General features: G+C 49.2%; 3 protein-coding genes across 3 annotated transcripts; 2 read left to right on the forward strand and 1 right to left on the reverse strand.

Moving 5' to 3' along the window:
• Positions 1-4,246: 4,246 nt before the first annotated feature.
• On the forward strand, positions 4,247-38,666 carry ZC3H7A (zinc finger CCCH-type containing 7A; the record flags this gene model as incomplete). Its single annotated transcript, XM_080703362.1, has 22 exons — positions 4,247-4,314; positions 5,474-5,513; positions 7,051-7,248; positions 10,388-10,546; positions 10,747-10,827; positions 10,921-10,959; positions 12,671-12,704; positions 12,891-13,174; positions 16,657-16,861; positions 18,168-18,232; positions 18,724-18,910; positions 20,903-21,064; positions 21,632-21,828; positions 22,490-22,590; positions 24,947-25,128; positions 25,915-25,991; positions 26,781-26,914; positions 27,314-27,419; positions 30,400-30,508; positions 33,500-33,633; positions 35,825-35,988; positions 38,477-38,666. 22 exons carry the CDS (start codon positions 4,247-4,249, stop codon positions 38,664-38,666), a joined length of 2,916 nt encoding a protein of 971 aa, XP_080559488.1.
• Positions 38,667-42,333: 3,667 nt separating this feature from the next.
• TXNDC11 (thioredoxin domain containing 11) lies at positions 42,334-112,897 on the forward strand (the record flags this gene model as incomplete). Its single annotated transcript, XM_080703443.1, is given in 13 exon segments — positions 42,334-42,572; positions 50,921-51,137; positions 56,467-56,564; positions 61,664-61,793; positions 70,653-70,746; positions 88,643-88,755; positions 91,335-91,535; positions 97,355-98,147; positions 101,717-101,859; positions 102,199-102,308; positions 107,215-107,295; positions 112,298-112,788; positions 112,791-112,897. Coding segments are annotated over 13 exon segments (2,817 nt in total).
• Positions 112,898-115,459: 2,562 nt separating this feature from the next.
• On the reverse strand, positions 115,460-115,726 carry SNN (stannin; the record flags this gene model as incomplete). Its single annotated transcript, XM_080704217.1, has 1 exon — positions 115,460-115,726. One exon carries the CDS (start codon positions 115,724-115,726, stop codon positions 115,460-115,462), a length of 267 nt encoding a protein of 88 aa, XP_080560343.1.
• Positions 115,727-141,847: the final 26,121 nt, after the last annotated feature.

The raw sequence follows: 141,847 nt of genomic DNA on the forward strand, positions 1-141,847 counted from the left end.
TTTCAAAATAAAGAATAAAACATAGGGCTGGGGTGTTGCTTGGAGGTAGAATGCCCCTGGGTTCCATCCCTGGTATAAGCATTGAAAAGGCATAGGTTTGAAGCCAGCGTCAGCTACTTAGTGAGGCTCTCAGCAACTTAGTGAGACCCTGTTTCCAAATAAAATATAAAATAGGTCTGGGTGTATAGCCTGGAGGTAAAAGGTCCCTGAGTTCATATCCCCAGTATCACACACACGCGCACACACGCGCGCACACACACACACACACACAAGAATTGAAAAAGGCTGGGCGTTGTGGTGCATGCTCGTAATCCCAGCATTTGGGAGGCTGAAACAGGAGGATTGCAGTTTGCAGGCAGCCTCAGCTATTAGGGCCTCTGCAACTCAGTGAGACCCTGTTTCAAAATAAAAGAATAAAAAACAGGGCTGGGGGTGTAGCGCAGAGGTAGAATGCCCCTGGGTTCCATTCCTAATACCAAAAAAAAAAAGAGAGAGAGAGAGAGAGAGAGAGAGAGAGAGAGAGAGAGAGAGAGTGTTGGAAAGGGCTTCACTAAGTAACTGAAGCTGTTCTCGAACCTTGATCCCCGTCTGGGCCTCCCAAATGCACCACCACGCCCCTCTCAACATGGGTTTTTTTATTTGTTTAATTTTATGGTGCCAGGACCTTGTACTTGCTAGGCGAGCCCTCTTTCACTGAGCTATGTATCACTGAACTGGATTACCAGTACTTATATAGATTTGAAGATACTTTATAACTGTGTGTGTGTTGAGGGGGTACCTCTGAGCTACACCCCCAGCCCTATTTTATTTTTACTTTGAAACAGGGTCTCATTAAGTTACTGTGTACTACTGGCCTTGAACCTGTGATCTTTCTGTCTCATCCTCCCAAGGCCTGGGATTACAGGCGTGTGCCAGTATACCAGGATTAAACTTTTTTTATGTTGGAAAATTTCAAATATATGTAGAGAGAATAGTAGAATTCCTGTTACCAACATTTTGCTATTGCATTTCTGACACCCACCCCTTTCATAAATTGCTGGAGTATTTATTTTTTGTGGTACTAGGAATTGAACCCAGGAACATTGTCTGTTTCTCTGAGCTATATCCCCCAGCCCTATTTATGTTCTTAATTAATTCATTTTGCTGTACTGGGGATGGAACCCATGGTCATTCTACCTCTGAACTACATCCCCAGCCCTATTTTTTATTCTTTATTTTGAAACAGGGTCTCACTGAATTGCAAAGGGCCTCACTAAGTAGCTGAGGCTGTCTGCGAACCGCGATCCTCCAGTCTCAGCCTCCTGAATGCTGGGATTAGAAGTGTGTGCCACTATGCCTGGTTCATGTTTTATTTTGAAACAGGGTCTTACTAAGTTGCTGAGACTGCTTCGAACCTGCAATCCTCTGTCTCCCAAATACTGGGGTTACAGGCATGAATCGCCACATTTGGCTTGTTGGAGTATTTAAGGCAGATGACAGCCAGACGTGGAGGCGCACACTTGTAACCCCAGTAGTTGGGAGGCTGAGACACGAGGATCGTGGTTGGCACACACTTGTAACCCCAGTAGTTGGGAGGCTGAGACACGAGGATCGTGGTTCTCAGCCAGCCGCAGCTACTTAGGGAGACCCTGTTTCAAAATAAAGAATAAAAAAGTAGGGCTGGGGGTGGAGCTTGGAGACAGAATGCCCCTGGGTTCCATCCCCAGCACCACAGTAAATAAATAAATAAATAAATAAATAAATCAAATAAACAAATGAAATAAATAATGCAAATGCCAGGTACAATACCATTTCCCACCACAACATTTCCAGTAAGCACCAACTTTTAAGTATAAGATGCGGTTATGCTAGCCAGGTGTGATGGCGCACGCTTGTAATCCTAGTACTTGGGAGGCTGAGACGGATCTTAGTGAGACCCTGTTTCAGAATAAAGAATAAAAAAAATAGGGCTCGGTGTGTAGCTTGGAGGTAGAATGCCCCTGGGTGGGTGCAATTCCCAGTACCATAAAAAAAATTATATTACAGATTTTTAGAACCAACAGTATTTAAAAGATAAAAGGGATTATTGTCACTTATCAACTTTTGGGCATTTCAACTCCCTTTCAGAGTTCTAAGCAAATTTAAAAATAAAACTACAGTTGCAAGCAAAACTGAAACTAAAAAAATTTAGCAATGCCTTGTATGGATGGAATTTCCTTTTCTGTTGCCTGCGTCCAAGTACACGATTTATGTGATAAGCCGTCCTGTTAGTTTCAGGTCCTTGTTCCCAGTAGGGTGAGGTGTGGCGGGGTGGGTGTGTGGATTCTCCCCAACCCCAGGGACATTTGATGATATCTGGAGACATTTTGGGCGGTTATGGTCCGAGGGGTGTGGGGCAGGGTGCTACTGGCCCCTGTTAGCACCCTCAGGTGCACAAGGCCCCCACAGCTGAAGTCCCGGGCCAGTATGCTGAGGCCGGAAACCCCAGCGGGAAGCAGCAGGTGCTTTATCTGGGGTCTGTGCTGTGCGGCTCTCCTGGAGATGGCTCAGTGAGCGTTGGTCAGGGGTGAGATACCAGCAGCATGGGCCCGTGTCCTAGGGACTCGTCAGTGTGTGTCAAGGGCAGACCCTGACTGTCCAGAGCTGAAGTAACTGTGTTTAGATCATCACCCTATTCTTTTTTTTTGTGTGTGTGTAGTACTGAGGATTAAACCCAGGGGCATTCTACCTCCAAGCTATATCCCAGCCCTATTTTTTTTTATTCTTTATTTCTTTATTTCTTTTTATTTTTTTGTGGTACTGGGGGTGGAATCTAGGGGTCTTGTAGCTTTGGGCTATACTCCCAGACCTATTTTATATTTTGTTTGGAAACAAGATCTCACTAAGTTGCTGAGAGCCTCACTAAGTAGCTGAGGCTGGCTTTGAACCTGTGATCCTCCTAGCTCAGCCTCCCAAGTGCTGGGATTACAAGCGTGCACCACCATGCCTGGTTTATTATTTATTTTGAAATAGGGTCTCACTAAGTTGTGGTGGGCCTCACCAAGTAGCGGAGGCTGGCTGCGAACCTGCAATCTTGTTTTAGCCTCCCAAGTACCAGGATTATAAGGGAGTTTGCCACCACACCCGAATGTTACTCTCATTCTTTTTTTTTTTTTTTTTTTTTTTGGCACTGGGGATGGAACCCAGCGGCCTTCTACCTCCTAGCTACAATCCCAGACCTATTTTTTTTTTTTTTTTCGGGTCTGGGGATGGAAACCAGGGTCATTTTACCTCCGAGCTACAGCCCCTGCCCTATTTTTTATTCTTTATTTTGAAGCCGGGTCTCACTGAGTTGCGGAGGGCCTCACTAAGTAGCTGAGGCTGTCCGAGAACTGCAATCCTCCAGTCTCAGCCCCCCAAATGCTGGGATTACAAGCGTGCGCCACCACGCCTGGCTGAGACCTTTTTTTTTTTTTATATATATATATATTTTTTTTTGTTTGGAACTAGGGTCTCACTAGGTTGCTGAGAGCCTCACAGAGTAGCTGAGGCTGGCTTTGAACCTGCGTGATCCTCCTGTCCCAGCCTCCCAAGTCCTGGGATTACAAGCGTGCCCACCATGCCCGGCCACTCTGTCATTCCTGCCAAGGAGGATTACTTCAGAAGTTCGAGACACAAAATGTGTACCCTATTTGGATCTCGAGCCTTCGGGACATCGCTCATTTCTCTCGAGCTCCCAGAAGCAGAGCCACGCAAGGCGGCTCTGCCCCGGTGGCAGCTTACACACGCGGACAGGGAGAGGAGGACAGGGAGAGGAGGACAGGGAGAGGAGGACAGGGAGAGGAGGACAGGGAGAGGAGGACAGGGAGAGGAGGACAGGGAGAGGACAGGGAGAGGAGGACAGGGAGAGGAGGACAGGGAGAGGAGGACAGGGAGAGGAGGACAGGGAGAGGAGGACAGGGAGAGGAGCTAAGCCTGGCCGAGGGCGGGGCGGGGCGGCAGGGACGCGGCCTTCACGGGACCTTCGAGGAGGGAGCGCATCCATCCGCAGAGCTCCTCAGCCTCCAGGCGTTGAAAACCATCTGCTTGTGGGGCGCTGAGCCACAGGGGCCCACAAAGATCGCAACGAAGGGTCATGGTGCCCAGGGCCCCAGACCTGAGCTGGAGATGGGGGCGTCCACAACTAATTGCGGAACAGGCCCGAGGGGTGCTTTAGTGGGACCCAGATGTAATTTTGTGTTTTGTTTCTTTCCAGAGTGTTCTTCTAGCAAGTGGCGTGTGGGATAACATGTCCAGTGTGCCTGAGGAGAGGAGAAAAAGGCAGCAGAGCATTCAGGAAGGGCTGCAGTTCATCCAGTAAGGGCGGTGCTGCTTTCCTTGCGGGGCCGTGCGTGCTGTGGCGGGGGGAGCGGGTTAGCGTGTGGAGCGAACCCCGCTGGTTCGGGTTAGAAGACACATTTCTAGGCCAGCACTCTTTTTTTCCCTTGCCCCACTTGTCCATTCGCGTGTTCTTGTGTTCTGCCGTGGGTCTTACTGTTGCTGATTTTTAGGGGTAAGGTCCGTTAGTGTCCCCTAAAACGTTAGACTAGAGAACTTGGACGTGTTCTCACAAGAAGTTCTTTTTTTTGGGGGGGTGTCTGGAGATGGAACCCAGAGGCATTTGACCTCCGAGCTACACCCCCTGCCCAATTTTTTATTCTTTCTTTTGAAACAGGGTCTCACTGAGTTGTGAAGGGCCTCACTAAGTAGCTGAGGCTGTCCGCAAACTGCGATCCTCCTGTCTCAGCCTCCCAAATGCTGGGATTACAAGCGTGCACCACCACGCCCGGCTTCACAAGAAGTTCTGATGAGTGAACAGTGACGGGGTAGACGTCTCGGCACCTCTGGCCCTCGCCGTCACCGCCCCGTGAGGCAGCGTCGTGGGTGGCAGCCGGCCTGGGTGGTGTGGACGCGCCCCCGCAGAAGGGCCTCTGTGCTCCCGGAAGGAGGCTTTGTCCTCTCCCTGCAATAAATTGGATCAAATAGTGTTAGGGGCTCTGTGCTATTTTTAGCTTTTTTGGCATTTGAAGAATGAGGCCTTCTTTTAATAGAAGTAGATTTGAAAGGAAAAGTTGTGCTTAAAGAACATACCAGCCAGGCGTGGTGGCGCACGCTTGTAATCCCCGTGCTTGGGAAGCTGAGACAGGAGGATTGCACAAGTTCGAAGCCAGCCTCAGATACTTGGTGAGGCTCTCAGCAACTTAGCGAGACCCTGTTTCCAAATAAAAATATAAAATAGGTCTGAGAGTATAGTCCGGAGATAGACAAGCCCCTGGGTTCCGCCCCAGTACAACCAAAAAAACCCCCAAAAAACAAAAAACAACAACAAAAAAAACGACAGCCGTGAAGGGAAAGCGGCCCTGTGACACCGTGTCCTGAACCTGTGGCGGGCGGGAGGGATGCCGCTTCTAAGGTGCCTCTAGCTGAGTGAATGCTGACGGGCGCTGACAGTCACAGTTGCTCTGTTTCTTCTCAGGTCGCCGCTGTCATATCCAGGGACCCAGGAGCAGTATGCGGTAATGACTCCTGCTTGGAAGCCCGCCGGGCTCAGGCCCTCTTTCACAAATGATGTTTTATTTCACCAGAGCCACCCTCAGTTGTCCATGAATAATTTGTGGCTGCTCTTATGACGTATGGTAGTTGTGACAGGGCTCCCATGGCCGCAGAGCCTCAGCAGCCACTGCCTGGCCGTTTGCAGAATCTGCCGGCCTGCCCTTCTGTGGGGGGCGGCCCTGTGGGGGAGGGGCATACTGGGATACTTGTCTTGTATTTTCTTTCCTCCGTGAGTAAATTTAGAATTAGATTCGCTTTTGACCCCTTGAAAACTACCCTCATTTTGTGGAAGATAAGTGGGACAGATTTGGGAAGGAGAGTGTGTTCCGTCTTCTGTATTTATCTTGGAGAAGTCCTGACAGGCGTGCGTGGCTGCAGGGCCCAGCCCTGGGCTGGGACTCCAGGCCGCTGCTGTTGGCCCATGGCTTGGGGCTTTGGTGTGTCCCAGTGTCAATTTTCTTCTCCATCTCGCCTTCCCCTTCTGGTTAGTTCTCTCCTCTCCTTCCCTCTCTCTGCAGGAATGTAGAGTTGTAAAATATGTGAGCCCTCTTGGCCTGAGGTGGTGATGCACGCCTGTGATCCCAGGAGGCTCGCAGGCCTGACACCAGCCTGGGCAATGTAGTGAGACTCTCGGCAGCCTGTCAGAAACTCAAAATCAACATAGGGCTGGGGATATGGCTCCAAGGTAGAGCTTCTGGGCTCAGCCCCCGGCACACACACAGGAGAATGCTACTGCTCTCAGTATGCGAGCTGGGGCACAGAGCTCGTGAGGCCTGGCACACGTCACACCGCTGCTAGTGTTTGCTTTAATAGTCTAGTCAGCTTACACGTGAATTCATATAACAAGACAAAAACACTAGTGTTCATGTGATACTGTGATGGAGAAGGACTTCTAAAATATTAAAGCAATGCCAACTCATGAAGGATAGCTCAGAACTCTTGCCCATGCCACAGGAAGGCATGTACTTACCCAAAATGGTTAGCATCCCTTCTTCCAAACCAGTACACGGCCCAAGCGCATCAGAAGAAGGAATGCAACCAGTCCCTAGAAGTGTGCAAAAGTTCCTCTTCATGGGTAAAGACATGCAGATAAAAAATACGCCGTCTTTTATGTAGACCCGTAGTGATTCTGCTCGCGTGTTCACACGTGCACATCGCACAAGTGCCCCTGGCGCACGGCAGTGTTCATCCACACTGCCCTGTGTGAACACCGGTGCACACCTTCCCCTGTTCATGCCTGACACGGACTCGGACACGTGAGCACAGACTCACTAGGCCTCTGCTTTGTGTTTCTTCACAAGGGGGGACGTTTGCTCTTGCAAAAAGAGGAAGCAAAATAAAGTCCGCAGCAGCCAGAGCAGCGATGGGGCCGCGGGCGCTTCTCAAGGGCTGCTGCGCTGTCAGATGGCCTCGGCTGAAGTTTTAGGCACAAACGTGAAAATTTGCTCATGCCATATCCTGTTCCGTAAAGGGTTCAAGAGGCAACTTTGTGTTTTTAAGGTATATTTGCGTGCTCTCGTGAGAAATCTTTTTAATGAAGGAAATGATGTTTATCGGGAACATGATTGGAAGAACTCGATAAGCCAGTACACGGAAGCTTTGAATATAGCCGATTATGCAAAGTCTGAAGACATTTTAATCCCTAAGGAAATCATTGAAAAGCTACATATAAATCGTATTGCCTGCTATTCTAATATGGTGAGTTGTGATTTTTAAAACAGTGTTTCTCTCTAGGGAGAAAGTCTGCTTCAGTATATTAATTAAAAATCTTTTTCTAACATGCACAATGGCACATACCTATAATCTCAGCGACTTGGGAGGCTGAGGCAGGAGGATCACAGGTTTGAGGCCAGCCTCAGCAATTTAGCAAGACCCTGTTTCAAAATTTAAAAGGCCTGGGGTTATAGTTCAGAGGTAGAATGCCCCTGGATACAATCCCCAGAACCAAAAGTTTTTTTTTTTAAAATGAAAGGGCCAAGAAGCAGATTGTTCTTGGGCTTGATCCCTAATATTGAAGAAAAAAAAACCTTAATTTTAAGAGAGAGAGAGAGTGTGTGTGTGTGTGTGTGTTGCTGAAAAACCCAGGGCCTTATACCAATTTCAGGTGGGTTTTTTTGTTTTGTTTTGTTTTGTTTTTTTGCGGGTCTGGGGATGGAACCCAGGAGCTTTCTACCTCTGAGCTAATCCCCAGCCTTATTTTTCATTCTTATTTGGAAACAGGGTATCACTGAGTTGCAAAGGGCCTTATTAAGTAGTAGCTGAGACTGGCTGTGAACCCGGATCCTCTTGACTAATTTCAGTTTTTAAGAATGGCATATTAACTGCTTGTAGTATGGTCTGAAGCTTTTAAAAATCAGCTATCTTTAAGGATTAGATTTAAGAAAATAACTTTTTTTTTTTTTTTTTTTGGTGTTACTGGGGATGGAACCCAGGGTATTCTATCTCCGACCTACACCTCCAATCATATTATAGTCTTTTATTTTGAAGCAGGGTCTCACTAGGTTGCTGAGAGCGTCACTAAGTTGTGGAGGCTGGCTTTGAACCTGCGATCCTTCTGTCTCCGCCTCCCAAGTACTGGGATGTGCCACCACGCCCGGCTCAGTAGTTCTCTTCTTGTCAAGATTTGGTTAGCTCCTTTGGATTTTTTTTAGTACACTAAAGTGATTAGTGCAAGCTTTTTATGTTTCTAAACTTAGAAAACAATATTTTGCTAGGTGTGGTGGCACAAGTTTGTAATCCCATCATTTGGGAGGCTGAGACAGTAGGATCGCAGTTTGTGGACACCCTCAGCTACTTAGGCCCTTTGCAACTCAGTAAGACCTTGTTTCAAAAATAAAGAATGAAGCCGGGCGTGGCGGCGCACACTTGTAATCCCAGCATTCGGGAGGCTGAGACCTGGAGGATTGCGGTTCGCGGACAGCCTCAGCTACTTAGTGAGGCCCTCCGCAACTCAGTGAGACCCGGTTTCAAAATAAAGAATAAAAAATAGGGCAGGGGGTGTAGCTCAAAGGTCACCTGCCCCTGGGTTCCATCCCCAGACCTGCAAAAAAAAAAAAAAAAAAAAGAATGAAAAATAGGGCTGGGGAAGCCGGGCGTGGTGGTGCACGCTTGTAATCACAGCACTTGGGAGGCTAAGACCAGAGGATCACAGTTAGCAGACAGCCTTAGCTACTTAGTGAGGCCCTCCACAACTTAGTGAGACCCGGTTTCAAAATAAAGAATTAAAAAAAAAAGAAATAGGGCAGGGTGTGTAGCTCAGAGGTCGAATGCCCCCTGGGTTCCATCCCCAGACCCACACACACAAAAAAAATAAGGCTGGGATACAGCTTGGTGGTTCAATGCCCCTGGGTTCTGTCCCCAATACTGCCCCCCCCCAAAAAAAAACAACAACCCAAAAAACAATGTTCTGATGTGTTTAAGACTTTCCCTGGGGAAATTCAGTAAAGTGTGACCTTGAGTTTAAGAAGCGTATTCATGCCATCTAGTTCTTGATGTGTATCCACTGAAGCTTTTATTGTTTTCAGCATATGTTTCTTTTGAGTTAACTGGGAGTTATATTCCTTTTTACTTTCTTTTTTAATTGACACGTCAAAATTGTCCTTTTTTTTTTTGTGGTACTGGAGATGGAAGCCCCAGGGGCATTCTACCTCCGAGCTGCACCTCCAGCTGTATTTTTTATTCTTTATTTCTGGTCTCACTGAGTTGCAAAGGGCCTCACTAAGTAACTGAGGCTCTCCGCAAACTGCGATCCTCCTGTCTCAGCTGGGATTACCAGCTTGCGCCACCACGCCCGGTGAAATTGTCCATGTTTATGGGGTACCGTGTGGGTTTTTTTTGTGTGTGTGTGTGTGGTACTGGTCATGGAACCTAGGGGCCTTTTTCCTCCAGGCTATACAGCCCCAGACCTAGTTTATATTTTATTTGGAAACAGGGTCTTACTAAGTAGCTGAGGCTGGCTTTGAACCTGTGTGATCCTCCTGTCCCAGCCTCCCAAGTACTGGGATTACAAGTGTGCACCCCTGTACCAAGCTTCTGTGTGGTGTTTTGGTATATGGACACACACACTGTAATGTTCTGATCAAGGTATGCCCATCCATCTTCTTACTCATTTGTGATGAAACATTCAAAATTCTTTCTTTGTAGCCGGGCGTGGTGGCATATACTTGTAATCCCAGTACTTGGGGAGGAGGAGTACAAGTTCTCTGCCAGTTTCAGTTACTCCATCCCCAGTGCCGGGAAAAAAAATCCTTTCCTGTAGTGCTCTTGAGATATATAGCATATTGTCTATACTCACCCTCTTGACTTTTTTTTTTTTTTTTTGTAGTACTTGGGATAGAACCCAGGGGCGTTCTACCCCTGAGATACACCCCTGCCCTATTTTTTAGTCTTTATTTTGAAACAGGGTCCCAACAAGTTGCAGAGGGCCTCACTAAGTAGCTAAGGCTGTCTGCCAACCACGATCCTCCGACCTCAGCCTCCCAAATGCTGGGATTACAAGCGTGCGCCACCACGCCTGGCTTCCTTCCTCTTGACATTTTACAAAGGTTGACTACAGAGGAGAGGAGAACAGGATGGAGAATGGCAGTGGGGATTTAACCACGTCTAGACAACTTTGTTCTTTGAGGCTCTAAGGCCCTTGTGGCCCATTACAGTGTTCGCTCCATCTGGGTGTTGGGTTCTGATGTCCTTTCTACTCCTGTGGATAAAACATGCTGACTTTGGGTTTGAATGCAGGGTAATAGTGTGGGACCTTAAGTCATTCCCACTGCCAGGAAGGTGCTGGTGTGAGAGAAGAATTGTGTGGCTGCTAACATTCGTCTTTGGCCTTGTACCTCAGGGTTTTCACGATAAAGTTTTAGAAGACTGCAACGCCGTCCTCAGTGTCAATGCCAGTAACTACAAAGCTCTGTATCGGAAGTCGAAGGCTTTGAGCGACTTAGGAAGATACAAGGAGGCCTACGATGCTGTAGCGAAGTGCTCCTTAGCGGTGCCCCAGGTACGCAGTTCACATGGGCCGTGCTTGTTTATGTCATAACCATTTTACTGCTCCCATGGGGAGACCGAGCGCTTGAAGAGTTAAAGTCTCCACGCATTCCCCATGGGCTCCAGCTGGGTGGATGTGCTAATAGAGCACGCGTTTGGCAGGAAGTGTCGCGGTACAACCCTCCAGTAATCATGTCTGTTGGCTTTTTTCAGGATGAACATGTAATAAAACTAACTCAAGAGCTAGCTCAGAAGTTGGGGTTTAAAATAAGAAAAGCATATGTTAGAGCCGAGGTAAGCCAGGGTTCTCTCTGTAAAGGTGTTTTCCTTCTGTTTTATAACTCAGAGTCAGCTCTGTTTTTCAATGAGTATCTTATTTTATTTCAGCTGTCACTGAAATCGGTTCCTGGGGATGGGGCTACCAAGGTAAAGCTATTATTTCTGTAAGAATCATACAAGAAAAGGAAGGATGGGCGTCTGGGCAGCGCTGCTTCTCATAGTTGTAGTGTGTGTCTCTCTTAGTCCTCAAACACATAACTGGCCACAGCTTCCTGTCCTTTTAAAAAAGAAAACAAATGACTCAAGTAATATATTTTAGTCTTAACCAGTATTTCCTGAACTCCAATGAGTATTTTTCAGGATGTGAATAGATGCTAGGTTGTTTGAAAAATGTGGCTCAGGGCCAAATACTAGTTCAGGGAGGCACTGGAATAAAAAGTTAGCAAGTTTGGTTTTTTTAAACTTTATTTTAAGGTAAGCCTTCCTGGCCACTGTGGTTGTGCACGCATGTACGTGTGAGGGATTTGTCCTGACAGTATGCTGTGTATCCTTTGAGAAGTTTGGGCCCACAGGAAATGGGTCATAGGGCCGGGCGTGGCGGCGCACGCTTGTCATCCCAGCTTTCGGGAGGCGGAGACCAGAGGATCGCAGTTCACGGCAGCCTCAGCTTCTTAGCGAGGCCCTCTGCAACTCAGCGAGACCCTGTTTCAAAATAAAAAAAGACCAAAAAATAGGGCAGGAGGTGTAGCTCGGAGGTAGAATGCCCCTGGCTTTCATTCCCAGTACTATTAAAAAAAAAAAAAAATGAAAGAAAAGAAAAAGAAAAAGGAAATGAGTGGTAGTGCAGGGCATGGTGGTGCACACCCGTAATCCCAGTTACTGGGAGGCTGAGGCAGGAGGATCACTTGAGCTGGAGGCCAGGCTGGGCAATCCAAGAGACACTGCCTCCAACGAACAAACAACACACACGTCCAAACAGAGAGAAGGGAAGGAGAAGCAGCAAGTAACACGGGCTCTAAGGATTTGCATCTTTCCTTTTCTCTTGAGCCCAGGGACCTTCTACCGCTGAGCTGTGTTATATCTAGTCTCCTTTATTTTATTTTATTTTTTAAAAAATTGAAATAGGGTTTTAATAAATTGTCCAGGCTGGTCTCAAACCTGCGATCCTCCTGCCTCACCCTTCCCAGTGGCTGGGCTCACAGGCTGTGCCACCGTGCCCGGTATTCCTTTTATTTCTTGGCTCTTATTAGAGAGGAATCATATTTCTTTCCTCCTTCCCTTTCCTTCCCTTCCTTTCCTTTCTTGTTCCAGGGATTAAACCCTGGGGAATTCTACCTCTGAGCTATATTCCCAGTCTTATTTTATGTTTTATTTTGAAACAGTCTCCCTTAATTGCCAAGGCTGGCCTTGATCTGACCTTCCTGTCTCAGCCTACCAAATACCGGGAACTCAACTCTCCTCTCCTCTCCTCTCCTCTATCTCTCCTTCCCCCTTCCCCCTTCCCCCTTCCCCCTTCCCCCTCCCTCCCCTCCCCCTCCCTCCCTCCCTCTCCCCTCTCTCTCTCCCTCCCTCCCTCCCTCCCTCCCCCCCCTTCTCCCCCCACCTCGATATTAGAGATTGAACCCAGAGTCAGTCTACCTCTGAGCTACACCCCCAGCTCTGTTTTTATTTTGAAGCAGGGTCTTACTAGGTTGCAGAGTGCCTGGCTTTGAACTTGTGACCCTCCTGTCTCAGCCTCTCAAGGCCTGAGTTCACAGGCACGCGCCACCGCATCCAGATGCTACTTAGGACGAGTGTTGCAAATTGCTTTGCAGTTTAGAGTCCTGAAAACATGATTCGTTGTTGGTTTAATTTCTAGGCTGCGAACTGTACCGTGGAAGATATTGAGCCAGGTACGTTTCCACATGTCATCTTCCCGCTCTGAAGAGCGCCCCTTTGAGACTTTAATATCATATAGAATTGCCAACTAAGATATAAGTGCTTTCATATTCTCCCCTGGCTCTTGGTGTTCTCCGTGACTGGCCGTTGACACTAGTATTGAGTCTGGCAGAGTGAGCCCATGTCCGTCTGTGTTACAGATGTACTGACGCCGAGGCAAGAGGCGCTTCCTGCCGTTTCTTTGCCCGCAGCCAGTTTTCCCCCTGACATTGGGAGTGAGCTGGCCCCAGCTCCAGTGCTGTCCTTACCTGCTCTTCTGCCCCTGCACGTGGAGGAGCGCGCTCTGCCGCCCGTGGCGCTGGCAAATGGAGGGAAGAGCCCCTTCGCCATGCCGGAGGCGTTCCTAGACGACGCAGACATGGTCCTTGGAGACGAAATAGATGACCTCCTTGATTCTGCGCCAGAAGCCAATGACGCCGTAATGGTGAGGTGCTGGCTTTTCTTCTGGGGACAGGGTCCCTGTTTTGTTCAAGTGTCACTTTCATATTGCCTCGAGGGCGCGCTTTGGATTTCTGACCTCAAATACTGCTTTTGTCCTCCCCTGATAGGGACTAGAAGTGTGTGTGTGTGTGTGTGTGTGTGTGTGTGTGTGTGTGTGGCACTGGGGATTGACCCCAGGGGCATTTTACCTCTGAGCTACACCTCCAGCCCTATTTTATTTATATTTATTTATTTATTTTTAAAATTTTTTATTATTTTTTTGGTGGTACTGGGGATGGAACCCTTCTACCTCCGGGCTACACTCCCAGACCTACTTCTATATATTTTTTTTTATTTGGAAACAGGGTCTCTTAAACCAGCGAGGCTGGCTTCGAACCTGCGCGATCCTCCTGTCTCCGCCTCCCAAGAGCGGGGATGACAAGCGTGCGCCACCATGCCGGGCCCTATTTTATTTTTATTTGGAAACAGGGTCTCCCTAGATTGCTGAGTCTCACTACTTGCTGAGACTGTCCTTGAACCTGTGATCCTCCTGTCTCAGCCTCCCAAGGACTGAGATTACAGGCATATGCCACCATTCTCAGCTCCTGCAGCCCTTGATATTTTTGTTTTGAAACAGGGTCTAAGTTGCTGAGAGCCTCTCTTAAGTTGCTCAGGCTGGTCTTGAACCTGCAATCCTCCTGACTCAGCCTCCTAAGTACTGGGATTATAGGTGTACACCACCATGCTCAGCTTGGTCTTTTTATTTTCCTTTTTTTGTGGTACTGGGGATGGAATCCAGGGGTACTGTCACCTCTGAACTATATCCCCAGCCCTATTGTATTATTATTATTATTATTATTATTATTATTATTATTATTAATTTTGGTGGTACTGGGGGTGGAACCTAGGGGCTTTCTACCTATACTTCCAGACCTATTTTATATTTTATTTGGAAACAGGGTTTCACTAAGTTGCTAAGAGCCTAAGTAGCTGAGGCTGGCTTTGAACCTGTGCAATCCTCCTATCTCAGCCTCCCAAGCGCTGAGATTATTAGTATGCGCCACCATGTCCGGCTGTTTATTCTTTATTTTGAAACAGGGTTTCACTAAGTTGTGGAGGGCCTCACTAAGTAGCTGAGGTTGGCCATGAACCTGCGATCCTCTTGTTTCAGCCTCCCAAGTACACGGATTACAATCCTGTACCACCATGCTCTGTCAGTCATTTTTGGAGTAAGGAAGGAGAAGGACCATGCTATCTAGCTGGGCATAGGAGAAGACATCTGTAATCCCAGTAGTTGGAAGACTGAAACAGGAGGATCATAGATTTGAGGCCAGTCTCAGCAATTTAGCAAGCTCCTGTTTCAGAATACAAAATAAAAAGGGATAGGGGTGTAGCTCCTGGGGTTCAATCTCCAGGACCAAACCAAACCAAACCAAAACAAGCGGGCATGGTGGTATGCACCTGTAACCTGAGGCTGAGACAGGAGGGTCACAGGTTTGAGAACAGCCTTAGCAAGCAGTGAGACTCTCAGTAACCTAGTGAGACCCTGTCTCAAAACAAAGTAAAAAGGGGCGGGTGTATCTTCCTGGGTTCAATCCCCAGTACTGGGGCGGGGGGGCATGCTGTCTAATGATTAGTTCGTTGTTCTTAAATGGAAAAGTTAAGGCTGGGCGTGGTGGCACACGCTTGTAATCCCAGTACTTGGGAGGCTGAAACAGGAGGATCACAGGTTCAAAGCCAGCCTCGACAACTTAGCAAGGTCTTCAGTAACCTAGTGAGATCCTGTTTCCAAATAAGAAATAAAAAAATTGGGCTAGGAGTGTAGCTTGGAGTTAGAATGTCTCTGAGTTCAACCCCCTATATGCCCCCTTCAAAAAAATGGGAAGGTTAAATGTAAAATTCTAATAAAGAATAGGCATTTGACATTTAAGAAAAAATGAGTTTTATGGGTGAGGAACTTCTCATTGCCTAAGGATATCCTCTACTAGCCATTTATAATCAAGCAGGGGTCTGCAGACTGTAGCCCGCAGGTCAGGTTTGGCCCACTCCCTGTTTTCACATGGCCCACAAACTAAGGGTTGTTTTATTTATTTATTTATTTATTTATTTATTTATTTATTTATTTTGGTACTGGGGTTCCAGGAAACCCTTCTACCTCCGGGCTACACTCCCAGACACCTATTTTTTTATATTTTTTATTTGGAAACAGGGTCTCTTAAGTCAGCGAGTCTGGCTTCGAACCTGCGCGATCCTCCTGTCTCCGCCTCTCAAGTGCGGTGATTACAAGCGTGCCCACCACGCCCGGCATTATTTTTTATTTTTTAATGTGGTTAGAAGAGCAAAAAGGAGACTTTTTGATCTATGAAGATTACATGTGGCTAAAGAGCTCTCATGAGTCACAGCCCCGAGCTGGGAGGGCGGAGCTCTGGCCTGGGAGAGTGACAGCACGCACCTCCCTGGATGGCCCCGCCCCGAGCTGCTTCCAGTACCATTTTCTGGAGCACTCTTCTCCTGGCCCATTCCACGCATCCCCACCATTGCAGTGTGTTTTGTTTTGTTTTGTTTTGTTTAATTGTCCTGGGGATTGAAACTGGGGGCTTCTACCTTTGAGCTATGCCCCCAGTCCTATTTTCCTTTTTAGTTTGAATCAGTCCTTCCTAAGTTGCTGAGGCTGGCCTCAAACTTGTGGTGTTTAGGTCTCAGCCTTTCAAGTACTCAGATTACAGATGTGCACCACCATGCCCACCTTCTACCGTTTCTCTTTATTCTTATTTAAAAAGTTTTTTTAGCTGGGCATGTGGCGCACGTTTGTAATCCCCGGGCTTGGGAGGAGGAGACAGGAGGATCGTGCTGGTTCGAAGCCAGCCGCGTTGGCTTAAGAGACCCTGTCTCCAAATTAAATATATATATATAAAATAGGTCTGGGAGTGTAACCCAGAGGTAAAAGGGTTTCCAGGAACCCCAGTACCACCAAAAAAAAAAAAATTTTTGTCCTGGGGATTGAAACCATGGGTGTTCTACTCCTGAGCTACACTCCCAGTCCTATTTTATTTTATTTTATTTTTTATAATTTTGAAAGAGTTTCACTAAGTTGCTGGGGTTGTTCGTGAACCTGCGGTCTTCCTGTCTCCGCCTCCCAAGTACGGGGATTCCAAGTGTGTGCCACCACATCCAGCCCCGTTCTTCTCTAATAAAGCAAATGCTTAAGAGCCTTGTGGTTGGAGGTAGAATGTCCTTAAGTTTTGCGGATGAAACATGAATGTGATGTTTGGTTAATGCAGCATGAGACATTGTGTCTCCTCCATCCACCCATCCATCCATCAACTTCATAGCTAAAATTTCTCTAATGTGTCTTGACTTTTATTTTGGCATTGTGATTTAATCTGATCTTCCACTATAATAATTTGTTTCTATGTGCTGGTGTGGAACGCAGTTCAGCGGAGCTCAGGGCAGTTTGTGAATTTTGATCAGTCTCCTCTTCCCCAGACGTCCGCGCTGGTGAGAGGACCCCTCCCGACAGTCAGCGCGCCCCCCGGCCTGGCCTTGTCGGCATCTCTGCTCGGCACCTTGCCCATCGGGGCCGGGTACGCGCCTCCGCCGTCCTTCGCAGAGCTGTTCCCGCCTCTGAGCTCGTCCCTGGAAGACTTTTGTCCGGCTCTAAATTCGTTTTCAATAAGCGAATGCAGACGAGGTAAGAGTCTAGCCCACACTGCAAAACTTTAACCTCCTCAGCACAGAAGCCTGCGCCTGACGGTTCCTTACCTCCCTCTGGGCAGCAGGCCCTCGCCTTATTGTCATAGGCGCTCGCAGTGCGAGGGCTGAGCCTGTAGTTGTGAGTTCACCTTGCACTTAGCCGTGCTGCCCGAGAGCAAGGGGCCGGGCACGAGCGTAAGTGTGCAGGCGGCCCTGGGCCCACACGGGGCGTCTGTGAGGTTGAGTGTGTGCCGTCCTGGGGTGAAGTGAGTGTGAGCGTGCCCTTCAGCGAGGCCCACCCCACGCTAATGAGTCTGGAAGACAGGTTGCTTTTGTTTAGAATGGTCTAGCCGAGTGGAGGAGCCTCCACCTAGCATGTGCAGGGCCTAGGGTGGATCCCAGCACAGCCAGAAACCCAAACGAGTAACAGTTAAGCCTGTCTCTGGCTTCATCAGTTAAGCCCCGTGAATTGTGCCTGAGGCCTTCATTGTACAAGGGGTCACTCCGCTCGCCCTGTTTCTATGACCCTAGGTTTCGTGTATACTTTATACTTTAGACACTAATGATGAAAATCTTATTTTTGAGACTTTGTTACATGGCTAGAAGGGCAAAAATCTAAATAGTGATTTAAAGATTGACAGCTTGCTGGCTGTGGTGGCACACACCTGTGATCCCAGTACTTCAGAGGCTGAGATAGGAGGATTGCAGATCTGAGGCCAGTCTTAGCAACTGAGTGGAGACCCTGTTTCAAAATAAAAAATAAATAAAAAAAAGGGGGCTGGGGGTGTAACTCAGAGGTCAAATGCCCCTGGAGTTCAACCCCCAGTACCCAAAAAAAAAAAAAAGGTTTACAACTAAAGAGATTGAAATATGTGGGAGACAGGCAGAGAGGAGATAATTGAGTGGTAGAACAAGAAAGAAAAAAAAAAAAGCCCTTGAACCTGGCTGGTTTTAACATTATGCTGACTTTCCCCTTCAGATCATCGAAGGAGAAACTTTTCCCATTTTGAATGGGAATAATTTTCTTAGCTTTTTAACAGGCCCCCTTGTAGACCCTGCCTTAGGTGATTTCTCCCCAAATAGCCTTTTGTTTAAATTTGTTTGACTAAGAGTTATTTATGCCCTTGGATTTTAGAAGAAAGAAAAAACTCCAGAGCCCTCTTTGAGTGTCCGTAGTTAAGAACGTTTCTAGGTGCTGGGGCGGGCGAGGAGTGTGGGGCGGCCACGGGCGGTCAGCTGAGGGCCCTGCTGTTCTCGGTGCGCTTCGCGTGAAAAGGTCTGTTGAAGTCTTTTTATTATTTTAGATCTGCCCACCTCACCTTCTAGAGCGGGAGCGCCGCTTAACCACAGCAACCCCCCCCTCTCACTCGTAAGTGCCGTTTCCTCCTCTAATCACCTACATGGCTTCAGTTGGACGTAGGCCTGGTGCCTGGGTAGCGGGGTGACCGAGCGACACGGCGTCTCCCTTGCATTCTGTGTGCGCCGCGGGAAACTAGAGAAGACGCTGCCGGCACCTCCCGTAGGTGACCGCGCTGTCGCAGCCAGGCACTCAGGGTCACAGGGCGCGAGAGCTCAGCGCAGCCGGAGCGCCGCGGGCGTGAGACGCGGGCGAGAGACGCGGGCGAGCGGGAGCAGAGCGGTGGCGCGATGCTTCGTGACAGTCGTAGAGGGTCAAAAAAGGGGGCGTCGAGACAGAGAGAGGAAATGTAGAAAGAGACTGTCTGTACCCTAGAAGGACACGAAGGACAGAGGAGCCCGGCCTCGTCTTACTCTAGATGGATTTGGTTTCCTTCTGTAGTAATAGTACAATATTTGTTGCTTGTTTGTTTTTTGTTTTTTGTTTTCTTATTCTTTTTGCAGATGAACGGGCCAAGTAGTCTATTTCCTTCTGAGAACTTCTTGGGAATTTCAAGTCAGCCTAGAAATGACTTTGGGAACTTTTGTGGAAGCGCAATCATTAAACCATCTTTATCAGTAACTCCAAGACATCCCCTTGAAGGAACCCATGAGCTGAGACAAGCTTGCCAGATCTGTTTTGTAAAATCAGGTCAGGCCCAAACAAGTGCACAGACAGCATTAGAGTACTTCAGACCCCGAACGCTGATAGGAGCCTGGAACTGGGTGTGAACAACACAGCTGTGGTGGCTCTTCAACGCCTCCTTCAAATTCCTACCAAAGAAACAGCCGGTGCTGCGTTGAGGCATTTGGAGCCCAATGGATAAACTGCTCTTCTTTTTTGATATAATTTTATTTCTAGCCCAGTGTGGTGGCACACACCTATAATCCTAGAATTTGGGAGGCTAAGGCTGGAGGATCGCAGGTTCAAGGCAGCCTCTGAAACTTAATGAGACTCTCAGTAACTTAGTGAGACCCAATTTTTTCTTTTACTGCAGAATTTGGGATTGAACCCAGGGGCATTCTACATCTGAGCTACAACCCCAGCCCTCTTTTTTTTTTTTAATTTTAATTTTAATTTTTTATTTTTTTGGTGGAACCCAGAGGCTTTCTACCTCCGGGCTATACTCCCAGACCTTTTTTATATTTTATTTGGAAACAGGATCTCACTAAGTTGCTGAGAGCCTCCCTAAGTAGCTGAGGCTGGCTTCGAACCCGTGCGATCCTCCTGTCTCAGCCTCTCCCACCACGCCCGGCTTTTATTCTTTATTTTGAAACAGGGCCTCACTGAGTTGTAGAGGGGCTCACTAAGGCGGTCCTCTCATCCTAGCCTCCCAAATGCTGGGATTTCAAGTGTGCGCCACCACACCCAGCTGGTTTTTTTATTTTTTTATTTTTTATTTTTTGTGGTACTGAGGATTGAACCCAGAGGCATTCTACCTTTGAGCTACACCCCCAACCCTAGTTTTTATTCTTTATTTTTGAAAGAGGGTCTCATTGAGTTATAAAGGGCCTTACTAAGTAGTAGCTGAGGAGGCGCCCACAAACCGAGATCCTCCTGTCTCAGCCTCCCAAATGATTAAAAGCATGTGCTGCCGGGCGTGGTGGCGCATGCTTGTAATCCCCGCGCTTGGGAGGCAGAGACAGGAGGATCACGCAGGTTCGAAGCCAGCCGTGCTGGCTTAGGAGACCCTGTTTCCAAATAAAAATGTAAAAATAGGTCTGGGAGTGTAGCCCGGAGGTAGAAGGGCTTCCAGGAACCCCAGTACCACCAAAAAAAAAAAAAAAAAAAAAAAATATATATATATATATATATATATATATATATATATGTATATGTATATTATTTTTTATTTTTTTGGTGGTACTGGGGGTGGAACCCAGAGGCTTTCTACCTCCGGGCTATACTCCCAGACCTTTTTTTTTTTTAATATTTTATTTGGAAACAGGGTCTCACTAAGTTGCTGAGCGTAGCTGTGAACCTGCAGTCCTCCTGTCTCAGCCTCCCAGGTCCTGAGATCACAAGTGTGTGCCCCCATGCCTGGCTTAACTTTATGTTTAAGAAAATTTTGTTTCTTTTCAAGGTTTGCAGATTTTGGCTTTAATATGTTTATTTATTTTTTTTGGTACTGGGGATTGAACCTAGAGGCATTCTATCTCCAAGCTACATCCCAGCCTGATTTTATATCTTACTTGGAAACAGGGTCTCTCTAGGTTGCTTAGAGCCTGCTAAGTTGTGGAGGTTGGCTTTGAACCTGTGACCTTCTTTCTGTCTCAGCCTCCCAACACCACGCCTGGCAAGTTGGCTTCATTTGAGATTCTGATATTGGACAGCAGTCTGGAACAAGCTTGGTTTCAACAGCTGCCTGTTCTTTATGAAAAGAAGCCATCAGAACTCCTACTCAAATGATTTCTCTAATAGTTAAATAAGGTTCTGTTTTGGCAGGACCGATGCTGAAGAGAACTTTGTGTTGTCTGACAAACGGCTTTATAAAAGGCTAAAATCTGCTTTAGTAGCCCGTTTGTGTTCTGATGAGGCCTGGGGTGCTGCGGTCACTGTGCATCACACGCATCTGCTTGTAAACTGCTTGTGGGAGGTAACGTTTTTGTGTGTATTGAGCAGTCCTCTTTCCATCTTTTTCAGGCCCTAAGTTAATGGATTTTACGTACCATGCTAATATAGAACATAAATGTAAGAAAGATATTTTAATTGGTAGGATAAAGAATGTTGATGATAAATCATGGAAAAAAATACGTCCAAGACCAACAAAAACAAATTATGAAGGACCATATTATATATGTAAAGGTACGTACTCTCATTTCTTAATTGGGTACGTTAAGTAATAAGCTATTTGCTGAAAACTTTGTAAGTGCCTCAGTATTGAGCCCTGATGTTATTAGAAGTGTTTAGAATTTTTAGCAACTTCTTTGGATTGAGACGTTAGCATTTTTTCCATTAGCCTTACTTTTTAATATCTTATGTGATTTTATAGTTGTATGTGTAAAAAGGGCTTTGACTGGGTCTTTAATTAGAAAGCTTTTAGGCTTTAGGTTTCGTTGACAGCCCGGACCGAGGTGTTGGAGATGTTGTGTGTTTAGGAGACTTTGGCACTTTGGTTCTTGTCAGGGCACTTCACCCGGATGAGCTCTGACCGCCGCTGGTGGGTTTTTAACCTCAGATGCAGTAGAGGAGACTATTGAGGCCTTTTTCCTGGTCTGCAGTAAGAGCCATTTAAGTTCAAAGGCTTACCTCCATTCCTGCTTGAAGCTGTCTATGAACTATTATCACAAATTAAAATGACGTCCTGCATGGGATTAATATCCATTGGCTTTTTAAATAAGGTTGCATTGCTCTTCATGCCCTGTCTTTCAGACGTCGCTGCGGAGGAGGAGTGTAGGTACGCAGGCCACTGTACATTTGCGTATTGCCAAGAAGAGATAGACGTCTGGACACTGGAAAGGAAGGGGGCGTTCAGCCGCGAAGCTTTCTTTGGCGGCAATGGGAAGATCAGCCTCACTGTGTTCCAGCTTCTGCAAGAGCATCTAGGGGAATTTATATTCCTTTGTGAGGTGCTTTACCCAAGACTTACTTTTTGGTATAAAATTGGTGAAAATACTGGGGGTGTAGCTCAGTGGTTAAATATTGGCTTAGCACGAGGCCCTGGGTTCAATTTCCAGCACTATCAAAAGGAAAAGAAAAAAGCTGCTGATAGTTCTGATTTTTAAGCCAAGTAGTATAAAGTGCTGAGAGGCTAGGTTTGATGGCACACACTTGTAATCCGCTGTGAAAGGAAGATCACGGGTTCGGGACCAGCCTCAGCAACTTAGCGAGACTCTCAGCCATCTAGCGAGACCCTGTTTCCAAACCAAAAGTAAAGCCAGGTGTGGTGGTGCGCACTTGTCATCCCAGTACTTGGGAGGCCGAGACAGGAGGATCGTGGCCAGCCTCAGCTGCTTAGTGAGGCCCTCCACAACTTAGTGTACCCCGTTTCAAAATAAAGAATAAAAAATAGGGCTGGCGGTGTAGCTCGGAGGTAGAATGCCCCTGGCTTCCATCCCCATTACTGCAAAAAAAAAAAAAAAAAAAAAAAAAGAAAGAAAGAAAGAAAGAAAGATTAAGAAAGAAGGAAAGAAACACCAAAGTTTGTAAAAATCTTGAAGGCTATGTCCTGAGCACAAAATTCAGTCTGTATGTGTTTGTGTGATAATCCTTTTTCTCTTTCTATTCCAGAAATGTTTTGATCATAAACCAAGAATTATAAGTAAAAGAAATAAAGATAATTCTACTGCTTGTTCTCATCCAGTTACAAAGCACGAGTTTGAAGACAATAAGTACGTTGGTGGTTTCTAGTTTTGTAGTGACAGAATAGATTCTTTTCTTAGAACTGAATAAAACCAGTAGCAGTGTCTGCGCAGGCCTCCCCGCTGCCGCTCCTGTTCTGTTGCTGTGTTCAAGAATGATGACTGTTAGCAGGGTGTAGTGTGTGTGCTTGTCATCCAAGTACTGGAAAGGCTGACACAGAGGATTGCAGGTTCAAAGCCAGCCCCAGCAATTAATTAGTTAATCAATTAATTAATTTGCAGCACCGGGGTAGAACCCAGGGCATTGTATCTCTGAGCTAGAGCTCCAGCCCTATTTTTTATTCTTAATTTTAAAACCGGGTCTCACTGAGTTGCAAAGGGCCCCACTAAGTAGCTGAGGCTGTCCACAAACTGTGATCCTCTGGTCTCAGCCTCCCAAATGCTAGGATTACAAGTGTGCGTCACCATGCCTGGCTTCAGCCCCAGCAATTTAGCGAGGTCTCTCAGCAACTTAGTGAGACCCTGTTTCAAAATAAAAAATAAAATGGTCCCGGGATGTAGCTTGGAAGTAGAATGCCCCTGGGTTTAATCTCCACCATCACAAAAAAAAATAAAATGAAAATGTCTTATAGTAGATTTGGGTGGGATTAATTAATTAATTAAGTTAATTATTTAATACAGAAAATTATTATTGATTTATAGCCATTTGTGATATGTATTTTGATATTTTTTGGTTTAAAATATAGATATCCATCAGGCTTGATGGTGTACACTTGTAATTTTAGCATATGGGAGGCTGAGACAGGAGGATCGGTTGCAGACAGCCTCAGCTACTTAGTGAGGCCCTTTGTAGCTCAGTGAGACCTTGTTTCAAAATAAAGAATAAAAAATAGAGCTGAGGGTGGTGCTTGGCGGTGGAATGTCCTGGATCCCATCCCTAATATCTCACACACACAAGAAATGTAGATATCTGTCTCTCTTAGTCCAACAATTGCAGGTAGTGATTAATTTTTTTCTGATAAAGATTTAAAATGAATTCTTTTTTTTTTTTTTGTGGTACTGGGAATAGAACTCTACCTCCAGGCTATACTCCCAGACCTATTTTAAATTTTATTTGGAAACAGGGTCTCTTAAGCCAGCTGAGGCTGGCTTCGAACCTGCGCGATCCTCCTGTCTCAGCCTCCCAAGTGCGGGGATTACAAGCGCGCGCCACCACGCCCGGCTTGAAATGAAATCTTAATCTGGGTGTGGTGTCTCATACCTGTAATCTCAGTACTTGGAAGGCTGAGACAGGAGGATTGCAAGTTCAAGACTGGCTTTAGGAACTTAGCAAGGCTCTCCACAACTTAGTGAGACATTGTTTCAAAGTGAAGAAAAAAAATAGGGCTGGGGGTGGAGCTTGGAGGTAAAATGCCCCTGTGTTCAATCCCTAGTTCTGGGGGGGGGGGGGGGAAGACAAAAAGAAACAACAACAAGAAGAAATAGGGTTGGGGTATTTTAGCTCAGAGGAAGTGGAATGCCCTTAGGTTCAGCCCGCAGTACCACACCCCATGAGCCTGCAAACATGTACCATACCCGGGCATGGGCACGGTGGAGCATGCTTGGAAGTCAGAGACAGGAGGATGGCAGGTTTGAGCACAGCTTCAGCAAATAGTGAGACTTCCATCAACCTAGCAAGACCCTGTTTTAAAATGAAAATAAAATAGTACTGGGTGGGGATGTAGCCAGAAGGTAGAATGCCACAAATAATAGGTTCAATCCCCGGTGCCACACACACAAAAAACAAAAAACCTTCTAGTACCAAAATAAATACATAAAAATAAAAACAAGTTGGGTGTGGTGGAGCACGCTTGTAATCCCAGCATTTGGGAGGCTGAGACAGGAGGATCGAGGTTCACGGACAGCCTCAGCTACTTAGTGAGGCCCTCCGCAACTCAGTGAGACCCGGTTTCAAAATAAAGAATAAAAAAATAGGGCTGGGGGTGTGGCTCAGAGGTTGAATGCCCCTGGGTTCCATCCCCAGACCTGCAAAAAAAAAAAAAAAAAAAAAAAAAGGATTCTCAGTCTAGAACGCAACATTTTCTTTCTTTTCTTTATTTCTTTTGTGGCACTGGCACTGGGGATGGAACCCAGGGGCAGTCTACCTCCAAGCTATACCCCCAGTTCTATTTTATATTTATTTTGAAACAGGTTCTGATGAAAATCTCACTGTTCACTGAGGCTGGCCACGAACCTGCGATCCTCCTGTCTCAGCTTCCCAAGTACTGGGCTTACAGGCATTCACCGCCACGCCCAGCTGAACCTAACATTGTGTATGTATATGAATATACATTTGTTTAAAAAATTATGGCAGAACAATGTTAAAATGTCGCTGTTTTCCTTGTAGGTGCCTTGTCCACATTCTGCGAGAGACAACAGTAAAATACTCCAAGATACGCTCTTTTCACGGCCAGTGTCAGCTGGACCTCTGTCGACATGAGGTGCGCTGTGGCTGCCTGCGGGAGGACGAGTGCTTCTATGCCCACAGCCTCGTGGAGCTCAAAGTCTGGCTCATGCAGAATGAAACAGGTGGGTCTCGTGGGGCTGAGGGCCAGGGTGTGAGGGAAGGGAACTTGGAGACCATCCTCCTGCCCTCGCAGCCTCCTCCTGTGGCCACTCTGGTCTTTGTTAAGAGCTGTTAGCTTGCAGTCACTTTTTTATTTTTATTTTTGTTTTATTTTTATTTTTTTTGCGGTACTGGGGATGGAACCCAGGAGCATTCTACCTCTGAGCTACACCCCCAGCCCTATTTTTTAGTCTTTATTTTGAAACAGGGCCTCTCTGAGTTGCAAAGGGCCTCAGTAGCTGAGGCTGTTTGCAAACCAGGATCCTCCTGTCTCAGCCTCCCAAATGCTGGGATTACAAGCGTGCACCACGCCCGGCTCAAAGTCACTTTTAGTTTTTAGAGTTGCCTGTTTTGAGTGTGGTCTCGTGTAATTAATTGTAGTACAATTACATTGGTAACTAATACAGTTTGTAATACATGGACAAATTCATTTGTGTAGCATAGATCTGGGAGGGAGAGGGCTTCTTCAGAAGACGTGAAGAGCTGTTATTTGTCAATTCCGTTTTGAGGGCTGGTGATATGGCTCAGCGGTAGAGCACTTGCCTACATGCGTGAGGCCCTGAGTTCAATCCCCAGCACTGCTGCCAATTCCTGCCAGTTTTGGAAAGAGTAATGTTATATCTAGTTATCTCTGGAAATAGGCTGGGCCACTGAACACGGGGGAGTTGAGGGCTCTGCAGGTCTGACTGTGACCAGATTGGTGGGACATGGTTGTGTAAAGATTTAAAGGAAGCTTGTGCATTTCCCAGGTATTTCACATGATGCTATTGCACAGGAATCTAAGCGATATTGGCGAAATTTGGAAGCAAATGCACCTGGAGCGCAGGTATTTTTTCTTGGGTCCTTTCTGCTCTTGGTATCTCTCTGGAGTTGTGTGATGGGTGTTGGTTGATGGTGTCATACTGAGTTGTTACTTAATGTTTGTTCAGCTGAGTAACTCTTATATGAAAAAATAACTAGCATGATACCTACCAAGAGACTTCCTGTAACAGCTGCCAACAGTGTAGGATCCTATTTACTTAGCTTATTGGCAAAGCAGCTGAGGTTTGGGCTTTGGGGAGGCCGAGAGTAGGGGAGGTGGGTTCGACTTGGAGTTTCACTTCCCACTTGGCCTAACGTGTTTACCTGTTGTTTTCCCCTCCTACACCTTCCAAAAACCAAACTGTTCCGTTCTAGTCATCTGTTTCAAATTTGGCTTTTAGCCGGGTGTGATGGCCTACGCCTGTAATCCTAGTACTTGGGAGGCTGAGGATTGCAGTTTTGTTGCCAGCCTCAGCAACATAGCAAGAGCCTCAGCAACTCAGCAAGGCCCTGTTTCAAAAAAATTTTTAAGAGGGCTCAGGATATAGCTCAGAGTTAGAATGCCCCTGGGTTTAATCCTAGTATAAAAATATTACAACTGGCTTTTATAAATTGAGGCGTGACGTCTCCCATATGCAAATCACGTTCTACAGATGGGGCCAATGGGAGCTGTAGTGATCAGCGCCTACACATAGTTGTCAAGTCATCAATCTAGAGAAGATCAGAAAGTTGTATAGTATTGGGAAAAACGCACAGGGCGCTTTGTTCTTAGACAACTGATTTTCTGTTACAATTGATGTTTTAATTATTTTAGGTATTTGGCAATCAAATAACATCTGGATCTCTTAATATGGAGATAAAATTTGTATGTGCTCAGTGTCTGAGAAATGGGCAAGTCATTGAACCAGACAAAAACAGAAAATACTGTAGTGCAAAAGCAAGGCATTCGTAAGTACCGGCTGCGCGCAGACACGACCAATTTTGTAATTATTTGTTTCATAGGTATAAAATGATACATATAGGAAAAAAGCTTAAGGCTGTGAAGTGAGAAGAGAAAAGTAGATAATTCAGGTTTACTTTCAAAACAAAAGGGAAGACATTTTTAGGATTTGGTAGCTAAGAATTCAAAAGTAGTGTTTTTCCTATATCTTACCAATTCTTTGTTTAGAATTCATAGGGGATGTCTGTAAATATCAGGTAGTGAAGTGACAGGATCAGAAGGCATTTCTTGTAGAAGTGTTGAGGGGAAAAAAAATCTCTGGTCCTTCAGGTGCGAACTTCGTGCCTCCCCTTTGTATGATGCCCTTTGCCAGTGTGTCTGTGTTTTCTGAACTCCATTTTTCTTAGGTGGACCAAAGATCGCCGTGCGATGAGAGTGATGTCTTTTGAACGTAAGAAGTGGATGAACATCCGTCCTCTCCCCACAAAGAAACAAATGCCTTTACAGTTTGATGTACATACGTAATTTTTAAGCCACTTTTTTTCTTAGGCATTTCAAATCATTAGAAAGTAGTAAATTCAGGTTAAAATTCAAGCCCTTTAAATAATGCTCATCAGCAGTAATGAAATTTCAGCAGTTCCTCTTTGGTTTTCCTTTCCCTTCAGTATGTGTGTGGTTCTTTAACAGTATTCATATGATTGGATGAAATGAGCTATGTGTAGAAGATGAAAAGATACAGGAATCGAGAAAAAGTTATGGGCATAATATAACTTATTATTTTTAAAGGAATTACTTTTGGCAAGGAAGGGGATTTCAGTTAACTTTGACTCCTCAGGTTGGATTAAACCCGGGGCCTTCTGTATTATTATGAATGTTGTCAGTGAATGAGGTTTTTTTCCCTCATACCTTGTTTGTTTTACCAAAGCAAGGGATATAGGAGCTTAAAAAACTCAACATTATAGGACTGTGTAAAGTGCCCAGAAGAAAATGTTTAATGCTAGAGAAACATGTCCCTCAAAATCCTTTATGGAGCCAGGCATGGTGGCTCACGCATGTAATCCCGGTACTTGGGAGGCTGAGACAGGAAGATCGCGGGTTCTTGGCCAGCCTCAGCTACTTATTGAGGCTTTCCGCAACTTAGTTAGACCCTGTTTCAAAATAATAAAGAGCTAAAAATAGGGCTGGGGGTATAGCTCAGAGGTAGACTGTACCTGGGTTCAATTCCCGGTACTGGAAAAAAAAAAGGCGGGGGGAGGGGAAGGAAAGAAAAAATAAGAACTTTACAGTAGCCAGGCATGGTGGCACACACTTGTAATCCCAGTATTTGGGAGGCTGAGACAGGAGAATCACAAGTTTGAGGACAACTTCAGCAAGTAGTGACACTCTCATCAACCTAGTAAGACTCTGTTTCAAAATAAAACCCAGAAAAATTGGGCTGGGGGTGTAGCTTGGAAGTTGAATGCCCCTGGGTTCAGTCCTCAGTACCACATACACACATACAAAAAATCCTTTACGGTGACAATACCAGGTCAACTTAGAGTCTGGATAGTATTTCATTTGTGCCTGTCATCTTGGTACACTGTAGGGGTTCCCATGGTCTCGAGGTCTGGAGAGTCCAGAGGTGTTTCCCATGTGACCTACCAGATAGGGCCTGGTGGTAAATGTCTGTCTCCTTAGAGGGAATGCGGAGAGAGCCTTCTGTCCAGAGAAGCAGGGCAGAGGCAGCAGGGTCCTCCTGTAACTCAGCGGCCCTCTCTGAATCCAGAGGAGTTGAGGAAGAGGTCAATGAACTTTCATCACCTGAAGTCCCTCTGTAAAACTTACACGCGCAAAAGGCCAGTCCTCACAAGGCTCTGGGTGAGGCTCGGCTTTAATCAGTGCGTTCTACAGGAGGGGATGACGTTCATAGGAACCACGTCTTGGGCTTTGAAAGATAACAGATAATATGTGTATCATAGGGCTTGCTCAAAATGAGGATGTTTCCTCCTCAACTTAGTGAGACCCTACTTCAAAAAATAAAAATAGGGCTGGGATTATAGCTCAGACATGGAATGCCCCTGGGTTCAATCCCCAGCACTGGAAAAAATAAAAATACTAAAAGGACAGCTGAGAACCATTTTAGTTTATGGAGCAGCTGCCCAGGACTGTAATTATTCTCATCTCAAGCGTGGACGCTCCCGTGCTACATTACATCCAGTAGCTTTTTTCCTACCAAACGAGGTATTACTAGGGGCTCTTTTTCTAATAAAAGGGAAACACTTGGTACTTGTGTGCGTGCGTACGTGTATGCGCATGTGTGTAAAGCGTGCTGAAGTGGGAAGGGAATGGGCTTTGGAGTCATCCCGATGGCTCTGGTCAGATGGTCAGCCGCAGTCTGTTCATGTGTACATGGGGATAATCACATCACAGGGAGGATTGCGTCCTTACAGAATACCACCTCGCGCCTCCTCTCCCTGCTCCTCCTTGTGGGGCTTTGAAATATATGGTAAATATCTCCCTGGTAATACAACTAAGTGCTCAATGGGCCTTGACTGGGAAGAGAGGATGACCAAGTCAGTGGCAAGACTATTTTACTGTCTGCGGGCTTCACACGGGAGATTTTCAGGGCGGCTCGCTGACACTGGCCCAAGGGAAGAAACAGAGCGTTGAGGGCTGACCGGTTTGAGAGTTTGCAAAAATAGAAGCATTTAATGCCACTGGAGCTAAGTTGTGTATGGGCGTAGGTCCTGCTGAGACGATAAGTTGATGGCTGGTCGTACTGAGGTCTCTGCTGTGCGTAGACAACACGGGTTGATGATTCTTCAGAAGGAGCTCTCTTGGCGATGGAGGTTTTCCTGGCTCTGGATAGTCCTGATTCTTTGGGAACTCCGTGTTCTTCTGATCACTGTTACTGCTTTTCCTGTTTCCTTTGTTAAATGAAAATACAAATAGCCAGAGGAAGTATTTTTGAAAGCGCTCTAAACCCGTGACTAGTTGTCTTCAGATAACATATATGCAGGCAATTGTGGCCCAAGGTAGCTGGGTGTCGATAAGTCTCAGGTGTCCCCAGCACTTTTCGGGGGCCTGTGGAGTAGTAGTAGCAATTTCTTTGCTCTTCCCCAAGGGCTGACCCCGAGCCAGCGTGAACATTACACTGAGAATAGGAGACATCAGAGAGGGCCAGAGGTTTTCACTGCAGGGGTTACGTGTTCTAAACACGTGAGCTTGTCAACATTTTCCTGTAAGAAAATGCTCTATATTCTAATTCCACACTTTGCTTTCTTTCGGAGATTTCCCTTTGAAAAATACTGGTGTAGAAATATTTGCTGTTGATATCATCTTGCGTATTTTGGGCTTACAAGCAACTTGATTAGACAAAATTAATCGTATTTTAAGATGCCATTGCTAAGCATTTAGCACTGATAATAAGGCTGATTTTGCTGAAATGTAAACGTTAGCTTTATTAAGTGTGCCCTGTCGTAACTCATGCTTGCTTGTATATATTTTGACACAGCTGTGCAACCATATCGCTTCTGGGAAGAAATGCCAGTATATTGGGAACTGCTCCTTCGCGCACAGCCTGGAGGAGCGAGAGGTGTGGACCTACATGAAAGAGAACGGAAGTGAGTCGCCATCTTCACTGTGCCCTCCGCACCCAGGAAGCCTAGCCCACCTCTCACTTCCTCTTCTCTGTAAAAATGCCAGAGCCCTGCGAGCACAGAAAACAGCTGGCATCCCAGGCTGTGGCACCCAGTTCCCTGGGCGGCTCTGGTGGTGACCACAGCCTCAGAGAGTAGAACCTGACCCCGGTGTACTGGGTAGGCCAGACTTGGCATGGACGCCCAGGTGTGCGTCCTTCAGTGCAGCGGTCCTGCAGAATGGTCTGGGAAGTTCAGTCCAGCCAGGTCATCTGCTCCTCTTGCAGACAGTCGCCCTCTGAGCCCACCGGGAAGACGGAAAGCCTCTCGAGGGAGGCTTTACCTAGAACAAGCCAGGTTCAGAGGCTCACGGAGTGTTTTATCTTGATCAGTTTTAAGGCAGAATCTTTTGAGAGGAGCCTCAGACCACCTGTTACCTTTAACCATAAAATGTTTTACTACGAGGATCATTGTTTTTTAGTCTTAACTATACTAATAGCAACATACCAACTGCGGTCACTGGATCACAAAAACCAACTGGACCTCAGGCGTCACTGCCGTGTGACTTACACAGAAGGAAGTCCCGCCAGCTAGCTTGCTTGGAATAAGGACACTGGGGCTTTATTGCGGATCTCCTTGCTTACTGAGCTCTTGCCACGACTCCTCCTACCACTGATCTCTATTTGTTTATGTTCTTATCCATCCATCCATTTTTGCAGTACTAGGGATTGAACCCCGGGGCGTTCTACATCCAGGCTACACCCTCAGTACTATTTTTCATTCATTTATTTTGAAACAGGGTCTCACTGAGTTGCACAGGGCTTCACTAAGTAGCCAAGTCTGGCCACAAACCTGTGATATTCCTGTCTTAGCCTCACAAGTACTGGGCTTACAAGTACGTGCCACCACACCTGGCTTACTTTTTTATTTATTATTTATTTAGTGGTTCCAGGGGTTAAATCCAGTGGCACTACCTTTGAGCTAAACCACCAGCCCTTTTAAAAAATACTTATTTTTGCAGTACTGGGGATGGAACCCAGGCGCATTTTACCTCCAAGCTACACCCCCAGCCCTATTTCTATTCTTTACTTTGAAACAGGGTCTCACTGAGTTGCAAAGGGCCTCTTAAGTAGCTGAGGCTGTCCGTCAACCATAATCCTCCTGTCTCAGCCTCCCAAATGCTGGGATTACAAGTGTGTACCACCACGCTCGGCTTTCTTTTTTTTGTTTGTTTGTTTTTGGAAAGGGGGTCTTACTATGTTGCTGAGAGTCTCTGGAATTGTCAAGGCTGGCCTGAAACCTATAGTCCTATCTCAGTTTCTCTAGCACTGGGCTTACCACTGGTCTTTTTTTTTTTTTTTTTTTTTTTTTGCGGGTTTGGGGATGGAACCCAGGGGCATTTGACCTCCGAGCTACACTCCCTGCCCTACTTTTTATTCTTTATTTTGAAACCGGGTCTCACTGAGTTGCAGGGGGCCTCGCGTGCGCCACCACGCCCGGCTAAGGTTTTTTTTTGTTGTTCTTAGCTTATTTATTTATTTTTTAAAAGGGGTTCTTTTTTTTTTTTTTTTTTTTTTTGTCTTTTTTGGAACCGGGGATCGAACCCAGAGCGCCACACCTGCAAAGCAGGCACTTTGCCACTGAGCTACATCCCGGCCCCACCACTGGTCTTAAGAAGAATCTCTAGTTTATCTCTAATCCCAGCTTGAAGATCTAGTGTTAGAAACCCCCAGGCAGATAACAAGGCCAAATTTGACCACATGCTCATGGCTAGAATTTTTTTGTGTGTGGTATTGGGGGTGGAACCCAGGGACTTTCTACCTCTGGGCTATACTCCCAGACCTATATTATATTTTATTTGGAAACAGGGTCTCACTAAGTGGTAACACCCGGTTATGGCCAGGATTTTTTTTTTTTTTTTTGGTGGTACTGGGGGTGGAACCCAGGGACTTTCTACCTCCGGGCTATACTCCCAGACCTTTTTTTTTTTTTTTTGCAGGTCTGGGGATGGAACCCAGGGGCATTCGACATCCGAGCTGCACCCCCTGCCCTACTATTTTTTATTCTTTATTTTGAAACCGGGTCTCATTGAGTTGCGGAGGCCTCACTAAGTAGCTGAGGCTGTCCGTGAACCGCGATCCTCCGGTCTCAGCCTCCTGAATGCTGGGATTACAAGCGTGCGCCACCACGCCCGGCTTGGCCAGAATTTTTAACACAGTGGTTTTCAACTGGGGACAAACTCTATCACACAGCCTTCCTCTTCCTGGGGCCATTTGGAGACAGTTTCGTGATCATGACAGGGGAATGTGCTCCTGGCTCCTGGTGGGTCCAGGGATGTTGCTGAGCCTCCTGCAAAGCGCAGGACGTTTGCCAGCAGCAGAGTTATTCAGCCAGCAGCCAGCAGCGCTGCGGCTGAGAAGGCCTGGCAGATTGCAGAGTGCACCTGTTCTTACCGTAGGATGCAGCTGGCGGCCGCTGCCCAGGACCTGGCCACAGTGGTACGGTGCATTGACTCCAGCATGTCGGTCCTCGAGGACTGTGGCTCGCTTGGTGGGGTCCCGTCAGGGTCGGAATCCTGGGCCAGTGGTGTATGGTCCTCATCCTTCTGTTGAAGGGCAGGGGTGGTCAGCTCCAGGCCCCAAGCCGTTCCGGTAGCCTAGGCTGGCGGCACGGATAGCGTGCGTGCCGGGTGGCAGGAAGCAGGGCCCTCACGGTGATTTCTGAGTTTCCAACACCCTTGACGCGTCTTGCAAACGCAGGGAGGTAATTAATATTGGAAGCCAATGTTGCGGTCTAATGTTCTTTTGCCTGGCAGTTTATCTGCTGCTTAGACTGGCCTGTCTTCTCTGTGTCTCGCCTTGGCCCTCTCACCTTTGGTGTGAAAATGTATTCTGACTGATTAAAAATCTGCATGATTATGCATGTGTCTAAGTGGAATTTCATTGTTGGTGCTGAAAGTAATTAATTTTTCCCTAGTACAAGATATGGAGCAATTTTATGAACTCTGGCTGAAGAGCCAAAAGAATGAAAGAAGTGATGACGTAGCCAGTCATTCAAATAAGGAGAATGGGAAACAGATTCACATGCCGACAGACTATGCCGAGGTTACCGTAAGTACCCGGGCCGTCTCACGCCGGTGCCCAGCATGGGGCCTTTCTCTTGCCCTCTTCCCGAAGCCTGGCTCCACCGCTGCCTGCCCTTCTCTGGTGTCCTGGCTCTTTGGAATTTCCTGCCATTAGCTCGTCTCCTTATCCTAACGCATCCTTGCCTTGATCCTTCTGAACCGTGAGTGTGGGGCTGGGTCCCCGGTGAGTTTCGGCGTCTGTGAGCGGGCTTGCGGTGGTCAGCGAACTGCAACGAGCGGGCCGCTGGCCTGGCCGTCGGCCACAGCGGTGCCCAGGAAGGGGCTCCCGCCCCGCCGCCTGCGGACACTGAGCCACTGTGGTCTGTTTCTATTTTGGCTTTTTAAGTTTTTCAAATAAAGAGGCTAACATAAGGAATAACCGAGCCCACAGTGCCAAGTTAATCGGTGTTAACCTGTGTGCTTGCAGCTGTAGAGAAAGCGCTACAGATAAAGTTAGAGGTGCGTGCGTTCCCCTTCCCAGAGGAGTAGAGCCAGTGTGTATCTTTCCAGGCCACGTTTACATATCGACATATTTACATTTACAACCTAGATCCTGCCTAGTGTGTGTGGGTTGTCTTTATTTATTTATTTATTTAATTTTGGTACTAGGGATTAAACCCAGCAGCATTCTACCTCCGAGCTACACCCCAGCCCTATTATTATTATTATTATTATTTTTGGTGGTACTGGGGTTCCTGGAAGCCCTTCTATCTCCGGGCTACACTCCCAGACCTATTTTATTTTTGGAAACAGGGTCTCTTATACCAGCACGGCTGGCTTCGAACCTGCGCGATCCTCCTGTCTCCGCCTCCCAAGCGCGGGGATGACAAGCGAGTGCCACCACGCCAGGCCTCCCTATTTTTTATTTTTCATTTTGAAACAGGGTCTCACTGGGCTGCAAAGGGCCTCACTAAGTAGCTGAGGTCATCTGCGAACCCAGATCCTCCTGTCTCAGCCTCCCAAATGCTAGGATTACAAGTGTGTGGCGCCACTCTGGCGTGTGTTTAAAATGTTAGTCAAGGGTGTATTCATTTCGAGTAACCCCCCCCCCCATGCCATTTTGGCATGGGGCTGTATTTCTATTTTCTGTATTTCTATCTTTCTAATAAACTTCTTTACATCTTCAGCAACTGTCCAAGCTATGCATATTTATTCTTAGCTTAGGACAAGGACCCGAGGTAATTTTCTGTTTTTGGTCATTTTGGGTTTTGTTGTGGTTTGAGGGAAATTTGTCCGGGACCCTAACAGGGGTTCCTGGGGAACAGTTTCCCCACAAACCATATTCTCCCCAAACTGTTCAAGTCACCCCCCCCCCATGTCATTTTGGCATGGGGCTGTATTTCTATTTTCTGTATTTCTATCTTTCTAATAAATTTCTTTAAATCTTAAAAAAAAAAAAACAAAAAACATTAGTCAAGCCCGGCGTGGTGGCGCATGCTTGTAATCCCAGCATTTGGGAGGCTGAGAAAGAATATTGTGCAAGTTCGAAGCCAGCCTCAGATACTTAGTGAGGTCCTTTACAATTCAGTGAGGCCATGTTTCACAATAAAGAATTAAAAAAAAAAAATAGAGCTGGAGGTGTCTCTGGGAGGTAGAATCCTCCAGGTTCCATCCCCAGCCCCCCCCCCCCATAAAACCTTACGTGAGTGCCAAGTTTTTCTGTTCCTTGTTTCTTGTTACGTTCTGTGGCACACCTCCACATTGGTTCATTCGGGCCCTTGCCCCCTGCAGGGCTTGTGTGTGTCCTGGTCTTGCAGGTTTCTGCCCAGGACACTGGCACGGATTGTCCCGACACGCAGTCTGCATCTGCCATAGCAGGCACATGCCACCATGACAGTCCCGGCTGCGGAGGGCTGGCCCTGGCCCCTAGCCGGGCGTGGATGTGGAAGGGAGTGGAGCCTCGGCTGGTCCTGGACGTGGCAAGTCCTGGCCTCTCACATCCTCCCTGCTTTTCCTCGGGGGCCAATTCTTCCCAGAACCTTACCTAAGCCTGCCTCGTGTCCTCCTGACAGACATCCTTGTTTGCGCGCCGGCTCCTGTGGCTCCTCGGGGCCTCGGGGAGCCCGCGCCGTCTTCCCACTTCTGCCTTTGCGCTTTGCGCGCTCCGCCCCGCTGCCCGAGGACGGAGGGGCCTGGGTCGGGCGTGCGCGCTGACAGCCTGGTCTCCTCCGCCCCAGGTGGACTTCCACTGCTGGATGTGCGGGAAGAACTGCAACAGTGAGAAGCAGTGGCAGGGCCACATCGCCTCGGAGAAGCACAAGGAGAAGGTCTTCCACACGGAGGACGACCAGTACTGCTGGCAGCACCGCTTCCCCACCGGCTGCTTCAGCCTCTGCGAGAGGTGCGTGCGCCCCGCCCCGCGGGCTGGAGGCTCGTGTGTCGAGGCCCGGTGGCGTGGGCTTGGCTGCAGCGGTCCGTAGATACGCCGGTAGGGAAGGTGCTCCCTCACGGTGCCCCCGCTCCTTGAGGGTCCTTTGTCCGCAGTGCAGTGCTCCACCCTCGGGGCCAGCGCGCCTGCTGAGCGGCACCCAGCGGCACTCTGCTTCTCAGTTGCCACGCTCTCATCCTTTGCCACACCTGTGCTCAGATGGGTGGCCCTCAAATTGGAGACAGCTGTTCAGTTATATTTCAAGGGTCAAAGGAAACTGAGGTCAAAGGAAAATGGTAGCATACCAGTATTACTCCGTTATTTTCTTAGATTTTTTTTTTGTGTGTGTGTGTGTGTGTGTGTGTGTGTGTGTGTGTGTGTGTGTGGTACTGGGGGTGGAACCCAGGGGCTTTTCTACCTCCGGGCTATACTCCCAGACCTATTTTATACTTTATTTGGAAACAGGGTCTCACTAAGTTACTGAGAGCCTCACTCAGTAGCTGAGGCTGGCTTCGTACCTGTGCGATCCTCCTGTCTCAGCCTCCAAAGCGCGGGAATTACAAGTGTGCGCCACCACGCCTGGCTTTTAGAAATTTTAAATGAAAATGTAGGTAATTTGGAATTGTTCTTCATTTTGTTAAATCACTGTGTATATTTAGTTTCCAGCTTTGTGCTAGGATGAAGCTCAGTGGCAAAGTGCGTGCCTTGCAAGAGCAAGTGCTCTGGGTTTGATCCCCAATTTCAAAAGACAAAAAAGCCCAAAAACCAATTACTAATTTCCAAATTTAGAGCCATGAGACCCTTTAAAGCACCAGACACTTTTTTTTTATTTATTTATTTATTTATTTATTTATTTATTTTGGTGGTACTGGGGGTGGAACCCAGGGGTTTTCTACCTCCGGGCTATACTCCCAGACCTATTTTATACTTTATTTGGAAACAGGGTCTCACTAAGTTGCTGAGAGCCTCACTAAGTAGCTGAGGCTGGCTTCGAACCTGCGCGATCCTCCTGTCTCAGCCTCCCAAGCGCGGGGATTACAGCGTGCGCCACCACGCCCGGCTGACACTTTTTATTTTTTTTTATTTATTTATTTTTGGTGGTACTGGGGTTCCTGGAAGCCCTTCTACCTCCGGGCGACACTCCCAGACCTATTTTTACATTTTTATATTTGGAAACAGGGTCTCCTAAGCCAACGCGCGCGGCTGGCTTCGAACCTGCGCGATCCTCCTGTCTCTGCCTCCCAAGCGCGGGGATTACAAGCGTGCGCCACCACGCCCGGCTGACACTTTTTATTTTTAATGCCACTTCTGATGTCTCTCTGCTGCATCAAAAAGATTGCATTCTTTTTCCTTATCATCCCTATCAGTTAGTGCTTTTTTTTTTTGTAGTGCTGGTAATAAAGTCCAGGGTCCCCAAATGCTAGGCAAGGCCCCTGCTCCTGAGCTGCACCCCCAGCACTCTTTGTTTTCTTTTTTTTTTTGGTGGTACTGGGGGTGGAACCCAGAGGCTTTCTACCTCTGGGCTATACTCCAGACCTATTTTATATTTTATTTGGAAACAGGGTCTCACTAAGTTGCTGAGAGCCTAAGTAGCTGAGGCTGGCTTCGAACCTGTGTGATCCTCCTGTCTCAGCCTCCCAAGCGCAGGGATTACAAGCGTGCGCCACCACGCCCGGCCTTTGTTCTCAATTTTGACATGGGGACAGCAAGTTGCCCATCTTGGCCTTGGAATCTTCTTGCTCAGCATGCTGAGTTGCTAGGATTTCAGGTGTGTACTTCATGTCATGCCTATAAAAGATTCATTTTTCTAGACTTAAGAATCCCAACTGGAACACAGGCAAGGTGGCGCACGCTTGTAATCCCAGCATTCGGGAGGCTGAGACAGGAGGATCATGGTTCGCGGACAGCCTCAGCTACTACCTAGCGAGGCCCTCTGCAACTCAGTGAGACCCTGTTTCAAAATGAAGAATAAAAAATAGGGCTGGGGGTATCGCTCAGAGGTAGAATCCTAACTGGGTCTTAGGTGTAGCTGAGTGGTAGAATGTCTGCTTAGCAGCCAGGATAGGCCCTAGGTCTAATCCCCAGCCATAAGCAACATATAAAGAAAGATTCCTAAGTAAAAGTCATATGCAAATCACAAAGCTGGTGAAGCGTGTGTGTGTGTGTGTGTGTGTGTGTGTGTGTGTGTGTGTGTGTGTTTTGGTGGTACTGGGGTTCCTGGAAGCCCTCCAGGCTGTAGCCCTCTGGGCTACACTCCCAGACCTATTTTATACTTTATCTGGAAACAGGGTCTCACTAAGTTGCTGAGAGCCTCACTAAGCTGCTGAGGCTGGCTTCGAACCTGCAATCCTCCTGTCTCAGCCTCCCAGGTGCTGGGATTACAAGCGTGCGCCACCACGCCCGCTTCAAGAGTCTTGGCACCGTGTTTATAATGATGTACCACGCGGTCTCGTCCTAATAGGTATATGAACGGCACCTGCACAGAGGGCAACAGCTGTAAGTTTGCTCATGGAAATGCGGAACTTGATGAGTGGGAAGAGAGAAGAAGCGCCCTAAAGATGAAGCTCAGCAAGGCACGGAAGGATCACCTAATTGCCCCGAATGATAATGATTTTGGAAAATATAGTTTTTTGTTTAAAGATTTAAACTAATAATGCCGGCTTTTACAACCTAATCAGAGCATTGATCAGAAAAATTGCAAGTGTTCTGAGGCACACGGCAGGGAGCCGCAGGCTTCCCGCCTGCCTTGGTGCACACCAGTCCTCCCGAGCAGCAACCACAGTAGGTAGGAAAACGGGCTGTTGAACAGGCCTGGCCCCGCGGTCACGGAGCCGTCGGCGCCGCGCGGCAAGGCAGCCGCCGGCCGCTGGCATCTGTGGAACAGGCCTCTGGATGAAGGATGTTGGGGAGAGGACAAGGCTAAGTCTAGGACGACTCTTTGAGTTGGTCCTTCGGATAAGACACGAAAGAGAAAAATACACACATGCTGGGTCAGGATACATGATGGATGAAATTCTTTTGTTTTTGCTGGACGGATTTATTTAATATAATAAAGTTTGCTACTTATCTGTATGTAGGTTGCTAAAAAGGATTTTCTTAACTCAGATTTTAAGCCAAATAACCATTTAACGCTAGTATCTGTTAAATGGGGTATTTTTCTGTATTTGTATGTTTCACTATACTAAGGGACCTGAGGATAATGTGCATTTAGAATATTTTGAAAAACAATCAGTTGACTCAGATTTTCTTTACTGGTCTTTTCCTGTTTAAATGATGATTTTGAAAGATTAAACCAGTACTATCACCGTGTAGTGTATGGACCAATATTGCCTGTAATAAAAGACTTTATATAGAGCTGACTTTAAGTCTTCAGCATCGTTCTTTCCCCACAAACACTTGTTGAAGCCTGGGTTCAAAATCACAAGTTGACTTCAGAAAAGAATCTTTATTCACGCAGTGAGTAACAGAATGCAAATTACAGGGGCACAAAGCAGCTCCTCACTTACCCCGCCCTCTGAATTTAGCTAACGAGGCAAATGTAGGAGCTCGTCTTTGTCTCATTCCCAAGACGGACAGACAGAGACACGGTGCTGGCACAGCACCCGACAGGCCAGTGGTGCTGGCAGAGACGGTCCTGCCAGAAGGATTGATGCTGAGACGGTCTGGCGGGGCCCTCGGCTTACATGACAGAAAAAGTTTTCAGTGTGTGCCCGTCAGAGACAGAGGTTTATTTAGGAAAATAAGACACATTTAAGGGAGCATGTGGGCTATTTCAGATGACAGGCACTGCGTGTGCGTGTGTGTGATACTAGATATTGAGCCTGGGGTATTATACCTCTCAGCTATACCCAATTCATGTTTTTATTTTGAAACAGGTCTCACTAAGTTGTTAAAGCTGGCTGCGAACTTGATCCTTCTGTCTCAGTCTCCCAAGTACAGGGGTTACAGGTGTATACCACCACACCTGGCTCCCAATGGCCTATTCTGAAGTTAATTTATAATAATTTCAGGAGAACATTCTGGTGCCAGAGCAGCAGCCCAGGTGCTCAGAAATAGAGAGGGAAAGGGCACACCCTTTTATTAATCCACGGCAGTTTCCCAGCCCCTAAGATACTGCTCTGCATTTGCATGCGCATGCGTACACACACACACACACACACACACACACACAGTGAATCACGATATAAACCATGGGCAGCACAATACTTTGAACCTTATAAAGGCCTGTGTAAATACCAGGTATCTTATGGAAGTGTAGGCAAGATTGTGTTCCAGTAATCTACAGTGAATGCAGACTAGAAATGAGACCATAAAAGTTTTGTTAGTAATATAGTCATTCAAATCTATAGGAAAACAGTAAAGAGCTAGAAAGTCTGAAGGTTAATAAACCCCTCTCCTAAGGGTTTTTTTTTTTTTTTTTTTTTTTTTTTGGTACTAGGGATGGAACCCAGGGGCATTCTACCTCTGAGCTACACCCCAGCTCTATTTTTTTTTTTTATTCTTTATTTTGAAACAGGGTCTCACTGAGTTGCAAAGGACCTCAGTAGTATCTAGCTGAGGCTGTCTGCGAACCAGGATCCTTCTGTCTCAGCCTCCCAAATGCTGGGATTACAAGCATGTACCATCACGCCTGGCTCTTCTCCTAAGGTTTTATTTTTATTTTTTTGTGGTACTGGGGCAGAACCTAGTGGGATGAAAGGAGTTCCCCACCACATCCAGCAAGAATATAATTTAAAAGCTAAAACTTGCTCGGTATGGTAACACACTTAGAATCTCAGTACTTGGGAAGCTGAGACAGGAGGATCGCAAGTTCAAAGCCGGCCTCAGCAACATGAGGACACTACAACTGAGACCCTGTTTCATTATAAACAATAAAATAGGATTGGGATTGTAGTTCAGTGGTGGAACACCCTTGGATTCAATCCCCAGTACTCCCCCCCCCCCAGACACACAATAAAGGCTAAAACTCTATTAAGGGAATTAATGATATGCTAGATATATTTAATACAGTATTTTGAAACAGGGTCTGAGTTGCAGAGGGCCTCACTAAGGCTGTCTGCGGGATTATAAGCGTGTGCCACCATGCCCGGCTAATTCCCTCAAAGTTTTATTTGCCTAGTTAGTAGTTAACGATATTGTGCAGCTGTGTAATTAGGTACATTCACTAACCCTTGGTACACGTGTCTCTTCCTGATTGAAACAGATCCTTCTAGTCAAACCTCAAGTCACTTGTCGGCCCTTCGTGACATCACCTTTTTTAACTCATGTTTTATTTAGACAGGACCTAGCATTCAGAGAACACACATCATTGAAATTTGCCCTGGTTCTGAGATTAGCTAGTGGTATTAGCCCTTAATTGTCTAGAGAGAGGCTGCTCATAAGGGAACGCAGCAGTTAATCGACGCAGGTCACTGCCAGCGGGATCCAACACTCTCCAAGATTTACCAAGCACTTATTAGGATCCCGGCCCTTTCTATGAATCTCCTAATTAGATCCTGAGACCAGTAGTGCGGTTATCCCCACTTTACAGATGTGCAGGCCAAGGTGCTGATGCTGAGAACTCTCCCTCCTGTGTCCTGGGACCCTTCTCACCTCTGCACAATTAAACGCCACTAAGTCCTGTAGTGAGAATAGTGGACACACGATTTCAGTTTTCATCACGACTCTTAAAACCCAGTGGGAGCCGGGCGTGGTGGCGCACGCTTGTAATCCCTGCGCTTGGGAGGCTGAGACAGGAGGATCGTACAGGTTCGAAGCCAGCCTCGCTACTTAGTGAGGCTCTCGGCAATTTAGTGAGACCCTGTTTCCAAATAAAATATAAAAAAGGTCTGGGAGTATAACTCGGAGGTAGAAAGTTTCTGGGTTCCACCGTCAGTACCACCAAAACAAAACAAAACAAAACAAAACAAAACAAAACAAAACCCAGTGGGGCCAGCAGAACTCCGGGTCAGACCACAGTCCCTCGCGTAGTCTAAGGATGCTGCGCGACTGCGCCTGCGCAGACTCCGTGACAGAGGGCGGGGCCTGTCGGAAGCTGACGCGGCTGCCGGCGGCGTGGGCGTCTGCGCAGACTCAGTGCTCGCAGGGGGCGTGGTCTCCCGGGGGCGGGGTGGCGGGGCGGAGTCGGCGTCTGCGCAGGCTCCGCTGCCGGGGGGCGTAGCCGGGGGCGTGGCCTCGCCGCGGCGCCGCTGACGTGGAGGGCCCGGGTTAGCTGGCGCGGCGGGCGGAGGGCTCGGGGCGCGGCGGGCCGGGCCGGGCCCGGGCCCGAGGCAGCGGCGGCGGCGGCGGTGGTATAAAGCCGGCGACGGGGAGCATGTAATGTCGGAATGCGGAGGCCGCGGCGGCGGCGGCAGCAGCAGCAGCGACGACGCCGAGGACGAGGGCGGCGGCGGCCCCGCGGGCTCCGGCTCCCCCGGCCCGGCCCCAGCGTCCTCGGCGGGCCGGCTCCGGCGCGGGCTGCGCGGCGCCTCCCTCATGGCGCGCCGGCGGCCCGAGCTGCTGTGCGGGGCCGTGGCGCTCGGCTGCGCGCTGCTCCTGGCCCTCAAGTTCACCTGCAGGTGAGGCGTCGGTCCGGGGCGCGGCGGCCTCGGCGGAGCTGGGGGCTGACCTTGCCCCGAGGCCGGGCTTGACCCTCCCGCGACCCGCGGCCGCGGCCACACTCTCCCTCGCCCCCGGATTCCTGTGCCGCTGCCCCCACGTGACTGCTAGGGTCTCTGTCACTTCTGCTCGAGCTGTCGGTCCTCGTTCCCCCTATTTCCCTTCCCTCCTGCCTGCAGTCGTAGCATTCACGGCCATCTCGGAGTCCCAGGCCAGTCGAGGCACTCACTGACCTCACGATTACCAGCCAGCCCCCACTGTTCTCAGCACTGTTAAATCAACAGCGAAGACGGAAGCTCCTGCTCCCTTGAGTGGATGGGCTGGGGGGTGAGCAGACGGCAAACGAGCAAGCGTAATTGTAAGGAGCTACAGTACATGCCCTGCAGGGACGAGAAGGGAGCAGGCTGGAACAGAAAGGCCTGGTTGAGGAAGTGACATTTGCAGCTTACCCAAGAAGGAGAGGAAGCCGCCAGCGCTGGGCCGACTTGGGCGGGAAGCGTGGCCTAGGTAGAGGGAGCAGCAGGTGCAAAGGTCTTGAGGCTGGACCGGCTGGGTGTTTTCCTGGAATTAGAAAAAAGGCTGGAATAGCTGGAGCAGAGTGAGCGGGAATGAAAGCTAATGTGCCTCTTCTCAGATACAAAATTTGTATTTCGGTCGTGCCTCTGGCCTCTCTGGTCCACAGTGTGTTTTGGGGGGATGGGACTGGGGATTGAATTTTAGGGATGATCTACCTCCAGCCCTGTTTTGAAACTGGATCTCCCTAAATTGCGGAGGCTGTTCTCCAGCCAGTGATCCTCGTGTTTTGGCCTCCCAAGTACTGAGATTACTGGTGTGCACCACCATGCCCAGCTCCATCATGTTTTTTGAGGCTCCAGTTTATAAAATCTCTGTGGTCATTGATACAGCTCCTTCGCTGTCAGCCAAGAGGAAGATTTGAACTGGGCATATATATTTTTTTTAGTTCATTGAGAACAGTATGTGGCCCCTATTGTCAGAGGATTGTTGTTTTTTGGGTATTTGCCATTGAACCCAGGGATGTTCTACCTCTGAGCTAGGTTCCCAGCCCTTTTTATTCTGAAACAGGGTCTTGCTACATTGTTGGGGCTGGCCTTGAATCTGCCATCCTCCTGTCTCAGCCTTCCAAGTACTGGGATTATTATAGGTGTACACCACTGCTCTCGGCAGGATTGGGAATTTTAGTGGAAAAAGAATATATTTTAATAACTGTTACTGAGTATTTGCCACCTTCCAGGTACTGTACTACCAGCAGGGTTTCTCAGTCTCAGCATAGTTGCTCCTTTGGGCCAGAAAATTCTCTGTTGCAGAGAGCTGCCCTGTGCATTCTCAGAAGCTGAGCACTGTCCCTTACTTGTACCCAGTAGATGCTAGATGCACATATCCCCAGATGTGTCAACCAAAAGTGTCTCTAGACAATGCCAGGTGTTTCCTGGCCAACAAAAGTGCCAGCTGGGGAACTAGTGTTTACACGAATGCAGTTATTAATTTAACACACAAGTGAGAGCTTAGTATAGATCCCTTTTAACCTTACAATCACTACTAAAGCCTGAATATACTGTTATCCTGCCCAATTTATTTATTATTTATTTATTTTTGCTGTACTGGGGACTAAACCCAGGGAATTCTACCTCTGAGCTACACCCCTAGCCCGATTTTTTTATTCTTTATTTTGAAAGAGGGTCTCACTGAGTTGTGGAGGGCCTCACTAAGTAGCTGAGGCTGCTGTGAACCTGGATCCTCCTGTCTCACCTCCCAAGCATTGGGATTTCAAGCGTGCGCCACCGCGCCCGGCTTTCTCCTGCCCAGTTCATAGATGATGAAGTCCAGCCACGGTTATGTTACAGAATCTGCTTCAGATCACACGCACCAACCAGGTGAACTGGAATTCGAGTTCTTCATCATCAGGAACTAGACTTTTAATCTTGGTTTTTAACATTGTCCCCGCAACGCTAACACACCAAATATTTGACAAAGTAGAAGGTTGCACGTTGGTCTTTGGGCTCAGAATAGGAAGAGAGATTTCTTCCTCCAGGTGCGTGGAATTTATTTAAATCCGCTTGTCCGGCTGTAGAAGTAATGAGTAACGTGTGTCCTGAGACGATATGACTTGATAAGAAAGTCCTTTGAGATTTCAGGAAGAAGGAAGAGTGGAAACTCGGTTTGTAGAGCTGGCAGAACGAGCGCCTCCGCCGCTTCTGGCGAGGAGAGCAAGCCTGTGAGCGACTGCTTGTTTTATTCATCTTTCCGTGCTACCAGCAGATGTGACACTCAGTTAATAGGGTAACTTTTTGAGTCTTTTATGGATTGCCGTCATGTTAATATTTTATTGCTGTACAACTGACTGAACATTTCTGACTCCTTTCCTTATTTTAAGATCTTTAATAGTCAGGCGTGGTGGAGCAGGCCTGTAATCCCAGTACTTGGGAGGTTGAGAAAGAGAATTGGAGGTATGAGGCCAGCCTCAGCAATTTAGCAAGACCCTCTTTCAAAATGAACGACAGGCTGGGCGTGGTGGCGCAGGCTTACAAGCCTTGGGAGGCTAAGACAAGAGGATGGCACAGGCGCGAAGCCAGCCTCAGATATTTAGAGAGGCTCTCAGCGAACTTAGTGAGACCCTGTTTCCAAATAAAGTATAAAATGGGCTTGGGAGTATAGCCCGGAGGTAGAAAAGCCCCTGGGCTCCACCCCCAATACCACAGGGGGAAAAAAAAAAGACTGGGAGGATAGCCTGGAGGTAGAATGCCCCTGGGCTCTATCCCAGTACCAAAGTAGCAACACAAAAGATCTTTAAGGACTGAAGCTTAAGGAGAATAAGTAAGAGTCTTTTGGAGTAGAGCCCTCTTTTCCCTCTTTCTTTCACTCTCTTTCTTTCTTTCTTTCTTTCTTTCTCTCTTTCTCTCTTTCTCTCTTTCTCTCTTTCTTTCTTCTTCCGCAGTAACTCCAGGGCTAAAGTAAGTGGCTTGCTCTCTTCATTGTTGCTTATCTGAGTTCAAAGCAGATAGTATGAAAGGCTGATTCCCGGTTGAGCCACAGCTAATAATTGTATGTTTCTCCGCATTTGCTCTCTACCTGCCTGCATTTCTGTGCACTAAATCTCCATGACTTTATTCTGCTTGCTTACCTTTTACTTTGAGTGTAAGGGGGGAAAGTGTGTGTGTGTGTGTGTGTGTGTGTGTGTGTGTGTGTGTGTATTACATGTGTACATTTATTCATTCTACTTTGTTACATTTTATTATTTCAAAGTTGCTTCAGATCCTCTTTGGAAAGAGGCTAGGGTATATATTTCATATAAAATTTGGGTTTTGCTGGGCATGGTGGCCCACTCTTGTAATCCTCGTGCTTGGGAGGCTGAGACAGGAGGATCGCACAGGTTCAAAGCCAGCTTCAGCTACATAGTGAGGCTCTCAGCAACTTAGTGAGACCCTGTTTCCAAATAAAGTATAAAATAGGTCTGGGAGTATAGCCCGGAGGTAGAAAAATCCCTGGGTTCCACCTCCAGTACCACCAAAAAAGAAAAATATAAATAAATAAATAAATTAATTAAATTAAATTTGGATTTCAACAGACTTCCCTTTTTTTGGTACTGGAGATTGAACCTAGGGCATTCTACCTCTAAGCTACATCCCTAGCCCTTTTTATTATTATTATTATTTTTGTGTGTGTGGTACTGAAGATTGATCCCAGGGGCAGCCCTATTTTATTTTGAAACAGAGTCTCACTAAATTGAGGATGGCCTCACTAAGTAGCTGAGGCTGGCGGCCGACCTGCAGTCCTCCTGTCTCAGCCTTCCAAGTACTAGGATTACAAGTATGCACCACCATGCCTGGCTTATTATTTTTATTTTGAAACAGGGTCTTGCTGAGTTCCTGAGGCTGGCTTCCAGTGTCTCAGACTCCCAAGAACTGAGATCATAGGCATGCACCACCATGCCTGGCTTGCAGCAGACTTCTCTTGTTTACAACCAATCCGTGACTTTTTGCACCTGGCACTTTGACTTCAGAGCTGTAGGAAATCTTTTGATCTAGGTACTTTTTCAGAAGTGTAAAGCAAATTGAAGAGATAAATGAAAACTAGTGAGTGTTTCTGATGGAGCAGAAACAAGTGTTTTTCTTCTCTGGCTAATGTTTACTTATTTATTTGTTTGTTTGTTTTTTGCCTTTTTTTTAATGGTGCTGGGAATTGAACTCAGGGGCATTCTACCTCTGAGCTATACCCCAAGCCCTATTTTATTTCTTATTTGGAAACAGGGTCTTGCTAAGTTGCTGAGTCTGGCTTTGAACTTGTGATCCTCCTGTCTCAGTCTCAGTCTCTCAAGTACTAGGATTGCAGGCATGAGCCACCATACCTGGCTGGCTAATGGCGTTTTGTTGTTCTTTTCTTATGGCATTGGGGAATGACACTAGGGCCTTGCATATATACGATTGAGCTACGTCTCAGCCCTTTTATTTCCTTTTTAGAGAGGGTCCCCCAAATTGCTCAGGCTGGCCTTAAACTTGTCATCCTCTTGCCTCAGTCTCCCAAGCAGCTGGAATCGTATGTGTACTTCTCCACTTAGCTAACGTTTGTTTTTGAGCCAGGTATGTCGGTGGGGTCAATCCCCAGTACTGCAAAAATAATAAATAAATAATAAAATAATGTTTGCTTTTTGGTTAGTCTTGTGTTTTATCTGGCTCCTTTACTTTAGGAGCCCCTCTAAACCTGCAGAGCAGAAATACTAAGTTGATGATTGAACTTTCTTGAGCTGTCCGATCCCTGCATTTTCCCTCAGATTGTGTTGTTATTTGAAGCTTAACATGCAATTTGAATGGTAGGAAAATAATTCCTCCAAGAAGCAGAATTTTAAATCTCTTGGAAATTTGTCAGTTGTCCCCAGACGGCCTTTCCCATTTCTCCTGTGTGGCCGTGGTCTTGCCGTTCAGCTGATATGGCACTGCCTCCCTGCCCCGGGGAGCTGCTGCTCCCTCTGTCTCTTCACCGTCTTAAATTCTGTACACGGCAGTGACCGTTTTGTGTCTTTTTTTTTTTTTTTTTTCAGTACTAGGGATGGAACCCAGGGGCATTCTACCTCTGACTTATACCCCCAGCCCTATTTTTTAAATTTATTTTGAAACAGGGTCTCACTGAGTTGCAAAGGGCCTCACTAAGTAGCTGAGGCTGTCTGTGAACCGCGATCCTCCGGTCTCAGCCTCGGGAGTGCTGGGATGACAAGCGTGCGCCACCACACCCGGCTTCATTTTGTGTTTTCTGTTGTTAACTGTTTACAGTGTTTGGTTATTTGCCCTTTGTTCTCCTGTAGAAAGTAAGCACCTTGACAGCATAGTCCGCCCGCTGCCATAGCCAAAGCTCTAGCTCGAAGCGCTGTCTGCAACACAGTGACTACTGTCAATAAACACACAAGTGCGTGCGCGTGTCTGTTACTGAGGCTTGAACACGGGCACTGCTCTACCACTGAGCGTCTCCAGCCCTGCTTTGTTTTCTAAAGATTGAAACAGGGTCTCTCTAAGTTGCTGAGGCTGGCGTTGAACTTGGAATCCTTTTGTCAGCCTTGCAAATCCTGGGATTACCGGTAGGCACCGCCACACTGGCTTCAGTAAACTTTGTTTTAATAATCATTTATGTTTTAGTAATCATTTATGTGATCAAAACTTCCAGATTTTGAAGTACGTACATAGCGAAGGCTCTAGTAGACTGCAGGATCAAAGCGTTAGTTTCGCTAATGACTGGCTGAGTTGTTCATTTAACGCTTGCCGGGCCAGGCGTGCAGGTTTGAGGCCAGCCTCAGCTATTTAGTGAGACCATGCTTCCAAAGAGAAACAGAACAGGCTTGGAAGTGTAGCTCAGAGGTAGAATACCCCAGTTCAATCCCCAGTAACACGCACGCACGCACACGCACACGCGAACAAAAACGTTCTTACCTATTCTGAGATTTCACACAGATGCGGCCATAGTGTGTGTACTTGTTGGTGTCACTTTTCACCCACACAGTTGAGCGTCCTCAGGTCATGGTGTGTGTGAGCAGGTTGTTTGTTTGAATGTCGGGATGACGTGTCGCTGTAAGGTACCCGCAGTCTGTCTATCCTTCTACCCGGTGAGTGAGCCAGCTTTCTCAGTTATTGTCCGCATGGCTTATTTTTCTCACTCCTATGCTTCCATTCTATGCTTCTATGCTTACGATGTGTATCTCCTTTTTCTTTTTCCTTTTGTGGTGCCGGGGATTGAAGGGGCCTTGTGCGTGCCAGGCAAGCGCTCTACCACCAAGCCACACTACTAGCCTTTTTTTGTGTGTGTGTGGTACTGGGGATTGAACTGAGGGCAATTCTACCTCCAAGCTATACCACTGGCCCTATTTTTTATTTTGAAACAGAGTCTCACTGAGTTGCAGAGGGCCTCACTAGGTAGCTGAGGCTGGCATCGAACCTGTGATCCTCCTGTCTCAGCCTCCCAAGTACTAGGATTATAAGTGTGCATTGCTATGCCTGGCTAAAATGTTTCTCTTTTAGATAACACACAATTGGGTCTTACATTTTACTCTCTGATAGTTTCTTTGTCTTAAAACTGGGCTGTTTAGTTAGTCCTTTTATATTTAATTTTTCTTATTATTATTTGCAGTACTGGGGATGGAACCCAGGGGCATTCTACCTCCGAACTACACCCCCAGCCCTATTTTTTATTCTTTATTTTGAAACAGGGTCTCACTGAGTTTCAGGGCCTCATGAACCGCGATCCTCCTGTCTCAGCCTCCACCATGCCCGGCAATATAATTATTGATGTGATTGGGTTTACGTCTTCTTGCTACTTGTTTGCCATGTACCATATGGATTGTGTTGCTCTTTTGGTCCTTCTCTGCCTTCTTTTGGGTTAACCCAGTATTTGCTTTTAGAGTTCTGTTTTTTGTCTTATATTATTTTCTAGCTAATTTGCTATAAGGGTTTTTTACAGCGTTGGTCCAGATATGTGGACAGCGTAAGGTGTTTGTTAGGTCTTTTTAACTTGATGTGTGAACATAGCCCCAGCCAGACCTGTTTGTCTCCCTGGGAAAGTTGTGGCTACTATGATTTCTGGCCACTTGTTTTATGTTGTTGTTGTTGTTGGTTTTTTTTTTTTTTGGGGGGGGGTGGAACCCAGAGGCTTTCTATTTCCGGGCTATACTTCCAGACCTATGTTATATTTTATTTAGAAACAGGGTCTCACTAAGTTGCTGAGAAGTAACTGAGGCTGGCTTCGAACCTACGCGATCCTCCTGTCTCAGCCTCCCAAGCGCGGGGATTACAAGCGTGCGCCACCATGTCCGGCTTTTTGTGTTCTTTTTTAACTCCTCCTGACCTGCTGGGCACTTAAGGTGTTCAGAAAGTCTGCTTTCCAGTTAATGGGCTATTGCTTTGTTACTCATCTTTCTTACCCTTATCTTTTGGATTATGTTGTATATGGAGAAATGTACATTATCATTTATTTATTTATTTATTTATTTATTTATTTATTTATTTATTTATTGTGGGTCTGGGGATGGAACCCAGGGGCATTTGAGCTCTGAGCTACAGCCCCTGCCCTATTTTTTATTCTTTATTTTGAAACCAGGTCTCACTGACTTACAGAGGGCCTCACTAAGTAGCTGAGGCTGTCTGTGAACCATGATCCTCCGGTCTCAGCCTCCCGAGTGCTGGGATTCCGCACGTGCCCACCACGCCCGGGTGTATATTTTAATTTAATTGTTGCTTTGTCTGAATGATTTGGATAAGTACTGGCCAACCCTACCTAATAAATGTAACGTTTTCTCAAAGTTGAGTAAATTGTAAGCATCTCGCATAGAAATCTTACTAGCATGTATGTTCCTGCCCTATACCTCTGAGCGTGAGTCGGTAGCTCTAAAAGGCCTGGAGATCATTGGCCCTTGTGGCCGGGCTGCGAAGCGGTGAGGATGGAGATGCTACAGAGTGGAGACAAGGCTGCGCTCTCCGCTGACCCCTGCCCATGTCTGCAGGCGTGGCCACGTGCTAGCGCATGGGACCACTTTCTGCTTCAGGATAATGATTTGGGAATTTGTTTTAATACTGAGGATTGAACCCAGGGGCATTCTAGCCTCTGAGCTACACCCTTGGCCCTGTTTGTTTTATTTTGAAGCAGGATCTTGCTAAGTTGCTGAGGCTGGCCTCAAACCTGTAATCCTCCCATCTTAGGCTCTCAAGTACTAGGAGAGGCCTTTTTATTTTTTTTAAAGCTTCATTCTCCTTTCAAACAAAGCTGTTGTTAGAAGATAAACTAAGCAATCTTGTTTGTGTTTGCTCTTTTTTAGTCGAGCAAAAGATGTGATAATACCAGCAAAGCCACCTGTCAGCTTTTTCTCCTCGAGGTCTCTGGTCCTTGACCTCTTCCAGGGCCAGCTGGACTATGCGGAGCACGTTCGCCAGGATTCGGAGGTGGTCCTGCTGTTCTTTTATGCCCCGTGGTGTGGACAGTCCATCGCTGCCAGGGCAGAAATTGAGCACGCAGCGAGCCAGCTTTCAGACCAGGTAATGCTGACATTTAACCGAAAAGCTAATGACTATTAATCCTGTTTATAAAGGCAGATGTCTGCAGAGAGACGCCTCGTCCGACTGGCTGTTTCATCAAGGTGAACTCCAGGAGTGCTTTGTTGATCATAAAGCCTTCTCTGAAGAAACAAAGGATTTCTCACTGTGATGGTCATGGTTGGAGGCAAGGGTGGGAGCGGATTCTGTGTGGGAGCACCAGGCTGTGTGGGTTCAGCACCTAAGGAAGTACGGGGACTGAGAATCCTATTTCCCGCATATCTATTTGATATTTTGCTCATTAGGTTTTTTTTTTTTTTTTTTTTTTGGTACTGGGGGTGGAACCCAGGGGCTTTCTACCTCCGGGCTAGACTCCCAGACCTATTTCATATACATATACATATACATATATATATTTGGGTGGTACTAGGGATGGAACCCAGAGGACTTTTACCTCCAAGCTACACTCCCAGACCTATTTTATATTTTATTTGGAGACAGGGTCTATTAAACCAGCTGAGGCTGGTTTCGAACCTGCACGATTCTCCTATCTCAGCCTCCCAAGCGCAGGGATTACAAGCGTGCGCCACCACACCCGGCCTCTATTTCATATTTTGTTTGGAAACAGGGTCTCACTAAGTTGCTGAGAGCCTCACTTAGTATCTGAGGCTGGCTTCGAACCCGTGTGATCGACCTGTCTCAGCCTCCCACGCCCTGCTCATTAGGTATTTTATGTAGGAGAAATTTATGTGTGATGTGACTACATTGTAACAAGGCTGACCTTTTTAATACTTGGAGCAGGACTATATTCAGCAGATGTTTAATGAATATCACCTTTGGACTAAGAAAGAGAGAGAAATAGATAAATGAGTCATCTGTGTAACATGGTTTTCAGCCCAGTGGATCCCAGTTACCCTTAACAGAATAGTATTTTATGTTGTCCTTTTTTCTGTCCTGAAAAGGAATTAAGAGATGATAAAACTTCCGTACATGTGTAATTTCAAAATAATCTACTACACTAATTTTTTTTCTTTTTTTTCTTTTTCTTTTTTTGGGTGGTACTGGGGTTCCTGCTCCGGGCTACACTCCACTCCCAGACACCTTTTTTTTGGGGGGGGTGGTACTGGGGGTGGAACCCAGAGGCTTTCTACCTCCGAGCTATACTCCCAGACCTATTTTATATTTTATTTGGAAACAGGGTCTCACTAAGTTGCTGAGAGCCTCACTAAGTAGCTGAGGCTTCGAACCTGCACGATCCTCCTGTCTCAGCCTCCCAAGCGCAGGGATTACAAGCATGCGCCACCACGCCTAGCTTCCCAGACACCTATTAAAACATTTTTTTAAAATTTGGAAACAGGGGCTCTTAAACCAGCGAGGCTGGCTTTGAACCTGTGTGATCCTCCTGTCTCCGCCTCCCAAGCATGGGGATTACAAGTGTGTGCCACCACACCCAGTGTTCTACTACACTAATTTTTAGCAATAACAAAGTCATGGTGGGTCTGGTGGCGCATGCTTGTAATCCCAGCATTCACTTGTAATCCCAGCATTTGGGAGGCTGAGACCGGAGGATTGCGGTTCACGCCAGCCTCAGCTACTTAATGAGGCCCTCTGCAACTCAGTAAGACCTGGTTTCAAAATAAAGAATAAAACTAGGGCTTGGGTGTAGCTCAGAGGAATAATGCCCCTGGGTTCCATCCTTAGTACCACACACACAAAAAGTCATGGAGAATAAAGGAAGTTAATTTTAACTAACTTTTGTATATCAGTTTGTAAACGCTTGGGGAAAGCAAGTCCTCGTACCTCTATGTCTAGTTGCCGCAAATGGGAACCTTTGGAATGCGTGTACAGGTGCGGTGTGTCCCTCCATGCCACAGGGTGTTGTGATTGGCTTCCCGCATGGCGAGAGGCTCTGATGAAGGCCCAGACCGACAGAGTGCTTTCCCTCCTCAGTTCACACAGAAGCTGCAGTCTTGAGAGATGCTGAGAATACAGCCACCACGCTTTGGATTGGGTTTGGATAGTAACGAACAGGTTTCTCTCCAGCATCAGTGCTTGGCAGGCATGTAGAATTACTGTAGGATGATAGGGATGGACCTCTGCCCTACACGTGCTCAGAGACCCTACGGGTGTCTCGGAGGCGCCTGTCTCTAGCCATCGATCTGAGGCCGCTCAGGCAGGCAGCTGAGTTGCAGTTCATCTGGAGCACTCTCTTGGTTTTTCTTAGACACAGAAGTGTTAGAGGTGGTGACTAGGTGTCCTGCCCACCCATTGAAGCCTTTGGTGTGTGTATTAGTAATGTTAGTAGTAATGGAGCACTAGGAGGCAAGCAGTATGTAAATATAAAAAAAAGCGCCACTTTATCAGTCTTGACCAAAAGTCCCCAGTTTTTTTTTTCCCTCTTCTTTTCTTTGTACTGCTGATTTAACCCAGGAGCATTCTACCTCTGATCTACACTAAAGCTCTTTTATTTTATTTTATTTTATTTTATTTTATTCTATTTTATTTTATTTTGTGGTACTAGAGATTGAACTGAACTTTACTCCTAGACCTATTTTTTATTCTTTATTTTGAAACAGGGTCACACTAAGTTGCAGAGGGTCTCACTAAGTAGCTGAGGCTGGTCGTGAACCTTTGTAGATCCTCCTGTCTCAGCCTCCCAAGTACGAGGATTACAAGCGTGCAGCACTACGCCCGGCTATTTTTTATTTTGAAATGGGTCGTGCTAAGTTGCTGAGGCTGGTCTTAACCTATAATCTTCCTGTCTCAGCCTCCTAAGTACTGGGACTACAGGTGTACACTCCACTCATTCCCGAATTTTCTGAATCTAGAGGCCAGAAATCGCATCTCTTCTGTGAAGAGTAGGGGAAGACCCTTGTGCTTTTGGTGAAGCTTAAAGTAGCATTATTTTGTGCTTAGTTCCGCAGCATGTCCTTCTGATGGTGACCCTGGAATGCTAAGGACTGTATTCCAGCGTGCCAGGTTCTGTGTTCATCCCCGACGGCTCTGGGAGCTGGTGCTGCTTGTTAGGCCTGGTTTTCTGAAGCTGGACCTCAGAAGCCTTGTAGGGTTTAGAAGCCTGAGCAGTTTGTTAAAGTGCCCACAGCCAAGGCTGCAGGCAGTAGGGGATATAGAGCCACCCACAGTGACTGGCCCTGCTCTTTTATTTATTTTTATTTTTATTTTTGGTGGTGCTGGGGTTCCTGGAAGCCCTTCTACCTCTGGGCTACACTCCCAGACCTATTTTTTTTTAAATATTTTTATTTGGAAACAGGGTCTCTTAAGCCAGCGTGGCTGGCTTTGAGCCTAAGCGATCCTCCTGTCTCCCCCTCCCAAGCGCAGGGATTATAAGCCTGCGCCACCATGCCTGGCTATTTTTTAAATTTATTTATTTGTTTGTTTTTGTTTTTGGTGGCACTGGGATTCCTGGAAGCCCTTCTACCTCCGGGCTACACTCCCAGACACCTATTATATTTTTATTTGGAAACAGGGTCTCTTAAGCCAGTGTGGCTGGCTTCGAACCTGCTTGATCCTCCTGTCTCCGCCTCCCAGGTGCGGGGATTACAAGCGTGTGCCACCACGCCCGGCTAGCCCTGCTCTGTTAAAAAATTCCTTCAGCTCCTTCAGATTGAGAGCTTATTGGTCTATGTGCTCAGTGTGGAAGTGGAGTGGGCTTAGTTTGGAAATAGGCAAAAATGTTTTGAACCATACTGCTTAGTAAAATTAGCAAAAGTGGAGATTGTGCTCCTTTTTTTTTTTTTTTTTTGCGGTACTGGGGATGGAACCCAGGGGCATTCTACCTTTGAGGTACACCCCCAGCCCTATTTTTTATTCTTTATTTGGAAACTGGGTTTTACTGAGTTGTAAAGGGCCTCACTAAGTAGCTGAGGCTGTCTGTGAACTGTCCTCCTCTTGTTGCAGCCTCCTAAATGCTGGGATTATAAGCATGCGCCACCACGCCCGGTTTGTGCTCCATTTTTGAGTTAAAAAAAAAATAGATGTCAACTTAAAGGTGCCTTTGGTTCTTTTTTATTTTTAGAAATAGACTCTCAGAGGAATTTTTTGTTTTCTTTTTCTTTCTTTTTTGGTGGTGCTAGAGATTGAATTTAGGGGCATCTTCTGAACTATATCCCCAGTCCTATTTTATTTGTTTATTTATTTATTTTGTAGTACTGGGGGTGGAACCCAGGGGCATTCTCCAAGCAACACTCCCAGCACTATCTTTTATTCTTTATTTTGAAACAGGGTCTCACTGAGTTCCGGAGGGGCTCCCTAGGTAGCTGAGGCTGTTCTCAAACCACGATCCTCCTGTCTCAGCCTCCCAAATGCTGGGATTACAGCGTGCGCCATCATGCCCGGCTTTTCATACATTTTCAATAAATTTGACTGAAGCATACAGAAAAGATTAAAGAATTTTACATAAACTCACCACCTAAGTTCTGTTGATTTTTTTTTCTTCTTCTTTTTTTTATTGCAGTACTGGGGATGGAGCCCAGGGGCATTCTACCTCTGAGCTATACCACCACCCCTATTTTTTATTCTTTATTTTGAAACGGTCTCACTGAGTTGCAGAGGGCCTCACTAAGTAGCTGAGGCTGTCTGCGAACCACGATTCTCCAGGCTCAACCTCCCGAATGCTGTGATTACAAGCGTGCGCCACCACACCAGGCAAAAAATAGTCTTTTTCGTTTTTTGATTCTCAGTTTGACGGTCAAAAGACGTATCCTTTGTGTTTGTTTGCAGCACTAGGGATTGAGCCGGGCTCTGTACGTGCAGGGCTAGTGTCTGAGTCTGAGCTCCTCACACAGCCCTAAGTGTCCGTATATTCATGCTGAGACAGTGCTGCTTGGCACACACTCACTAGAATTCTAAGCAAGTAATTTTTCTTTTGGGCCAGGCTTCTAGTCCTGGCCAACACTAGAAAGAAGAGTCTGTCTGCCTTTTTTTTTTTTTTTTTTTTTTGGTGGTACTGGGGGTGGAACCCAGAGGCTTTCTACCTCCGAGCTATACTCGCAGACCTATTTTTATATTTTATTCGGAAACAGGGTCTCACTAAGTTGCTGAGAGCCTCACTAAGTAGCTGAGGCTGGCTTCGAACCTGTGTCATCCTCCTGTCTCAGCCTCCCAAGCCCTGGGATTACAAGCCTGCGCCACCACGCCCGGCTTTTTTTCTTTTACTGGTAACTGATGACCTTCTTTGGAAGCTTGACACTTTTTTATGTGTGTACTTTCTGTTTCAATGAGAAAAGACTAGTTCCATTTTTATAATTCTGTCTTTTACATTTTGGTAACTAGTTTCTCATAGTCATTTAAAAACCTTTTTTTGGCTCTGCAGGTGTTGTTTGTGGCAATTAACTGTTGGTGGAACCAGGGGAAATGCAGAAAGCAGAAACACTTCTTTTATTTTCCTGTAATACATCTGTATCATCGAAGGTAAGGGCTTTTCAATAGTGTTTCTAATTTCAGTTAAGTTCACCAACTGATAAATGAAATTTTTGTCTATATAAGGATGATATCGTATATTCATTGTAGAAAATTGATAGACTATAAATAAAAAAAGAGATCTGATCATTTTATTAGTTACCTAGAATCACTATGTTTTGATTCTTCTATGAATGTACATGTCTACCTCCTTTTTATAAATTAAAAATGGAATCAGGCAGTAATAATACTACTTCCTAAACTTTTTTTCCACTTTTGTGAACATCTTTTTATGTCATTATATATATTATAGCATTTGATTGATTGATTGGTTGGTGGTCCTGGAGATTGAACCTAGGGGTGTTTTACCTCTGAGCTATACCCCAGCTCTATTGTATTTAATTAATTAATTAATTTATTTTGTGTGTGCAGTACTGGGAATTGAACCCAGAGGCATTCTACCTCTGAGCTATACCCCCATTCCTCTTTTATTTTTTATTTTGAAACAGAGTCTTGATAGGTTGCTGGGAGTCTCACTGAGTTGCTGAGGCCGTCCTCAAACCTGTGAACCTCCTGTGTCAGCCTCCCAAGTACTGGGATTATAGGAGTGCACCACCATGCCTGGCTCCTGTTTTAGTTTTGAAACAGGATCTTGCTAAATTACTGCCTGCTGGCTTAGAACCGGTGATCCTCCTGTCTTAGCCTCACGTACTGGGATTCAAGTGTGTGCCGCCATACCTGGCTTCACTTTTCCTTTTTTGTATGCTAGTGACCAAGCCTGGGACCGTGCACGTGAAGGCGAGCCCTTTACCACTGAGCTTCATCCTCAGCCCTCTATAACATTATTATTATTTTTTTTTTTTCAGTACTGGGAATTGAACCCAGGGGCATTCTACTTCTGAGATACACCCCCATCCCTATATTTTATCCCTTGTTTTAAAACACGGTCTCATTAAGTTGCGGAGGGCTTCACAAAGTAGCTGAGGTTGGCTGTGAACCTTCGATTCTAAGTACTGGGATTATAAGTGTGTGCCACCACGCCCAGCTTACAGCATTAATTTTTTTTTTTTTTTTATGGTACTGGTGATGGAACCTAGGGGCATTCTACCTCCAAGGTACAACCCCAGCCCTATTTTTTATTTTTAAAAAGGGTCTCACTGAGTTGCAAAGGACCTCACCAAGTAGCCGAGGCTGTCCTCAAACCACAATCCTTCTGTCTCAGTCTCCCAAATGCTAGGATTATAAGCATGTGCCACCGTGCCCAGCTCTATAGCATTAATTTTTGTTTTGTTTTTGCAGTACTGGGAATGGAACCCAGGGGCATTCTACCTCTGTGCTACCCTCCCAGTTCTATTTTTTATTCTTTATTTTGAAACAGGGTCTCACTGAGTTGCAAAGAGCCTCACTAAGTAGTAGCTGAGGCTGTCCTCAAACCACAGTCCTCTTGCCTCCTCAGCCTCCCAAATGCTGGGATTGCAATAGCATTAATCATTATTATTATTATTATTATTAGATTTTTTAAATTTTAATTTAATTTTATTTTATTTTGCGGGTCTAGGGATGGAACCCAGGGGCATCGACCTCCGAGCTACACCCCCTGCCCTATTTTTTTTATTCTTTATTTTGAAACCGGGTCTCACTGAGTTGCAAAGGGCCTCACTAAGTAGCTGAGACTGTCTGCGAATTGCGATCCTCTGGTCTCGGCTTCCCAAATGCTGGGATTATGTCGGGCATGGTGGTGCAAGCTTGTAATCCTAGTGCTTGGGAGGCTGAGACAGGAGGATTGCACGGGTTCAAAGCCAGCCTCAGCTACTTAGTGAGGCTCTCAGCAACTTAGTGAGACTCAGTTTCCAAATAAAATGTAAAAAATAGGTCTGGGAGTTTAGCCCGGAGATAGAAAGCCTCTGGGTTCCATCCCCAGTACCACACACACACACACACATGCTGGGATTACAAGTGTGTGCCACCACGCCAGGCTTTATAGCATTAATTTTTAAGTATAAATTTCTCCATTGAATGGCTGAGCTACTCAGAGCTCTGCAAAGTTTTTAAAAGTATGAATTACTGCATTGAATGGCTATATATTTCAGATGCTCAAAAAGTACTTCACAGTGCAGAAATACAGAAATTCTTCATCTTGTTACCGGACAGCATCACATGGTTAAGAGTCTATCTTGGGAAGAAAATTGCTAGTGGTCCACAATTCCATATTCATAATTATGAACTCACACAGAGGACTGAAGATAAAGCTTTATGAATCTTAGCCCCTGATAAATTCATCTGGCCTGAAGTAACAAGAGACCACCTGTGGCTTTTATCACACTTAAGGTTCCTCATTTTGCTGTAGAAATACTGATGGTTGGTTTGGAGTATTGCCCGAACCCTGATGTGGATATTAAGTCGTGTCTGAGAATCTGACATGGAGGGTTCTGGAGACACAAGATAGACTTTAGGCTTTGTACAGTATGGCTGGCTTGGCGTTTGTGGAGGGCTAGCCAGCTAAAGGAGATTGGTTAGGAGGAGCCTTTAGGTTTCCCTTTTCCTTCCCTCTCAGCTCCCTGGGCTTCAGTCATAGGGGTTTATAGTAAGCATCAGCAGACCGTCACTTACGGGTTATGTATCCCACTCTAGCCCACGTCTGTATCTCTAAGCTGTGGTGTGGCACGTACTATTGTTTCTAGGAGCAATTGATAGTGTTTGGCCAGTTTTCTACCCAATCTCCACCCCCAGATCTTCTTTTGGTATTGTTTGTAGTTTCAATATTTGTAGTCAGAAGTCAGTTTTTGCTTAAGACCATATTTGGAACCCTCATCCTGCTTCTTGCTCAGTAATTTGGAGGTTCTGCCTCTATTTTGAAGATTAAAATGTAGGGTTTTTAGTATATAAGAATAGTTTCTCAATAACTGCCCCAGGGTTACTTGTTTCCTTTTACGGGTAAACATAAACTGTACTTGAAGGTTCGAAGACTCGACTCTATGGTGGGCGATGAACTTGCCCTCCTGAGGCGCCCGTTGTCCTCTTTGGCTTTAGAAATGGGCACAGATATCTAGCAGGGCTTCTGCTCTTTGCAAGCTGCCCAGAGGTGAACTTTTCCTGACATTAAAACCAGAAGAACTCCCTTTAATTGAATATAAATGTCATTTTGAGATACATGGCAATGCACTATTGTCTTAGACTGTTTTCTTGGCTTTTGTAGAAAGATTAAAAGAACATCAAAAGAACTTTATCTAGCCTTCATCTATCTATCTAGCCTGGTGCTCTTGTTTCCCAGATGAGGAATTTAGATTGGTGCTCTCTTGGAGATAAATGGCCACCCCTCGTCTTTGTTGAAGTTTTCATTGTTGAAGTCAGTTCAGACCCCTTTCTACTCATTTCAGCATTTACCATTCCAAAGTGTACCCAGAATGATTCCCAACCAATAGCTTCTTCATAAACTCCTAAGACAGAGAGACGTGCACACGCGCGTGCACACACACACACACACACACACACACACACGCACAAGCGCGCGCGTGAATGTTTCCCTCAGGCAGGCGCCGTGGGCTCGTTCGTGGCAGCCCGAGGTTCTCCTTGAGTCGCTCGCAGCCGAGCCTGTTGTTTCTCGGCACTGAGCAGCGCTCTTGTTTGTGGCTTTGGTTGCTGCTGTCGCTTTGCTATAATGACTCATAACAGAAACTTATTAGAAGAAACTCAAAGGCTCTTCTGCTTGTGAAAGTGGACCTTGCGTTGATAGCAGTCACACAAGAAGTTTTATCAAGGATCTGAAGCTGGGAGGGGGCTTCTCACAACCCGCTCTTACCGTGGCAATGGCTGTAGTTTGTTGGCAAAACATGTTCTGCCTCCTTCATTCTGGGATCTGGTAAGCTTTTGCAAGTCATGGGTACCTTTGTAATATTATACCAGGAGCACTCAGCATAGCCTGTTGGTTATATAGATGAGGTGTCTGTCTGTCTAGCAGACAGGTTGGCTCCTCTTTGCTAATCAGAATGAGTCATCAGATGCTTTTTTGATTTTGTTTTTAATTAAAAATTATTGGTGATCGATAGGGTCAGTGGTGATGGTGGTAATTTCTTAAATGAGGTATTTTGCGGTAAACCTTGAATTCTTAACTCTCCCAGTTGTGCATGTCCAGTGCTGTTTTATTTTTTTCATGCTAATATTCCTTTGCCATCATATTCTGCAGTGCACACCAAGAATTGTTTTTCTCATACTGTTCTATGTGTGTATGGTGTGAATGCTTGTAAGGATGTGTTACAGTATTGTGCGCATGGCTTAGAATTCTTTGCTCTGCCCATTGTTTCTATCAACAGTAAGTTTAGTGTCCATTTGTATTTAGAGAGAAGAATGGTTACAGAGCTGCTGAATATTAATGACCTCCCCCACCCCCTCACTTACCATCCAGTTATATTTGTCTGTGTGGGAGATTGAGAGACCCATGTAAGAGCAGTGACTAGAATAACTGTCTGGTGGTGGCATTGCTTAGCAGTGCTGGGTCGCACTCCTGTGCGTCATGAGCAAAGCTTGGACGGAAAGGGAGGTAGGTCACGTGCACGGTTCCCTCACGGCAGACTTTCACACCATGTTCTTTCCCCCTGTTGCAGGAGAGCCTTAGACTTGTTCATTTAGCAGTCCTTTGTGTGAATGCCTGTGGGAATACTTAATGACTGCCCTTTAGTAGGCCAAAGGCCAACTGCTCAACGTTTCCGTGATTTCAGAGTTAACATCTAAAAGAATTCTGCCTGCCAGTGCTGCATCGTGTTAAGGTCCTGGGATCCTTGAGGATGCGCTCAGCTTCTAGGGCTGCTCGTTTTTGTTTTTAAAGAAATGTGAGAAATTATTTCTTTCAGAGACTGCAGTGAATTTAGTTTGCACTTGAATTGAGCTCATAGCAGGTATTAGCTGTATTAGCTGCTTGCATCTCCCTAGTATAAATGCTGCTTCTTAATTATCCCCCCAGTTGCCTCCAAGCAAAGCCACCTGTTCACCTCTGAAAGAGATGGGTGTGAAAGCAAGGCGTGTTCATTCTGTGGTGATGATGATTTTAGTTACACGTTACAGGCTTAATGCATGGTGTATTATTTTTATTTTTATTTTTTATTTTTCGGTACTAGTTTTGGACCAATCGAATACAAAGGCCCCATGAGTGCTGTTTACATTGAGAAGTTTGTCCGCCGGGTGATGAAACCACTTCTCTACATCCCATCTCAATCAGAATTACTAGATTTTCTCTCAAACTACGAGGTACTTATCTTTCATATCTCCTCTGTCCCCAGGCCTTTTATTGAGTTGTGCTGGAGTGTTTGTATTTAAACAGGTCCCCCCTTTAAGACCTCCTGAATTGTAGTAATTAAAAGGTAATATTCTAGATAAGCCCCAGCTAATGTATATTGAAATAACTGATCACAATGACTTTTTGGCCAAGTGAGTGTGAAGAGAATAGAAAACCTGCAAAATCTAATCTTCTCTGTGTTTTGCTTGGAAAGGTCAGTAAACCTTCACATTGTCTTATAGTTAATTTAGAGTACATGAGAATTAATTTACAGTTTATGTGCACTTGCAAATTTCTGAGAATGTCATTGATGCTGTGCAACTGGCCAATTGTAGTTTAGCTTTTTTGTCTCTAACTCTAAATCTGGCCAGACATGGTGGAATGTGTCATCCCAGTGCTTGGAGATTGAGACAGGAGGATCATAGGCTTGAGGACAGCCTCAGCAGTGCAGTGAGGCCCTCCGCAATTCAGCAAGACCCTGTTTCAAAAATAAAAAGACTAAAAAATAGGACTAGGGATGTAGCTCGGAGGTAGAATGCCCCTGGGTTCCATCCCTGGCACCACAAAACAAAAAGAAAGATAGAAAGAAAGAAAGAAAGAAAGATAGATTGATTTGAAGTGTTGGCTTCTAATTTGGCCATATCTTTTTCTCCTTTATTTTTATGACAGTCTTGTCTTCGACCCACTGTCAAGGCAGCAGTTTGGCCGTTTCCTGTTCATAAGTCATGAGCATTTATTCTGCAGAACTGGAAATGGTCTGTGTGTGTGGTTTTTGTTTTTGTTTTTGTTTTTGTTTTTGTTTTTGTTTTTGTTTTGGTGGGTCTGGGGTTCCTGGAAGCCCTTCTACCTCCGGGCTCCACTCCCAGACCTATTTTATACTTTTTATTTGGAAACAGGGTCTCTTAAGCCAGTGAGGCTGGCTTCGAACCTGCGCGATCCTCCTGTCTCCGCCTCCCAGGCGCGGGGATTACAAGTGTGCGCCACCGTGCCCGGCTTGGTTTCTGTTTTAATCACAATACTGAGGCAGGTTTGAGTCTACAATTTTTCTCTCAGATAAACAGTAAAATGATGCCTACCTTAGAAATCGTAATGTGGCTACACAACTGAAATGAACTTGCAGAGTGAGCTTTGCTGCTGCAGAGGAGAGCCCCGCCATGTACAAGAGTCTGCTTCCTGCAGCCGCCCAGCTGTCTGCCTCTGTTCCTCGAGGCTGCTTCTGGCTGCTCACGACACAGACAGGAAGACACAGTTCGTTATCATGGACAACATGCTCAAACAGAACCCAGTGCCGTTTCTATTTTGGTCAATGCTAAGTTGATAAGAAAGAAATAGGAATAATAATTTGTGTGTGCGTGTGGTACTGAGGATGGAACCCAGGGGCCTTCTACCTCTAGGCTTACACCCCTAGACCTATTTAATTTTTGGTTTGGAAACAGGGTCTAAGTTGCTGAGAGCCTAAATTGTTGAGGCTGCCTTTGAACCTGTAATCCTCCTGTCTCAGCCTCCTAAGTCTAGGATTACAAGCATGCGCCACCATACCTGGCTGACTAAGTAGTGTTAATGTAGTTATTAAAGCCACTAGTTTTATGGCTTTTCTAATTTCGGTAGTTTTTTTTGTGTGTGTGGTACTGGGGTTCCTGGAAGCCCTTCTATGCTCCCAGACCTATTTTTGTACTTTTTTTATTTGGAAGCAGGGTCTCTTTAAGTCAGCACGGCTGGCTTCGAACCTGCGCGATCCTCCTGTCTCTGCCTCCCAAGCGCGGGGATTACAAGCGTGCACCACCACGCCTGGCTAATTTCAGTAGTTTTTAAAGTATTAGTCATCTTAGGTTTTGGTAGCTTCTACATCAGAAATGCTTTCTTTTTTTATTTTTTTAAAGCATGTAACAAAAACTATATGCTTTGTACCTTATAATCTACCCACCAAATGCCAATAGTATTAGTATTTCAAACTTTGTTTTTTTTTAAATAATAATAATAATAATAATTTTTTTTTTTTTTTTTTTTGTGTGTGTGTGTGTGTGTGGTACTGGGGGTGGAACCCAGAGGCTTTCTACCTCCGGGTTATACTCCCAGACCTATTTTCTATTTTATTTGGAAACAGGGTCTCACTAAGTTGCTGAGAGCCTCACTAAGTAGCTGAGGCTGACTTTGAACCTGTGCGATCCTCCTGTCTCAGCCTCCCAAGCGTGGGGATTACAAGCGTGTGCCACCACGCCTGGCCTTTATAATTCTTTTTGGAAACAGGGTCTTTTAAGCCAGTGAGGCTGGCTTCGAACCTGCGTGATCCTCCTGTCTCCGCCTCCCAAGTGTGGGGATGACAAGCGTGCCACCACGCCTGGCAAAAACTTTTTTTGTGTGGTGGGGATGGAACGCAGAGGCATTCTACCTTAGCATTACACCCCCAGCCTGATTTTTTTTTTACTTGGAAACAACATCTCACTAGGCTGATGAGTCTCGCTGCTTGCTTAGACTGCCCTCAAATCTGTGATCCTCCTGTCTCCGCCTCCCGTACTCAGATCATAGGCGTGTGACATCATTCCTATGATGCCTTACAAACGTCTCTCTGCAGACAAAATATATTTCAAATCCTTTTGTCAATTTCTATAATTTATCTATTTAAGAGCAGTTATTTAGCATGCCTTCTTTTTTTTTTTCAGTACTGGGAATGGAACTCAGGGTCATTCTACCTCCAAGCTACACCTCCAGCCCTTTTTTTTTTTTTTTTTTTGGCAGGTCTGGGGATGGAACCCAGGGCCATTCGACCTCCAAGCTGCACCCCCTGCCCTATATTTTATTCTTTAATTTGAAACAGGGTCTCACTAAGTTATGGAGGGCCTTACTAAGTAGTTGAGGCTGTCCACGCACCGTTATCCTCCAGTCTCAGCCCCCTGAATGCTGAGAGTACAAGTGTGTGCCACCATGCCCGGCTCCCCAGCCCTGTTTTTTATTCTTTATTTTGAAACAGGGTCTCATGAGTTGCAAAGGGCCTCACTAAGTAACTGAGGCCCTCTACGAATGGCAGTCCTCCTGTCTCGGATTCCCAAATGCTGGGATTACAAACGTGCACCACCACACTCGGCAGTCTTTTTAATTTTGAAACAGGGTCCTACTGAGTTGCCAAGGGTCTCACTAAGTAGCTGAGGCTGTCCATGAATTGTGATCCTCTGGTCTCAACCTCCTGAATGCTGGAATTACATGTATGCATCACCACACACCCAGCCCATTCATTCTTAATAGTTTGGTATGCCAAATTGTTTTAAATTTAAGTGGGACTAGGCATGGTGGCCCATGCCTGTAATCTTAGTACTTGGGAGGCTGAAACAGGAGGAGCACAGGTTTGACGCCAGCTTCAGCTACTTAGTGAGACCCTCTGCAACTTAGTGACACCCTGTTTCCAAGTAAGAAATAAAATAGGGCTGGGTATGTTGTAGCTCAGAGGTAGAACGCCTCTGACTTTCACCTCCAGTACCAAAAAAAAAAAAAAAAAAAAGCAAGAAAGAAGTAAAGAATTTAAGTGGTATGAGAAAAGGCTTGGGGATCTTTTCTGGGGGAAGTAGGGATATTTAGTAAATTTCGAGGTGACAGTAAGCATTTTGGGGAAAAAAACCTAGAATGCCTGGTTCCTAGTATTACCATATTTTTTGTAAATAAAATTTTATTTGGACGTAGAGCAAGTTGGTACCATTTCTATCAGTTTTTTAGTCAGACAACGCTGTGAATAAAATAGTTCTATGTTTTTCCAGGTATGAGTTAACATTAGTACAGAAATGTTTAAAAGCGCCATTGAGTAGACACCAAGGTAACCACTCTTGTGGCCACCAGAGGGCGTGCATGCCTCTGCCAAAATTTATACCACAGCTCTACTACAACTGGTGCCTGCTTACACAGGAAAGGGTTTATGCTGATGAGTTTTTTTTTTTTTTTTTTTTTTTGCGGGTCTGGGGATGGAACCCAGGGGCATTCGACCTCCGAGCTACACCCCCTGCCCTATTTTTTATTCTTTATTTTGAAACCGGGTCTCACTGAGTTGCAGAGGGCCTCACTAAGTAGCTGAGGCTGTCCATGAACTGTGGTCCTCCTGTCTCAGCCTCCCGAATGCTGGGATTACAAGTGTGCGCCACCATGCTGATGAGAATTTATTGGCCTTCTGTAAATAGCTGATTTTCAACCTCATTGTGATGGGTACTAAAATAACATACTTTATATCATAGCATGGAATTATAAAAGCACAAACTGGGTCAGATTTTACTCTGGCGCCTGTTGTCCTGTTTGTGCTAAGCTGTGACGTGATGGAAGAGCGCCATCCGGCTGTCTGGGTCCCCCACTCGCTTGTTAGCAGGTGATTTGCATTGGCTGCCCCGTGCCAGGCGCGTGTGAGCTGGAGTACAGTCATGAGCAAGAGAGCCCTGTGCATGAGATTATGGCCTGGAGCTAGACCACAAGCAGGGCAATGCTTGTTTTGGTGGAGGGTCACCCTGAGTCCCGCATTGTGGGCAAGGGCTCTACCACTGAGCTGCACCTCTAGCCAGAGAAGCAGGGAACAAAGAGTGGTCCTGCGGAGCGGTGCCCCCGACATTCACATCTGCGTGGAACGTCAGGATGTGGGCTTACTTGAAACAGCCTTCATCGGGGTCTCCGGATCAGCTCATTCTGCAGTTGGGGTGGGCCCTGAATCCAGAGGCTGGTGTCTTTGTCAGAGAACAAAGGCCGGGTGACGACCAAGGCAGGGGCTGGAGAGGTAGCCCTCAGACCCAGGGGTGCCCAGAGCTGCGCGGAAGGGTCCTCCCAAGAGCCTAGGAAGAGCAGGACTTTGCACTTCAGCACTGTGACAAGATACCTACTGTGGTTTTGAGCCACCAGTTTGTGGCGATTTGTCAGGGTCAACCTAGGAAATGAATACACAGGCGAATTCAGGCAGTACATGCTGTGAGGGAAAGCAGAGAGGTGCCTTGGGAGCAGGAGACATCGCTGTTTTAGAAGACAGGGCGCTCTCTAGGAGCTAAGCCTAGAAGTGAAGGTTGCAGCCCGTGTTCTGTGGCCCAACCCCGAGGAACCTGGAGAGACTCGGGCTGGGTGAGAGCGGGAGGAGACAGGTCACCGCCACGTGCTGTCACCATCCTGTGCCCCAGGGACACTACGTTGGGTGGGCACGCGGAGGAAGTTCCTGACTGTTCACCTGGAAGCCGTGTAAGCACTGCGGGGGGAACTGCCAGAGACACGCAGCTCAGAGGCCAGCACGAGGAGCCCAGCTGCGATCACCCTCAGCCCGTGCTCACCTGGGCCCGCGTCTCCAAGGGCACTTTGTGGTGGCTCGAGCTCTGCTCTGAGCCGGCTCCTGGCTGATTGTGCAGCCAACAGACCTAAACCAGGAGAGGCCTGTGTGTGTGGTGGCTCATTCCTCACTCGTCTCTTCAGATTTCACCTAGAAATGTGCAGAAACTGAAATCTGTGGAGCCAATTCATGATAATTCCTTAAACAAGGATATAGCCTCTGTTTGGGAGACTCTGGTATTTTAGGGAAATAGCTGTAAAATTTCTTTTATCTACAATATAACCAGAGCCAGTGGTATCTTTTTTTTTTTTTTTTTTTTGCGGGTCTGAGGCTGGAACCCAGGGACATTTAACCTCTGAGCTACACTCCCTGCCCCAATTTTTTCATTCTTTATTTTGAAACAGGGTCTCACTGAGTTGCAAAGGGCCTCACTAAGGAGCTGAGGATGTCTGCGAACCATGATCCTCCTGTCTCAGCCTCCAGAAAGCTGGGATTACAAGCGTGCGTCACCACGCCCAGCTCAGTGGTATCTTTTAAATAATAATTTGCAATAGAACTAAACAGATAACTACCACTTTAGTTTCTGTTTAGAATTTTGAAGTATTAATTTTAAGTCGTATTCTCAAACATGCCAGTTTCCAAAATTCGACACAGACTTCCACGGTATTTTATCTGTCAAGTAGCACTTAAAATATTCTTTGCATAGTTGGGTAAGATGGTGCACACTTGTAATCCCAGTATTTGGGAGGCTGAGACAGGAGGATCGCAGGTTTAGAGCCAGCTTCTGCAATTTAGCAATACTCTCAGCAACCTTGTGAGAACCTATTTCCAAATAAGAAATAAAATCAGGCTGGGGGTGTAGCTTGGAGGTAGAATGTATGCGAGTTCAGTCCCCAGTACCAAAACATGCACATACATGCACATACACATACCCTCTGCACCAGGCTTGGGGTACAGCTCAGAGGTGGAATGCCCTTGGGCTCAATCCTCAGTGCCACTAAACTAAAAAGAAAAATAAACTTTAAAAATAGATGTTTTTTTCCAGGTATGGTGGTACATGCTTACAGCCCCAGCATTTGGGAGGCTGAGACAGGAGGATTGCCGGTTCAAGGCCAGCCTCAGCTACTTAGTGAGGTCCTGTACAACTTAGAACTGTTGCAAAATAAAAGAAAAAAATAGGGCTGAGGGTGAGGGTGTAGCTTAGAGGTAGAATGCCCCTGGGTTCCATCTCGATTACTGGAAAAAAATACATATGTTTTTATGTTTATAATCACTTTATTTTCCTTGAGACAGGGTCTCACTGAGTTGCCCAGGTGAATTCAAACTTATGATCCTTCTGCCTCTGCCTCCCGAGTAGCTGCGATTACAGATGTGTGCCACTGCATGTGGCTTTTTGTGTTTTAAATAGCTAGATTTTTAAAAAATTTTGTTTTGTTTTGGTACTAGAAGTTGAACTCAGGTATTCTACCTCTGGGCTACAGTCCCAGTTCGCTAAGTAGCTGAGGTTGTCTGTGAACCACGATCCTCCACAGACCTATTTTATTTTTTATTTGGAAACATGATCTCATTAAGTTGCTGAGGCTTTGAACCTGTGATGCTCCTGTCTCGGCCTCTCAAGTATTGGGATTACAAGCATGCACCACCACACCTGGCTATATTATTTAATTTCTAGCTAGGAAACACCTATAAATACTTAGAATGAGCTTATTCCATTGGTTCTGATTTGAGCTATTGGTCAGAATTTAAAGAAACTTAAATGAGTCTCTTCGCTCAATTAGTTTTTAATTTTGTTATGTTCAGTGCTAACTAAGGGGCTAGAATTTCTAGAGATTTTATTTTCCTTTAGTCTTATAGGAAAGTCTATTATACCATCATAGAATGGTTTTAAACCTTAAGAACCCAAATACTACATAATTCTACTTTAAGTCAGTTATTGGTTGGCTTGTTAAGAATGTTTTGAAGGAATAAGGCAAAAGGAGATTTCATTTTCAGTAACTGCTTTCAGGCTGGGGAGGTCCCTTAGTGGTAGAGTGTGTTTAAGCCTATGTGAGGCCCTGGGTTCAGTCCCCAGCAACAAAATATTTCCCTCCTCAGTTAGAGAAATTGGTGTTGCTAGGTTTTTTTTTTTTTTTTATGTTTGGATTACATATTCCATCTCAGAAACTGTTTCTATCAGAATAAATAGTAATTGATTTGTTTAAAGCTAAATCTTAGTAATTAAGTAAGTGGTTTAGTTTGGAAAGATGATATGTTCTATTGCTAACTTAAACTTTTCTCTTGTCAGGCGTGGTGGCGCACGCTTGTAATTCCAGCACTAGAGAGGCGGAGACAATAGGGTCGCGGTCCGCGGACAGTCTCAGCTACTGCTTAGGCCCTTTGCAACTCAGTGAGACCCTGTTTCAAAATAAAGAGAAAAAACAGGGCTGAGGGTGTAGCTTGGAGGTAGAATGCCCCTGGGTTCTATCCCTAGTAGCACACACACAAAAAAAAAAAAAAAAGAAAGAAGGAAAGAAAGAAAGAAGTTTTCTCTTTTATACAACATGCTAATTTTAAAATCCACAAACACTGTATTTTCATCCTAACTTTGGGTGCAATGTTGTCCCGGTGACCTGGTCAGCCTCCTAGATGCTGACTTGGCTGGCGCTAAGGCCGTGGGGCGGGAGGCGCTTCACCTTGGCCTGGTGCTTTCCCTTCCCCAGGCTCACCCCTCCCGGACCCCTGTGAGGAACAGCCCTGTTTGCCAGAAAAGAACCAAGATTTCACGTGAGGGTTCACCTGGGTCATTCACCAGCCCTCAGAGCTCACGCTTGAGCCCAGGCCAGGACTCTCAGGCCCACAGTTGGCTTTAAGACAAATGCAGTCATTCCAGAGCAAGACTGGACAGCAGGCATGCACAGGCCTCCAAGGAGGAAGAGGTCCTGAGAGCAGGGCGGCAGGACGCGTCCAGAGGGGCAGTGCACTGGTTGGGCAGGTCGAAAGGCCATTCTGCACCGAGCTTGTAGTGGAATGAGCAGGTAGAAGTGAGGGTGGAGGAGCAAGAGGGCAGGTGTTGGGCCTTCTGCGGAGCCTACAGGGGCTTGACCACGAAGCCAATCAGGTACAGCCCAACTTCAGCAAAGTAGGAAGACACGTTTGGGGTTAGTGAGAGGAAGTACTTGAAGAAACTCGATAGTGGTTACCAACAGTAATATATACGTATGTACATACGGTTTATTGATATCTTACGCGCGCGCCGTAAAGTGAGTGATCCAGAGCTTGGTGGTTTTGAGCCAGGCCTGGGAGGACTGCTGTCAACAGAGGTGGAGGAGAGAGAAGGACGCTTGCGCTCCCTGAGGAGCCCCCAGGCCATCCTGGGGAGGGCGCTGCCGCCCACTTCTCACCCCAGCCTGCTGCCTAGATGCAGGGGAAGTCAACCCCAGCTTGCAGCCTTTCTCAGTGCTCAGGCTTTCCGAATGGAAGAGCCACCACGTGCGGTAGCTGTTGCGTTCCAAACTTGAGGCCCTTGCTCCTGTTGCCTGTGCAGCCTCGGTCACACGTGGTCCTCTTGTCTCTGCAGCCTGGAGTTCTCGGCTACTTTGAATTCAGTGGCTCACCGCAGCCTCCTGGCTATTTGACCTTCTTCACCGCAGCACTACATTCATTAAAGAAAGGTAAACGGACTCATGTTAAGACCTTAGTGTTTTAACAGAGATGTACTTAATTGTTATCTTTCGCATATGGTAACATGTCTTTGATTTGCTAGATTCCTTTTCTCAGTGTATTTTTAATGAATGTGTTGTTTAATGTTCTGTCACTAGCAGACAAAATATACCATTTCAAGTATATTCTCTTAAATTTTTAGCTCTTTAAAAACATAGCTCCCAAGCCGGGCGTGGTGGTGCACGCTTGTAATCCCAGCATCTGAGAGGCTGAGACAGGAGGGTTGTGGTTCATGGACAGCCTCAGCTACTTAGTGAGGCCCTTTGCATCTCAGTGAGACCCTGTTTCAAAAATAAAGAATAAAAAATAGGCTTGGGGATGTGGCTCCAATGTAGAATGCCCCTGGGTTCCATCCCCAGTTCTGCAAAACAAAAAGACAAAAAAACTCTTAGCCAGGTGTGGTGGCACATGCTTATAATCCCAATACTTGGGAGGCTGAAACAGGAGGATTGCAGGTTCAAAGCCAGCCTTGGCAACTTAGTAAGACTCTCAGCAACCCAGTGAGACCCTGTCTCAAGAATTAAAATTGGAGCCAGGCATGTTGGTGCACTCTTGTAATTCTAGTACTTGGGAGGCTGAAACAGGAGGATCACAGGTTCGCGGCCAGCCTCAGCTACTTAGTGAGGCCCTCTGCAACTAAGACCCTTTTTCAAAATAAAGAATAAAAAAATAAGGCTGGGGGTAGAGCTTGGAGGTAGAATGCCCCCAGTTTCAATCTCCAGTACTGCAAAAATATAAAAAAAAAAAAAGAATAAAATAGGTTTGGGGTATAGTTTGGAGGTAGAATGCCCCTAGGTTCCATCTTCAGTACCAAAAAAACCAAGAGAAAGAGAGAGAGAGAGAGACAGAGAGAGAGAAACGGGGGAGGGGGGATAAAATCAGGCTGAGGGTGTAGCTTAAAGATGGAATGCCTCTGGGTTCCAAAAAAAATCCTATGTTGTCTACAATTGTATATTTTTTATTGTAAAATTCATTATAACAGGCAGTTATTGTTTAGTGTGTAGTTACAAGTTTTGGTCAGCGTTGTTAATTGGCAATCGAATCTGTCATTTTGATATACTGTACTTTAGCTATACATTTCCTTCCTGGAGTACTTTTACAAATATAAAAGTCATGTCATATTACACCATGAGCTGATTGCTACTTTCACCCTTCTTATCAGATACCATTTGGAGTTTTATTTACATTAAATGTCATGACCTATTCATTTTCCCATGTTGTTCTGGGTTCTCTTAGGTCATGACACTAAGACCTGTCCGTTCTCTGTTGTATACATTGGTCTCCATCTCTTTCATTACCCCTCTGGTCCAGGCCCCTTCATCCACACCTGCATTCAGCCAGTGGACACTTAACTGGTACCCAGCATCACCCCCCTTCCTTCCACTGTGGTTTAGTATATACTAGTTCTGCCTGCAAGGTAGAGGTGTCCCCGCTCTCAGCCCAGCTCTCTACTGCCAAACCCCTAATTGTCCTTAGAATCCAGCTCAAGCTTGCAATCCCAGTTCTTGGGAGGCTGAGGCAGGAGAATCTTGGGTTTGAGGACAGCCTCAGCAAGCTAATGAGACTCTGCCAACCTACTGAGATACTGTTTCAAAATAAAATTAAAAAATAGGGCTAGGGATATAGCTCAGAGGTAGAATGCCCCTTGGGTTCAATCCCCAGTGCAAAAAAAAAAAAAAAAAAAAAAAAAGAGAGACTCTAGCTCAAACACCATGCTCACCGTTCAGTAACTTACCCCTGCCCCAGTTTAAATTTGGTACCCTGTTGTTTCCATCATAGCATGTAGCAGAGTTTGCACTTGTATATAAGATGGCTTGTTTAGTAACATCTGTCTTACTCCCAGACTCAGGGACCACGCGTCTTCAGTGTAGCGTTGTCCTCTAGCGTCGGGCACACGGCAGAGGTTCAATCAATATTTGCCAAGTGTATGATCAGATTAATGACCATATTATCTTACCCCAGGGTATTAACAAAAATATGTAGCTTTTTTTTTTTTTTTTTTTTTTTGCTGGTTATTAGGTTGCTTCAGGTTTTAAAAATTTTAAATGTATCATGTATACATGAAATAATTATACGACTGGCCATTTAAACATGTACATTTTTTAAGATTTTAAGTATGGAGGATTTACTATGTTCACATTTTTCCTGTTTGGGAGACCTGGGGGAGGGAAGCGAGCTGTCAGATGCGCAAGTCTTCTGTTCACTTGAGGGACAGCGCTGGGCAGCTTGAGTGACTAAGAAGACACAGTGAGTCCAAACCTGAACTTTGAAAACAAAAGGTTGGCGATGTAAATGAGTTTGAGAGATAGACATTCAAAGCTCTTCACTGAAAACTAAATAAAGCCCTCCAAAGAAACCTTAAGATCAAATATGCAAGGCAGCTCCAGTCATTAAGATGGTTGCGTTCGCGGCTGAGCTGAGGGAGACTTTCAAGACTCCTTCATCCAGAGGCTCCTCCTCCTCCTCCTTCCTCTTTTTTGTGATGCTGGGATTGAACCCAGGGCATTCTGCCTACACGCTGTACCCCAGCCCTCCTTTGCATTTGGAAACAGGGTCTCGCTAAGTTGATGGTCTCACTGATTTGCTGCGACTGGCTTTGAGCCTGTGACCCCGCCTGAGCCTCCCGGGCACTGGGATTGCAGGCATGAGCCCAGCTTACTTGCTTTCTTTTTCCTTCCTTCCTCCTTTCTTCCCAGATAGTACTGAGGCTTGAACCCAGAGGCATTCTGCCTTTCACTTACACCTCTAGCCCTATTTTTTGTTTTGAAATAGGATCTTGCTAGGTTGCTGAGAGCCTCTCTAAGTTGGTCTTGAACCTGAGATCCGCATGTATCAACTTTCCAAATACTGGGATTACAAGCATGTCCCGTTACACTCGACTAGAGGTTTCCTAAATAGAAAAATATTTCCAAATGTAAGTAGCTTTTCCCCTTCTTTCTTTAAACAAAGAGAGAATGTAATAGGGATGAAATAGGGTCAAGAGGGAGAGATAGATGGCTAGAAAGTACTCCAGTCAGGCGTGGTGTCATGGACTGGTAGTCCCAGCTGCTAAGGAGGCTGAGGATCCTCCAGCAGGAATTCAGAGCCAGCCTGGGCACCAGAGTGAGTCTCCATCTCGAAAATACAACAAAAACTAGGGAGAAGGGCTGGGATCTGGGTGTGGTGGTGCACGCTTGTAATCTCAGTACTTGGGAGGCTAAGATAGGAGGATCACAGGTTCCAGGCCAGCCTCAGCTACTTAGTGAGGCCCTTTGCAACTCCGGGCTAGGGGTGGAGCTCAGAGATAGAATGTTCCTAGCCTCCAGTTTTAATACCATGCATATGTACACACACACACACACACACACACACACACACACACACACACACACAGAAAGGGGCTGGGGATGTAGCTTAGTGGTAGGGCCTTACCTTACAAGGCCCTGGGTTCCACAAACAGAACAAAACAAAAAAATCCTCAAAAGTACAAATTTAACTTCCTTGGTCAAAACTCCCCCCCCCCCCCAGTACTAGGTATTGAACCCTGGGGCATTCTACCTCTGAGTTACACGCCCAGCCCTATATTTTTATTCTTTATTTTGGAACAAGGTCTCATCAAGTTGTAGAGGGCCTCTACTAAGTAACTGAGGCTGGCTGCAAACCTGTGATCTTCCTGTCTCAGCCTCTCAAGTACTGGGATTACAAGCGTGCCTTGGTCAAAGCATTAATGTTGAAAAATGCTTATGGTAAGTTTTTCTCAATACATGCGTCTGACTTCCTTTTCTACATGTCCTCCCTGTCCTGTGATTGTTGCATATGCAAGTTTGTAGTGGCTGAGATTCATTCTGACTAATCCTTATTCACCATCACCCCCTTTTTTTGTGGCTGTTTCCACTTAACGAATGATCTTTTGAAAAAACAAATTAGAAATGATGACTGTCCCTAATGTGTGCACCATGGAGGATTATGTAGAGTAAATCTTGCCTTGAGCATCTGGGGTTTTCTCCCGTTTTTCTTAGTCTGAAGTAAAGCAGTATTTTCCTTATTATTAACAGCAGATGTGTGGTTAAAACAAAACAAAACATGCACACATTTTTTTGGTGGAACAGTTTCAAATATAAATTTTAGGCCAATGTTCTGTTTAGATTGTGTGTACAAAATGAGGCCTGAGAAACATTCGACAAGCTTAACATTCGCCTGCAGAGATCTGCGCTGCAGGCGCGTTTAGGCTCTGGGGTGGGAAACAGGTACGGACGGAGTGCAGGGACTCGGGCCTCTCAGTGCGCTCATGGGTTTCTTGTTTCTGCTTCTGTGGTGCTGGGGATGGAACCCAGAACTTGAGCTCACTAGGCCAAGTGCTTTACCACTGAGCTACACCCTCAGCTCTTGAATGGTTTTGAAAAGTTGTCTTAGAAATGTCCAGGACTGAGCCGGGCGAGGTGGCGCACGCTTGTAATCCCAGCATTCGGGAGGTTGAGACCGGAGGATCGCGGTTCGCGGACAGCCTCAGCTCCTCAGTGAGGCCCTCTGCAACTCAGTGAGACTCGGTTTCAAAATAAAGAATAAAAAATAGGGCAGGGGCTGCAGCTCGGATGTCGAATGCCCCTGGGTTCCATCCCCAGACCCGCAAAAAAAAAAAAAAAAAAAAAAAAAAATTGATAGAAGTAAGCTGGGTATGGTGGTGCATGCCTATAATCCCACCATTTGGGAGGCTGAGACCGGAGGATCACAGTTGTGGACAGCCTCAGCTGCTTAGGCCCTCTGCAACTTAGTGAGACCTTGTTTCAAAATAAAGAATTAAAAAATAGGGCAGGGGGTGTGGCTTGGAGGTCAGATGCCCCTGGATTCCATCTCCAGACCCCCTCCAAAAAAAGATAGAAGTAGAGAGGCTAGAAAAATAATGAACAAATTATAACTGCCCACACCACCTAGCAGGTGAGCTCACATCAACCACCAGCCCAAACCTAAGGCTAAACAGCCACCAGTAACTGAAAGGGAAAGTAAACAGTTAACAGAGAGAAAGCAGTTCATGCTACAGTGTTGATAATATGTAAAAACATCAGCTGGGCCTGGCTTGAATCCCAACACTTGGGAGGCTGAGACAGGAGGATCCTGGCCAACCTCAGCTACTTGGTAAGGCTCTTAGCAACTTAGTGAGACCCTGTTTCAAAATTAAAAAAAAATAAAAATAGGGTTGGGGATAGAGCTCAGAGGTAGAACACCCCTGTGTTCCATTTCCAGTTCCAAAAAAAAAAAAAAAAGTAAAAATATCAAGCAACAGGCAGCCTTCAGAAAATGGCAGAACACCTTCCAACTGTACCCTCCCAGCCTACAGGCGGAGACGAGCCCTCTGCTTAGCAGACCCCACGGCATGTTTCACAACCAGCACACTCTTAAGTTCTTTGTAGACTGATGACCTGCTAGCGTCAAGAAATAAATGCAGAAAGCGTCCTGGATATTTGTTTACTTACTTATTTATTTATTTATTTATTTATTTATTTATTTATTTATTTTTGTGGTATTGGGAATAGAACCCAGGGACATTCGACCTCTGAGCTAGACATCCAGCCCTATTTTTAAATTTTTATTATTTATTTATTTATTTACTTATTTTTGGTGGGTCTGGGGATGGAACCCAGGGGCATTCAACCTCTGAGCTACACCCCCTACCCTATTTTTTATTCTTTATTTTGAAACCGGGTCTCACTGAGTTGCAGAGGGCCTCACTAAGTAGCTGAGGCTGTCCGCGAACCGCGATCCTCCTGTCTCAGCCTCCCGAATGCTGGGATTACAGGCGTGCGCCACCACGCCCGGCTTACTTCTATCATTTTTTATGTAGCAGTTTTGTATTTTCATGTAGTTAAGTTTGTGGTTCTTTTCTTAGTTTATTTGGAAATATGATGACTAATTAGTTTGCTTCCTCTTATTTTAAATTTAAAAGTTGTTTAGCATTTTACACTGGCTTGACTTTGGCTCAAAACATAGAGTACATTTGACTTTTACAAAATGGTACTTCCCGTCTCCGTCTCTTGATGCCTGCTTTACCACAGAACCCATTCTTGCCCGTGGTTAGGTCTGCTTCTGTTTTCTCTTGGTCTGGATATCCACGTTTATGTGAGAGAATGTAATTGAGTTTCTTGCTTTGTAAACTGTTATTATCTGTTAAAAACGCGGACTCCACTTCCTCAAGTTTTTGTGTATTGTGGAATGTTCTTTTACATTAACCCATGCCTTTAGCTAGGTTTCAGTTGAAATTGTATTAAATGTATGAACTGACATGATCGTAACATTTAGCTTCCCTTCTTAGGATCACAGCAGGATTATTCATTTATTTAAATCTTCTTTTAATTTTTCACAGTAGGTCTTACAGGTCTCTTGTTAATGTTTAATCATTTCGAAGCGCTGAGTGATTAATTGGGCTGGCAGTCTTTCTGTTCAGGATCCTGAAAGAAATCAACTTTCAGATTCTCTTTTCTTCCGGACTGCAAAGCCTGTACCACTTGGAACCATTTAATACTGGCAGGCAGCCTTCATTGTTCATTTGCTTAAAGAAAGTTTGGAAGAGGGATTGTCTGTTTAAGTTGCTTGCTTTTTTTTTCCTTTCATCTTGTGTTATTTTCTATAAATGTGTGTTCTGATAAAATGTTGTTACATTTCTGCTACGATTTGGCAGTGTTTTTGAAAGAGAAAACTTGCAGCAAATTGACCCTGCTTTTCATCTGATTTACAAAAAGGATTCAGGGCGTTCTTGGGGGTGGGGAGAGCACTGCCTGGCCCTACCCTTTGCTGCTGGGATGGAGCCTGTAACTTGGAACCGAATCTTTAGCTGTGTGATGTTTGAGTTAGTCTATCTGGAAGTGTGGGAAGGATGGAGATAAGGACATTTGCTTGTTTAAAAAGCCAAATCCTATGTGAAGGTCTTGTGTGTGAATAAAGCAGTAGTCTTAAAGTCTAGAATGCCATAGAAACTAAGCTCCCAGCCTGAACACACCTCAAATAAATATTGTGTCTGATTTAGCAAAAGCACTCACACAAGAATTAAGTCCTTGATTGACCTGCAGGCCGTCTTCCTCTCCCCCTGCCCATTGGCCCCCGACATGGTTTTCTCGGTATGGAATCGACTGGCCCTCTGTCCAGCTGGAGTGGGAGCCGACATAGAGCGTGCTGGGCACTTTGAAGCCAGCGCTTGTGGAGTTGCTGCCACAGCTCTTCCCCCACTTGACAGCTGAGGAGGGAACGGACGGCTACTGATGGGTGCTTGAGAAAGATGCCTTTTGTGTATGTCGTGCTGGGGATGGAACCCAGGGACCCTCTACCCCTGGGCTACACCCCTAGTCCTATTTTTATTTTTCATTTGTAAACAGGGCCTTGCTGAGGGTGACTTTGAACCTGCGACCCTCCTGTTTTAGACTTCCAAGCACTGGAATTACAGACATGCGCCACCATGTCCGGCATTGAGGAAGATTTTGTCTGTGAGAATTTTATTTATTTTGTGGTACTGGGGACTGAATCCAGGGGCATTCTACCTCCAAGCTATACCTCTAGCCCTATTATATTTATTTTTGAAACAGGATCTTGCTGAGTTACGGAGAGTTTCACTATTTGCTGAGTTTGTCCTAGAACCTGCGATCCTCTTAGCCTCTCCAGTACTGAGATGACAGGTGTACACCTCCAGCATCAGACACTGTAGAGGAATTTGTTAGAGGAGAATCTTAGTGGTTGCTCTGTAAGGTCCTCTGCTCCACGGGGTGGCATCTGCTGCTGTGAGGACATAAGAAGCATCTTCTTCCATATCTTACTCATAAGTAGAGCTTTTCTGGAGCGCTTTTTAATAGATTATGAAAATTTATACATCAAGAGGTTTGGAACCCCCAGCCCTATTTTTTATTCTTTATTTTGAAACAAGGTCTCACTCAGTTGCAGAGGGCCTCACCAAGTAGCTGAGGATCATCCAACAACCTGTGAGATCCAGTCTCAGCCTCCCAAATTCTGGGATTACAAGTGTGCGCCACCACATTCAGCTTTTATATGGCTTTTTTTTTTTTTTTTTTTGCGGTACTGGGGATGGAACCCAAGGGCATTCTACCTCCAAGCTATGTGCCCATCTCTATTTTTTTTTTGTCTTTTTATGTTTGAAACAGGGTCTTACTGAGTTGCAAAGGGCCTCACTAAGTAGCTGAGGCTGTCTGTGAACCGCGAATGCTGGATTACAAGTGCGTGCCACCACGCCTGGCTTTGTATGACTTTTTTTGTGTGTGTGTGGTACTGGGGTTCCTGGAAACCCTTCTACCTCCAGGCTACACTCCCAGCCAGACCTATTTTATATATTTTTATTTGGAAACAGGGTCTCTTACGCCAGCGCAGCTGGCTTTGAACCTGCGCGATCCTCCTGTCTCCGCCTCCCAAGCGCGGGGATTACAAGTGTGCGCCACCACGCCCGGCTCAGCCCTTATTATTTTTTGTTTTTGTTTTGGTGCTGAGGATTGAACTCGGGGGCATTCTACCTCAGTGAGTGTGTGCCCACAGTGAGTGTGGCTGCAGGTCTGTGGCAGGCTTCCCTGGAAGGTGCAGGCGGGGAGACTGCTCAGGGCAGCTGGTGCTGAGGATGGGGAGGGTTTCCCAGGAGAACCACACCTCCAGGTCAGTGAGTGAGGCTGCAGCGTGGAAGGCAGTGGGCTGAGAAAGCATCAGCCGTGTTTCCGCAGCAGGCGCCCAGAGCCCAGCTGAGTTTACAGCTATTTGTTTCATTGAACCCATGTATTGCACCCCTTTCACTTTCTCATTGCTTTGTGATGTGTTTGCCTTTATTAAGCTGTCCTGTTTGGGGCCGTGGCCATATTAGCATATGTGTTTGACCTGTTTCTTGGGAAACATTTTTTTCATTATATTTGGGAGTTGAGACTCCCAGACAAAGAATCAAAAGCATTAGAATCTTTGGGGGAAAGTCTTAGTGATCACATAATAGTCACAGGCTTATAGTCACCACTCCAGGCACTCAGTTCTGGTCCATTCTGGGTCACATTTGATATACTCTCATGAGCCGGCACTAGGCCTGCATGGTCTAGACGTCACTGCTACCCACTGAAGTGGAAACTGAGCCTCTGAAGAGGTTGTCAAGTTGCTCAGGGCAGAATAATGGCCCCCGAAAAGGTCCACTTCCTAACCCCAGAACCTGTGAGTGTGCTAATACATGGCAGGGGCAATTGTGTTGCCAAGCTCAATTACCAACCAGTAGACCTGGCACAAGGGAGACTACCTGGTTACCTGGGTGCACCTCTTTTAATCAAGAGTGTTCAAGGTGAAATTGCGAGGTAGAACAGTCAGTGTCAGAGTGCTGCAGGGTGAGAAGCATTTGTCCATCCACTGCCGCCTGGGAAGAGGGGTGGAGGGGCTGTGGGCAACTTCTGATTCTCGGAGCCTCCAAAGGACCACGTTCTGCTGATGGGGCAGGATTGGTTTCAGCCCCGTGAGATTCCTTTTAGACTTCTGACCTCCGGAACTGTAAGATGAATCTGTGTTGTTTTAAAGCCCTAAGTCTATGGTAATTTGTTACAGCAGCAGCAGAAAACTGATACATTCAGCCGGGCGTGGTGGCGCACGCTTGTAATCCCCGCGCTTGGGAGGCGGAGACAGGAGGATCGCGCAGGTTCGAAGCCAGCCGTGCTGGCGTAAGAGACCCTGTTTCAAAAATATAAAATAGGTCTGGGAGTGTAGCCCGGAGGTAGAAGGGCTTCCAGGAACCCCAGTACCACCAAAAAAAAAAAAAAAAAAAAAAAAAACCTGATACATTCACACAGCAGTAAATGCAGGAGCTGAGAATGAAGCCAGCCCGCTTACTGAGTTCACCTCCTGCAGCCCTGCCCCATTCCTGCCCCATTCTGCTCGGCTGATGCTCCCAGGATGAAGCAAGGGGTCTGAGGAGAGGACTTCCTCCTGGCCCTGCCTGGGATGCTGCCTTCTCTTTTCTTTCTTTCTTTCTTTTTTTTTTTTTTTTTTTTTGTCCTTTTGTGGCACTGGGGATTTAACCCAGGGGCGTTCTGCCTCAGTTTGGGGGGATTCTTTGGGAGCAAAAAGTAGGTGACAGAGCTCATCAACCCTGGTGTTTAGACCACAGAACAGCCTGAGACGGGTGGGGACAGAGGGTTTCTAAGCAGGTGGTTAGACTGAAAGCCCTTCTGTGAGGGTAAAGAGAAAGGGATGTAAAGAGGATGTTCACAGGATGTATTTACATTGATGCATTGATATTCTCTTAGTATTTATGAATGAGAATGGCAGGTGTGAGAGCACATATTTTTACCATCATGTTACGTACATGCTAATGCCTATTTGGCGCTGTAGTTCATTTTCTCCTAAAATAAGATATCTGGAGCTACATTATTCTTTCCCTCCTGCTTATCTCACAAGAAAGGGAAAAACCTCATAGCTAAGATGTATGTGTTTACTTAGTAGCATCTTTGGCAAGCGCTAGAATATATTTGTGGTACCCAGATGCCAAATATTTTTTCTAGATAATTTCTTTGTGCTTTATGTGAAGAATTTTGAAGGTGTTCAGACCTCAAAGTCACATTTCTAGGGGGAAATGCAAGCAATAGCAATAGTTTGTACACTGAAAATGAGCATTTCTGTAACCTGTTTCTTTGACGTTTTTTGTTTTGATGGACATGTTTATCATTGGAAATGCGTAAAGTCTTCATCCAGTGTCATTTGAAAAGCAAATCACTATGGAAATGTTGAGTAATGTTGGAAGGGTTGTTTTTCGTATCTTTTAATATAAATCTCTGTTTTCCTTTTTCTGGCTGTTCAAATTTTTGGAAAGAAGAGTAGGAAAGCAGAAGTTAATAAAAGTGACAAATTATAAGCCAGGCAGGTGGTACACTCCTGTAATTCCAGGACTTGGGAGGCTGAGACGGGAGGATCACAGGTTTGAGGCCAGCATGCCCAAACTTAGTGAGATACTGTCTCAGAATAGAAACTGGCTTCGATCTCCAGTACCAAAAGAAGAAAGAAAGGCTGAGTATAGAATAAAGTGAGAAGTGTTCCCAGGCAGGCCTGCGCGTTACATTGTCGCTGTTTCCCAGTGTAGAGAAATGAGGACATTTCCTGGGGAGTGACTTCTTCGTCACGCTGATGAAATGGCGTGGGAGTCGATGTAGTGGCGTTGAGTTTTGAGGTATATCATGGTTTATTTGGTAGCAGTTATCCCTTGAGTATTTCTTTTGCTCAATATTGCATTTTTGCGTCCTGGTCCCTGAGAGGCTGGCCTGCACTGACGTCCTCAGATGGCAGACGGTGAGCTCCACCTGAAGCCCCCTCAGCCCTGCCAGTATCCTCAGCACCTTACTGTACTTCTGAGCACTCCAGGTGCTGGAGGCCTCATCTGTGGTTGGAGGCACAGGGTCCAGAGCCCCACCTTTTCCTGTATGAAGCAGACGAGTAGGTGAGGGAAAGACACGTCCTAATAATAATTGTTCTCTGTCCATGGAGGGGTGTTCATGCAAACGTCTAGGACGCGTTGTCTAATGGATCCTTCCCAGGTAGCTAAATCTGCGGGTCAGTCTCAGCGTAATTTTCTTCCTGAGATAAATGAATCTTACATTGCAACTTTACTATCCTGGTGTAGCCCAGTGGAAAATAAAATACAAACCTCATAGTTAATTTAAAATGTCTACTGGTTGCATTAAAAATTAAAAAGAAACAGGTAAAATTAATAACATTTTATTTAACCCAGTATATCTAGATAATTATCATTTCAGTGAAATTAGTATGAAAAGGATTGAGATTTCTTTAAATCAAGTCTTTGAGAAGTCTTGTGCTTGCATGCTTTGCACTCAGTTCAGGCATTAAATCTTCACAACTGAATTTTCACATTAAAATGAAGTAGATCGAGCTCCTCTCTCTCAGGTTGCACGTGCTCAGTAGCCACGTGTGTCCCGTGGCCACCCTCTAGGGCAGCGCAGTGGTGGACCTGAGCCTGTGACAGTGCCGAGCCAGTGTCCTGCGGAAAGCAGTTGAAGGGTGCTGCCTCTCCTGCAGGCACATCCTGAGGATGACTCCTCGGAGGGTGCTCCTGGGAGGTTGTTTATGATGAGCGTGAGTCCTGATAGTTTGCTTTAGGCAGGACTTTTAATCATTTACTTACTTACTTACTTACTTACTTACTTACTTACTTACTTTATTTATTTATTTATTTTTGTGGTACTGAGGGTGGAACCCAGGGGCTTTTCTACCTCCAGGCTATACTCCCAGACCTATTTTATGCTTTATTTGGAAACAAGGTCTCACTAAGTTGCTGAGAGCCTCACTAAGTAGCTGAGGCTGGCTTCGAACCTGTGTAGTCCTCCTGTCTCAGCCTCCCAAGCGCTGGGATTACACGTGTGTGCCACCACACCCAGCTAATCATTTATTTTAAAGCACAAATTAAAAGCTTATGCCATCTGGGCATGATGGCACACACTCATAATACCAGTACTTGGAAGGCTGAGATGGGAGGATTGAAGGTTCAAGGCCAGCCTCAGTAACTTAGCAAGGCCCTCAATAACCTAGCAAGAACATGTTTGCAGATAAAAATAAAATAGAGCTGAGGGTGTTGCTCAAATAGAATGTTCCTGGGTTCAATCCCCAGCACCATACACACACGTAAAAAATTTATTCTAGCTGGGCGTGGTGGTGTATGCTTGTAATACCAGTACTTGGGAGGCTGAGAAAGGAGGATCACAAGTTCAGAACTCGCCTCAGTAACTTTGTGGGGCTCTCAGCAACCTCGTAAGGCCTGTTTCAAAGAAAAAAACACAAAGGGTTGTCAGTGTGGCTTGGAGGTAGAATCCCTTTGCCACACAAAAAAGATTCTGTTTCCTTACGAAAGATAAACTAACCTTATTCTTCCTGGAATGTCTGCAAATGTTAACGTCTTGCCTCACTGATGTGGTGTGTGGCTCAGAATATGTGTACTTTACCCCAGAATTAAACCAGAGTTTTTTAACATTTAAAATTGAATTTAAGGCAGATGATACTAAGCAAAATCGGCTATTAAAACATGATACAAAGTGCTGAAGACAAAACTTGGATACAGATACGGAGTCCAGATGAATCTGAGTGGAAACCATGGAGCCACAGGGCACTTCGGATCTTTGCATTCCCTGGACCTTGGTGGTGCAAAGAAGGCACAGGAGGGAGCCTGAAGCTGTATCCAGGGTTGTGGGAGGCAGGGTTGGTAGCAAAGATCGCCAGCCTGATAAAAGATGCCCAGCTGAAACTAGACAAGATTGAGGTGTCAGAGCAAGGCCACCGAGGCCACGGGGCGTGTGCTGCAGAGGGCCTGGATGGAGGCCCAGTGGGCAGTGGGCTGCCTTGCGAGGGACCCAGGGCCCAGGGCGCAGCACGCTTTGGAACAAGCAGCAGACGAGCCGGCCTCTCTCCCTGAGTGGCCAGCAGCCGGGGATTCTGGCACTGGCTGCCTTGACCTACTTAGTTGCTCGTGTGAACAGTTGTAGAGACTGCTTAGTGACTAATTCTTTTGACCCAGATGTGCTCTCAAGATGTCATTACGCCTTGCAGTGATCTCCAGCATCAGTCATCACCCTGTGCTTAGCAGAGATCTCAAACTGGCCACTGTCAGGCTAATAGACTGTCTTGAAAGTTATTATTAGTATCATTATTATTTTTTGTGTATCCTGGGGATGGAACCCAGGGGCATTCTACCTCTGAGATATACCCCCATCCCTATTTTATTTTTTACTTTGAAACAGGAACTCACTAAGTTGTGGAGGGCCTCACTAAATTGCCGAGGTGGGCCTCCAGCCTGTGATTCTTCTGTCTTAGCCTCCTAGGTACTGAGATTACAAGTATGTGCCACCATGCCAGCTAGTTATTAATTGAGTAGGATCTTGGTATTGTTGGGGTTTTTTGTTTTTTGTTTTTGTTTTTGGATGGGAGAGGGAGTATGATTCTCTATTTTTTCAATTATTCAACATAGTCAAAGTCCTTAATCAAAGTACCGAAGCCTCATTGCTTTACAGACAAAATAATTCATTTTGCAAATGACAAAAGCCCCTCATGTCGAAGGCTCTGGATTCCGGCCTTAGCAGAGGACACGTTGGGTGTGGAGAGGAGGGGTGCTATTGTCTTGTGCTGTTCTTACACTATCAACTTCCGCTAGCCAAGTGTGCTTTGTTCACACACCATTGCAGCATACAAGCTGCCCTCTTCCTGCTAAATTTCTACTACATGCAGGACCGTCAGTGCACATGTGAAAGCCACAGTTTTGAAAGTGCAGGGTGTTGGATTCTGTTTCGTGCAGGCCGGCTGCTCGTTCTTTTCGGTGCAGTTAAACTGGCTTCTGAATGGCCCCTTTCAGCTCCTGGGCCAGGCTGTCACTTCTCATTCCTCTGCCCCAGTGAGTCGTGCTGGCGACTTGGCAGGCATCGAGTGCGTGTCCTTACAGGCTGTCTTTTCTCCTTTCTGTTTAACTGTGCCTGTCCCCCAAGACTCTGCCTTTTCTCTACAGCCTTGGGACCTGAACTTCCATGTTGTTGTGCTATTTAAAAAGCGAGGGGACGGCCGGGCGTGGTGGCGCATGCTTGTAATCCCCGCACTTGGGAGGCGGAGACAGGAGAATCGCGCAGGTTCGAAGCCAGCAGCGCTGGCTTAAGAGACCCCGTTTCCAAATAAAAATATAAAATAGGTCTGGGAGTGTAGCCCGGAGGTAGAAGGGCTTCTAGGAACCCCAGTACCATTAAAAAATAATAATAATAAAGAATAAAAAATAGGGCTGGGCATGTAGCTCAGAGGTAGAATGCCCCTGGGTTCCTTCTCCAGTACTGTAAAAAAAAGAAAAAGAAAAAAGTCTATCAGTTTTGATTTGTCTGCCGTTTGCTTGTGGTTGGGATGAGGCTCTGCATTTTTGGCAAGAATATCACAGAAATGTGCCTTCTCGGTGCCACTTACCCATGGGTTCATGGTGTCAGTGTGTCCTCTGCTCTTGACATTAATTTCGATCACTTGGTAATGTTTGCTGTGTTCTCCAATGAAACGTTGCTATCTTTTCCTTTGTAATTAATCAGAACCTTAGAGGTCTGGGGGTGTAACTCATTGGTAGAGTGCCCGCCTAGCATGTTTAGAGCCCAGAGTTCCATCTCCAGCACTGCAAAAAATGTTAAGAATATAAATAGATACCTTGGGAAAGATGGTGTGGGAGGCTGCATCTGCTCACACTGCTGTGCACTAGTCTCGGCCTCTCTCAGTGGGTCTCACCTCCAGGAATACCATGGGGTTCAGATGCTGATTCACTTCCTTATTCTTCATTATTAACGAAATTTTTCTATAAAGAAGAGCTGGCTCGCAGGGCACAGTGGCACATGCCCATAATCCCAGCCACTCAGGAGGCTGAGGTAGAAGGGTCACAAGTTCCAGGATAAAAAAGAAAATAGCCGGGCGTGGTGGCGCACGCTTGTATTCCGGATGCTTGGGAGGCAGATACAGGAGGATTGCGCAGGTTCGAAGCCAGCCGTGCTGGCTTAAGAGACCCTGTTTCCAAATAAAAAAAAAAATATAAAAATAGCTCTGGGAGTGTAGCCCTGAGGTAGAAGGGTTTTCAGGAACCCCAGTACCACCAAAAAAAAAAAGAAAAGAAAAGAAAAATTTTCAAAATAAAAAAAAAGAAGACTGGGGGTGTAGCACAGTGGTAGAGCACCTGTGGGTTGAGTCCCCAAAAAATAGGTAATTGAATTAATAAATAAAAAGTAGAGAGCTGACTCTGCTCACACAGAGGCATGGCTACGGACTTTATCCTGTTACTATCTCGGGTTCAAATTGCAGCCACTAGGAACACCTCCAGTTGTCTCCTATGTCCTCTGAACACCCCCCCCCCCCACACACACACACCTTTTACAAACACTTCTTTGCTTTTGACACAAGATAGTTCAGGCTTATCTTGTACTTTTCTTGTCAACCTCTTCTCCTGGTGCCTGGCTCCTCTTATCAGAGAATGGCCTTGGAAATCAAGCACTGAGATCTGGGTGTGCTCTTTGGTGTCAGGGTGTCCTTACATCAAGGTCTTCTCAGCAGTACAACTAGGAAAACATGTCTTTGTGCCCATGCATATACATAAATCTGTGTTTCTAAGTCACACGTGAGTGTATATATTAAAAGCCCGAAGTCGGTGGGTGTGGTGGTGCACGCTTGTAATCCCAGCATTTGGGAGGCTGAGACAGGAGGATTGTAGTTCATGGACAGCCTCAGCTACTACTTTGAGGCCTTTTACAACTCGGTGAGACCTTGTTTCAAAATAAAGAGTAAAAATAGAGCTGGGGGTGTAGCTGAGAGGTAGAATGCACTTGGATTCCATCCCCAGTAACACACACACGCACGCACGCACACACGCACACGCACACACACACACGCCTTAAGTTTATATAATTCTTTGTTTTTGGTGCTGGGGATTAAACCCAGGGGCATTTTACCTCTGAGCTACAGCCACCCTCAGTTCTTTTTTCTTTTTTCTTTTTAGGTGGTCTCACTAAGTTGTAGGGAGCCTCACTTTAAGTTGCTGAGGCTGTAATCTCCTAACTGAAGTTAAACTTAAGTTGCTGAACCTGTAATCCTCCTGTCTCAACATTCCAGTACTGGGATTATACCTGGGGTGTGTGTGTGTGTGTGTGTGTGTGTGTGTGTTGTGTGTTACTGGGAATCAAACCCAGGCGTTCTCTGTCTGTGTCTGAGCTACATCCCAAGTCCTATTTTATTTTTCATTTTGAAACAGAGTATTGCTAAATTGTGATGTGCTGGCCTCAAATCTGAGATTCCTTCCTCAGCCCCCCCCCCAAAAAAAAAAGATAAAGAAGGCACGCGTTGTCTTTTCACGTGCTCCATCTGTCGCCCGCCGTGCGATCCCTTCCTGCCGTAGACGGCCGCCCTCCGAGCCTCACACCTGCCGTGTGCTGAGCAGGCGCTGGCCCGTGCTGCTCACAGGTGCAGCCTGCAAACTCTCTCCCGAGCTGCGCTGCCTTTACCTTTTCTGCCAGCGTGTGTCGGACCACCCCTTGCTGTGTTTGTCATCGTGCGTGATGTTTTCTGTGTCTTCAGTGTGGGGCAGTGTGAAGGTCTAAAGCAGTGTTTTGACTGCATCTGCTTCCTCTGAGCTACTGAGGTTGAGTGTATTTCCACGCAATTACTAGCCACGTACATTTTCTTTCTGTGGTTTGCACGTTTTAACTGTTTTCTTACCGATTTGAAAGAGTTCTTTGTACATGCTAGATATGTTCTCTCAACAAATATGTACTGGTCTCTCACTGGGCACTGCAGGCTCCACTGTAAGTGCTGGGGTGCCCGCAGCAAACGAGGGCTCTAATTCCACAAACCATATTCTGAAGAGGAAGTCGCGTTGCATCAAGGAAAATCTAATTACTAAGATGATGTAGATAGGCATTAGTAAGCGCTGTAGAAAACAGGCTGTGGTGAAGAGAGCACCCGAGGGGGTCACAGTGCCCTGGAGACCCCTCCCTGGTGCCTGCTGATCGCAGGTGGTCAAGGAGGCTTCTCGAGAAGGGGGCTGGGGCGAGTGATGCAAGGCCGCATGCCATGTCCAGAGGAGGTGACGGCAGGTGCTTTGGCCCGCGGCGGCCGTGAGTGAGTGAGGCAGCCAGGCCATCGTGGACGGGCGCGGCCACGTGGCTCTGAGGACACTGCTCTGGGCTTTGAGGCTGCGCTGGAAGGTTGAGGTAGTCTCCAGAGGCGGTGCCCGCAGCTCAGTGCCCTGCCCAGGCGGGGAAGTCAGGAGTCTTGCCCCAGGGGACGCGTGCATCAGGATTGCTGGGTTGTGGTTGTTTCAAGGCATAGGCCTTTTCTTTAATAAAGGAACATTTTCTGTTTCAGATTACCTAGGAACAGTACGCTTTGGGGTTATCACAAATAAACATCTTGCGAAACTGATATCCTTAGTACACTCTGGAAGTGTGTATTTACATAGACATTTCAACACATCGCTTGTAAGTATTTTGAAATTGCATTTGTATTAGTGCAGCAGTTCTTAACTTGTGCAGTCCAGACTCCTTTGAGGATTGGATGGAATCTATGCATATTCTCCCTAGGAGAGTCCACGTTATCTTACGTGCAGACCGAGAGCTCCTACAAGTCCTCCTGGAGCCCATATCCCCGGCGAAGATTCCATGCGTTCTAGGGCTCCCGAGCGTTCCATCTAGAAAGCCCTTGCTTATGTTCCTAGATCGCGCACAGCGTTCAGTTTTCCTTCTTAGGTGAAAGTGCAGAGTTCCCTCATTGGAGAATCGCCACTCGGGGCCCAGGTTCCCACAGGTCGAGCTTCCTTTGGGTGATGGGTGCTCTCTCTTCCTTTCGTGGAGAGCAACCCTGCGGCCCACCCTTCTCCTTAGCTGGTGTGGTGGGTTTCCCATGTGCTTGTGCTGTCACAAGGAAAGGAGGATGGCTGCTCCCCCGGACCCACGGCTTCCGTTGTCTTCTTTCCTCCCTGATTCCATTTGCTTTTTGGCGGGACGACTTCACTCGGCCATTCCCGAGCTTGGCCTGTGCCCTGCGCAGCTCTGCGCCTCTCCTCCAGCGGGTGTTCCTCCTCCTCACATCACCGAGAGTTTATTTTTCTTTAGTGTTTTCTGTTTCTCTGACATCATGGATGTCGCCAGTGGCTTTTAGGCCACGTGACCACCAATGTCCCTCGCACCCGGGCTCCCTGCTCCCAGGCAGGGCTGCGAGCCCTCTGCAGGCACCCTCACTCCCAGCCTCCCCCCTCTGCCTCTGCAGCCCAGATGCTGGGCTTTCCTTCTCACGCGCGTGCCCCAGAGCCCATGTGTCTGTTCTTAAACAGCCCTGCTTGCGGTAGTGCGCGAGTGTGTGCTCCATCTCTCACTGCCCACTCTGAGCGTCCCGCTGTGATGTCTCCGCTGCCGCCCTCGCTCCTGTGGCTCAGCTTCTCCTGTCTGATCTCGCTAGCTGTCACTCTCCTACGTCCTTCACTCCTAGCTTGCCTGTATCATGCGTGTATACAGTAAAGAGTGCTGAAAAAGAATTTCAAATGTATGGAGACTAAAAGGTACAGCCGTGAGGTGACACTGTAGAATAATATCAGTGGGTTGTTTAAACTGGGTAGTGTTTAAGGTCAATTGGCTTAGCAGTAGAATTCCTTTTACGAAGTAAAATATTGCTGGGATAGCCGGGTGTGGTGGTACACTTGTAATCCCTGCGCTTGGGAGGCAGAGACAGGAGGATCGCACAGGTTCAAAGCCAGCCTCGCTGGCTTAAGAAACCCTGTTTCCAAATAAAAATATAAAATAGGTCTGGGAGTGTAGCCCGGAGGTAAAAGGGTTTCTAGAAACCCCAGTGCCACCACCACCAAAAAAAAAAAATATATATATATACACACACACACACACACACATACATACATACATACATACATACATACATATATATATTGCTGAGATGGTATTTTAAAAAACTGAAGTATCCAGGCATGGTGGTTCATGCCCATAATCCAGTACTTGAGAGGCTGAGACAGGAGGTTTGCAAGTTTGAGGTCAGCCTCAACAACCTCATAAGACTCTGAGCAACCTAGTGAGACCTTGTTTCAAAACAAAAAATAAAAAGGGCTGGAGGTGTAGCTTGGAGGCAGAATGCCCAAGTTCAGTCCCCATAACACACACACACACACACACACACACACACACACACGTGGATATCTTCCTTGTGAGGTAATTTAAATCTCCATTTTGAGCTGGGCATGGTGGCACATGCTTGTAATCCCAGTATTTGGGAGGCTGAGCTACTTAGTGAGGCCCTCTGCAACTCAGACCCTATTTCAAAATAAAGAGTAAAAAATAGGGCTGGGGGTATAGCTCGGAGGTAGAATGCTTCTGGGTTCCATCTCCAGTACAGCAAATAGATAATAAATAAATCTCCATTTGGGGACATATCAAATATCTCATATTGTAAAACCCTGCAGAGCACCTTTTTGGAAATTCTGTTTGAAACCAGTGATTTACATCACTGTCTCTCATCCATTCACATGAAGTGTGATGTGGGCCTTGTGCATGTTCAGCTCATCGGAGTTCATTCACGTATCTGAGTCCCTGCTCGGTGCTGGTGCTGGGTCCTTCCCATCGCCACGGCTGCCTGTGGGTGAGGCAGACACCGCCTTTGCCTGGCAAAGGCCCCATCCCTGCTTCTGGGGAACCACGGTTGAAGCCCAGCAGACCCTTATCTCCAAGATTCCTCTCCTAGTAGGTCCGCCTGGCCCCTCTTAGCTCCCCAGGGCCGTTGCACAGCTCTGTGGCAGGGTGACAGGCGACACGGCCGCCAGCGGGCAGGAGAGCCGTTTGTGAATAGGTGAATCTGTAAGGGCGGGAGGCGAGTCCGGAGGTAGGAACGCCGCCTGCGCCCACGGCGCTTTCCGAGCACTTGAGGAACCGAGCCTGGAGACGCGGGCGGTGGAGGTGGCGCTCTGTCCCGCTCCTCTGCGCAGCGCAGCGTGGACGGGCCCTGGAGGACGGCGCCGCACTCAGCTCTCCTTTGTCCTCTGTGCGCCTGTCCTTCACAGGTTTTCCCCAGGGAGGTCACGAACTACACTGCCGAGAACATCTATAAGTGGGCCGCAGAAAACCGGGAGACGCTTTTTCGATGGCTGCGGCCCCACGGGGGCAAGAGTCTCCTGCTGAACAACGAGCTGAAGAAAGGACCGGCGCTTTTCCTGTTCTTCCCTTTCAACCCCTTGGCCGAGAATCACCCTTTAATAGACGAGGTGAGGGTCTGTGTGGACCAGGGCCCCCGAGGAGTGGGAGGACTCGCGGGCTCCGGCTGCTCCCTGCCACGTTTGCGGTGTCAGCCTGCAGCTGCTTGCTGCAAGCACGGCCTCCACTGCTCCCTGGCCTTCCTGCTCCTCTGCGTACTCAGGAGACCTGTGCCCAGGACAGGGACCCCGGCCTCGGCCATGTTTACGGGCAGTGGCTCGGGTCTGGGGTGAGGAGGGGAGGACATTGAAACCGCGCTCCTCCAGGGAAAGGCCAGACCTTCCTCTTCCTGAGGCGGCTGAGCGTGAGCTTCCCGTTTGGGACGAGCGAGCACAGGCCACTGTCACGGCGGGGAGGGGCAGCCGAGTGCCTTCCCGGCCACCCTCGGGACAGCAGGAGAGGGTGTGCGGCAGCAGCGACGCTGGGACGCTCGCCCTTCTCAGCCTCGCCCGTGCACAGATGCCAGGGAGGTTTTCAGAGCCGGCCCCAGGAGCCTGCCCGCCGCATTCCCTGCTTTCGGGCACTTGCTCTCTGGCGCGCTGATTTTATACTGGGTCACTTGGAGAGCAGCAACGACCAGCAGAGCCTGGGATTGCGCAGTTGCATTTACTGGACGTTTTGTTTTTTCTTTCCCGCAAGGATCCCCTAATTGGCCAAAACCAATTTCATATAGCCAGTGTGCCACAGGCCAGGCGGGCAGACACCGCTTCTCCCGCAGCGCTGCGGGAGGGCAGGGCCAGGGCCTCCTGCCGCCCACTCTGCACTCTGAGCACCTGAGCCTTTTGTAAAAGCTTCGTCCCCGCTGGGCCTGCGGAGTGAGCGCCCTGTCCTGGCCTAGGAAGAAGAGGGGACACCCGAGCAGTTCTGTTCCTTCCCCCATCGGAGAGAGCTGAATAGCAAAACTTCATTTCTTTAGAAACCTGTACTAGGAGGGCGCTTGAGCTGAGCCACTCCCTGTCTCGGCAGGAAGCCAGGGTTCTGGCCTGGGTGGTGGCTGTGGTTTTGCCTTCGCCCTCTCCCGTTCCCTCCGGAGTGCTCCTGCCTGAGTTGGGCCCGCCAGTATCCTGGGCCCTGGGTGTTGTGTGGCAGGAGCCCAGAAGCTCGTGAGCATGCTCCCCAGAGGGCCTGGGCCGCCGCGAGGACCCCTGCTCTAGCCCGGTGTTCTCGATGAGCACCGCCCTCATGTCCCCACCTCCTGCGCCTGCTCACAGGCCTTCTTTTGTCAGTTTTGTCTGTGGCTCTTTCCCTTGGGCTCCCACAGTTCCTGGGAGGTGTGTGGATTCCTTCAGCTTCAGCCTGTTTGACGTGGCTGAAAACCAGGCAGCTCCTCAAGCATGGTAAATTACATAGGCAGGCTCCACGGTGTCCACACTCCCCTTTGTTTGGGGGCCATTTGGCCAGTGATCATTGAACGCTGGGCTGGGAGCCCTGGAGAAAGTGCATACAGCAGTCGTGGTCCCCTGGTCCTAGGGAATGAGAGTCTGCTCAAAGCTCAAGGCGGGAGTCGGGCGTGGTGGCGCACGCTTGTGATCCCTGCACTTGAGAGGCTGAGACAGGAGGATCGCACAGGTTTGAAGCCAGCCTCAGCTACTTAATGAGGCTCTCAGCAACTTAGTGAGACCCTGTTTTCAAATAAAATATAAAATAGGTCTGGGAGTATAGCCTGGAGGTAGAAGGTCCCTGGGTTCCACCCCCAGTACCACCAAAAAAAAAAAAAAAAAAAATCAAGGGGACAGTAATCAGGCCCAGCGTCAGGAGGAATCGGAGCAGGGCAGCCACTGTCCCAGGAAGCTGGGGGTGTGTTGGAGATAGCCCTCAGGGCAGCCAGGGGACTGCTGGGCTGAGGACGGCCAAGGGAAGGAAAGGCAAGGGTGTGGGGGTAGCTGCAGTGGGTTAGGGTCCCGGGCGTCCATGATGACCAGGGAGGGCTCAGTTGGAAGGCCCTTGGTGGACAGGGCCTGGGTGCTTCTCTGAGGATTTTAGGGTGAACTGTAGCCATTCAAGTTCCACTGGTAGTGAAGAAAGGATCAGAACAGAAAGTTTTCCTGGCAGTAGACTTTCCAGAAAAGTAAATAGCAGTAAGCCCTGATGGGTGGTGGAGGTGGGGTGGCAGGTACACCCGTGCTGGACTGCTGAGACAGTGCCCAGTGGTGACATCCTCAGGCACCTGGGAGAACGGGGAACGGGTGTCATGCGTGCACAAGGCGAGTTGTAGAGGCTAGAAGGCTTTCAAGGCAGCCATATTTTCCCATCAGCACCGCAGGCCTCACTTGGGGCAGGAAGCTGAAGAATAACGGGGCATGTTAGAGTGAGGCCACCAGGACCGGGAGGCAGGCTAGGCCAGGACGTGAGCCAGCGAGGGACGGCGTGCCTCATGGGAGGGACATCGGGTAGAAGGGCCCACGTGGTGCCGCGCAAGCCCAGGAGCGGGTTGCTCGCCCACCCTGCGTGTACGCATGCACGCCGGAGCACAGGCCGCTGGCACCCAGTGCCCCGGGAGCCTCCGGAGCCCTCGTGGATAGCGCGGAGTGCGGCACACGGCTCGTTAATCAGAGGAAACGCTTCCTCAGCGCAGAGCCCGTGACTTGTTCCCACCACAGGCATTTCTTTGAGCCCTTGCACTGTGTGAATCTGGTAAACACAAGTGTGTTTGCATTCAAACTCGCAGATTTCTCTAATGAAGGAAAAGAGAAGGAAGCGTCTATGGCAAGAATGTTTTATTTTTGCCAAGTTTTCCGTAATCGTTCGAATGAATTAAATATCCAATGCTACACATAAAGGGCTGTAGCTTGAAGTGTGTTAGGTAACAGGGTTAGACGTGGAAAAGCCAGTTTGGTTCCTAGGAGAAAAGTAAGGAGGCCTCCCTCCTCGAGAGCATGGCTGTGTCTTAGGCGGAGCTAGCCTTTACATGGTTGCTTCCAGAGAGGACTTTTTGTTTGGTTTTTGTTTTTTGTAGTACTGGGGATTGAACCCAGGGGCATTCTACCTCCAAGCAATACCCCCAGTCCTTTTTATTTTTGTTTGGAGACAGGGTCTCCTGAGGTTGCTGGAAGCTTCACTAGGTTGCTTAAGCAGTCCTTGCATCTGCTGTCTTCCTGTCTCGGCCTCCCCAAGGACTGGGATTTCAAGCCTGTGCTACCTGTCCAGCCGTGAGAGAGATTAAGGAAAGAATCTAGGAACTTTGTTTTCCTTAATTAATGCTCTTCTCCTTGAACTTTCTGTAAAAGAGGACAGCAAGTCTTGAAGTTTCATGGTACTTGGGGTTGGTGGAGTAGCTGCCCCCGTGTGGCTGAGAACGAAGAGGCTGCTGGCCCCGGGGCGCAGCCGCTCTGGACCTCTTAGCACCGGTGCCAGCATGGCCTACTCCAGAAGCACTGAGACCTTTGTGTGGGGAAAACGGTAATTTAAACTCTGGTTTATCATCCAAAGTGACTATTTTTTGCCAAGAAATAATCAAACAACTTATTTTTTGGTACAAATACATATGTTTTGAGTTGACTCTCTAGATATTGTTTTAAAACTTTTTTTTAGGTAGAATTGGGCTCTTTAAATGATTTTCTGTGTATATGCACACAGTCATACACTCTTTGAGTGTGTTTGTGTGTATGTTACTGGGGATTGAATCCAGGGGCATTCTACCTCTGAGCTATACCTCTGAGGAGCCCTATTTCATTTTCAATTTTGAAATAGGGTCTCGTTAACCTACCAAGTACTGAAATTAAGCCTCCAAAGTACTGGGATTATGGGCATGTGGCACCATGCACAGGCTCATACGCTCTTTAATGAAACAAAATCCTGAGTGATTTACTACCTTTTAGCTAACTCCAGTGAGATTTGATTCAGATTAACACACTATTGTATTTTAGAGAGTAAATGCCTTTAGGTTATAACTCACTCCCCTTTCTCATAAACCCAGGGCTAAAGTTGGGGGTGGGGTAAAGGTACTCAGTTTGGGAATTGGGAAAAAGCATATATCCAAGTTGCCAGTCCTGACCCATGGGTAAATGGCCTGCCTCACCAAGGGAAGTGTGTGTCTCTCTGAGAGGCAGGGCATTCTTCAAGTGCTTGCTGAGGATAAATCAGATGTGGTTCCTTCCATGTGAAGATCCACTGGCCCATGGGGAAGAGGGCCATGGGCCTGGGAAGGTCCTGGGTCCTGCAGGCACAGCCACCAGTTCATCCCAGCAGTCCCACCCCTGTGGCAGTCTCAGGAATAGATAGGAGGAGGCAGTGTCCAGGCCTCTGCTCTGTTTTGGTGGTGCTGGGGATGGAACCCATGGGGATTCTACCCCCAAGCCACCCCCCACCCCTATTTTATTCTTCATCTGGTAACAGGGTCTCACTAAGTTGCAAAGGGCCTCACAGTTGCTGAGGCTGGTTGTGAACCTGCGGTCCTCCTGTCTCAACCTCCCAAGTACTGGGATTACAAGCATGCGCCACCATGCCCGGCTCTTTGGAGTTAACTCTATAAATACTGTTATAAAACTTTTTTTTTAGTTAGAATTGGGCTCTTTAAATGATTTTCTGTGTATATGCACACAGTCATACACTCTTTGAGTGTGTTTGTGTGTATGTTACTGGGGATTGAATCCAGGGGCATTCTACCTCTGAGCTATACCTCTGAGGAGCCCTATTTCATTTTTAATTTTGAAACAGGGTCTCATTAAGCTACCAAGTACTGAAATTAAGCCTCCCAAGCACTGGGATTATGGGCATGTGGCCATTATTTTTAAACACTGGAAGGGGCAGTGTGGAAGTTCAGTTCCAAAAGGGAGGCAGAATGGTTGTGGTCTGTGAGGATGAAGGACATGATTGCTGGCTCTGGGTGTGGGGAGGAGGGCTGCTGCACACTGCCCCAGTCAGCAGCTGCATTGGAGGCAGGCAGTGCTTACGCAGGAGGAATGAGGGCCCTGAGCACCTCACTTGGTTTAATTCCTCAGAGAAAGTGGGAGAGGAGGGCGGAGGCTGGGTTGTAGGGAGACGCCTCGGTCAGCTTCTCACTGGTCTGACCACACACAACTTAGAGGAAGGGGGATTTATTTGCTCACAGTTTGGGAGATTTCAGAGGTTCAGGCCATGTCAGGTGTATCTGCAGAGCTCAGGCCTGGTGACAGGAAGCAGAAAGAAGGAGAGGGCCAGGGCTCTGCTCTCATATCTGGAGACTGGAAGCAGGAGAGGGATCAGGGGAGCAGAGAACTTAAGCAGTTCTCAAGGCCACACCCCCAGGCCCTCCTTGGCAACCAAGCCCCGCCCCCAACATGGCTGCCTTGGCTGCCTGGGCTCCCGAGGTCTTGGGATCCAGACCATTACAGGAGGTGAGATGAGTGAGTGTGGTTTGGAACGGGCTACATTGGTTGTCACCTGTGAGACACGAGTCCATGTGGAAATGAGTATGTTAAAATACTTTGATCTACTCCTTCTTAGACTTCTTAATTAAGATATAGAACAAAGACAACATGGAGGAGTTTTCAGGGTATAAAGAAAAGTGCACTCAACTGGGAGTTGGGAGATTTAAGTTGTGTTCCCTTCTTTGACAGCTGGACATGAGTCCTGGGCTGAGCCACATTTCTCCCCTTCATTCTTTCACAATGGGCTCAGACATCTCTGAGACTGCTCTGTCTCAGAAAGTGGATCCTTGCGTGTTCATGGAGTGAAGGGTTGTAAAAGATACCTGGCCTGTGTTAGTAGATTTGGTGACTGCATGCACCCTGCGGCAGGCCTTCTGGCTGGGGCGCCCGCTGTCTCAGATGAGAGTCTTTCTAGGCAGGACGACTGTGGGATGTGTCCCCCAGAAGCCTCTGCCTCTCAGCAGCTCTGCTCTGTCTTCCAGATCACCGAAGTGGCCTTGGAGTACAATAACTGTCACGGGGACCAGGTGGTGGAGCGCCTCCTCCAGCACCTCCGGCGGGTTGACACTCCGGGCTTCCAGTCCCTGGCGCCTGAGCCCGCGTCCTTGCTGCCGGAAGCCCCGCTGACGGCAGTGCCCCCCTGCTGCAACACCGTGGTGCTGCCCCAGGGGCACACTTTCTCCAGGACCCACAATGTCTGTGAGCTGTGCGTCAACCAGACGGCAGGGGGCGTGAGGCCGGACTCCGTCAGCGTGCCGCAGTGCAGCTTCTTCGAGATGGCAGCAGCACTGGATTCCTTCTACCTCAAGGAGCAGACCTTTTATCAGGTGGCATCGGACAGCATAGAATGCAGCAATTTTTTAACTTCCTATAGCCCTTTCAGCTACTATACTGCATGTTGCAGGACCATACACAGGGGCGTGGTGAGCTTCATGGATTCTGAACAGGATGTCTTTGAAGCCCCGGCCACCGCGTTCTCCTCCCTGGAGAAGCAATGCGAGGTGGCGGCTCCGGGCTCCCTTCCTCACATTGAGGAGAACAGGTATCTCTTTCCTGAAGTGGGCGTGACTAGCACAGCCTTCACAGGCCTCAGCTGCAGGACCAACAAGACCCTGAACATCTACCTTTTGGATTCCAATTTATTTTGGTTATATGCAGAGAGACTGGGTGCTCCGAGCTCCTCTCCTTTGAAAGAATTTGCCACAATTGTTGACGTGAAAGAAGAGTCCCACTACATCTTGGATCCGGAGCAAGCGCTCATGAAACTCACCCTAGGTATTGAGGGTGGAGCACTTTCCCAAGCGTAATAAGTTCTGCTTAACTCAAGTAACTGGGATTGTTAAGTCTCAACATGCTTGATTGTGGGGTGATTTCAGCTCCGTAGCTCATTTTAAATATTTAGAGAGTTGATCATGAGTCATTATCTATAGGTCATCATTTTAAAAGAAGCTAATTTTGTCTCTTATATGGAATAGAAACTTCATACTTCCATATTTTGGAAAAGTTTATCAGTCCATGGTGTCAGAGCTCAGCTCTCTGGATAGCAATTCCTGTCACATTTTTAAAGCAGAGCGAGCTGTAGGCAGTGGGCCTGGCTCCTCTCGGCCAGGGGAGTGGCAGGGAGGAGCACTGCCCTGGGCCGCCCGGGCGATGGTTTTCTGCCTCCCTTCTGGCCTCCCTTGCTGCTCTCACCTTGGTGCCTAGATGGTAAAGAGCAGGGGCCAAGTGCAGGAAGCAGATGTCCACTGCAGACTGGTATGACCCACTGGGAGGTTAAGGCTCCATCATGGGAAAGCATCCCAGAACTTTCCTCAGGGCAGCAGCAGCAGAGGGCCCACACAGCCCTGTTGCCAGGTCTTACCGGAGCCCCTGCGTACACAAGAGGAAGCAGAAATTCAAAAGCCTGTCAGTTCAGTATTTGCCAAACAGAGAAAGGAGAAATTTGATAGGAAAGGAAACTTTATTTTCAAGGGAGTGTGTATGTGTATGTATGGTACTGAGACTTGAACCCAAGGGCATTCTATTTCCAAGCTATACCCCCAGCCCTATTTTGTTTTTATTTTGAGACTGGGTCTTGCTAAGGTGCTGAGGGCCTCACTGAATTGCTGAGGCTGTCCTGAACCTGTGTTCTTCTTGCTTCAGCCTCCCCGGGTGCTGAGATTACAGGCTTGTGCCGCCACACCTAGCTTTGTTTTCACGTTGACAGAGTGTGAGAGCCAGAGCAGCTTTACAGCCCCTGGATACTCTTTCTTTTAGCTGTCTCCAGTCCAGATGAAATGTGTCTTAGAGTAGGCCCGTATGTGAAAGCACTTTTTGTAAATGTTGGTTTCTCTACTTCAAATTATATCTTATAATTATGAGAGTTTCTCAGTGCTTAAAAGAGCCCTGTGACCAGTCACTATGGAGGACGGGATCTTCAAGAATACAGATTACTCCAAACTCGTGTTTGTAAGAGTATTTTGGTGTATTGGGTTTTCTTAAAAATAAACTTTTTTATTTTGTGGTACTGGGGATTGAACCCAGGGACATTCTACCTTTGAGCTATACTCCTAGCCCTATTTTATTCTTAATTTTGAAACAGGGTCTCACTAAGTTGCGGAGGGCCTCACTTAGGGGCGGAGGGCCTCACTAAGTGGCTGAGGCTGGCCATGAACCTGTAATCTTCCTGTCTCAGCTTCCCAAGTACTGGGATTACAATCGTGTGTCACCATGCCCAGCTAAGCATTTTTTTTTTTTTTTCCAGGTCTGGGGATGGAACCCAGGGGCATTCAACCTTTGAGCTACACCCCCTGCCCTATTTTTTCTTTATTTTGAAACAGGGTCTCACTAAGTTGCGGAGGGCCTCACTAAATAGCTGGGCCTGTCCTCGAATTGCAATCCTCCAGTGTCAGCCTCCCAAATGCTGGGATTACAAGCGTGCACCACCACACCCAGCTAAGCTTGTATTTTATTTTATTTATTTATTTTTGCGGGTCTGGGGATGGAACCCAGGGGCATTTTACCTCAAAGCTACACCCCCTGCCCTAATTTTTGAAACCAAGTCTCACTGAGTTGCGGAGGGCCTCACTAAGTAGCTGAGGCTGTCCGCGAACCGCGATCCTCCGGTCTCAGCCTCCCTAATGGTGGGATTACAAGCGTGTGCCACCACTCCCGGCTAAGCTTGTATCTTTTTTTTTTTTTTTTTTTTCTGGTAGTCTACCTCCGGGCTACACTCCCAGACCTATTTTTTATATTTTTTACTTGGAAACAGGGTCTCTTAAGCCAGCGGGGCTGGCTTCGAACCTGTGTGATCCTCCTGTCTCTGCCTCCCAAGTGCAGGGATTACAAGCGTGCACCACCACACCCGGCTAAGCTTGTGTTTTTTAAAGAGAGTATTGATGGAATTTTCCTGAATCTGATTAGTCATACTCAGGTGTTTGATGAGCTTATAATATGTTTACTTTGAATTTAAGGGTTATCTGAAAAAAGCCTTCAGATTTTAGTCCATCTTCTGGATCCACTCTGGATTCCTCAGCTCAGCTATTCTTTGTCCTGTCGCTGGTGACCGTTCTTAGGGTCCTTGTGAAGCAAATCATGTACTGAAGACTCTGTCGGCTTAGAGTTGGCTTCTCAGGCCAGCTGTCTCCAGGGCACTTTTAGAATTTAGGCTGCATTCAGGTTAGGAAATAATTCTTGGTTTTATGTTCCAGCAACATAGCCAACCAGTGTTACTCAGACATGAGAATGAAGCATCGTTAGTTCACAGGACATTCTTCCCTTCCCCCTCCTCCTGCAGAATGCGTCATCATCCATTAGGACCTCAAAGGAGGTGGCTAGAAGAAAGGGAAGTGAGACTGAGAGCCCGCCTCAGCTAGGTGGAGGACCCCAGGGGGTGGCCCTGTGGGTAGGGCGACTGCCAGCTCCAGCTGGGGCTCTGCTTATTTGTGGGGTTTACTTATGTATTTTTCACTACTTAGAAGTGAGTTTATTTTTACTTTTTGTGTATGTTTGGAACTCGGAGGCATTCTACTTCTGAGCTATACTTCCAACCCTATTTTTTATTCTTTATTTTTAAACAGGGCCTCACTACTTGTGGAGGACCTCACTAAACTGCTGAGGCTGGCTGTGAACCTGAGAGCCTCCTGGTCTCAGCCTTCCAAGTACTGGGATTACAAGCGTATGCCACCCTAACCTTTTAAGAAGGAAGCCTGAAGATTTTTTTCCCCCCCCTTGGTGGTACTGGGGATGGGCTACACTCCCAGACCTATTTTATATTTTATTTGGAAACAGGGTGTCTCAAGCTTCAACCTGCACGATCTCCTGTCTCCGCCTCCCAAGCGCGAGGATTACAAGCATGTGCCACCACGCCGGGCCAAACCTGGAGAATTTTAATGGAACAGAAGGCCTTGGCTCCCTGTCCCATGAATGCGTGCTCTGCACCTGCCGTATCACTGTGCTGTGCAGTGTGAATTTGTTGCTAGGCTTGAAGGTCTCAGCATCATGGGTGCAATCTCTCGAGAAGGGCGGCATGTTGATGGTGTACGCATTATCACCTGGTGCACATTTGCAGGCCAGTACTAGTAGAAAAGAGCGGGATAGGGTTCCCAGTCCAGAAGTATGAAAGCTTCCAGGACTACGGGTGTTCTGTCATCTGCAGGACTGCCTGCCTGCCACGTTAGTACCACTGGGCTAAGCCTGCTGCCACCCTGGGCGGCTTCGTGCAAGGGGTTGGTTACACTGAAGTGTTAAAAATGTAAGCAGGGGAAGTCACTGCACTTTTTAAGATGTAGAGTTGTTTAGAGTAGGCCAGCTACTCTCCTCGTACCTGGAGAAGAGTTGATCTCATTTTCTGTTTTTATTTCTAGAGTCTTTTATTCAAAACTTCAGCATTCTCTACAGCCCCTTGAAAAGGCACCTCATTGGCAGTGGTCCTGCCCAGTTCCCTTCTCAGCATTTCATCGCTGAAGTAACCACAGACACCTTCTGGGAGGTCGTCCTTCAGAGACAGGTGTGGAGCCACGAGGGGCAGAGCCGCGCTGTCATCGCTGCCGGGATGATTTTCAAAGCTGCGGTTATCGGGGTGAACAGTTGGTGTTCCACGTACAGAAACGTAGCCACATGACAGTCTGGCAGTCTAGTGGAGGAACATGAGTGAATCACAGGGCAATTTTCGAATTGCAGAAAGTCCTTAAGAAAGCACAGAACTTGAGGAGATCTCAAAATGAGAATTTCCCTTTACCTTCTGCATCGGGCGTGGCGTTGACTGGATTTGGGCTGGAAGCTAAGCACAGCTGCAGGGAAGTGAGGGTGCTCCTTCCAGTGCGAGTAACAGTCTTCCTCCCCACAGGACGTCTTGTTGCTCTATTACGCACCGTGGTGTGGCTTCTGTCCATCCCTCAATCACATCTTTATCCAGCTAGCGCGTCTCCTGCCAGTGGACACGTTTACCGTGGCGAGGTAAGAAAGCTGGGGCAGTGCCTGGGCAGTGTGCTGTCCTCCCTACTTCTCAGTGCACCTGCGGTGTGCGAGGCCCTGCCTGTTGATCCTGGCTAAGGTCTGGCGTTGAGTGTCGGGCTGAAGGTGTGAGCAAAGCCTCCTTCAAACCTTTTTCCTGGTGACTTCTGGGTGTTCCATAGTGGTGAATGCTGATTGGATTCATTGGTGGGCAGGTACGTGTGCGTGTGAGTGTGCGTTAGTTACTGGGTCTCAAACCCAGGACCTTATGCTTGCCCCGCAAACATTCTTATTACTGAGCCAGATCCCCAGAACTTTCTTTTTTAAAGAAGACTCAAGGCTGGGTATGATGTGCATGCCTGTCATCCCAGGATTTGAGAGGCTGAGGCAGGAGGATTGCCGATTCCCGGCCAGCCTCAACAACTTAGTGAGATTCTCAGCAACCTAGTGAGGCTCTGCTTCAAAATAAAAAATAAAATAGGGCTTGGAGTTTAGCTCAGAGGTAGAATGCCCCAAGTTCAATCTCTAGTACCACAAAATAGAGAAAATTTTGTTTGTTTGTTTATTTATTGTGGGTCTGGGGGATGGAACCCAGGGACATTTGACCTCCAAGCTACACCCTCTCCCCGGTTTTTTATTCTTTATTTTGAACCAGGGTCTCTCTGAGTTGCAGAGGGCCTCACTAAGTACCTGAGGCTGTCTGCGAACTGCAATTCTCTGGTCTCAGCCTCCCAAATGCTGGGATTACAAGCGTGCGCCACCACGCCCAACTTTGTTTATTTATTTATAAAGAAGGTTCAAATACAGAGTTTTTAGATGAAATAGCAGTTTTGGTCAGGGTTGTTTAGATTTAAGCTATGTCTTCTCCACTGTTTAAAAAGAAAAGAAAAGAAAAGAAAAGAAAAACCTTCCAGATAGACCTGAGTCTGAGACAGGAGAAGTGCAGGTTTGAGGTCAGCTTTAGCAACTTAGCGAGACCTTGTTTCACAATAAAAAATAAGGCTGAGATTGTAGCTCAGAGGTCAAATTAGGTAGAATGCTCCTGGGTTCAAAACCTAGTAATGTGCACGTGCAGTCGTGCACGTGCACGTGCACACACACACACACACACACACACACACACACGTGTGTGCGCCTACATATTGTTATTGTTATATATTAGTCCTTTTGAGAGATGGAAACTTCTCAGCATAGAAGCAGTTGGAAGCATGAAGATGCATAGATTCCATCAGAAGTTTGTAGAGGAAAGCAGGCTTGAGCAGAGGACCTTGAGTACCCGTTTCGTGGCGCACAGTCAGTAACAGAGCCAAGTCTGCAGAGCGGCTGGCTGCAGCTTGATCAACCCGTCACCTGATCCTCAGCACTCAGGGATGCCGCTGTCACCATCACTTTCTTCCCATTGATGAGGGACGCGAGGCGGGGGGCGCAGCGCGTCGGGGAGGGCGCAGAAGCAGGTGCTTTGTACTCGGTTAAGGTGGTGCGAGGACAGGCAGGAGGGGCTCCAGTGTGACTGGGACGGGGCAGGTATCTGTAAGAGGACAGAGTGAGTGGGGAAATTATAACCTAGTAAGTACAAACTAAAGCCTGACCAAGTGTCTCTACGCTTGCTAAATTAATAAATGTTTTAAGTGACAGGGTACTGTGTTGGTAAAATAAAGTGCAATCAGCGCAGTCAGATGTAGCTAATGGAGTGAGTAAATTGGCGTAATCCTTTGGAAATAATTTTGGCAACATTTGCAAGAAATCACAAAGAGAGTTCTCTATTTCTGGCCCAGTTAGCTTCTCTCTGAGGAACCAGGGAAGAGAAATCCCAGAAAAGCACGGCTGGCTTTATGGCATTGCCTGTGCCAGCAGTAGAGGGGCCAGTTGCGTTGTTGTGTTGGCCCCGGGTGGGATTCAGTAGAGGGCCAGTCGCATTGGCCCTGGGTGGGACTATTTTCTGTGTTTTATACAATTAGTTGGTAAGAATAGAGTGAGATTTATGACTGCTACTACATAAACTTACAGACCAAGCCTGAACAAGAACCCCAGAACCCCAGAAAGGAGCTCAGTGGAATTCCAAGTGGTTTTTTTTTTTTTTTTTTTTTTGGTGGTACTGGGGTTCCTGGAAGCCCTTCTACCTCCGGGCTACACTCCCAGACCTACTTTTACATTTTTATTTGGAAACAGGGTCTCCTAAGCCAGCGCGCGCCGCTGGCTTCGAACCTGCACGATCCTCCTGTCTCCTCCTCCTGTCTCCGCCTCCCAAGCGCGGAGATTACAAGCGTGCGCCACCACGCCCGGCTCCAAGTGGGTTATTACAGTATTTTTCTTTTAATTCCAGTTTGCTTTCATGGGTGGAGGTGGGAGGGTGGTGCCGAAGGCCAATTCAGTCCACTCGGGGCACGAGTCCACTCGCGGTCGAGAATCTCAGTAAAGATGGGGAAGGACGGAGTGAAATACTGCAGCCTCTTATCTGCAGCGATTCTTTCCCTTCTAGGGACTAAATTTCTTTAAGTCCCTAGTGACGGCGCTCTTGGAAAGAATCTGATATGGACAAGAGCCTTTTGAGCTAATGACACTTTATTACAAGAACCCCGAAAAATTTATACCCTTCACCAGTAAAGCTAATAATAAGAGAAAAGGAAGCGAATGCAATCACTGTGAAACAATAGTGAATGACATGTAAACAAAGGTAAAAAAACTAGTCCGGCTTTCAGCTGGCTTTTGGCTTTCAAGAGATTAACTCCGGATCTTCTCCGGATCTTGCAGACAAGCAGTTCCAAAGGGCAATCTTCCAGAAGAAATGGGCATACCCAAGGCTTGGAGGCTTTTCAGGGAATCCTCTTTAACTTTCTTGGAACTTTCCATCTTTTGGGCTCAGTCCATATGGCAGGCGTGGGGGGATGTGGCGATTCAGGTGGATGTGATAAAAAGTTCTTCCAGGTGTTGCCGCCTTGCCCTCTAAAATCTGAAATCTTAAGCAAACTCACAACACAGTTTGGCAGACAAACACCAAAATACCATGTAGTATTTAGATTTAGTTGTCAGATATACTTCCTTAGCTGTGAAACACTTTTCCCCAAACGATAGGCTTATTAGAAACCTATTCATCTTATAAATAATCCATATTTCTGTCCCAGGCCCTTTGCAATATCCTTTCCTGGGCCATGTGGCGCCCCTCCCATCTCGGGCAGGGCTCATACTGGGTGTAAAGGTCAAGAATCTTCCTAGCCTTCAGCTCCATTGTATTGGGCAGTATTAGTTGCTCATAAACTGGGTTGCTTTGATGTTACACTCAACGTTTGTCTTCCTGTATCTGGGCAGGATCACAAAGAGAGGTAAATGGAGGCATCGGGTCGCCTGCCCCTCTAGGTTAGTTAGTAATTAGGTTGAAGGTCAGAGATTGAGAGGAAATCTGCCTTTGTAATTGCTGATTGGAACGCTACCACTGCATCTAATCTCTAAGTTCTCACAGTCCTGATCTTATACCACCAGAGCAATTCATATAGAGAGTTAAAAGAATACTAGAAGAATAATAGTTATGAAAGAATATCTAAAAGTGGAGAATGCTTTTGGCCAGCGACCACGCCTTCTCTCGGGGCTATTTCTCACTTTGAGATTCTGCCTATGGACTGCATGAATAATAATAATGCAGATGCCGAGAGGGCGTGGCTTTTGCTGGTATCTGCAGGGTGGTACTGAGGACTTACCCCAGGAGTATTCTACCTCGGAGCTACACCCACTCCCAGCCCTTTTTATTTTGAAACAGGGTCTCACTAAGTTGCTGAGGCTGGCCTTAAACCTGTGATCTTCCTGTCTCAGCCTTCCAAGTATTTGAATTAAAGGCATGCACTCATCACACCTGGCTGTTGATGCCATTTTTTTTTAAAAAAAGAATGTCATCCTTTTAATACTGGAGATTAAACCCAGGGGCTGCTGTTGCTCTACCACTGAACTACAACCCCAGGCCTTTTATATTTTTATTTTGAGACAGGGCTGGCTTTCAACTTGCAGTTTCTTTAACCCAGCCTCTCCTGTATGGGGATGACAGGTGTGCACCACTGCACCCAGGCTGTTTCATCCTTTGAACAGACACAGGGCCCACCCCATACCAGCTATGCTTTCTGAAAACGTCTATCAGGGTCAGGGCTGCACACAGGCCGCCTCGTGTGCAGCCCTGCTGCTGGAATGCTGCGATCCTTCCGCAGAGGCTGCTGTTTTCAGTCCAGCTCAGGCGCAAGGGCTGGCCACCCAGAGCAGTTGCAGTGAGTTCCGTAGAAACTGAGCACGAGATGATTTAGTGCCAATGTCATTTTCTGTATTCAAAAATTAATTCAAAATCTTCTAAGGAAATACACTATTTTTGGCTTCCATCCAGCTTCACAACTTATAAAAAAGGATAATCTCCCATCGTCATAGGACCTTGGTGTATTTCACTTGGTGATTTCCTTTCTCTTTCCAGAACTAGTTCAGTGATTAAAACACTTGGCCAGCTAGGTTGGGGGAGCACACCTTTGATCCCAGTACTTGGGAGACTGAGACAGGAGCATTGCAGGTTCAAGGTCAGCCCCAGAAACTTAGTGAGACCCTATTGCAAAATTAAAAATAAAATAGGACTGAGGATGTAGCTCAGAGGTAAAATGCCCCTGGGTTCAACCCCCAGCACCACTCGTACATACAAGTAAACACCGCACCAGCTCCCGTCGGACGAATGTGCTACTCCTTGTCTTCTCGGGACAGCACACCAGGCCCCAGTGGGAAGCGTCCCCGGAGGGGCCAGGCCTTGTGCTGAAGGTCCCCGTGCCTGCCTTAACCTGGCAGCGTGCTCGCCGAGGCGGCTGGCTTGGCGCGGGGAGGCAGCACTCTGGGGAAACTTCTTTCGAGTTAGGCTGATCTCTTACCTGTACTTTTTCTTTGCCTCTGCCAGGATTGATGTCTCTCAGAATGATCTTCCTTGGGAATTTATGGTCGACCGCCTTCCTACCGTCTTGTTTTTCCCCTGTAATAGGTAAGGCTACATTTGTTCCAGTATTGAGCAGATGGGATTCTCTTGTTGAGGTCTGAGGATGAAATGGATTTCAGAGGCAAATCAGCCAGGCGCTGTGGCAAAGACCCAGGAGGATCACGTGTTTGATGCCAGCCTGGGCAACTTAGTGAGGTCCTGTCTCCAAAGTGAAGGGGCTGGGGCCAGGCGTGGTGGCACTTGCCTGTAATCTAGTACTTGGGAGGCTGAGAAAGGAGGATCACAGGTTCAAGGACAGCCTCAGAAATGATACCCTGTTTCAAAATAAAAAAATCAAAAAGGAGCTGGGCATGGTGGTGCACACTTATAATCCCAGCATTCGGGAGGCTGAGATAGAAAGATTGTGTTTCACGGCCAGCCTCAGCTACTTAGTGAGGCCCTTTGAGACTCAGTGAGACCCTGTTTCAAAAAATAGGGCTGGAGGTATAGCTTGAAGGTAGAATGCCCCTGGGTTCCATCCCCAGTACTGAGAAAGAAAAAAAAAAATCAGAAAAGGCTTGAGGAGGGTATAGGTTGGAGGCAGAATGCCCATTGGTTCAGTCCTCAGTGTAAAGAAAAGGCTGAGGATGTGGCTCAGTGGTAGAGCAGCCCTGGGTTCTATTCTAGTTTTGACTAAATTGTTTAAAAAATGATAAATGGTGCCATAGGGACGTGTGGCAGAAGGGCACGGTGTCAGAGTGTCTCGTGTGGGTGCTGGGTTTCTTTGAAGAAGGTTGCTCTTCCCGATGTGAACACGCATGTGGCTTCGACCTCTGCGCCCGCCTGCCTGGCGTTCCACGCACCCCTGCTCTTCTCACCCAGCGGCGCGCACAGGGTGGCGGGGCCTTCTGACCCACTGCACCGCCCTCGCCTGATCTGGGGCCCTGAGGGGGTTCCCGTGCATCGGTGCAGGCCACCGTGGTTGTCTGCGTGGGCTGTCAACCCTGGTCTTTCACCTGCTCAGGTGGTGTTCCAGGGACAGTCCTAGGTACGCTGCGAGCCCCCGCAGGCAGGGTCGGGACTTGGATGCTCAGGGGGAAAGGAAACGAGCCCTCTGACCTGCCCTCTGCCCCTCTTAGACCCAGATTTCCCTTGGTCTTCGCTGGTCCTCACCTCGCCGGGTCCACATGTTCCCTAGGGGAGCGTGTTCGCAGGCCCCTCAGCAAGGCCCTGGCTCTTCATGTCACGTTTGCTGTTTCAGCTCCCTGCCCCCATCTCACAGTCCGCTGGCCACTGCTGTCCGCTTCTGCCCCTCTAGGAGGCTTCCTCATGTCTGAATCGTCGCCGGGTTGTTGCCATTTATCTCCGTGTTTATTGGAGGACTTCCTGTGTGGTAGGGTCTTGTCAGACCACGCACTAAAAACAGAACATGACTCACCCCCTTCTGCCGCTGGCCGTGTCAGGACGAGCCTTTTTCTTTCTAAGAAGTATTTGAATGGTCACGGATGACACTAGCGATTTCACCCGTGTGGGACAGAAGTGAGCGTGTCGTTTACTGACATGTAACGTTTGCGTTGCAGACGTAGTGCATGAAGGTAGTAAAGTCATAGCACCCAGCATGTGCCTTTACATGGAGAATAAACAAACCTGCCCTGAGGAGACGGCCGGCACCCGCAGGACGGCGTGGGGTGGTCATGCTCTCGCCCGGGGTGGTCACGCTCTCGCCCGAGTGCCTGCGTGGGCTGAGCGCCGCGGCAGCCCCTGCCTGTGCCCTGATCTGGGAAGGGCAGGAGTGCGCATGCTGAGTGACGACTCCAGTTCTGCTACAGTGGACAAAGCTCAGCAAATCAAAACCTTGCTGCTTTGGGGTGGAATTTTTCTCATTTCCTGAAAACAGATGGTGGTCACAAGTGAAGTAAGCTCATCATTAGCTGGTCCAAAGAGAAGGTCAGGGTTATCTAGGAGGCGGGCAGAGGAAATGAAAGGCTGCCTGGTGACACGCAACGAGCTGGCTCACCTGCTCACGCTGTTCTTAGTGAATATAAAAGTCCCGTGCACTGGGGAACGCACTCGTGTGTGCGCGCGGTGCCGCACGGAAGGAGCACCCGTGTTGGCAGTGATTGCTTCAGACACCCCTGCACACCGTCCACAGCCAGCAGGTCTCAGTTCACAGAAGTGAGGAGCACAACCACAGAGGCGCCCGTCCCCGAGTTGCAAGGTTCCAAGTTCCTTATGTGTAATACCACCTCAAAGCGTTTGTCTTGGCACTAGGGGTTGAACCCAGGGGCATTCTAACTCTGAACTCCACCCCCAGCCCGATTTTTTGTTTCTTTACTTTTCTTTCTTTTTTAAACAGACTTTAGCTAGGTTGCTGAGAGTTTCACTACATTGCTGAGGCGGCCTCCAACCCACGGGCCTGTCACAGCCTCCCAAGTGCTGGGATTACAGGCCTCAGCCTCCATGCCCAGCCGCCTGAATGTTGTTTGTTAGTTTGTTTTTGGTACTGGGGATGGAATGAATCTCTGGGCATTTCTGTCTCTGAGCTATATACCCCCTGCCTGATTTTATTCTTTGAAACGGTCTCACTAGTTACAGAGGGCCTAAGTAATGAAGCTAGCTGCAAACCTGCAATCCTCCTGTCTCAGCCTTCCAAGTTTACTGAGATTACAAATGTGCATGCCCAGCCACCTGAAAATTTTAAAAACTTTTAGTTAGCTGGAAGCTTTACTAACATTGTAAAATATATTGGGCATATCTGATTTTGGTTTGTGATTTTTTTTTTTTCTTTTTTTGGTAGGAAACGGGCTCCCCATTAATAGAACACTTTTTTATGTGTATGATACTGGGGATTGAACCCAGGGGCAATCTACCTCTGAGCCATACTTCTAGCCCTATTTTTAATTCTTTATTTTAAAATAGGGTCTCCCTAAGTGTGGAGGACCTCACTAAGTAGGTGAGGCTGGATTACAAGTGTGTCTCACCACACCTGGCTCTTCTTTTGTGTGTGTATGTGTGTGTGGGGGGTGTTGGGGACTGAACTCACAGGCATTCTGCCTCTAAGCTACACCCCCAGCCCTATTTTATTTCTATTTTGAAACACTGTTTTACTATGTTGATAAGAGTCTCAGTACTTGGTAAGGCTGTCCTTGAACCTGAGACCTTCCTGAGATCCTCCTCAGCTTCTCATGTACTGGGATTATTTTAGGTATCTGGCCACTGGCTTTGTGTGTGGAGAAGGCGTATATGTTTTTAATTAGTGGTTTCTTAAGGTACAGTGCAGTTTTTTATTTATTATTATTATTATTATTATTATTATTATTATTATTATTATTTGCTTGTCTGTGGATGGAACCCAGGGCCATTTGACCTCTGAACTACACCCCCTGCCCCAAATTGCTTTTCTTTTCTTTTTCTTTTTTCTTTTTTCTTTTTTTCTTTTTTTCTTTCTTTCTTTTTTTTTTTTTTTTTTTTTTTTTTTTTTTTTGGTGGTACTGGGGTTCCTGGAAATCCTTCTACCTCTGGGCTACACTCCCAGACCTATTTTTATACTTTTTAAAATTTGGAAACAGGGTCTCCTAAGCCAGCGTGGCTGGCTTCAAACCTGCGCCATCCTCCTGTCTCCACCTCCCAAGCGCGGGGATGACAAGCGCGCGCCACCATGCCCGGCTCAAATTTTCATTCTTTAATTTGAAACAGGGTCTCACTAAGTTGCGGAGGGCTCCACTAAGTAGCAGAGGCTGTCTACAAACCAGTCCTCCAGTTTCAGCCTCCGGAATGCTGGGATTTCAAGTGTGCGCCGCCATGCCTGGCTTCAGTGTGATTTTTATCTATTTTTTATTTTTTATTTTTTGGTGGTACTGGGGGTGGAACCCAGAGGTTTTCTACCTCTGGGCTATTCTCCCAGACCCATTTTATATTTTATTTGGAACAGGGTCTCACCAAGTTGCTGAGAGCCTCACTAAGTAGCTGAGGCTGGCTTTGAACCTGCGCGATTCTCCTGTCTGGCCTCCTAAGCGCGGGGATTACAAGTGTGCCCACCACGCCCAGCTCAGTGCGATTTTTAAAGGGCTAACATCGAGCACTCATTTAGCTCCCTCAACCTTTCACGTCCTGTGAGGTAGGTGACACTCTTACATCCCCATCCACAGAGCAGAAGGCCCTAGGAGCCACAGACCCTTCAGTCACTCTCCCCTGGGTTAGCCACCCCGCTGAGAACCCCGGTAGAGTGTGGAGGACATGCCTGCTGAGCAGCCAGGCTGAGTGTTTAGGTTTAGCCAGTTTACCAGGCACCCTGGCTGGCCAAAGTGACAGGGCTGCTGGGCTTACGTAGCACAGGGCGGCCCGGTGCTGCCACTAGCCTCAGGCTTAGGCTGGGAGCCCTTGTCTTTCTAGAGGGCTGTGTACTGACGCTAAGCACTTTTTTTTTTTTTTTTTTTTTGGCAGTACTGGGGATGGAATCCAGGGGCATTCTACCTCTGAGAGACACATCCAAGCCCAATTTTTTTACTCTCTTTCTCTTTCTTTTCTTTCTTTCTTTTTCTTTCTCTTGTACTGGGGATGGAACCCAGGGGCTTTTCTACCTCTGGGCTATACTCTCAGACCTAGTTTATATTTTATTTGGAAACAGGGTCTCACTAAGTTGCTGAGAGCCTCACTAAGCTGCTGAGGCTGGCTTCAAACCCGTGTGATCCTCCTGTCTCAGTCTCCCAAGCATGGGGATTACAAGCGGGCGCCACCACGCCCGGCTAATCTTTTTATTTTTTTGAAACAGGGTCTCACTGAGTTGCAAAGGGCCTCACTAGCTGAGGCTGCCTGCTAACTGCGATCCTCCCGCGTCCTCCCGAATGCCCGGCCGGGAACAGGCACACTTTAAAGATAAGCCACCTCGCCGCAGCGCAGGTGTAATGGCAGCCTCTGCTCTGGTGTAGAGAATGGCTGGCTGGGACATTTTCCTTCCTGTGGATGTCCTTTCTTGATAAGAGTAGCGGGCCTGAGCTCCGGTGGCATCTCTCTGGACTGCACCCATTGGTGCGGCGCTCACATGTGGCTCCTCTCTTTTCCTCTCCAGAAAGGACTTAAGTGTGAAATACCCCGAAGACCTCCCCATCACCCTCCCCAATCTGCTGAAGTTCATTTTGCATCACTCAGACCCTGCCTTGGCCTCCCAGAGCCTGGCCAGCCCTACCAAAGAGTGTGTTCAGAGCGAGGCCACCCTGCAGCAGGGCCACATCTCCCACTTGGAGAGAGAGATCCAGAAACTGAGAGCTGAGATCAGCAGCCTGCACCGCGCGCAGGCGCAGGTGGAGGGCCAGCTGTCCAGCGCCCGCAGGGATGAGCGCCGGCTGCGGCGGCAGCAGCAGACCCTGGAGAAGCAGCACAGCCTGCTCCAGCAGCACAGCGAGCAGCTGCGGGCCCTGTACACGCAGAAGGCCCGGGAGCTTGAGGAGCTGGCCGCCGCCTCGGAGGCCCTGCTGAGCGAGAACGCGTGGCTCAGGGTCCTGGTGGCCACCGTGGAGCGGAAGCTGGACGTGCAGGGCAGGGCCGCGGACCGGGCCCCGCCGCGCGCCCCGAGCCTGTCGGCGCCCCCCGGCCACCCAGCACCTCGCCGCCTGCCAACGTCAGCTCTGCGCTGGCCCCCGACAGGAAGAGCGAGAACAGGACAGACTAACCCTTGAGATGACGTGGGGCAGAGGCGAAAACCGGACATTGGGAAGGAATATATTTATGCAAATTTTATTGAAATTTATTGTAAATAAAGATTTCCTCAGTGGTCTAGAAAATCCCCTTGAATGTCATTTAGCTGCTGTTGAACAGGGACGACATCCCTTCCACTTATTGCACAAACTTGGTAGCTTTGAGACAAAAACAGTAGCACAGTCCACTTTGAAGGTCTGTCTGGAAACCAGTCCATACTCTAGCGGCTCAGTGTCAAGAGTTCCCTCCCCGCCCCTACTGCTGCTGCCGCCGAGCGAGATGCGGAGGATGAAAGGCTAATTTCTTGACTTGACAGCTGGGCTACTGAGAAAGGATTCAGAGAGGTCAGAACTTACTAAGTTGTTGGAGTGTGTAGCTCTGGTGTCCGTGCTAAAAAAAGGCCATTGAGAAATAAGAACAGGGCGACCTACTGCGCGGTCGCCCGCTGGCTCTACAGGAGACCCCACCAGCACGCCGCCGCCCACCCGCGCCCGGGCGACTGCAGAGGGGCGTAAGAAAACCTCCGGAAGTGATGAGAAAGACCATTTAATCATCTCAGAATCAAAACTCCACAGGCAGTAAAAACCACAGGGAAGTCACCAGAGCACGGCGCTGCTGGGCCAGGAGCCGGCTATGCGGGGCAATCAGTGTAGTTAGGGACAGTCCGCCTGTGTGCGCTGGCCAGCGCAAGCAGAGGTAGAGAGCTTGGGGGTCTGCAATGGGGGTGGATCGGGAACCGCAGGACAGCCCCTGCAGCCGGCACCTTTGCACTGCCCCCTCCCAGGCCCGGCTACAGCTCCCAGCCCACCTGCCTGCCCGCCTCCAACATCCGCTTACCCAGTGTGCCATCCGTAGGGGCCCAGGGCGCCGCCCCTCCTACTTGCCCACCCGCACCATGCTGCCACTGCCTCTGCGCAGCTGGCCTTAGCTACCTCCTCACCTCACGCTGGTACTTAACGCCTGACCCCCAACTGAGGTGTATGCTAGAGTGCCCTACAGCTCCCCCCTTGGAGTTTTAGGAAGTGGATTAGGTTAGTTTGACGGGCTTTCTAAAGGAGGCGCATCCCACCTGGCCCAGCTGCTTGTCGCAGCTCGTGTGGACAAGCCAGTGCTCCAGTTACGCCAGGTCTAGCCTCTGCTTTGTCGTCCAGGACGGTGAGGTTAGAAATCTAACTGAAATGTACTCAAGGGATACCTCGCAGATGAGGCTGCGGAGGGGCTGGCTTGACAGAGCCACCGGTTCACCCGTGAGAACCAAGTTCTGAACTTGAAATTCACCCGCCTCCCCAGGACCTGCATGAATCACAGCCCGGTGGGGCTCCTGTGAGTGCCTGCACACAGGAAACGCTAGGTGCCTATGGGGCTGGGTCCGGGGAGTCTCCAGGACCCACCAATGAAAGCGAAACCCAGGGGCTGGGACGTAGCTCAGCGGCAAAGCACCTGGTTTCTTGCAGGTGCAGCGCTCTGGGTTCAGTCCCCAGTTCCAAAAAGAAAAGACCCCCCCTGAAAAAATAAGCTAAGAAAGTGAAATCCAGTACTCAACAGGTCATCGGAGAAAAAAGAAAGCTAACTGGGAAAAGGGAGAAAAAGCCCAACAGTCTCCGCCTCATCCCCTCCAGTGCAGAAAATACTAAATACAGAAACAGAAAACTTGCTCTCTCCTGGGCCACTTGGGTTTCAGCCAATTAGCCGCCACAAGCTCTGCTGTTTCCGAGGACCAGAGCCATCTCAGCGAAGCCTGCGTAAAGCGCAAGTACTCAGCATGCTCAAGGCAAAAGGGGCGGGAAACTGCTCTGCTACTGAGACACCTGGCAGCCCTCAGGACGCGAGCCCGCCTCGTCCTTCACCGGCTCCTAAGCAGGCACGGTAGCTTCCTTGCCGTAACTCCGCCGTCCACTAGCGCGGCTCCTGACCGCTGCATCCGCCTGGGTAAAGGAGGGAGGAGTGCGGCTCCTCCGCCCATCGCAGGCCCAGCAGACACTACCAACCAAAGCACCCCAGCTGGCTGGCCAGGAGACTGGAGACCGACACCTCACTCCCGTCGCCTACACACCGACAGCCATCGGACACCCCTGCCACACGCGGCCCAGGCCTGCGGGCCCAACACCCTCCACGGTCTTGCCTCAGCTTGCCGTGAGCACGACTGTACAAACCCATCCCGTGTGCTCTAGGTGGTATTTTAAAAATCAGCAAAAAGCCTTAAGCACGTGCTTCTGGGGCCTATTTACAGTTCACAGGTGTGTTAGTTCACGCGTTACAGTAGTAGCTGCATCAAAACCAGGCTCAGCTAGACATTCAAGTAACAAAAGCGCTACGGGCCCAGCCCCAGCCAGGGCAGGCCCGCCCACTGCCCGCAACGGGCAGCCCCGCCGGGAGGCCGCTGGGCCCGGGAGTCAGTGCATGCGAGGGCGAAGCCAGCTGAGGCCATGCCAGCGAGTGGCCACCCTCCTCTTGGACAGCAGCACGTCCGTGTGGTTCTGCCCCTGCTGGCGCCTCTCGGCGGCCGCACACAGGGCCGGAAGCCTCGCTGCCCGGATCAGCCGTGCACTTCCGGGCCGCTGGGGGTCATCAGCTTGGCCTTCCTCTCCACGCACGGTCCCTTGGCCGAGTACTGCACCAGCAGGAAGGGCTCCTTGGTTTCGCCATCGCCCACAATGCTCTCCTCGTCCTCCGACTGGCTGATGCGCTGGAGCCGCAGGTAACACCAGCAGCCCAGGATCAAGGCCCCCAGGGCAGCGATGGCGATGAGGATGACGATGACTGTGACCACACCCGTGGTGGGGCTATGATCCATGATCGACATGGTCGGTGCGCGGCGGCTGCCTGGGCCGGAAGCTCCTGGTGGTGGCGGCTCAGTGGGGCAGGAACTCAGGCTGGACACGAGTCCTGAAAGACAAAGCGAGATGGGGCTGGAGCAGGAGCACTGCTGTGTGGAGCAGCGCTGTGCACCATGGGAGCTTCTGGGGCCCTGCATGCTCAGGCAGGGTTCAGCTCTCAGGCTCGAGGACCCGCCTGCTCGGCCCCCCAGCTGGGACCAGAGCTGTGTACCTCCAGCTCATGGGATTTGTGTTTTATTTTGCAGCACTGGGCATTGAACCCAAAAATGTCTTGTTTATTTTGTAGTACTGGGGATGGAACCAAGGAGCATTCTACCTCCAAGCGATACCTGCAGCCCTATTTTTTTTTTCTTTATTTTGAAACAGGGTCTCACTGAGTTGCAAAGGGCCTCACTAAGTAGCTAAGGCTGGCTGCAAACCGCGATCCTCCTGTCTCAGCCTCCCAAATGCTGGGATTATAAGCGTGCGGCACCACGCCCGGCTTATTTTTATTTTTGATATAGGGTCTCACTAAGTTGCCCAAGCTGGCCTTGACCCTGGCAACCCTCCCGTCTCCCAAGTACTGGAATTATAGGTGTGCACCACTGTGTCCGGCCATGGGTCTGTTTTTAAGAGGTCTTTAGCCAGCCTTCATCCTGGCGAAAAACGCCACATTGGCTTTTGCTGTCTCTGTTCACTGATGCTTACTCAGCTGCTTCCTGATACCCAAGTGCTTCTAGCTAGGCCATCACCCTCACTTGGCCAGGAGCCCGAGTCACAGAGGTGGGGAAGAGTGCCCTCAAGAGGGCCAGACGCAAGCCAGGCACGGTGGCACATGCCCATAAGGATCACAGGTTCAAGGCCAGCCTCAGCAACTTAGTGAGACCTTGTTTCCGAATTAAAAAAAAAAGAAAAAGGGCTGGGGGTGTAACTCAGAGGTAGAATGCCCTGAGTTCAATCCCCAGTACCCCCCCAAAAAATCAATAAAAATAAAGGGGGGGGGGTTCAGACACCATGTGGAAGCTGTACATTCTGGAACCAGCACCACCCAGTGTTTACTAACCAGCGGGGACCGCGAGGAGCCAGTGGTTTCCTGAGGCTACAGAGGAAGGATCTGAAAGCAGGGAGACAGCATCTGTCCCTGTGGGACCGGGTGACGCGTCTGGAGAAACCAAGTCCTTCTGGGACCCTGTGAGAGGGCGCAGCAAACAGCAGCTGGTGGCGGAGCGAGCAAGCAGGGGGAAGGGGCCCTGGAAGATGTGCGACAGACAGCAGGGCAGGCTGCTGTGCACACGGCTGTCCTGTGCGGACGCCCCAGGCTGCAAACCGGCCCGTGCGCCCAGGAGCACCGCACCTCACAGGGTGGGCGCGCTCTGAAGGCAGGAGGGGCACGGCAGCTGTGAAGAGTTGAGGCACCACCCTGCTGGGGGGTGACGGGCATGTGACCTCAAGACAGCGCCCTCCACCGCGGGGTGCACAAGAGTGGACGTTCAGAAAACCCCCACTCTGGTTTCTCTTCCAAACCTCTGGGGCTCACACAAGGTGACACCCCAAACCCCAGGAGGTCAGGACCTTGTCTCCCTTGGCCCCCTGGGTGCTGGAGCCAGGCTGCCGTGGCATCCCGCCATGCCGTCCGCAGAGGGACCACAGTATCATGCCCGGGTGGCTGCGCAGGCCAGGCCGGGCACAGGCCCCACTCGGTAGGAACCCAGTGTCTGGATTCCTGATGTCTTCTCTTTTAGAAGCGAGTGATATCAACACAGGTAAACAGCTCTGGAAAAAGTTTTCCCTCCAAACAGGATGGAGCCTGCCACATCCTTGAGCAGTAACTGCGTTAATTAGAAATGACTCTCACCAGCAGAGGCTCCCCAGCCCGGCCTGCGTGAAGGTTAAAGGCAGCCGAGTCACCTCCGCGTCCAGGGAGCAGGAGGGCTGTGCCGAGGCCCAAGCAGGAGATGGGAGTCCCCACTCTGTCTACAAACTCCAGGTCTGAGCCGCCACCGACCCTAACGGGCCTGACACAGAAGTCCTTACAGCGACCTACAGGCCCCGTGCACGCGTCCCTGCTCGGCCCAGCACTCCCGGGCCATCCTGCTTCCAGGACCCTCCCAGCGCCCGCCTCTGCCAGGCAGGTCCCTCTGCCCAGGAGGCCCTGCTTCCCAGCCCCCTGTTCAGTGGCCTCTTCTGGGGGGCACTTATCCCCCCACCCTGGGGTCATGCCTAGAACCCTTCTGGGTTGTCCCAACGTGGGCAGGTGGGGCTCCTGGCCTCCAGTGGGAGGCCAGGGACTCTAGGCCACAGCCAGAGCCCAGAGTGACCGGGCCCCAAATGTCAACAAGTGTAGAAGTGGACAAAGTACCTTTGACCCAGCTACCGCCAGCTCCAGAGAGGAAGCCCTCCTGATCAGGAAGCTGGGGGCTCCTCCCCGGGCGCAGCGCGAGCCTGGCTTCCTGGGCTGTGCTCCGCCCGCTGCTAGCCTGTCCTCTCGGCAGGCCTCTGGGTGAGCAGGGTATCCCGTGGCCCCGGACAGAAGGACCTTCTGCACCCGCCCGGGCCTCTGGACTCTGAGCCCACTGGGGCTGCCCTCCCACCAGCCTCCGGTCAGGAGGCAAGCAGTATCGACCGGAAGTGTGTATGCTGAGGGTCCAGGGTGGTTGGGGGTAGGAGGTGGGAAGGGGGTTGTCAGGACTAAAAAGGAAACGGAGGCACTGGCAGCCCAGGCTCAGAGGGACCCTGTGAAGGGGTGGTGACCAAACCCGTTTGCTGCCTGAGCAGAGACGGGCATGGGCCTCCACCCCAGCTCCATACAGGGGCCGGAGAGCCAGCCCGTCATGCCTGCCTGTGGCCCCGCCGGCCCTCAACGTGTGTGCGCACATGTGTTCCTTCTTTTGCTCGGCAAGTATTTCCTGAGAACCAATCTGGCAGCCCTGACCCCGTCATCCGGCTCAGGCCCTCCCAGGCCTCAGAAGAGAATCCAGACAGATTCCTGCCTCCCTGCCAGTCGCCCTGCCCTGCTCCGCGACCCAGCGTCCACCCCAGGCTTCCCTACAGGCTGCGGGTTCTTCCCTACTGACCCATGCCTGCTCTTTCCCCAGTGGCGGCTTGCAGGGAAGGGGCTGCCCACCCGCTCCAGGCGCCTCTCTCCCACACCTGCCTGTCTTGCCTGCTTTGGTCATCTCTGGGCTCTGTGCCACCTCAGGCCCTCTAGAGGCTGTTTCCCCTGTGGCCTCCGAATGGGAGGCGAGCGCTGCTCACCGCTACTGCCTGCACCTGCCCCAATGCACACGTGCTCAGCAAAGGCTGGCTGAATGTTCTGAGCACCAGGGGCACAGCGATGAGTCAGAGGAGACCCCACTCCCACGGGGTCACAGTCAGGGGACCCGGCTCCCTAACCCCAGGCCACTCCTGGGACCCTACGCACAGGTCCCCAAGCCGTCCCCACAGCCCGCGAGGGAGGACGGCTGCAGCCGAGAGTGGGGACTTGGAGAGCGGGCTGTGCACAGGCGCCTGCCTGCTCCCGCTCTGGGGGCAGCGAGGGGAGGCCACGGAAGCCCAGAGGAGACTGGAGTGCGGGCAGGCAGGCTCTGTGAGCCTCCCTCTCGGGCCTCCTTCAGACCCCTCTGAGCGCAGGGGTCCCACGGCACAGGTGGGACAGAAAGGGGCACAGCCTGAGCTGGGAAGGTGCCCGGGACAGCATTCGAAGACTGTCACGACATCCCTCCGCATGCAGCCCCCGAGGCGGCTGAAGGCTCCCCGTTATCATCTCTGCCGCACAGAGGGAACTGAGGAGTGGCGCTCACGTGGACGGCCCGAGAGAGTGAAGAGCTAGGGCGACAGCAACCCAGACGTGGGGCCGGGAAGAGCAAGGGAGGGTCCTCCAAGCGCGGGGCCGAGGCCTCTGACCCCCAAGAGCATCCCCTCCCTGTTCCTGGTCAGAACCAACCTGGCGCCCAAGCCCAGGGCCAGCTGCCCCCAAACATGCAGTGTCACGACACACCCTCCGTCCTCCTGTTCCATGCACCCTGACCCTCGGATCCTACCCGCTGTCTCCCCACACGCCCCTGAAGGAGGTCAGCTGGAGCCCAGGATAACAGTTAACAACAAATTCCAGGTAAGCACTGGCCAGCACCAGCCCTCAGGCACCAACACTGCTGGGCTCAGTTTTTCAAGGCCCAGAGAGGTCAGCCTTGTCCCGGGGCATGCAGGGATGGCCACCAAGGGCCACAAGGGCCCAGCCAGTCCCTGCCCCAAATAGTCGCCCATGGCCAGGGCCTCCCAAGGTCCACTCTCTCCCTCCGTGGCCCACGGCTCCTCTAGGGCTGCCCCGATGTAAGGGGGGACCTGGTTTACTCCTGCCTCTTCATGGGACCCCAAAACTAAGTGTTTGCCCCTCTGGGCACACTTGGGGCCCAGGGGCAGACCAGCAACTGAGCAAGCCTGCGTCTCTCCCACCTCCCGCCCACCCAGCCAAGGACGCTGCTCCTGTGGGCCTCAGTTTCTCAATGTGCAAGGTGGGGACGATTTCCTCACCTCATCCCTGGGACCAGTAGGTCACAGAGGCAGCCCAGCCTCAATGCCACAAACAGCCCCTTCCCCAGGGACACAGAGTACCATCTCCCACAGCAGAGTGCTGCAGAACCCAGCTGAGCACCAGCTGGCCTGCCAGCCCGCCCGCAGCCTCCGCCTCCCAAGGCTCCTCCGGGGAAACCAGGAGGGTAGCCCTGCTCACGGGGCCAGCTGGCACCCAGGGGCTTCCAGCGCTGCCCAGGACCCAGCCATACTCCCAGCCCCACCAAAGCCACCTGCCAAGTGTGCCCACCAACCCGGCGGCCTCTTCAGGGGATCCAGGTCACCAGGCAACAGCACTTCCTGCCCCGGGTTCTAAGGAGGTAAGCGCCTGCAGGGAGGGCTGGACGCCGGGATGCAGGTGGAGCGGCTCCTCTGCATCAGGCTGGGCGGACACCGGGACACAAGGAGACATCACGCAAGGTCCCGGTCCCCAAGAGCGCGACAGCAGCAGGATATCCGCGGGAAGCTAGGAGTCATGGCTGTGCCCAGTGTCACCCCACCCACCCACGCTCCAGAAGAGAAACTCCAGAAGCCCCTGGGGTTCTCGGTGGCAGAGGAGCTGGGGGTCTCGGAGGCTGAAGGCTAGCCGGGTCTCCTGGGGCCCAGGTCTCAGGCTCCTCTTCCCAGCCACTGGTCATCCTCACAGGCTGCCCCAGTTCAACACATCTGGCCAAACAACTCTGGAAATAAAGTTGGAGGATACTGCGAGCGGGGCACCTCTTGGAGATGTCTCTTGAAACTTCTGCCTGAAAACAATCCTAGGCCTTATTAGTCTTCCCATTGGGCAGATAAAGAATCCGCGGCTCAGAGAAGTTAAGTCAACTGCCCAAGGTCACACAGCTCAAAAGTGGACGCAGGGATTCAAACCAGGTAGCCTGGATCCCGAATTCGAGGTCTCTCAATTCCCCAAATCTCTGACCCTAAAATGTCACATTCCTCTCCCCCCTCGCTCCCCCGGTGCGAGGCACCCCGCACAATGGGAGGGGCCGCTGTGACCCCCATGGGTGCAGGCTGCGGGAGCTCGGGATGACAGGCGCCGGGGCTCCCGTGCCGAGCGCGGGCGGCGAGCAGGCCGGGGCCAGGCGCGGCACGCACCGCCAGGCAACGCCGCGCCCCCAGCTCCGGGAGGACGAGGCGGGGCTCCGCGAGGCAGGGGCTCGGCGCGGGGGGGGGGGCTCCGGCCGGCCTCGCGGGAAGGGGGAGACGCGGGCCGGGGCCAGCCCACGCCGCGCGGGCACCGCCGACGAACCCAGCCTCCCCACGCGGCGGCTCGGCCTCAGTTTCCCCACTCACGACGCGGGCCCCGCCCGCCAGATCCCCGCCGACCTCCGGGCTCCCCGGGGAGGTGGCGCGGCCCCGCGCGCCCGCGGGGAAAGGGGGGCTCCCACGCAGCGGCCCCCGCCCCCCGCCGCCTCCTTTGTCCCCTCTCGCCGCAGCGCCGCGGACAAAGAGCCCCCGCCCGCGGGCGCGGCCCCCGGAACGGCCCCCCGAAGCCGCGCCCCTCCCCGCCGCGGGGACCCCGGCCCGCGCCCCCGGCCGCCGCGCGGCTCACCATGGCGCGGCCCGCAGCGCCGATCGCCCGCAGCAGCGCCGCCGCCGGCTCCGCCCGCCGCCCGCCGGCCTCGCCGCGCACCGCGGGGACGCCGCAGCCAGCTCTGCGGCGGGGCGGCTCCGCCCCGGGGGCGTGGCCTCCGGCGGCCAATGGGCGCGCGCGCCGGGACGGCGGGGCGGGGCGAGCGGAGTCACGTGGGCGGTGAGCCGGCCGGCGGGGCGGGGCGGGGCGGGGCGCGGGCGGCGGGGTCAGGCGCGGGCTGGGCCCCCAGGACTCCGCAGAGGGTAAACTGAGGCGCGGGGCTGGTGAGAGCCGCACGCCGCCTGGAAGCTGGAGCGCCGGCCTTCAGGGAGGGGCGGCCGGGGTGCGAGCGCGGCGCGGGATAACCCTGCCTGGGGAGGGGTCTTCTGCGAGTTCCTTCCTTCACCGGCCGTCGCTTCCCACCCGACCGGGCGTCTGCGCGAACAGCGGCGAGCCGAGCTGAGCGCTGTACCCTGCGCACCGGGGCTGCGGGGGACCTGCGGGCCTGTGATCACTTAGGATTTATGTTTTAAACGCAATAACCCCGTGATTAGCTCCCCACCAAGTGCCACGCCCTGTACTAGACACTGCGCACATTTTACCAAAACAACTGCAAAAGAAGGAATTCACCCATTTTACAGATGTGAAGCCCAAAGCGCCAAAGAGCTTAAATGCCACCATAGTGAGGCGGGGTGTGAGGTCCAGCCCTTCTGCCTGGGAAGACAGAGGCCCAGTGGGCACAGCAACCTTCCCTGGTCCAACCAGAGCGGGCCAGCTGGGGCCCACAGAGGGGTGAGGGTGGGTCCTTCAGGGCCAGGGGGGGGGGGCTGGTCTCATCCAGTGCACGCCGCCTTTCTCGCTGCCTTTCTCACCTTCTGACCTTTGCTGGTGCCTTTCCTCTATCTGGAATGTCCTTCGCTGGACCTTCCACCCCCACCCAAGAGAATGACCCCTTTGTTATTCTCCCCTGTCCGTTGTGAAACTACATTTTTAAAACTATATATTAGGCCGGGCATGGTGGTGCACACTTGTAATTCCCGCACTTGGGAGGCGGAGACAGGAGGATCGCACAGGTTTGAAGCCAGCTGTGCTGGCTTAGGAGACCCTGTTTCAAAAAAAAAAAAAAAAGGTCCGGGAGTGTAGCCCGGAGGTAGACAGGCTTCCAGGAACTCCAGTACCACCCCCCCCCAAAAAAAAAAAAATATATATATATATATATATATATATATATATATATATATATATATTAGGGATTGAACCCAGGGACATTCTACCGTGGAGCAACACCCCCCAGACCGATTTATTTATTTATTTATTTATTTGCAGTACTGGGGATGGAACCCAGGAGCATTCTGCCTCCAAGCTACACCCCCCAGCCCTATTTTTTTTTTATTCTTTATTTTGAAGCAGGGTCTCACTGAGTTGCAAAGGGCCTCATTAAGTAGCTGAGGCTGTTCTTGAACCAAGATCCTCCTGTCTCCGCCTCCCAAATGCTGGGATTACAAGCGGGCGCCACCACACCCAGCTCTTCTTTATTTTTGAAGCAAGAGTCTCACCAAATCGCAGAGGACCTCACTAAGTAGCCGAGGCTGGCCGCGAACCTGTGACCCTCCTGTCTCAGCCTCCCAAGTACTGGCATTACAAGCAGGCGCCACCACGCCCGGCGTGATACTACATTTTCAAGGATGTGATTCACTTTTGGTCTGTCTCCCTCTTTTGGTCTCTCCTTCACTGCCGTCTACAGAACAAAGCCAGGCACGCAGTAGGTGCTAAATAAATATGTCCTGAATGAATGCTCAGACAGCAGGTCTGCAGGGCCCAGCCTAACCGCCCTGAGCCGGGAAGGAGACCGGGCCCAGGAGGTGAGCTGGGGCTTGAGGGGGAACGGGCCGAGAGGCAGAGGAGCGTCGGGCCGCAGGCCCCAGAGCCCAGAGCCAGGCGTGCGGAACGGAAGGAAGCAGGTTCTCCTCGCAGAGCCGGTGCCCACGGCCTCTGTGGTCCCAGCCCCACCTCATCAGCAGCCAGGGAGAGGCTCAGAATACAGAGCCAGGGCTGACAGCGTCTGCAGAGGAAAAGATCGGGGTGGGGTGGGTTGAAAGGCTTCGGCCTGGCACAGAAGCGGGAGTCAGCCTGCCCGGCCTCGAGTCCAGCCTCTCCTGCTCCGCAGCTCTGGAGCGCAGCCTGACGCCCTGCCCCGCTGCCCCCTGCACCGCGAGGGTTCTGCATGGAGGAAGCGACCCCACCCACTCACTAGTGGTGGCCGTAATAGGGTCCCGCAGGCTTGGCGTGAACCCCGGCTCCCCACATCTGGATCTTGGGCAAGCTCTGCACCTCTGAGCCCTGGCTGTCTTGTCTTCACCGTGGGCTTCGGGAAACCCACCTCCGGGGATGCTGGCCTCAGCCCACCTGGGCTCGGCCATCACCTTACCCAGAATGCTTCAGTTGTGATGACAGTAAAGTAATTATGAACAGCACATGCACGGTGCCTCAGCAGCTGTGCTAAGCCCCACCCGTGCGGACTCTCGTTTCAACCCCCAGCCTCGGATGAGGATGCTGAGGACCCAGAGGTGCACCTGCAGCCCAGGGAGCCCACCAGAGTGCGGATTTTGCATGCCTGTCACCCTAGCAGCTTGGGAGGCTGAGGCAGGGGGAGCGCAGATTTGAGGCCAGTCTCACCATAAAAGATAAAAAGGGTTGGAGCGGAGCTCCGTGGTAGAGTGCCCCTGAGTTCAATCCCCAGTACTGAAAAAAAAAAAGGAAAAGAAAAATATTCAGACATGGTAGGTCCAGCCCTGAGGTGGTTTCTCACGCGCTCTGGGTGGTGCTCATGTTTGGGGGCTGCACTTTGAGTTGTGAGAGCCTAGTCACTTGCTCAAGGCCATAAAGTTAGTGGGAACCCTGCCTGAACTTCACCCCAGCTTTCTGCCCCCAGAAAGAGGCAGGAAATACAATTCCCCTCCCCCACACCCATTTCCTCTCTCTGGGCCCCTGCCCCCCCACGGTGACATCTGGCCCTGCATCCCTGGGGACCCCTCCCTGTCCAATAGACCAGAGGCTCTCAGATGTTCATTAGCCAGCGGGATAATTAGGAGGGAGGGGCAGCTTGCCCAGCTCCAGCTCCCTGGGGCCCGCCCGGTGCCAGCCTGGCCCTGTACCCACTTCCCCAGGGCCCTGGAGGGGCCTCCTCCAAGGGAGACTCCTGCAGTCCGGGCGGCCCTCCCAGGGTATCCCCTAAATGTTCCAGACCTAAGGTCAAAATGAAAACGGCTTGCCCTCGGCCTCGGCCACAGCGGAGTTTCCCGAAGGGCAGAATCAGTGGAGAGGTCTGCAGCGAGGCCAGCCGGGCACCGGGAGGCCTTTCTTCCCAGGAGGAGGAAGCCTGGCTGGGCTTTAACACTCTCCAAGGCTGGCCCGCCCCTTAGAACCCGGATCTCGGGCAGTCGACACTCGGGAGCTATGTGTTGTTTGCTGTGTAATTATGTTTTAGTTCGCTTCTATTTATGGCCCAGATATCACTTTTCCACTCTGGAGAGTGGCATACCCGTTCCTTTTAAAACCAGTTTGTTTAGGAACCAAGATGAATAAATTAAAATACGAAGGAAGTAGAAGGAGGTAGAAGAAGCCTGCTGGGCCCGGGGCCACCCAGACGGGCGGTAGGGGTCGGCAGGTCAGCCTGGGCTTCGTTTCTGTGGCCCATGGGGTCCGTGCGGGGAGCAGCACCCCACGCCGGGTGCTCCCTGCCCCAGCCTGCCCTGCCCCCATCTGCAGGACCCAAGCACATAGTAGGTGCTGCCAGTCACCCACCCGCTAGGCCATTCACTCGCTCACTCATTCATTTATTCGGCCAGTCTTTCTAGAGCGCCTACTATGTACCGGGCACCGTGTTAGGAGCTGGGGAGGCCACCCCAGCCAGGCGTAAAGTGAGAATCAGTAGCCGATGCCCCGGGTTGGCAAGAGGAGATCCTGAGATAAGCATGCAGAATGCTGCCCACAGGGCCTGGCACACAGACTGAGGATGCCAGTGTTTACTATCTATTTACTGGTCCGTGTATCGAGATGCGAGGGCTGAACCCAGGGTCTACCTCGGAGCTCCACCCAGCCCACCCTTCTTTTTTACTTTATGGAATTTTTTTTTTTCTTTTGCGGTACTGGGGATGGAACCCAGGGACATTCTACCTCTTGGCTACACCCCATCCCTATTTTCTTATTCTTCATTTTGAAACAGGGTCTGACTGGGTGGCAAAGGGCCTCACTAAGTAGCTGAGGCTGGCCTTGAACCTCAGTCCTCCTGACTCAGCCTCCCAAATGCTGGGGTTACAAGCGTGTGCCACCAATTTTTTTTTTTTTGAGACAGGGCCTCCTTAAGCCTCCCAGGCTGGCCTTGACCTCCCGCCTAAGCCTCCGTGTAACCCAGAGAGCAGGCAGAGCCACCCAGCCGGCTTGCTTTGTTGCTGCGTTTGTTTTAAGGTGATATTTGGGGAAGGTGAAGGCCACATGATCCTGGATGACAGGCTGTCGTCCTTGGGAGGCAGGGGCCAAGCCAGCCCCGGGGAGAGGGGGTGTCACGTCTGGGCGCTGCAGCGCTGTCCCTGGGCCTGACCCGGCTCCGCTCATCCTGGAGGAGCTGCAGGAGGCATCTTTGAAGTCCACGGCTGCAGTGGTCATTATGTCTTAATATATCGAGTCATGACGATGGGTGTGTTGTGCTGTATTTTATTTTAAATTTTTCTTTTTCAAAGAAAAAGAAAACTTACTCCTGGTAAAACCTATGGGAATACAGTGTAAAAAGCTAGTCTAAAAATGAAAGGATAAGCCGGGCGTGGTGGCGCACGCTTGTAATCCCTGCTCCTGGGAGGCTGAGACAGGAGGATCGCACAGGTTCGAGGCCAGCCTCAGCTACTTAGTGAGACCCTGTTTCCAAATAAAATATAAAATAATAAAATAATAAATATAAAATAATCTGGGAGTATAGCCCGGAGGTAGAAAAGCCCCTGGGTTCCACCCTCAGTGCCACCAAAAAAAAAAAAAAAAAAAAAAAAAGAAAGAAAGGAAGGAAGGAAGGAAGGAAGGAAAAAACCGGTCTCCCTCTCTCCGTGCTCCACTTCCCAGAGACAGCCTGTTGATTAATTGATTGACTCATTTGTTTTTTTTTTTAATTTTCCTTTTTTGCCACTGGGGATTGAATCCAAGGCCATTCTACCACTGAGCTGCACCCTCAGCTCTATTTTATTTCTTATTTTTATTTTTTTTTTCTTTTGGTGGTACTGGGGTTCCTGGAAACCCTTCTACCTCCAAGCTACACTCCCAGAACTATTTTATATTTTTATTTGGAAACAGGGTCTCTTAAGCCAGTTCGGCTGGCTTCGAACCTGCGCGATCCTCCTGTCTCCGCCTCCCAAGCTCAGGATTACAAGCGTGCGCCACCACGCCCGGCTATTTTTAAATTTTTATTGTGTGTGTGCGCATGTGTGTTACTGAGGATTGAACCCAGGAACATTCTACCTCCAAGTTATACTCCCAGCCCTATTTAATTTAACTTTTTATTTTTAATTTTTTAAATTTTTTTCTTCTTCTTCTTTTTTTTTTTTTTTTTTTGGTGGTACTAGGAGTGGAACCCAGAGGCTTTCTACTTCCGGACTATACTCCCAGACCTATTTTATATTTTATTTGGAAACAGGGTCTCACTAAGTTGCTGAAAGCCTCACTAGCTGAGGCTGGCTTCGAACCTGTGTGATCCTCCTGTCTCAGCCTCTCAAGTGCGGGGATTACAAGCGTGCACCACCACACCCGGCTTAATTTAATTTTTTTAAATTTAAAAACAGGGTCTTGCACCAGGCATGGTGGCACATGCTTGCAATCCCGATACTCGGGGGGCTGAAACAGGAGGATCTGGTTTCGCGGCCAGCCTCAGCTACTTAGAGAGGCTCTCCAAAACTTAGTGAGACTCAGCCTGTTTCAAAATAAAAAGAATAATAAATAGACTGAAGGTGTAACTCGGAGGAAGAATGTCCCTGGGTTCTATCCCCAGTACTGCAAAAAAAAAAAAAAAAAAAAAAAAAAGGATCTCATTAGGTTGAGATCACTACTTGCTGAGGCTGCCCTCAAACCTGCACTCCTCCCGTCTCAGCCTCCCAAGTACTAGGATTACAAGCGTGCACCACCATGCCCCACTCAAACCTTGTCTTCTTACTGCCAGATGGTTGAATCTGAGAGATCTCCTTGTCAAGGTTCACACCACAACAGAAAACTAATACTCAAGCCAGGCAGGATGGCACATGCCTGTAATCCCAGCACTTGGGAGGCTGAGACAGGAGGATTGCAAATTCCAGGCCAGCCTCAATAACTCAGCAAGACCCTCAAGCAATGTAATGACACCCTGTTTCAAAATAAAATTCAAGCCGGGCGTGGTGGCACCTGCTGTAATCCCAGCATTCGGGAGGCTGAGACAGGAGGATCCTGGTCCAAGGGCAGCCTCAGCTACTGAGTGAGGCCCTCTGCAACTCAGTGAGACCCTGTTTCAAAATAAAGAATAAAAAATAGGGCTGGGGGTGTAGCTCGAGGTAGAATGTCCCTGGGTTCCATCACCAGTACCACAAACAAATAGATGGTAGATAGATAGATAGATAGATAGATAGATAGATAGATAGATAGATAGATGATAGGTAGATAAATAGATGATAGATAGATAGATAGATAGCAAAAATCCTAGATTATAGCTCAGAGATAGAATTTCCGTGACTCAATCCCCAGTCACACACACACACACACAGAGAAAAATACCCCCAAAACTCTAATATTCAGTCTTACTGTAATATATTAATATGCAGTAGTATAATATATAGTATTAATATACAAGAACAAACTATGATAACATATTAATATATAGCAAATATAAATATATGATCAAAAGATATTTACTATATTATAAATATAGAGCAATATACTGCAAAATGTGTAAGATCCTAAAACACAGGGAAATAACAAATTTAGAAGAATAAATGGGAAGAGAATAAATGTGGGGGGCTGAGAGGTCTCCTGGAGCCGCCCCAGGGCAATGCGTGGAGGAGGCTGGGGCGGGTTCCGGGCTCTGGGGTCCGCGCAGGTGTCGGTGCCTCAGATCTCGCTCTGAGCTGAAAGAAGCTTCTGGAAGGGAAGTGGGCACCAGGAGCTGAGCTGGGACCTGGCCGCCTCCTTGCTTGTGAGGTCCTGGGCCATTCCCGCGGCCCTGCCCCCGCCCAGCCCCTCTGCGCCCTGGGCACCTGCTGCCTCCTGTGCCAGCAACACCCTTTTCTGCTGGGGCTCTCGGCAGGGCCAGCGGCTCTGGGGCGGGCCCACGGGGTGACAGGTCACAGGAGGCCACAGGTGCACCTGTGGGGACCGAGCAGGGGACTCACCCGGTGGGGGGCTGTGGCCGGCGCCATCCTCCCGGCTTGGCTCACACAGTGGCTCCTGCCCCACCGGCCTGCGAGGAGCTGCCTGCCAGGCGCTGCCCCACCCCCCGCTCTATGACCCGCCTCTCTGAGCCTCAGTTTCCCCATCTTTAGCATGGGCTTGGGAGCGCTTGCCTAGAACTCTGGCTGGGCTGAGCATGTGGGGAAATGGGAACCGATTCTGAGCGGAGCGGGTGCCCGGGGGCGCGCTGGCTCTTGGCAGGAGGAGCCGGCCCCTGCCCTGGGCCCTGGCCCGGCCCTGTGCCTGGGACCCGCGGGAGGGATGGAGCTGTGAGCTGTCCCCAGCAGGGCCAGACCTGCCCTGCCCGGGCGGCTGCTGACTCAGGCCTGCTTGGCCTTGGGGCCACTGAGGCCCTCGCCTCCGTCCTGCCCTGGCCTGCCTCCTCCTCCCATGTTAAGTTCCGGACTGCGGCCTGCTCCCGGCCCTGCCTTTGGACTCTCCCCGACCCCCAGACTCCTGTGCACCATGTAAACTCTGCCGTGGGCCAGCCCCCTTCCACACCCTGGGGGCCCCCAGCCAGGTCTCCCTAAGTGGCTCCGGCCCCCCAGGCTGTGGGATCACCCCTCCCAAGGGCTGGGACCAGAGTGTGGCAGCCCTGTACCCCCTGTACCCAGGGTGGGCACTCTCCCGAAATGCTTAGTCAAAGCAAACGTATGATCGCAGGCAGGCAGCCGCAACAAAGAAAGGCATGCCCCCCCTTTTTTTTGTACGAGGGGATCAAACCCAAAGGCTTTCTACTCTGAGCTACTCCCCAGTCCTTTTTACTCATTTATTTTTAAATTTTATTTTTATTTTTTTTTGTAGTATTGGAGATTGAACTCCTCAGAGGCATTCTACCTTTGAGCTACAGCCCCAGTCCGATTTTATTTCTTATTCAACAGGGTTTCGCTAGGTTGTGGAGAGCCTACTAAATCACTGAGTCTATCCTCTGGCCTGCGATCCTCCCGTCTCAGCCTCCCAAGTACAGGCGTGCGCTGCCACAGCCAGCCTGAGCCCTGCCTTCGACCGTCTGAGTGCGAGGCCTGCCTCTGCTGCAGTGCTCTGCCTGTGAATGCGGTGTCAGCAGTGTGGCCAGTCCACCCCCATTGGGGAGCCAGTCCTTCCCCGTGATGTGTCTGGACCGGCCTGGGCCTCTCTGGACCACTTCCTGTGGAGACTCCTCAGGAGAGCGCTGGGTGCTGGGCTTGGCTGGGCAGCCCGGCCCTTAAGGATGCTTGGGCTGAGGAGGGCATATGGTCCCCAGGAGCTGCAGGCCCTGGGTTTCGGGCTCAGCCTACCTCTGCTGCATGTCCCCTATTTCATGGACCCTGCACCCCAGTCAAGGAACCCCTCCTTCCCTATGTCTGCACCTGGTGAGGTCCCGAGGCAGGAACCAGGCCACTGGGTGCATCCAAGTCCCTGGGCACTCCCAGGCTGCGAGCCATCCAAGCCGTGGGCAGAGCTCCGGCCCTAGGGACACCAGGCCATGCTGACACGGAAACACACCCCTTCCCCATACTGGGCAGTCTCCATTTAGCTGTGTCAGAAGCACAAGCCAAGTCCTGGGAATGGGGCCGTGACCAAGACCTGATTCCAGCCACCGTAGACCTGGCGTTCCAGAGGGGAGATGCTGAGCCGGGGACATAAGTAAACCAAGTATACAATGTTCAGTGTCATTTCAGAGAGGCTGCATTGGAGAAGAGGTCAGGGAGGGCCTGGGGGCCTTAGAGCAGAGTCCTTGAGAACGCCAAGTAGCCAGTCTTGCTGGACATGGTGACACGTGCCTGTGATCCCAGTACCCAGGAGGCTAAGACCAGAGGACTGCAGGTTGGAGGCCAGCCTCAGCGACTTAGCAAGATTCTGTTTCAACATTAAAAACAGGGCTGGCGATATGGCTCAGAGGTAGACTACCCCTGGACTCCATCCTTAGTACCTCCAAAAACAACAACAAAAAAGTCTTTTTAAAATTTTTTATTTCAAGACACGGTCTGAGTTGCCCAAGCTGACCTTGAGCTTGCCGATCTCCTGCCTCGGCCTCCCTGGTCTCAGTGTGCACCTGTGGCTGAGCGGCCAGTCTTAGGAAGAGCCTTCCAGTGGGAGGCAGCTGGCCTTACAAAGCTTGGGGTGGCAAAGGGGGGGTCTCCGCAGGCTGGGCCTCAGAGCTGAGGGGCCCGGAGGGGCCCTGGAGAGGCGCAGGGCTCTGAGCTGGGCCAGTCTTGTACCAGTACTGGGAATGGCCTAGGAAGATTTGAGAAAGCTCTGATTATTAATAGATATATTTCAGAAATCATTGCGTCAAAATGGCAGACCTGGAGAGAGAAAGGCTTGGCTTGGGTCAGGAAGCAAACAGCTACTGAAACTTAGATTGACTTAGCTAAAAGTAATTAGCAAGTCATAGGAGAGGGGAGCGAGGGCTTCCTCTGTCTAAAGACAGATCTACATGATTAGAGAAGCGAGCTAGGATGGGAGGAGGGGTCGACCTTCGAAAGGAGACACCTTGCCACACCTTGCTGGGGGAGGCACCTTACAGGGACGTTCACTACGTCAGAGTCACGTAAACAAGATGGAGGTCACGGGTATAAAAAGTCGGTCCGCGTGCTGTATCTTTGGGCGGTGAATTGGCTCGGACCCCTCCCCCGTGCCATTCTGGCATGGGGCTGTAACTGTCTTCTGTATTTTTATCTTTTTAATAAACTTCTTTAAATCTTCAGCAAGTGTCCGAGCTATGTATACTTATCCTTAGCTCAGGACAAGAACCCGCGGTTTTTCTCTTTTTCTGTTTTTCTGTTTTGGGTTATTTTGGGTTTTGTTGTGGTTTGAGGGAAATTGAGTCCGGGACCCTAACAGGGGTCCCCGGGAACAGTTTCCCCAAAACCATAACATTCCCACCACAATATATTCCGCCGTCACAGGTCTGAGCGGTCCCCCTCCCCAGCAGAATCTCCCTCTCCCTACAGCCTGGAAAGCCCCTCACTGGGACTTCCCAGTCTCAGGACTTTCTTTCCAAGGTCTCAGCCTCTCTCGGGTCCGTGTGGGGCGCTCTCTGAGCGGGAATGTCCCCTGAGCCGGCAGGAGCTGCGGGCACCAAGGGAATGAAGTCATCGCCCTGAGGTGCTGCCAGGCCCCTCCTGCGCCACAGGAGTGCTGCGGCGGCGTCCTGAGCCCTGGGCCTCGGCCGCGCCCGCGCTACAGGCCGGGAGACCAGACCCGGCGCAACACTCTCATTTGGGGGTGGGACCTGGAATTGAACCCACAGGCATTCTACCCCTGAGCTACACCCAACCCGTGCGCGCGCGCGCGTGTGTGTGTGTGTGTGTGAGTGTGTTACTGAGCATTGAATCCACGGGCATTTTACCTTTGAGCCATACCCCAGCCCTACCTATTTTTTATTTTATTTATTTATTTATTTATTTATTTATTTATTTTTGCGGTACTGGGGATGGAACCCAGGGGCATTCTACCTCCAAGCTACACCCTCAGCCCTATTTTTTATTTTTATTTTGAAATAGGATCTCACTGAGTTGCAAAGGGCCTCACTAGGCACCTGAGGCTGTCCACGAACCTGGATCCTCCTGTCTCAGCCTCCCAGATGCTGGGATTACAAGCGTGCGCCACCACGCCTGGCTTTTTCTTTTCTTTCTTTTCTCTCTTCTTTTGTGGCACAGGGGGTAGAACCCAGAGACATTCTACCTCCAAGCTACACCCCCAGCTCTATTTTTTATTCTTTATTTTGAAACAGGGTCTCGTGGCTGAGGTTGGCCACGAACCTGTGATCCTTCTGTCTCAGCTTCCCAAATGCTGAGATTATAAGCGTGTGCCGCCATGCCTGGATGTTTCTTTTTTTTTCTTTTTCTTTTTTTTATTTTGGTGGTACTGAGGATGGAACCCTTCTGCCTCTGGGCTACACTCCCAGACCTATTTTATATTTTTAGTTGGAAACAGGGTCTCTTAAGCCAGCAAGGGGGCTTCAAACCTGCGCGATCCTCCTGTCTCCGCCTTCCAAACACAGGGATTACTAGTGTGCACCACCACGCCCGGCATGGATGTTTCTTATTTTATTTTATTTTATTTTATTTTATTTTATTTTATTTTTGCAGGTCTGGGGATGGAACCAAGGGGCATTCAACCTCCGAACTACACCCCCCACCCTATTTTTTTTTTTTTGGTGGTACTGGGGTTCCTGGAAGCCCTTCTACCTCTGGGCTACACTCCCAGACCTATTTTATATTTTTTATTTGGAAACAGGGTCTCCTAAGCCAGCGCACGCGGCTGGCTTCGAACCTGCGCGATCCTCCTGTCTCCGCCTCCCAAGCGCGGGGATTACAAGCGTGGGCCACCACGCCCGGCTAATGTTTCTTATTTTAAAACAGGGTCTCACTAAGTTGCTAAGGGCCTTGCTAAGTCTCTGAGGCTGGCCTCGAACCTCCAATCCCCCTGTCTCAGCCTCCCAAGTACTGGGATTATAGGTGTGAGCCACCACGTCCAGCGGAGAGCCGCTCTCTCTGGAGACACGTGGCTCCAAAGGCAGGTGGGTCGAGCTTGGCTGACCCCAGAGTCTCAGTGATCTCTTTATGCCTCACGACGGTGAAAGTGGCATTTCGGATCCTTTCCCCGTCTCTTGCCTACCCGAGTGCAGTGGGCGGCGCCGCCAGCTCCCCAGAGGCTGAGCCACACACCTGGACCTGTTCTCATTTCCTCGCTGCTGGTTTCTGTTCCCGGGTGGCCGCTCGCCGCCCCCGGGGACCGTGCAGCAGCCTCCACACCCACCATATACATCCTGAGTCTTTCTCCCCACCCCACCCCCAAAGAGGTGGTGGCAGGTTATCAGTGATCTAGAGGAAGCCGCACTGAGGTCTGTGGGCGCCTTTCTCTAAAGATAGACTGCACGTGATTGCAGTAAACGCGCTGAGTCTGGAAGCCGGGCCGGCTGGCGGCTCGCAGCCCCAATGGCGGACACCCACGGCTGGGCCTGCCTGTCCGCCGCGCGGGGAAGCAGCGGTGACGGTCCCGAGGCCCAGCCTTCTGCCTCAAGAGAAGCCATAGGAAGTTCTCCCAGCCCCTCCAGGAAGGCCCTGTTAAACTCTATTGCTGGGCTGGATGTGTAGCTCCCCAAATAGAATAAAAAAAAACCCACTGAAGTGACACTGTAAACGGGTGAGTTTTTCGGAGTGGGAATTGTATCTAAGCCTGTTAAGAACAAATGTCAAGCCAGCTGTGGGGGTGCCCGCTTGCCATCCCAGCGCTTGGGAGGCTGGGACAGGAGGATCGTGGCACTGACCCTGTGATTTTTCTAGCAGTTGTAAGATTTCTGGTCTAGTCTTTAGGTCTTTGATCTGTTTGAGTTGGCTTTTGTGCAGGACGATCGGGATCTAGTTTTTTACTCTTCTACACGTAAGAGGCACTGCCTTGTACATCAACACAGCTATTTTGTTTTCAACCGCAAAATTATTTGGAATGAAGCCAGGGGTGGTGGGCACGCTTGTAATCCCAGTACTTGGGAGACTGAGACAGGAGAATCGCAGGTTCGCGGCCAGCCTCAGCTACTTAGTGAGGCTCTCAGCAACTTAGCGAGACCCTGTTTCAAGATAAAGAATAAAAAACAGGGTGTAGCTCGGAGATAGAATGCCCCTGGGTTCCATCCTCAGTCCTGCCAAAAAAGAAAAAGAAAGAAAGAGAGAAAGAAAGAAAAGAAGAGAGAAAGAAAAGAAGAAAGAAAGTAAGAAAAAGAGAGAAAGAGAGAAAGAAAGAAAGAAAGAAAGAAAGAAAGAAAGAAAGAAAGAAAGAAAGAGAGAAAGAAATTGGTCTGGTTACAAAAGGAAGTCCGGACTCCTTCCTCTCTCAAGTCCTCCACGCGTGGTCCTGACGCTGCCTGCATCGCTCTTGCAGAAGCGGCTGGGGGACTTGAGAGAGGAAGGCTGGGGTCCCCCGGATGCTGAGCCTGGGGTGGCCTAGGCGGTGCCTTTGGGGCAGGCCATCAAGGACGGGTTCCAGCCTTGGTCTGGAGGCAGAGCTGGCCCGATGGAGGAGAGGCGGGTGGAGGGCGGCAGAGGCGGGGTGCCATGGAGAGCTGGCTGCCATCTGGCTGGGAAAAGCCTCTTCTTTACCTCCAGCTCATCCGCCAGCCGCCTCCTCTCGGCGCCAGCTGCATCATGGCACACAGAGTGGGTGACTCACGCGCCGGCCTGCCTGGGCCCCCAGCGCCCTCCCAAGAAGGCTGAGCCACAGGGGGAGGAGGAGGAGGGACCGGAGCAGCTTCCCAGGTGCCTGAGCGGCCGCCGCTTACCTCCCAGCCTCAGTCTCCCCATCCGGAAAGCGGAAATGCTTTGGGCCCAGTGTTTTCAGGAACCAAAAGTGGTGACCCCTACATTTTGTTTTTCCTGGTACTGGAGGTCAAAACCAGGGCCTCATGCATGCCAGGGAAGTGCTCTTCCATTGAGCTACAGCCCCATATGGTCTCCCTCCCTCTCCTCTCCCTCCCTCCCTCTCCCTTCTCCCCTCTTTCTCCCTCCTCTCCTCCTCCCCCTCTCTTTCTCTCTCTCTCCTCTTTGTGGTACTGAAGATGAACCCAAGGACATTCTAACTCTGAGCTATACCCCCAGCCCTATTTTTTTATATCTTATTTCGAAACTAAGTTGCAGGGGGCCTCACTAAGTAGCTGAGGCTGGCCATGAACCAAATCCTCCTGTCTCAGCCTCCCAAGTACTGGGGTTACAAGGGTGAATGCACACCACACCCAGCTTTCCAACTCTCTTATTTTATTTTATTTATTTATTTATTTTAGTGGCACTGGGGTTCCTGGAAACCCTTCTACCTCCGGGCTACACTCCCAGACCTATTTTATATTTTATTTGGAAACGGGGTCTCTTAAGCCAGCGAGGCTGGCTTCGAACCTGCACGATCCTCCTGTCTCCGCCTCCCAAGCGCGGGGATGACAAGCGCGCGCCACGCTGTTAACTTTGAAACAGGGTCTCATTAAATTGCTCAGGCTGGCCTCGAACTTGCTATCTTCCTGCCTTAGCCTCCAGAGTAGCTGTGATCCCAGGTGTGCGCCACTGAGCCTGGCCTGGTCCCCACTGAGTGGAGGTCTGGAGGTAGGGAGAAGAGCGCCTTGGTGGCCACACGGAGCAGGAGGCCGTGGATGCGGCCACAGGGAAGCCGGGCATCATGGGAGCTTGGTTGGGCAACTGACCACGATGTGGGGCAGAACAAATCCCAGGGGGCTGCCACTCCAGGGCTCAGCCTCTGACCGCGGCCAGTGTGGACACAGCGAAGCCAAGACCCCCAGGCTCGGGAGCTGTCCGTGGTCCTGACCTCCATCCACCCCAGCCTCCGCCAGCCCGGGAGGGGTCCTTAACTGTCCTTCTTACCCTGATGTTGAAGGTCCTTCGTTAATGAAGGAGCAGCTTAGAAGGCAGTTGAGACCTTGGACTCCAGACTCAGGCGCCTGGATCCAAATCCCAGCCGGCCAGCTGTTGGATGCGGGGCCATCTCCTTAGTCATGACCTGGTGACTCGTCTATAAATGAGCACCGGCACACACCCGCCTAACAGGCTCGCTGGGAGGATGAAAGGAGGTGAAGTAATTTTCTTAGGGGTGAGTTAACATTTAAAAAGTGCTCAGAGCCGGGCGTGGTGGGGCACGCTTGGAATCCCAGCATTCAGGAGGCTGAGACCGGGGGATCGCGGTTCGCAGACAGCCTCAGCTACTTAGTGAGGCCCTTTGCAACTCAGCGAGACCCTGTTTCAAAATAAGGAATAAAAAAAATAGGGCTGGGGGTGTAGCTCGGAGGCAGAATGCTCCTTGGGTTCCATCCCTCGTACCACACACAGACACACAAAAAAATCCTAACTGTGGTAGTACACATTAGCCAGGAGAATTTCATGGAACTTTGGGGGTGCATGACAGGGCTCCTTCCTAGTCGGGTAATAGTTAAGGGCCTCCTGAGCAGGTAGTCATGCTGAAGGAAGTGTGGGTGGTGATTAAGTAAAGGTGGGAAGGAAACGTGTCCCAGGTGGTAGCATGTGCTAAGGCCCTGTGGCAGGTGTAAGCACGATATACTCAAGTCTGTAACAGGAAGCCATCAAGGCTGGAGCTCAAAAGTAAGGGGAGCAATGGAGGGAGGGGTGCGTGAGGTGCCCACTGGAGACTGAAAGAAGCAGGGGAATGTGGGGGACACCCCAGCAGGTAGGATGCCTGATGCCCAGTGATTCCACCCGCTGGTTTAGATGAGACAGGACTGCTTTAACCCCAGTTGTGGCGTGAGTGTTCTGTTTGGGTCTGGCTGCTCCAGGGTGGCAGGGACTGGGCTCCTCCTACCCTGTGTCCGGCCACGCCTAGGCCAGCTCCACGCAGAGCCACGCCCCCGCCGGGCTGTCTCTTTACAACACAGGGTTTGACTTTTGATCTGGCTTTTGTGCCTGGCGCAGGGAGCGGGATTCTGGGTACTAGGGAGGCCAAGGCTGAGATACCATCCAGCGCCAGCTGCTGGGAAAGGCCGGGGTGACCCCAGACTTCCTGGGAAAGGGCAGGGCTGGGCCTGGCACTCCAACCCCCAGCTCCCCATGAAGCCAGGAGTGGCCTCTACCCCTGTTGGGCCCTGGCTAGGAGGGACCTCCTCTGGCCCGGGGGAGGCTGCCTGACTGGCGAGGACCAGAGGAAGCTCCCCGGGGCTTGAATTCCAGCTCTGCCCTGTGACTGCGAGAGTCGCTCAACCCCTCTGACCTTCTGTCTCCTTCTCTGCCCAGCAGGGGCCCTGGGCGGAAGCCCTGCGGTGTTGTGAGGGGCCTGGCCAGGCCTCCCAGCTGAGGAGCGCCCCCCGCTGCCCTGGACGCAAGGACCAGGCTCAGAGGCTCCTAGTTCCTGCCCCTTAGCAAGGGGAAAAAAAGCCCCAATAGGTCTCCTGTCTGCATGAGCCAGGGTTCCTGCAGAACCCCTCTGCTTGTGGATAGTAAGGGCCCTTTCCCTCCCTCAAGTTGGACTCCTGACTGCGCTCACCTGTACCTCCCCGATCCTCAGTCTCCTCATCTGCTAAATGGGCTTGATGAGGTGAGCCCCCTGCCTCCCAGGCACGGGGGAAGCGAGCTCAGCGTGCCCAGGCCAGGTGGAGAGACGCCGGGTCCGGGCCTCGCTCCGGAGGGGGCCGCTGACCATGGCCAGCGACAGGGCTCGCGAGCAGGGTCGCCGTGTGGGCAGGCCTCAGTCATGCGGGTACCATTCAAGGGTCTTCTTAATTTTATTTTTTTCCCCTTTACTGGAGTTTTTAAATTTTTATTTTGAAATAGAATCTTGCTAGGTTGATGAGAATCTCACTACTTGCTGAGTCTGGGCTTGAACCTGTGATCCTCCTGTGTCAGCCTCCCAAGTACTGGGATTACAGGTGTGTGCCACCAGACCTGGCTTACTATTTATTTATTTATTTATTTATTTATTTATTTATTGTGGCACTGGGCATGGACCCAGAGACTTTCTACCTCCAGGCTATACTCCTAGACCTATTTTATACTTTATTTGGAAACAGGGTCTCACTAAGTTGCTGAGAGCCTCACTAAGTAGCTGAGGCTGGCTTCGAACCTGCGCTATCCTCCTGTCTCAGTCTCCCAAGCGCGGGGATTACAAGCGTGCGCCACCACGCCCAGGTTACTTTTTATTTTAAAACAGTCTTGCTAAATTCCTGAGTTGGCCTCAGTTGCCTTTGTCTCAGATCCCCAAGTACTAGGATTATTTATTTATTTTGCAGTACACTCCCAACTCTATTTTTTATTCTTTATTTTGAAACAGGATCTCATTGAGTTGCAGAGGCCCTCACCAAGTAGCTGAGGCTGTCGGCGAACTGAGGTCCTCCTGTCTCAGCCTCCTAAATGCTGGGATGACAAGCCTGTGCACCACTACACCTGGCTGTTTACTTTTTATTTTGAAACAGGGTCTCTCCAGGCTGCCGCGACTCTCTCTAGATTGAACCCGCAATCCTCCTGTCTCGGCCTCCTGCCTACTGGAACCACAGGTGGGCACCACTACGCCCGGCTTGTTTGCTTTTGTGTGTGTGGTGCTGGGACTGAACCCAGGGGCGTTCTACCTCCGAGCTACTCCCCAGCCCCATTCTCTTCTTATTTATAAGACTCAGTCAGTAGAGGTTGGGAATGAGGTTGGCTGAAGGCCCGACACCGAGTAGGTCCTCAGTAGAGGCGAGCTGTTGGTGGCTGTTTGTGGACGCAGGGTTCCTGTTGACTGGGTGGCTGAGGCTGTGGCGGCCCCTGGGAAGGGCTCTGGTGTCCCCGCCCGGGGGCACAGGGTGCTTATTATAGCCGAGAGAGCCGCCCTGGCTGCCAGAACCGGCCCTGCTCTGCTGCTGTGCTATCAGCAGGGCCTCAGGTGGAGAGGCGCCCGGAGCCTCAGCCCCAGGGGCGCCGGCCAGGGCTGCAGCTGGGCCACAGTGGGTCCCCAAGGATTGCATGATGGATGGGGCAGCTGGTGGAGGAGGAGGAATGCAGGTCAACAGCTGGCCAGACACTGATGAATGGGGTGGGGGAGGCTGAGGGCCGCGGGGGGCTCAGGCCTCAGCAAGGTCTAGGGGAGCCGTAGGCAGCAGCGCTGGGTGACGGGAAAGGGCTGGGATCAGCAGACTCAGCAGTGGCCCCTCTGAACAGTCTCATCCTCTGCCCCAGGACCTGCAAATGATATTTTCCACGTGAAAAGGGACTTTCAGATGTGGTTAGGGTTTTTTTTTTTTTTTTTTTTTTTGAGGGGTACCAGGGATGGAACTCAGGGGCATTTTACCTTCAAGCTAGACCCCCAACCCTATTTTTTTTTTTTTTTTTTTTTTGCGGGTCTAGGGATGGAACCCAGAGGCATTCAACCTCCAAGCTATACCTCCTGCCCTATTTTTTATTCTTTACTTTGAAACCGGGTCTCACTGAGTTGCAGGGGGCCTCACTAAAAAGCTGAGGCTGTCCGCAAACCGCGATCCTCCAGTCTCTGCCTCCTGAATGATGGGATTACAAGCGTGTGCCACCACGCCCGGCTTATTTTAATTCTTTATTTTGAAACAGGATCTCACTGAGTTGCAAAGGACCTCTCCGAGTAACTGAGGCTGGCTGAAAACTGCAATCCTCCTATCTCAGCCTCCTGGATGCTGGGATTATAAGCGTGAGCCATCACACCTAGCTTTTATTTTTCACTTAGAAATTGGGTCTCCTTAAGTTGCAGAAAGGCCTTGCTAAGCTGCTGAGGTTGGCCACAAATCTGTGATCCTCCTGTCTCGGCCTCCAAGACCTGGAATGACAAGTGTGTATCTACTTCTGAGCTCCACCCCTAGTCCAATTTTTTATTTTTTGGTGGTACTGGGGTTCCTGGAAACACTTCTACCTCCAGACTACACTCCCAGACCTATTATTTAATTTATTTTTAATTTTTTTATTTGGATACAGGGTCTCCTAAGTCAGCAAGGCTGGCTTCGAACCTGTGCGATCCTCCTGTCTCCACCTCCCAAGTGCAGGGATTACAAGCGCGTGCCACCACGCCCGGCCCAATTTTTTATTCTTTATTTTAAAACAGGGTCTCACTAAGTTGCAGAGGGCCTCATTAAGTAGCTGAGGCTGGCCGTGAACCTGCGATCCTCCCGCCTCGGCCTCCCAAGTACTGGGATTACAAGTGTGCACCACCGCGCCTGGCTGGGAGTGTCTACACCGATGGCCATGATACCGTGCTGAAGGAGGTTCCTGGGTTGGACCTGGCCTCCCCAAAGCTCAGGCCTTCCAGGAACCTCGGGATGAGACCTTATTTGGAAATTCAGTCTTCACAGAGGAAATCATGTTAAGATGAGGCAATTTAAGATGCTGGAATAAGCCCCCACGACTGGGGTCCTTTTAAGAAGAGAGCACAGACTCGTGGAGGGGGCAGCAAAGACGCAGAGAGAAGCCCTATGAGGACGGGGCCAAGCCGGGCGCGGTGGCGCATGCCTGCAATCCCAGTACTACTTGGGAGACTGAGACGGGGGGAGAGGGGGGATCGCAGGTTCGAGCACAGCCTCGGCAAATAGTGAGACTCATCAAGCAAGTGAGACCCTGTTTCAAAATAAAAATAAAATAGGTTTAGGGTGTCGCTTGGAGATAGAAAAAAAAGAAAAAGGAAAAAGAACCAGGGACTGAACGATGTTGCCACAGCCGCAGGACACCAAGGCCCTGCCCGCCCCTGGTCATCTGTTCCTACAGCTCTGTGAAGGAACAGAGAGGGGAGGAAGTAAGAGCAAGGGAGGAAGGAGGCCCTCAGGCCGCCGGGAAGAAGGGCAGAAAGTTTTGTTTGTTGTTTTGTACTAGAGCTTGAACCCAGGGCCATTCTACCTCTGGGCTACATCCCCAGCCCTTTTTATTCTTCATTTTGAAACAGGGTCGCTGGGTTACTGAGGACCTCACCAAGTTGCTGAGTCTTTCCACAGGCCTGCGATCCCCCTGTCTCAGCCTCCCAAGTACTGGGATTACAAGTGCGTGCCACCACGTCCGGCTTCAAAAATAAGTTTTTAAAAAAGTTATATGCAGCAGGG

This window comes from Muscardinus avellanarius (assembly GCF_963383645.1).
Source record: "Muscardinus avellanarius genome assembly, chromosome: 10".
NCBI lineage: Eukaryota > Metazoa > Chordata > Mammalia > Rodentia > Gliridae > Muscardinus > Muscardinus avellanarius.